The following is a 136,209-nucleotide window of genomic DNA, read 5'->3' on the forward strand; positions in this document are numbered from 1 at the left end:
GCCTGGATTTAAGCCTGAGCTTTAGATGGGGAAAGAGGAAGGTTTCCTGTGTGTTTGCCTGTCAAAAGCAGCTGATAAATCCAGGTCCAGCTCTCCATCCCACCCCCTGCCCTGGGCTGCTCCTGTCTCTGTTTCCTGCAGGGATGAGGTTTTTGCTCACTCTTCTCAGTTCTTCATTTGGAACAAACTCCTGGAGCGTGTCAGGATCTCACTGTGGGGTTTTAAAAAACAAAACAAACCAAAAATTGCACATGTCTTGGCTTCCTGCATCCACGATTTCAAAACAAAACCAAAAGGCAAACCCCCAAAGCCATGGCCCTGGCTCGTCTCAGTCTCACTTTGTCCATCAGAGGCTTTTCTTCTTAATTTCTTTAAATCTTCTCTTTTTTTTGTCTTCTCTTTCTTTGCTTTATGAGTTTCAGCCCAAATTCCAACGTAGCAGTTCAGACAACAGTGCACTGGATCACCTTTTCCTCCCAGTGCTACCAGTTGTGACTGGGGGAAAGCTCCCAGCAAGGAGAGGGAAGGAGACAGCCCGCTATTTCCGATGCTTCACTTCTTTCTCTGATGCTTTGGACTCTCCAGCCGTGTGCCCGTTCCCTGTGCTGTTCATGAACATTTTATCCAGCCCCTTCAGGGACTCCACCAGGTAGTTCTGGAAGGCTGTGAGTGCTGCACAGATGGCTGGGCCCCCAAAGCCGTGGGTTATCAGGCTGAAATGAGTCAAACAGCTCTGGACACCGGGCTCCAAGATGAGTGAGGGGCGGCTGTTCCCCAGTGGCGAGCGATCCTGGGCTATCAAGTCTGCAAACTCTTTACAGATTTGCCTGAAAGAGAGAGGTTTGTGTTACTATAAATGCTGCTGGATGTAAGTGTGTTTGGGATCTCTCTTCCTGCTTCTCCCTCCCCAGAAGCTCTGACCCCTTCAGAAGCTTTTGGCTGCAGCCTGGGGAAAGCTTCTGGGTGCAGAATCATCGAGTCATTTTGGTGGGAAAAGTCCTTGAAGCTCCCTCACCCTGCCAAGCCCACCACTAACCCATGGCCCTCAGCACCTCATCTATGCATCTTTTCAATATCTCCAGGGATGGAGACTCTGACCCAGCCAGAGTCAGAGCTGATGCTGCTGCTTCACAGTACTGAAATGCTCCCTGGGGTCAGGTTAAGGCAGGACCAAGCCCTTTAATCCATACTAACTACTGACCTCGCTGCACACCCTTCAGATCTATCTGCAGCATAAGATGCTCTTCCCTCCAGAAGAGTAGTTTTTGGTGTTAACATTGCCCTTCCAGGCTGCACATACCTAGGGCAACCATAGCTTGTTGCCATCTGTACTCACTTGGTAGCCAGCAGCATGTTTTTCCTGGTGTGGAGCTCTGTGGGGTCCGAGTGCTGTCGGCACAGGTACTCTGCCGCTGCCTTGGCTGGGAACTCTGTTTCACACACGTACCCAAAGTCTCGAGCCAGGTGAATGGCTTCACCTAGGAGCAGGACAGATTAACAACCCATGTCAACACCTGTGTGAAAGGGAAACACTCTGCAGCAACTTCAGCTGCCTCACAGATGTGCCTTTCCCATCCCAGGGCTCTCTCCACCTTTGCCTTTCAGTGTAGACACGTTACTATGAGTTTCTTTGACTCAGCTGTAAGACAACTAGTCTAAGTGGGTCCAAATGAACCTTTGCCAGCTCTGAGCAGAAGCTGCCTCCTTCCTTTGGTAGCTTTTAAAAAAGCATCAAGGTGGTGCTGGAGTTAGAGCAGGATGAGATGTGACCCTGGGCTACTGCTCCAAAAGGAAGAATGACAGAGGTGTTTATCTCTCACTTGGATGCTTCCCTTGCTGCATCTTTCCCTCCCTGCTGCTTCCAAAATTTCCTGCTGGGTCTCTCTAAATTGAGCAGAGATTTAAACAGGGGTTGAGGGGTGAAGAAGCAACCCTTTGACTGCTAGACAAAACAGGGATGTGAGAAACGGGCAGAAGGAAGAGGTTTCCATCCTCCTGCAGCCAGCAGAGACCCTCGGGCTGGACACACAGGCAGCATATCCATCACCCCTTGGAAATGCCCACCCATTGGTGGAATTGATCCATCTCCAGGCATCCCCGTGGAAATAATCAGAGCTGATGGCAATTGATCATGCCCAACACCCGAAATCCCAGGCAGGCAGAGCTAATTTGACTTGCCCCCCTGCTGCTTGTACGTATTAGGCCATCCATCCTAATAGCATTAACCTAGATCCCAGCACAGTCTCTCCAGCTCTTGGAGCTCAGTCTCTGAAGCCATGTCCCAGTGAAAGTGTCTGTGCTCCCTCTATAACAATAATACTTCCCACTTCATCTCCTCCTCCAAAGGAGGAGCAAATAAGGTAAACCCAGAGAATCAGAACAGCAGTTGTGTGTATGTGAAACAATCAGAAAGTCATAGCTGCTGAAAAAGTTGTGACAGTGAAAAAGGGCTGCAGACAGGGTTTATTTCCACCACAGGTGTCTGCAAGTGGCTGGCCATCCAGCTGAATGTTTTAAAGGCAGTTTGGATGGTGGCTCAGGGAGGTTTCAGCAGAGGGGATGAGGTGTCTGGGTTTTGAATGTGGTGTTGAAGTGAGCCCAGGCTGGAGGAGGGGGAGGCAGAAGGGCCACAGGAGCCTGTCTGGATGCACATCTCATTCTGGGGGCTCAGGCATATTTCTCAGGTTGAACATCTTTCTTATGAGGAAAGGCTGTATGACATGATTCTATGACCTAGGAAGGTGCCTGGGGCATGGGGGCATGAGCCAGTTTCTGTGTGCTGAGTAATGACAACCAAATATCACCTTCCTCTGAGTGAAACATCTCCTGGTACCATACCACACGTGTGCAGGAGGAAACTTAACCCATCCAGCACACATGGCACCACTCTTATTTACTATGAGCAGTAACCCAAACACCCAGCCACCTGAAATCAAACTGTACAGTTTCTTCCTTCCTTCCTTTCTTTCTTTCATCCTTCTCTTTCTTTTAATGGAAATCAGCCTTTCATTCAGCACAGAACCAACTGCCCTCAGTAACAACCTCGGCCTAATGAAGCGGGTCATTTAATTTGCTGGCAACAATGGAGATGATTTGCTATTCAGAAACTGCAGGCAGCTGCCTCCAACACGCTGGGCCCAGACACAATGGATTCCAAAGCTCCAAGGCAGCCCGAGCTGTCATTGCATTTGTTTGCAGTCCCGTGTCCTTTTTCTCCCAAGATGCAGCAGCTACATCATCATTTCCATAGTGCAAAGAGGGGAAAAAAGTAGGAGGGGAGAGAAGAAACAAGGGGCTTTGAGCAGAGGCAGCTCCATGGGCAGGGCTGCCCACACAGAAACAAAGGGCTTTGGGCAGGGGCAGCAATCTGGGCAGGGCTGCCCACACTCTGCCTGCCAAGGGGCATGTTAGTCCCTTGGACAGCTACTATGAGCCCTACCTCCACCTGTAAAACCCCACATCTCCTTGGTCTCACTTGACTCCTGCTCTCCCAGGGCAGGGTTCAGACATGGGGCAGCTCCTTCATCCAGGAGACAAGAGCAGGGACCTGAGTGTGGTGCTGGAGCCCGAGCAGCACAGGCTGATGCTGCCTGAGGGCTCTGTCCTAAGGCACACGGTGCCACAAAGCAGCTGCCAAAGCCTTGGCAGCTTTATTCAAGCCTTTTTATATTGGATTGCTGTAAACTTGACTATTCCAACTGGGGCACAGAAGTGACCAGTACACTCAGATAGAGCTGAGAGGAAGCTCATGGCCATGTTGGGGCTGTGGGTGCCCATGACTGAGTTTTGGCAGCCAGACGTGCTTGAGTCAGCACAGAGGCTTCCACAGGGGTGTTTGCACTTGCAGGAGGTGGTGACCACAGCAAACTTGAAGCACTCTCATTTGTGGAAAGCTGCACATGAAGGGCATTGAAGGTTCAGCACTCCCACGGTGGCTCTTACCTTCCACGAGGGAGGTCAGCAGGGTGACGTTGGCAGCTTTGCGCCTTCCTGCAGGTAGATTTAGTCCAATTTTCTCTAACCTTTCCCTTAAACACCGACCCCCATTTTTGGATTTTGCCCTGAAAAGAGAGAACGAGGATGGGGGAGGGGGAAATACAAAGTAATTCATGTTAAAATAACTACAACTAATCCCAGTTTAAGCACTTAGGTTTGGAAGGAAAGGAGAAAAGGCAACAATGTGATGTTCCCCAATATACCACACACCAGATGTTAATGTGAGAGGGAAGAGCCAGTGCTGAGCACAAAGCTATCAAAGGCTGCCAAGGTCATCAGGTGACTGGAACATGTGTGTGAGGATGAAAGGCTGTGGGAGCTGGGGCTGTTCAGCCTGGAGCAGAGAAGCTTGAGGGGAGACCTCATCAACACTTACAGGTATCTAAAGGGTGGGTGTCAGGAGGATGGGGGGACACTTTTTACTATTGTCTGTAGTGACAGAACAAGGGGTGATGGACATGAGCTGGAACACAAACAGTTCCACTGAAATATGAGGAGAAAGTCCTTTGGTGCTGAGGTGAGGGAGCCCTGGCCCAGGCTGCCCAGGGAGGGTGTGGAGGCTCCTTCTCAGGAGGTTTCCAAACCCACCTGAACATGTTCCTGTGTCCCCTGAGCGAGGGGAATCTGCTGTAGCAGGGGCTGGGGCTGGAGCAGCTCTGCAGGGCCCCTCCAACCATTTAGGGATTGAGTGGTTCTATGATCTGGGGTGACCTCCTGAGTTTCAGCCTCGGGCAGTGCTGGGGCTCTCAGGAGTCACTTACCTGCGGAGGACTCCTCCGAGGAGAGAGGCGTTGAGACACTCGGGGGGCGAGAGCCGTCTCTGCACCTCCCCAACCGTCACCTTGTACTTGGAGGTGGAGCTGAGAAGCGAGAGGCGGCCAGGCACAGAGCAGAAAACCTCGTTGGGATTCGTCACCCCTCCAATCAGACCATCTTTGTTCATCGCCAGGGTGGAAATGGTGGTGCCATTGGCCTTTGAGGGGATGGGCACTGGGAGACAAGGAAGAGAGAGACCATGGCTGAGAGATTCCAGAGCCAGGGAAGCTGCTCAGTGACTCCTGGCAGCTTCCTATCCCCCAGCACCATGCACTGCCATCTGCATGGCTGGCTGGGATAGCTGTTAGTTCCTTATTTTCCTCACTAAAAGAACAGAGGTGGGACGATGAAGCTAAATTAAATAAGGGGGAAAAAGAGAGGAAGAACCCTGGACTCTGCTTTCCCACGCCTCCCAGCTCTCCTGTAATTAAACCCAAGGTTTTGGGCTGGTCTCCTGGAAGGCTAAGGACTGTCCACAGCATTGCTGTCTGGACCTGTGACCAACTTCCCCTCCCTGTCTCCTCTGGGCATGCCATGGAGTTGAGGTGGCAGACCAAAGCACTGGGCAGTCATCCTCAACCCACCCACAAAGGCATTGAGCTGCAGCATGTGGCTGCATCCCACCAGATGGGACTGGCAGGGCTGAGCCACATCTCTCATACCCTGTGGAAAACCCAGGCGATGCTGAGGTGGCCAAGGGCTGTGTTTGCCCACAAGCACCCATGGAAGGAGCCTTTTTGACTTCAGCTTTGGGATTAACCCCACAACAAGCCACAGCTCTCAACTTTCAACATCCCTGACTTAGAAAGCTTGAGAAGATCAACCCCAATGAATCCAGCACAGATTTCCTTTGACTTCATGGGCAAAAAGCAATTCATGTAAGAGGTTAGACAGGCAACAGGGAGTGCAGCACCAGCTCAGGCCCACAGCATCACACTGGGGTGAAACGGGCACAGTTTTCCCCTACATCATGCTGGTAAGAAACCTTCTTAGACGCAATAAAGGTTTAAGTGTGGCTGAAACTCGTGCCAAATCTCTTTGGCTTTTAAGTTCTGACATTAATAACCAATTTAGCTCTGGGGAAAAAAAAGGCCAAAACATGAGAAAAAAAAGGCAAGTTTTGAAAGGATCCAAAGAGGGCTGCAAATGCCATCGCTTCAGATCACTTCAGCCCTGGCATTCCTTGTGGTAATGGCTGTTCCACAATGCACATTCAGGTGGTTCCTGCAAGTAACTCAGCAATGAATACCAGGGTGAGATGCTGGTTTATAGAAAGGAAATACACATGCCCAAAATGAAACAGAACACTCGAGAATTAATTGGGGAGGGTACAAAGAATGGACCTATTAAGGGGGTGCTTACAATCAGCATATTGTAAACATAGCTCAACGACTTGTTAGCTTGGCAATAAAAAAGGAGCACATGTTACATAAAAATGGCTAATGTTTTAAGAGTAAAAGATGAATGGAAAGGAGCTGAAGTAAGTGAAGTTTCCTCTCAGTGTGAAACTTGGACAGAGTGAGGGGTCTGAAGGGTGAGATGCCCTGGTGCCCTGCCAGAGTCGGCAGCTGCAGCGCTGGCATTTGCCACGTTTGGGGTAAGAACAAATACGGGCACACCCCCATGAGACATAGGAAACAAGAGCTGTTTCCAGGAAGCAGCAACTTCAAAGTTTCCTTCCACAGTCCCAGAACAGGTTCTGTTTGTCTCTAGGGAAAAACCTTGAAATGAAAAGTCAGAGCATGTTTTACAAATAACTGTGTGTCCCCTCAGGTCCAGGTACCCAGTGGATGTGGCTTCAGCTGCAGCAAATGCCACCCCCAAACCAGACACCCCTGGAGAACGAGTGTTGCTTGCAGGATCATATACTCTGCCCACGAAGAGCTGTGAATAATGCAAGTTCTGGTGTGTTTGTGCATGCCTGAAATCATGCAGTGGCATCCGAGCCGCATGCGTGGCCGGGACCTGCATCCACACAACAGCCATGCAGGAGAAGGGGCACCCATGCCTCACCACACACAGCCATGAAACCCAGCCTCAGGGGAGGAGGCAGACCCAGCTGGCACCAGTGAGAGTTAACACCAGGGCCTGTGGCAAACTGGGCTGGAGATGGGTCTGGTGTGTTTGCCAATGGCCCCCTGCGTCGGGAGCGTGCGGGAAGGGGTAGGGCAGTGGGAAGGCACGGATGGATGGGTGGTGATGCACAGCAAGGACACACCACAATGCTTTTGAAAGGAATGATGCTACTGTCAGAAACAAACCCTGTGACCCAGAGCCTACCACTGCCAAGGGTAATGCCCAGGTCAGCCCTGCTCCATGCCACAAGCAAACCCTGCAGGCACCGACACCGGGTGCCCGTCGCAGAGCATGAACATTGGCATTGCTCTTCTGCCTTGAGGACTCAGCTGAGGCCAGAACCCATCACTCTTGGCACATGCAGGCACGGCTCAGGGTTGCCTGTGTCATAAGGAGCTGGTACCCTCAGCAGCAGGGCAACCAGGGTGTGAAGGGAGCACCAGAGTGTGCAGCTGGCCGGGTGTCACGCAGAAGATAGCGGCAGCGCTGGAAACCGAGCTGGTCTCTGGAGTCCTGGAACAGTGCTTCAACCATTAGACAGCGTTGCCTCAATACAACAACAACACACACAGCCACATTCGCCATTAATTAGTAATCATTGTTATTTGGCCTCACCTGCTGCTGTTTGCCTGGTCTGATCTGCAGCTTGTTTGCCCATAAACATGCTGCAGGAGGGAGACAAGCTACCATTAAAGCCTGACAGCTTTGTTTCCTTGGCTTTGGGGGAACCAAAATTGTCTCTTGTCATCTGAGTAAACCAAAAGTCCCCCTCGATCTTCAGCTGCTGCTTTCCTGTTCCCGCAAGCAGCAGGTGATCGGAGCACCTGAGCCAGCCTGCAGACAAGAAGGAAGCATCAGAGCTTTGTGGGTGGGCACGGCACGCAGCGACAGCCCAGCGCCCCGGCACGGGAGGATGCCAACCCCCTGCATCCCCTCCACCGCAGCCAGGAGCCACAGGAGCCTTTCAAACCAAGATGGGTGCATGCAGGTGCCTGGGAGCACCCTGGGCTGCTTCACACAGCCTCGTGGTGAGGGATCATCCAAGCTATGGGGCAGAGAAATAAACCCCTGGAGCAGAGATGGGGTTTCACAAGGAGGTTTCTGGGTGTTGGATGCTGAAAGAGCCATGATGTGAGTGAGAGGCACTGGGTGCAGACCTGAGCCCCACATGGTGCTTTGCAGCTGGGAGTAGGAGTGTCACCTCAGTGTTACTGCACTGGTCATGCCTTCTGAGGTGTCCTGGGATCAGCTGGAGGAGATCCACATCCTTAGCACGAGGGCAGGACATTGCCTTTCCCTCAATGAGCTGCTGTCACCCTCCTCATCCCCATGGCAGGGGCTTGGGTGGGCTCAGCTCCCACCCATGACCGTGGAGGATGAGTTTTCAATGGGACACCCCCCAGAGATGCTGGTTCATACAGCAATGGCCCAATGCATTACTCAGCCTGGAGAGGAAAGGGTTAGGTGCTGGTTGCCCAAACCACCTTGTGCTTGCCTCTCCTCCCTTGGAGCCCTGCCTGATGAGTGGGATGGGGCTCAGCTGGGTCACCCCACCCAGGAAGCTAGAAAGGGCAGGACACAGGGTGAATTTGGTTCTGCAGGGCTGTGTTTAGCTGATTCTGATAAAGAAAAGGGAAGAAGGGGCCATAAGTCGTGTAACAACTCCTCAGAAAGCTCCTGAGGAGTGTGAGCTCTTTTATGTCCATCTTTGCTATCTATTGCTATTAATTCTATCCTAATTGCCCCCATACAAGCTCTGTAAGCTGAGTGATAGATGGCTGAACAGAAGGTGAGTTGGAGAGGCAGCAGCAGTCCTGGGGATAAGCTGCTCTCAAAATCAGGAGCTGCAGCCAGACCCCCTAATGCTGGTGGCCTCAGATCCAGGAGCCTCATGGCAACAGCACAGTTGAATCTGGGGGAGCGAGAGGGCGAACACTTGTGTTGTGCTGCTGCCAGACTTGCTTGTAGGCAAGAAATGCTGTGAATGTGGGGGGCTCCTGAGGAAAATGAGCTGCCATGTGGGTTAGTGTCACTTGGGGAGCTGGGGATGGCAGGAGGATTGAAGCCCTGGGCATGGTCCTGGCAGGAGTTACTCTACTGGAGAGAATGTAGATGTGTCTACATGGAAGAAGTTAAAAGCCAAATCTTGCTCTGCTCCCTGAACTCCCCCCCACTCCAGTCATTAAGGTCTGGTTGCTTCACTTTGTCTCCCTAAAGGTGAGGGTTTTTTTGCTCTTTCCTTTAGCTGCCTGGTGCTCCTGAGAGGTTTATTTCCCCATGGGAGAGTTGCTTCATTCAGATTAATCCTGCTGCTTCTAAATCAACGAATCCAAAAAGCCTGGACTGGTGTTGCTGATCCTCAGCTCCTCAGGAAGAGCTCAGCTCGCTGAGAACTTCACAAACCGAAGCCCTGGTGACAGGTTTTGCTCTGGTGAGCCCGTCCTGGGGCTGCTCTGCTGGGTGAGGGAGTAGGATGCAGGTAAGCACTCAGGGCTGCACAGCACAAGGGGCAGAGGGATCTGATTTGAAAGGGAAAACTGATTTTGAAATCAAGTTATGGTGACAGACCTCAAAGAGCTTCCCACTTTGCTAATCCCCAGCCCAGAGCTGGTACAAGACCAGCCACGTAGGTCATTAACCGGCTCCTGGTCCTGTGTGAGCTGACTCATTAGAGCAACTGGGGCAAATTGAGGCACAGAACAAGTTAAATGATTTACCAAAGATCAGGCACATGGGCATCATCTGAATGCACACACTTCTGGTCTGTGGGAATGATTTTATGAGCAATCCAGGCTTTAGAGCATTTCCTAACACTGGGCAATGGCTACAGAAAACTAAACATGGCCTCTGCTTCTGTAACTCCAGACTTCTTTTTAATGCTGTGAGAGATTTGTCACTGCATCATCTCATCCCCTCAATGCTCTCCTGTTTTGAAGTTGGCAACAGCAGCATGTTGCTAATTGACACACAAAGTCTTGCTGCCTGTGGGAAGGGAAAGGATCCTCATCTCATCTGTGTAATGTCCCAGGAAGCGTGTCTGTGAGGCTCAGCATCTCACAGCCTCTCCTCGTGCTGCCAGGCAGGTACCACTTGCACTGCATCACACATTTCACTCCGTGTGAGCTGCCTGCCCTGATGCTACACAGCAGGTACACGTGGCTCTGTCTCCCCTCTGAACTTACAAGGCTTGTGGGCTCCCATCAGAGAAACCTTTTTGTGCTGAGTCAGCTCTGCTTTGCCTTTTACACACACCTTGGGTGTAACTGTCAGAGGATGAAACTCCCACAGCTCCATGTGCTGTGGAGTGAAAACCTCTGATTGAGAGAGTGAGCAGTTCCAAAACAGATCCTGGTTTCCAAGAGCACCAAAGGCTTTGTCCTTTGACTTTCTGAGCTGGAGGGCATCCTGCCTGAGTGAGCTGTCTCCCTGTGTCCTGCACAGCCAGCAGCCTGGGGGGTTGCAGGGAGCTGAGGCTGCAGATGACTCCCTGCTCTCCTTGTTTTATGACACCAGACAAGTCACCTCCCCGATTTGGGCTTGACTGTCTCAATCAATAAAATGGCTGTGATAATATCTACCTGGGAGGGATGCTGAGATACCCAGTGAAAACTTGCCAAGTGATTCCTGGATGAAAGATTTCTCCATATGAGGAGTCCCTGGGTCATAAATGTAGCCAGAAGGAGTTGGTCAAGTGCCCAAACATGGGGTGTGATGATGCTGCATGGAGAGGCAGCCAGGCAATCCCCATGAACATGAGGTCCCAGTGATGCTGCAGGTGTGTGGGGATGCCACAGCTTTGTCTCTGTGAGGGCTTTTCAGGAGACACCAGGCAGCAGGATGAAGAAGAAACACCACTGAGCTGATGATTGCTCAACTGGGAGATGGAGTAAGGAGCCTCCAAGGTGTCCCAAGACAAAGCATCAAGTTTCTGACACTTATTTGTTCTGGTTTGCAGACGTGGGTCCCTCAGCTTTCAGGTACAAAGAAGAAGGAGCAAAAGGAACCCATTCTTCAGAGGCTTTTACTCAGCGAGCTGGAAAGCCTCAGAGAATTTCTTGCTTTTCCCCAATGAGTTTCAGCACAGACCCATCGGCAGCCCTGAGCCTCTGCTGCCTCCTCCTCGGGAGTGATGATGCTCCTTCCCTCCCTATCCTTTCTCTGCACTCACAAACATTTGTGTCTGAATTTACCGCTATGATTCCTGGAAACGGCCCCTTTTACATGCAAATATTGAGAGCAAAAGGCGAATCTGCAGCCCGAGCTCAGGCTCTGCCCGTGGGCGCTGCCGGGAGCTGCAGGATCGCGGTGCCCGTGCTGGGGGATGCTGACCGTGCACCATCAGCTTCTGGGCTGAAAGGGGAAGAGACTTTACTTACAAAAAGGACGAAGTATTGTCTCGTTTCCGTGTGAAAAACAATGTGCTGCCTGCTTGCAAAATGATTTGTAAGCAGGAAAATTTGTGGTACTTGGAAACTGAATTGCTTATCGTGGTGTTGCTTGTTCAGTCCCATTTCCAGCTGCAGCTTGGGGTGCTGCGAGGGGAAAAACAAGTCCAGAGGGAACATGCAAATCGCTGCCTGTCTTACAAGTCTGTTTTCCTCTCTCCATAGATACATTACAGGTAAATCCTCCTCCTCAGCATCGTTGGAATCCCTGGATGTTTGAGCTTTTGTTGCAACACCTCTTTCAAAAGTGGGAGTGTGCTACATCTGAGATTGCATTTTAAAGGGGTATCAGTTAATCCTTTTAGGAGACTACCTGGGACAAAGCAATCTCTCATCTTCAGGCACAGAGCTGTCTCCAGCCATCCCAAAAAGGACTCAGCCCCCTCCCAGACTCTCTCTGGGGCCACACGTGGGTCAGGTCGGCAGGTTGGGCATTGTTGCAGGTTCAAGGCAGCCCAAAAAGGCTGTGAGAGCCCGAGTCGTGCTGCCCTGCAAGGGGACACCTGTGATGTGCAGTCTTGTTTCAGCCTCTCCTCGTGGCAGCTGCTGAGGTTTTGCTTCTGTGATATTGCAGGGCTGCTGATGACAGCCCCGAGTCTTCCCAGGTGTCATTCCCCACAAAACAGGGTGTTGTGTGGCTCAGCCCCATGCTGGGCAGGTAGTGGGGGGAAGCTCTGGCTGATGAATGTTTGTGTGTGGCCTCTGATGAAAGCTGAGGGATTACTGCTGTCTTTCAGGAAGAGCTTTCAGTGACCTAATCTAACTTTCGTTTGAATGTCTCCAATGTAAATTATAAGATGGAGATACATATATAAAGGAATATCTGCATATGGGTGTGAGCCAGAGGCAACTGCTCCTACCAGCCCTTTAAAAGCCCTTTTCACCGAGGGGGTGCTGCAGAGTTCAGCTGCTTCAATTTCCTGGTGTTTCAGCAGAGAGGTATTTATTGATGGTCCGGGGAAGGAGGTCAGTGCCATCAGCTATATTTCAAACCCACAGTCTGTAATTATCCTTTCTTCCCAGAGGGGATTATACAGGTATTTTCTTTATCTCAAATGCACAACCTGAACCAAGTCCCCATGTCAAAGAGCCTCTCTAGGAAACTCGGGCATTGGCTTGAAGGTCTTTTCAAATGGAAGGATGGAAAGAATCTTGGGTTTATCTCTGGGCTTTCCAGATCGCAGAGTCCTGATAGGGAAATGGATCTCAGACCCTCAGAAGAAGAGAGGGAGCAGGGATACAACTCAGCAGCCCTAAACTATTCCCATGAGAAAGCTAATCAGGAGAGGCCCCATGCCTATGCAAAGCTCCCCTACTTAACATTTTGTTTCCCATGCAAATCGATACATTAGGTTACCAACTGAGTGTTAACAGTGCCGTGTGATATGAAACCCATTTTTCTTTCTCTGCCTCTGTTCTAGCCAGCAAAGCACCTGCCCTGAGTGACTGCAGGTGTCTCCTGGAGAGCTTTGGGATGGAGAGATGGGGCAGGGAGATTTAGCCTCCCTGAGACCAGCAGATACAGCATCTCTGTTCAGGATGGTACCTGCCTTGTATGTTGTGTCTTGATAGGAATGGCCAATCCATATAACAACAGAATTTACTCAGACCTTTGCTAAAGCACCTGATGCTCCTTCAGGACTGGGAAGGGGATTAGTAAGCAGTTTGCAATGAATAATTTCAGGTAATGCATTTCTCTGCTTTAGCATTTAGGAATGACTCAGCCTCAGATGTGCTGCTTGCTCAGAATAGTGGCTGGATTTTTTGGAAACTGCTCATAAACAATTTGTTGTGAGTTCCCACGCATTTCCCTGCCCTGTTTCATGGTATGGATGGGGCTGTGCTGGCTGGGGAGCCCCTGATGCAGCCCTGAACAGTACCTTCAGGAATATCCCACTGCAACACAGCAAATATCAGTGATTAAAATGCCCTGCTAACAAATGAAACCCAAGTGCCCAAACCTTTGCAAGAAATGGATGGAAAGGGATTTGGATTCTGCTTTGGAATGTCAAAATGTATTTGCAGAGATTTCCTGCACGTGGGGTTTTGTGTTCATGGCAAGAGCTGCTCTGCCACAGCGCTGTCCCCGTCCCTCCCCTAACGCTGCGCTTCCCGCTCCTACCTCTGTGCCTTCAGCCCAACAGGCAGCTTAATGTGGTCATTCGGATTTTTCCTGAATCTGCAGCTAAGCCCTTTCATACCAACATTAGACAAACACCAGCTATTTCAAGTTCAGTTGCTAACAGCTCTGGGTGGACCTGTGTAGCTCTGCCTCTGCTTGTACAGAATTCCTGCTTCGCAGCGCGCAGGTGTCGGGAAGGCGAGACACGGATCCTGGAGGCTGGACAGCCCAAGGATTTCGGCCAGAGGAACTGCAAACCTGCACTGCTCCGTGCCCACACCAAGGTAAACCTCTCATCCAATGCCACTCCAGCCCAGCTCAGCTGTGCTGCACGACAGCAAAAGCTCCCAGACTCACACACACGGCTCTGCCCCGTAGCGTGAACCGTCACAGGTTTATTCGTTTAGCAGCGCAAACTCCTGTTACATTTTGGCAACCAGTCTACAGGATCTTTATGCATTTAAACAGTTTAATCCATTTTACAGTAACATGCTTGAGAGGGTTTTTTTCCCCCTGTATTCCCTATAGAAGAGCCTGAATTTGTGTGGTTTGGATCTACATAATGTAAAAAGGGAGAACAAAGCTGCAGTGTCTTTCGGCGGATCCCGCGTGAGCCGCGGTAACGTTGCCATCAATTTGTTCAAGTGCATTTAGGTTATTGAAGGGTAAAAGACCCTTCAGCAAAGATTAGGCATGAAGAATAATAGAAAAAATACTTTGCTTCAAAAATACTTTGCTGCATGTAGAACTTGCTGCCAATCCACAGAGGGTGCGGGAGGGTTTCGATCTGAGTCTTGAACCGCAGAGGTTTAAATCTGTCGGTTCTGGAGTCACCAGAAGAGAGGGGAGAGGCTCTGCTCACCCACTGCCACAGGGAAAAGGCTTTTGCTTTTCCTTGCTCAGAAGGAGCCCTGGGTTTCTAACACCTGCATATTGGCAGAACGTCCAGCAAAGCAGACGTGTTGCAGCTCGCTCAGCACCGAGCCCCAGCTGGGACGTGCGGCCGGGGGCTACCAGGGCACACACCAGGCAACTGCACAGCTGCGGTACAGGATGGGACCCACCACGGTGCCAGGAAGGAGCCACGTTCACATCTTCCTATGGGCAAAAAAACATTCTGACCAGCCACAGAAACAGCAGCAGGAGAAACCATCCAGCAGTGAAACTCATCCACACACAGGTGAGTGCAGCGCAGCTCCTGCAGTCTCTGCAAACCCTTTGGTGATGTTTGTTTCGTCAATGACTGCCCCTGGCTCTTCCCAACTTGGACATTGTGCTTGAGTATTCTTGGTCAGATCCCTACCAGCCCCAGGCCTGTGGGTTGCACTGTCTCTGGCACATAGACCATCCCAGGGCTCCTGGGGAGCCCTGGGGACACGCCATCCCCACACAGCCACCTTGTTGGGGACACCACTTGCTCCCTGGGACCTGTCCAACCAGCCTGGAGGGAATAGGGTCCTGATCCCTCGCTCCCTGGCGCCTCAGCACTTGGGTGACTGATGCCAGATAAATGCCTGAGATAGAGGGTGGGGAGACTCGGCCTGGCTGGAATCCCAAGCACGCGGCCGCAGATGCTGCAGAAGCTGTGATGGCTTTTTAGGCTGCAGAGGTGAAACTGCCCCCAGCTCCCCTCATCCTGCTCCACAGCCCCTCACTCCTGAGCTCTGGCCATGCTGTGTTCTAGGACATTTCATTGCAATGGGTAGCTTGGGCTCATTTCTAGCAATTCCTTCTCACTCTCTTGCACTTCTCTGCTCTTTTCTACCAAGCCACAGTACAACCTCTCTCTGAACCAAAGGCGATACCCAGAGCTGGGGATGGGACAGAGCACAGAGACAAGAGCTGAGTGTGCACCAGCTCCAAGCATTAGATCCACAGTTGCTAATTAGTTCCTTCATTAAGAATTAAAATAAACAAACAAATGGAAGGACAGCAAGAATGAGTAATTGCCTAGGATCACCCAGGAAAGGGTGAGATGGTTTAGTGGTTAGGGTGCTAGCTCAGGACTTCAGAGAACCTCCTTTAGGCTCCTCAAATAATTAAGATAGACTTAAAAACATGGTTTTTTCCCTGAGATTATGTATCTTGGAATATTGCTGAACAAGGAGGAATGGTCTATGTTTGCCTTTGCTCTGTGGCAGGTTTGGTGTGACCCTGAGAATGCCCCTGGGCTTGGAGGCACATGAATGAGTCCCTGGGGGTCTCACCTCAGAGCAGCTGCAGGTGGATGCCCTGTGGGACCCCAGTGAGGCATGTGCCCACTGTGTGGCAACACTCACAAAATGAAGATCTCAGTGCCACCTCCTTCAGGGGCCAAACACCACTAGGTGTCTGTCACCCAGCTGAGGCTGCTCCTGCTGGCCCCATTGCCAGCCCACCAGTGGACAAAGCAGCCCCAGTGGGAGCTGGGGCTGTAGCATGGGAGTGACCCACCACCCAGGAGGGTGAGGCCACGTGCTGTGCTCTTCCCCAAAAGCTTTCATGCCTTTACACAGTTCTTAAATGACAGAAGGAGCAGATGGGGTGATAGAGGACAGCCAGCCCTTGGTGACCCCTTTGCCTATGGGCACGGACGGCTGCAGCCCTGCCTCACGAGCAGCTGAGCACCAGACAAGCCACTGAGCTGCAAAAATGCAGCCCCAGAACTGGAGGAAGAGATGCTGCAGAGCCAGTCCTGCATGTCCACACTGCCCCTCTCAGTGCTGTCCCATGGAGAAGCTTCACCTGAGGTCCAGCTCCTGGAGGTTTAACTATTGGTTTATCTCCCAAGCCACACGCCAAAAGGCAAGCCAAGCTGCCTTTCCCAAACCTCCCCTTTCAGAACTGCTCTCTACTTCCAACACAGGGAAAAAATTCATTTAAAAACCATCTAATTAAACAGTAAGTCATGACAAGGTACATGAAACTTGGAGATAACACATGCCTGGGAGGCAGCAGGGAGGTTGAGACAAAGCCCAGCGCCTTCCCCCGGTACCTGCGTGTGTTATCTCACACGAACACACACCTGGCTTTATCCTGGTGCAATTAGAGGACATTAAAAATATCATTTTAATGGAGGAACGGTGATCTGGATGAGGTTCAGAGTAAAAACTTGAAAGCAAGTTTCCCTGTTTGCTTGGGGAGGTGTTGCTGCCACGCACTCCTGCGTGCGCCAGGGAGCAGCGCCCGGCTGCGGAGGTGTGACGGTGTTGGGATGAGCGCTGCATCCCGTGGGCTGGGCGAGGGCTTGTCTAAACTTTCAAGCTTTTGTGAGCAGAGCTAAAGGCAGCAAAAGCTCCAGTCAAGACCCAACTTGTCCCACATGAGCCCCTTTTCCCACTCAGGCAAACTGCCACAGCAGATAACACCGCAGAAAGGCGGGAAGGTTCTGCCAGCCAAGCTCAGCACCCTGCATCTGCCTGGAGGCTCAGCACCCTGCATCTACCTGGAGCCCCAGCACCCTGCATCTGCCTGGAGGCTCAGCACCCTGCATCTGCCTGGAGCCCCAGCACCCTGCACTGGCCTGGAGGCTCAGCACCCTGCATCTGCCTGGAGCCCCAGTACCCTGCACTGGCCTGGAGCCCCAGCACCCTGCATCTGCCTGGAGCCCCAACACCTCCACCCACATCCCTGGACAGTCTTATAAAAGATGTGTCTTTGCAGCCCTGGCTGTTCTACAGGGTGACCTCATTTATTACCTTGCTCATCACAGGAAATGATGTTTATCTAATCAACCATTCTTTCAGGACTTTTTTTTTTTGCTTCCCCTGCCAACATCTGGCTTCATGTGGCATTTCTTACAGCTCAGCTCCTCCCTGTGCTGAAACAAAGCACAAATGGCACCGCTGCCACCATGGCAGCAGCCCAGTCCCACTGGCCACCCTGCACACAGAGCCCACGGGGAGCTTTGGCTCCAAAACCTGGAGCTCGCGTGCGCTGGCGAATGGTTCTGAAGGATTTTGGTCTTAATCTCCCTCCTCTGCTGCATTCCTTAGTAGTGACAGCTACTTCTTGCCATATTTCTAAATGTGGGCTCGGAGCACTCTGAGGCACAGCTTTCCATCTGTCTGTCCAGCATCCAGCCAAACAGGTCCCACATTCCTGAGCAGAAACGCTACCACCGTCACTCCTGAGCGGCTGAAAAGCCTCGGATGGAGGTTCGAACAAGTCCCAAACACGAGGGAGAGCGAATCCTACCAAGCCAGGGGAGTTGAGACCCCACCAAGCCACACAGCACCCGTGGGCTGTGCGTGCCTGGGTGCCACACGCTGCAGGGCTACACCCTGCTCTGTCTGTACTCCAAGCTGTAAAACACTGGAGCCAAAACGCTTGCCCGCGAGCAGGGCGTGCAGGGCCCTGCGGCTTCCCCCTGCTCCCAGGGCCCCCAGCTCACCCCAACCCACCACAAGCAGCACCCCGGGCTGCTCTGGCACCCCAACGTGCCCCCAGGTGCCAGGGAATGAAAGTCATTTTTTTCCTTCATGGTTAAAAACAGCCCCCAAGAGTCTGTATCAGAAGCTGAGGGGATGTCAAAGCAATAAAACTCCTCCTCGTTTTACGACCAAGCTGCAGGATTTTTTTTGCTACCGAGCGCGATGGCACAACGCTGGATTTCATAAACCAAATCTCCCTCTCCTCACCCAGCTCAGGGAAGGACCTGCACCAGCAGCACGGGCTGCTCAGGGCTCTGCAGCCACTTGGCTGTGGGGTTTTGCAGGAGTAGCTCTCCTGGGTTTGGAACTACCAGGGCAGCAGGTGAACTGAGCAGAAATGGGGGGTTGGACTGGATGATCTCTACAGGTCCCTTCCAAGCCCTGCCATTCTGTGATTCTATGATGCAAATGCCTATAGCTGCTGGAGCTGAACCAGACAGAGCCCCAGAGTAAACTTTTTCAGACTTAAATTGACTGTTTTCAAGTCAAATACCTCCCTGGTCTTATATAAGTGCTTGCCAGGAAAAAAAAAACAGCCCATACAAAACAAAACCAAAAAACCATCAACGACAACAACAAAAAGACACAAACCCCGTGTCTGAAGTCCTCGGGAGAAAGAAGGGAAACGAACAAACGCATCTACAAGAGACTCACAAAAGCTCTGCTGCCCTAACCGAGATTTTACCTACTTAATTCTCACACTAAATGCATCCCCCGTTTGTCACGCCAGTACCGGGGGAAGCTCATCCTCCGTTCCCGAGTGCTCGCGCGAAATCCCGGCTCTGCCTCCGGCACACGCAGCCTCCCGCACCGAGGAGTAACGAACCGGAGCCAGTCCCGAGCGCGCTGATGGAGATGGAGCCGGTTTTCGGTCCCTATCGGGTCTCCTTCCACCGGGACCCGGCTCCCCCTGACCGGGATGCGATATCCCCACTTCTCCCCCGCTCCCACCGTCGCTTGCTAAATTGGAGCCTCCTTGCAGTGAATGGAGCCGGGCGCTCCCCAAACATCCCCTGAAACGACGGTGGCTGCTACGCCCGTTGCAGTTTAATTAAGAAGGAAAAAGGGAGAAAAGCAAACAGCCCGGGACAGTCGCGGCGGGACCCGGTGTCCTTGGTTCCGGGGGGGACACATGTGCAGCCACAGCCCCCGGCACGGGGACCGGCCCCGGAGCCCCCCGCGGCTGCCGGCGCTTCCCCCCCGTTTCGTGCGCGTTTTGGCTGGGGATGCCCGCGCTTGGCTTGAATTAAAAGCCAAGTAGAGGAGTTAAAAGGTGGCTTTTAGGGATTTGGGGCAAGTGATTAATATTTTTGTTCAATCGGGACAACAGTATCTCGGCAACTAATTAAGGAGAGATTTCTCTGTTTTCACATGCACAGATTTCTATCAGGTTTCTGTACCGACAGCAATTCAAGGATTAATCATCCCCGGTGCTGTACCGGAGACCACGGCGCGATTTATGCCGAAACGGAGCCGCTCCCCGCGGGAACAGACGCGCCGGGAAGTCCCGGACCCGGGAAGTGCCGCTGCCCCCGCACCTCCGCCCGCATCTGCCCCCGCACCTCCCGCCCGGACCCCGCTCGCGGTTCATCTCTGACATCTGTGATTTCTGTTTCTCTCCTGGGCTGCGATTCCTCCCGGGCGCAGGGACCGGGCTGTTCGCCCCCGCTCTGGCTCCGGGAAGCAGCTCAAGGAGCGGAGGAAGAACGGCTCAATATTTCTTTTTAAAACGGTTAAAGCAGGCTGAGAATTCAATTAATTCGAGCGGAGGGAACCGGCGTTGGCCGCGACCGCCCGGCAGCCCCGACGGGGAGCGAACCGCCCTGTTACCGGGGGCCACCACGGCACCGGCCGCCGCCGCCGCTGCCGCACGGGCCTCTCCCGGTCCCCGGGACACCCCTGGCTGACGTTTCCCTCATCCCCCGCCGTCTTTTTGAGCCAAACTCGTCCGTTTTAGACCACTGATATTCGCCCGCGGGGAAGGGAGAGCGCGGCCATCGAAATACAGGCGAAAAGGGGTCCGAGACGGTGCCGAAGCTCGTTCCCAGCCCCGGGCAGCGGTGCAGGATGCGGCCCCGCCGTGCAGCCGCCGAGGCTGCCCCGGGACCGAGCCGCAGCCCCCGCTGCTGCCGCCGCTACGAGAATCCCCCCGAGGGCTCTGGCGGCCGCTCTGGGGGGTCCGCCCGGCTCCCCCGCAAATACAAGTTTCTCTTTGGATTTATCGATCTCGCCACCGCTCCAGTAAACTCACGGTGGAGCGGGAACGCGGAGCCGGCTGCGCATCGCTCGCAAGCTGCGGCCGAAACCGGGCTGTTCCCCTAAATATACTTTGCACCTTCATCCCAAACACAGTGGGGAAAAATAACCCGAGAAAACAAGAGCGGGAAGAGAAAGTGTCCGCGGCTCAGGGGCTGCAGAGGAGCCCGTTTTGCAGCCAGGGTTGTTTTCCTCTGTTAATGTTAGGGGTTTGTTTTGAAAGAGAGATGAGCGAGAGTCACCAGGCAGAAACCTGGCACTAAACAACAACAAATTCTCCCGAGGGAAGAGGGAAATTTCGAAGTAATGGCGCGTCTTGAAAAAAAAACCGAGGAGAGTTAAAAAAAAACCTCCCTAAACCAAACCCCGGTGTAAGTTCACCCGAATTTCACACAAACTCCCTCACTGCAAGGGGTTCCCGAGGGGCCCCGAGTCCTGTTGGCACACGTGGACGGCGAATGCTCCAGCCCAGCGAGTGGGCATCAGCACCCCAAAGATTGCTGCGATCATTTGTCATGCAAGGATATTTAATGAACCGTCTCGAGCGCGTTCTAATTAAAGTTAAAACCATCCCTGTCGTTTCTGCTCCCCTGCAACGCCGCTTGAAACGAGGATGGGCTCTGAGAGCAATGAATTTCGTGGCGAGGGGGCTGTAAGGAGCCGCCAACGCTGCTCCCCCCGTGTCACCATCGAGGAAGACCCAGGGTCGGGATATTTTTCCCGCATTGCCGGGCTGGGCAGTGCCCGAGGTTCGGCTGCGATCGGGCCGTAGGAAACACCCCGTGGCCAGCCGGGACTGGGACCGGTGATCGCTGCAGCCCCGGCCGCAACCAGCGACCTAAAAGCTGCCGTTTTCAGGCCAGCCGGAGCCAGTCCCGCCTGCTCCCGGCACGATCGGCGTTTTCCCCGCAGACCCCGCGTCCCATTGGGCTGCGGGTACCGGGTCCCCCCTAGTTACCCCCGCCCGGCCCGCATCGGCGACACTCGTTTCGTTTGCTCTCCTGCGTGGAAGGCCCGTGCCATGGAGCAGCGGCTAAATGCGGCCTGTCCGTCTGCATGTTTCGGTTTGACATCGCGGGGAGAAGCCGAGGGCAGCGATCGAACGTCGCCCGGACGGCACCGCCCCGAGCGGCGGATCCCTCGCTCCCGTCCCCTGCTCCCGGCGACCCCGCGGCGGGGTTTGGATTCGAAAGCTATTTCATGGAGTCGAGCTGCTCTAACTACGGGGCTTTGTCGGGAAGCAGAGGGGATGCTTAACCGGTGGGGGAGAACCCGCAGTCAATTAGGAGAGGCGGCTAGAGACACCGGAGGCATTGCGGGGCCATTGCCCGCGGCTTCGCTTCGATGCTCCGGCGCTGGGGGACGAGACGAGGCTCCCCGCCGCTCCTACGGCCCCGCCACCCCCTCGCCGCCGTTAAATGTGTTCTTTACCCCCTAGACGAGCCCCGGGAGTGCGGGGAGCTGTGCGCGGCCCGGGCTGCCTCCTGTGCCGCTGAGTGCAGGGCTCTGGCCCGAGGTGACGGGACCGGGAGCGCCGGGAGCTGCTGCCGAGCCCGGCCGGGACATCCCCGGGGCTTCCTACACAAACCACCCGCGGCTGCCGGCGGGACGGGCTCCCGGTGCTCCCCGGTGCCGGCCCGTCCCGTCCGAGCCCCTCCGTGCCCGATACCGGGAAGGTGCGGCGGCCTCGTTACCGCCCGAGGGAGCCCAAGGGGCCCGGGGCCGAGGGACACGCTGGCCCGCCGTCACTCGCCGCTTTCGTTTCAGCCTCGCCGAGGACAGCAGCGGGACCTTCCCACCGGGAGAGGAGCGGCCCCTCGGACGGCTGTCGCGGGGGGAAACCGACGCGGGGCAGTCCCGAGGGCAAGAGTAGGGCGCAGAGCCCGGCCCGATGCCGCATCCCGCGGTGCCGCCGCGTTCTTACCTTTCTTGATCACGGACTGATCGAGCAGGTTCATCCCACCGTCGTCCACGGCCTGAAAGCACCGAAGCAAGAGCCGTCAGCCGACGGCTCCCCGTGCGGACGGGCACCGGCCGCGGTCCCGTCCAGCCGCTGCCCTCCCCGCCAGGACGGATCGTTCGGGAGCAGACAAGCCCCTGTAACGGGTCTCTCGGCCCGACGGTTCTCCTCGCCCGGGTGTCCGGACGCCGCGAGGACCGACCCATCCCAGCCGGGCACCCCACTCTCTGCCCCGGGGGCACCCTGGCAGCGGCGGGATCAGTCTCCGCCGTGCCCGCGTCTGCCTCCCCTGTCCCCGGGCCCCCTTCCCGGCCTCCCTCCGTCCGCCAGTACCTGGATGTCCTCGATGCCGTGGTGGCCGAGGCCGTGGAGGCCCAGCGGGCCGTCGGCGAGGCCGTGGCCGGCGTCGGGCAGCCCGTGGAGCAGACGGGGCACGGCGGGGTACTCGCGGCGGGGGTCGAGCCCCAGGGCGCGATGGGTCTGCGAGAGCAGCCCCGCGTCGTCCTGCCGGCCGCGCTGCGGGGGCCAGGCGGGCTGCTGGTGCTGGTGGAGCGGGCTGAGCGCCGCGTACGGGTCTCCCAAGTGCGGGTAGCCGGGCTCCTGGCCCTGCGGGTAGGGCAGCGGCGGCTGCGGGTACGGCGGGGGGAAGTAGGGCGGCTGGAAGTCGGCGGCGGGCGTGTGGCAGAGCGGCGGCGCCGAGCCGTAGGGCGCCTGGTTGAGCGCGGGTAGCTGCGGCAGGCGGGCCCCGGCCGGCGCCCCGGGCAGCCCCTCGGCGCGGTCCTGCAGCGGCGGAGACAGCGGCGGTGAGGCGAGGGGGGACCCCCGGCCCCGACCCCCCCCACCTCGGCCCGGCCCGGCCCGGCCCGGCCCGCCCGCGCCCCGACCCGCACTCACCATGCCGGGGTAGCTGTGCACTAGCATCTGTGCGGGCCCGCGGCGAGCCCCGGGCGGGCCGGGCCCCGGGGGTGCCCCCGTCTCCGCCCCTCTATCCCGCCGGAGCGGCGTCTCCCATCGCCCGCCCGCTCCTCTGCGCCGGCCCCGACTCCATGCACGCCAGTTATAGCGGCGGGGGCGCGCCCGCCTCGCCGGGAGCGCGCGTCAGAGCGCGGGGCCGGGGACGCGCCGCCCGCTCCCGCGGGGCCCCGACGGCTCCCGACAGCGGCCGACCACCGCAGCGGGTCGGCGACAGGAGCCGTTCGTCGCGGGGGGCGAAGGGGTCTCGTCACCCCCGGGAGCGCGGCTGGTGCCGCTCCCCGTGCCGTCGGGCGGCCCCGCTGCCGCCGCTCCCGCCTCACACGGCGCCGCACATCGCCCCCGCACATCTCCCCCGCCGGTGTCACCCCCGACTCCCCCCGCCCCGGGCCGCGTCGCCTGAGATCCCGGCTGGGGAGAGCCCCGGGCGGCCCCCGGTTACCGAGCCCCGAGGGCTGGGAGGGCCCAGGGGTGCGTGCAGGCTGCGGGACCACGGCGATGCTCTACGGTTTGACTTTATTAGCCCGAGCAGGGAGCGGGACCCCTGCCGTGAGCACTGCGAGGGAGCCGGCCGCAGCCGTAACCTCCGCCCGACGGCGGCCGCAGCAGGGCCCGGGGTGCCGGTCTTGCCAGGAGAGCTCGGGGGTCCCCCAGGGGCCTTTCTTGCTCCTCTCCAATGGGGAGCGGGGAGCCCCAGCCGGGGCCCGGGGAGAAAGAGAAATGTCTGGGGGTGCTGAGGTCCTGGCTTCCTCCCCGAGGGGACGGGCGGGAGGGCGAGACAGAGCCAGGGGAAACAGGAGAGCAATGACCGGCGGTGTGCCTGCCTCTCTCCTCCCGCCCCCTTCTTCCCTCCTCCTCTCCATCCTTCCTCCATCCCTCCCTCCTCCTCTCCATCCCTCCCTCTGTTCGGGCCCTCCCTCCGGGGCAGGGCGAGGCGGGCCCGCAGCACCGAGTCCCTGAGCACAGCACCGGGCACTGGCGGGATGAGCTGGGCGGACGGGGCGGCCCCGCCAGCGGCACAGAGGGATCGCGATTGACACCTTCACCCCCTCCAACAACAAGCCCACGCAGGCGGCTGCACACGCCCCACACACACGCCAGCGGGGCGATGCACCCGCAAGGTGATGCGCGGGGGTGCAGACAGGGACACGCACCGCGACACGCGAGCTCGGCACCCGCGGACACAGTGTCCAGGCTTTGGGGACCCGTAGCAGCTGCGGGGACAGGGGTGGGACTTCCCTGCGTGTCGTTTGCACAGGAGCAGAGAGCAAAGCCCTCAGCCCCTGCCGGAACCCGCCGTGATGCACCAGCGACATTAACAAACACCATCCCACGTTGCATTTAATTTCATTCCAGTCTTCCTGCCCCGAGCTACAGCTCCCTTCATTTTCATTTTCCCTCTGAATTCCCACAACTCGGGCCTCTTTGATTTCCAGGTTTAATTAACAATGCTCATTAAATGCATTTTTATTCCTTTCTTTTAATATTACCCTGCCACCTGTCTTTAGCAGGCAAGGGCTGATCATTTACTCCAATTTATTTCTATTAAAGGTGGCTTTTTAAGGGAAGGAGGAAGGATGTGTAAAGGGTGTGTAAAGGGCTGATCTATTCAGATCTCTTCATCCCCCTCAAATGCTGTTCAAGGACGTTGCTCCTCCAAGTTCTGTATTTCTGTTCCACCAGATCTGTTTCATTTGCTAGGAAAAAATTGGATTGGACATGCTGTATTTTGCAGTTGTGTTCCAGTTCATTCTTAACATCCCTGGTCTGGTCCATGTAATGTGGAGTCTTTATATTCATGTGAAAGAGGTGAAAGTGTTCCAAATGCAGGCAGGAAGGGCCGTGAGCCATCCTGTGCAGGGGATGTGGGCTGTGCACAGGCTGCTCCCCGGCAGCAGCTCGCAGGGAAGCTGTGTTTCTGCCCAAAAATGTGGCAGCAGAGGAAATCTGCAACTTCTGACAGACAAAGGGAAGGAAAAACAAAAGGTAAAGGTGCCACCAAACGTGCCAGGCAACTACAGCTTGTGGCAATGGGCTGGGGTTGGGGCAGCCTGAGCCTGGTGGGGCTGTGGGGCTGCCAGGAGGGTCTCAACTCCCCAGCCCAATGGTGCCCAGGAAGGGGACAAGGGATCTGACCTGTGACTGCTGCTGGGGGCCCTGTGTGTCCCTGCCACAGGTGAGCTCTGACTGCTCCTGTCCTCTGGGCTTTGTGCAGCCCCCAGCAGCTCCTCCACCCTGGCACTCTCTCCATTGGGAGCACAAGCAGCACCTTCCCAGCCCTTGGGTCCTGCTCAGTAGCACACTCAGAGCCCTGCAAGCACTCAAATGGTCCTTACAAGATGCTGAGCCCTACCTGAGTCTCTCACTGCTTCATCCCCTCTGGACAGCTTTGCTAAGAGGGTTTTCACCCACTTAGTGATGAGGACAAACTAAACCCATGAGCAGGAGCCAGCTGGTAAACCACCAGTGGCAAAAAACAACTGGTATTTTCTTCAACCTTCAGTGAGATCCCAGGTCTGTCACACTGGGAGCTGCACACACCAGCAGCCACCTGCTTCTGTTGCTGGTTCAGCAAGACCAGAATGATTGCTGGGGGTCACCTGAACACAAGGCAGCTCTCCACTGCCTTCGCTTTAGCCTCCCAGATGAAGGACCACGTGCACATCCAGCTCTGCTCACGTTTGGCTTTGCCAAAACATCCTTTGTGTCTGCTAACAGAGAGACATGACTATGCTGAGGTCCTCCAGGTGAGAGCTGCCCCTCAGCCCACAGCTGTGAGGAGGGGTGGCTGCTGGTCTGGGACAGGTGTCTGCCCCAGGGACCACTTGTACCCAAGCCAGAAATCTCTGAAAAACTGGTTTGGTAACAAAAGTTCCAAGTGTCCCTTCCCAGGGAGATCAATGTGTGTGTTGGCTTTTCCAGGTGCACACAAGGGGCTTGAGGCAGCAACCTCTGCTTTTGGGGGTCAGCAGTGAAAATCCCTGCTGAGCAGGGTGGTAAGGGCATGGAAACAAAAGATGAACTGGTTCTTTTACAGAAGCTGGGCTCCCATCAACACCTCAGAGTGATGTGAGCTGTTCATATCATATCCCACACCCCCTCCCCAGGAATCCAAGTGGGGAAGGAAGCTCCTTGCTATGGGCTTGGAGAGCCAGGCAGCTCTTTGGGATGAAGGACGAGGAGTGGGCAGGGAATGGGGCAGCCCCTCTTGCTGCTCAAGCCTCCCACTCCCACCACCTCTGCTGCTCCTCGTGGCAAGAGATGTGTAGGAGGGGGCTTCACTCAGTCCCTGCAGCACAGCAGGCAAATAACAGCCTCATGGAATACTTCATTTTAGTGCCAGTGCTTTTGGGGTGATACAAATCAACACTGGAAGGCAATGGATGCCATAGTTGGGGTTGCATCGTGACTTTTAAGCTGTTAAAGCAAAACAGAAGGTGCATCTGCTCCTCTGGGGTCATCTCCAGCTTGTCCAAGCCTTGGTGAACGATGATCTTGTTCCTGGAGAGCTCACCCTGCTGTTGCAAATGCACTGGGAGATAAAGCTCTGGCTTTGCTCTGGGTGTTGCTGGCTGAAGTCACTGTGGATGGCAGGGGATGGCAGGTGAAGCCATCACCCACCTTGCTGGCACTCCAGGGCTGATGCCAAGGATGCCACGTGCCAGTGGCACAACCTGCACTTGGGCTCATAAAGCTCAGAGAGGCCCAGGAGGCTGTTTGGACATCACCTCCCTCGTGCTGGGTTGAGCATTCTGGGCATGCCAGGGCCTGCAGGCTGGCACAAGCAGAGCCAGTGGAGCCCCTTGCATGGCAAGAGGCCTTCACCAGCTCTGGTGCTCTCCCCTCCTGAACATGTTGTGCTCCCCATTGTCAGAGCCAGGTGTCTCACACCATCCTCAGTGGAGAGGAATGAGCTTTGTGTTGTGCAAAGAACCAAGTGTATGATGAGCCATCAGGGTCTTTGGGAGGATCCAGCTCTGGCAGGACATGGATGGGCCTTCTCACACCTGATGGGACGTCCCAGCAAGGAGTGAGAATGAGGGGCAGGTGCTCCTCTGCAGGCACCTGCTGCTGGCCAAATCCCCAGGGTGTGGTGAAGGATAAATTGGTGGCCTCCTGGCTTGCTCCCAGGTAGCCCACCTTGAAATTAAGAGCCAGCAGCGAGAGGCTTCCAAGGTCTAGGCCTGCCCTGGTCTTGGGCAGGGTTCTGTGAGCCCAGTCTGGGTCTCCAGTCAGGTATCAGGGAAGTTTCTACCACTGCCCAGAGGGATGAAGGAGGCCCAAGGCAGCACTGCCAACCCAGTGAGCACCTTCCTCTCATGCAGTGTGGATCTCTGCAGGGGAGCCTGCATCCTTTGCCCAGGAGCAGAAGAGCACCCAGGGCTGGGTACAGAAGCAGGTAAACATTGGGAGGTTGGGGTGGGTTTTTTTCTCACAATGTGAAATGTGTTTCTGCCTCTCCCAAGGCCCTGCTGGTTCCCTGTGGTGAGGTGTTCTTGGCAGGAGGGGGAAGCTCTCCCAGCCCACACTCCAGCCAAGTTCTGCCTTTTCTGAGGCCAGGAGGCTCATTTGCCTCTTTGACTCACGTCACTGTCTTCTGGGAGCACCCATCTTTGTCCCAACTTGCATTAAGCTCTCGGGGCTGAGCTGGAAACATCAGAGACTCCTCCTGAGCAGCAGCAGACACCTCCTCTCTGGTGAGTGTTTGCTTCATAAAGCAGCGGGATAAAAACATGTATGAAGCGAGAACACTCAGCCCTCCTCTCCAGGCAGCTCCTCTCTTGACTCGTCTCTCACTCGGAGGATTCGCAGCCCCATCCAGCGTGAGTTTTGCGGGCAGGCTCGGAGCCGCCCAGTCTGGTTCCGGGCGAGGCTGCGGCTCCCACTGAGCTCCTCGACTGACACCTGGTGGAAAAGCTCCCCGGAGCTGCTGCAGCCAGAGCACAGAGCTCTGATCCGGCTGAGCCATCCTCCTCCCCTCCCCAAGCCCTCAAACCCTGTCCTGGCTGCTCCGGGTACCTCAGAACTGGCAGCTCAGGCTGCAGACCCAGAGCTTTAAGTGATTTCCTCACGTTGACCGTGGGGTTTCACTCCAACCCCTCTGCAGGGAGTGTGTTACAGGGCAGAACAGGCAACAGCAAGCGGTGCTGAGGTTTTCCAAGGGTGAATTTGGGGTGATGGACCAGTCATGGATGTGAGCAGGGGGTTGTCCTGCAGGATGGTGAAAGGGCTTTTGTGCATCTTCACCCCAGTATGAGACAGGTCTGTGCCAACTGCTCTAGGTGAGCTAAACCTGCTGCTGCCTTCTGCAGGCTTCTGTGTGTAGTGCCAAGTGACTTTACCAACCTGTGCAGAGATGATGACATAAAATACAGTGACATCCTGAGGGGGTAACTGTGCCAAAACTGGGAGAGCATGTTAATGGGAGGAGGAAACTACCCCAGGTAGAACTAAATCAATCCCAACTCTGCAGGAGTCTGGAAAAACAAAGCCAGAGAAAATGTCTTTACTAGAACAGGCTGGCTTTTAAAAAAGAAATGCAGACAGGAGGTTCATGTTGAAGTGTTCTGAGGCAGCAACAGTTCTGCACATCAGGCTGTGGACAGTGGAGATCCCTCTGAGCTCTGCTGCATCACTCCAGTTGAAGTTTGGTCATTGAAACAGGGAGTTTTGCATCCATCTGGCATCAAAACCAGCTCTGGTGCAGGTGTTTGGGCTCACCAGGGTGCTCTGGCTCTTCACTGCTCTGCCAGACACTGCTCCAGAGCTGCCATGCCGTGGAGGTTGGCCCACTCCATGCCATGGTGGGCCAGGATGACAGCCTGGCACTGCTCACTGGCTCTGCTCAGCTCCACCAACACGCCCTGGAAGGCAGCCACGAGCTCCAAATCCACCGAGGCCGGAGCCACACTGGTCAGTAAGTGGGAAAGAGCTTCCAGCCACCGTGCCTGGAGCACAGCCTGGGGCAGCCAGGGCAGGAGGGGCACACAGGCAGCCAGGGCCTGCATGCCCAGGAACCACAGCTCCCTGATGTCAGCCCAGGCGCTGGTGTAGGCAGGAGCCACGGCCATGGCTGAGCTGTGGCTGCCGGGCTCTGCGTGGGCAGTGTGGGCCTGGGAGAGGAAGAGGATGGCAGCTCTGAAAAACTCCTTGGCAGAACGTGTCTCCTGAAGAACTGGAGGAAAAAGGGAAACAAATGGCTTGATACAGAGCTTGCTCAGCCAAAGCAGGGAGCCTTGGAGGGGGCCTGGCTGTAGCAGGACACGCAGGGAGAGCAGAACATCATCCTCCTCTTGCTCTCAGCCTTTTGACCTGCTGAGTGCTTTGCATGCTCCCTGTTCCTCCAGGGTTTTGGGGCTCAACAAGGCCAAGTTCTGGTTGGGCCACACCAAACCCAGGGAATGAGCCAAGCTGGGGCAGAGGGGCTGGAAAGCTGCCTGGCAGGAAAAGACCTGGGGGTGTTAATGGAAAACGAGCCAGTAGTGTGCCCAGGGGGGCAAGAAGGCCAAGGGCATCCTGCTGAGATCAGCAGTGGGGTGGCAGCAGGAGCAGGGCCAGGATTGTGCCCCTGTGCTGGACCCTGGGGAGGCTGCAGCTCCAGGGCTGTGCTCAGTGCTGGGCCCCTCACTCACTGCCACAGGGACACTAAGGGGCTGCAGCGTGGCCAGAGCCGGGCACAGAGCTGGGGAAGGGGCTGGAGCACAAGGGGCTGGGGAGGGGCTGAGGGAATGGGGGTGTTGAGCCTGGAGAAGAGGAGGCTGAGGGGAGCCAGGAGCACTCTCTGACACTCCCTGACAGGAGGCTGCAGGGAGCTGGGGGTTGGTCTCAGTAACGAATGACAGGACAAGAGGAAATGGGCTGCAGTTGCCCCAGGGGAGGTTGAGGTTGGAGCTGAGGCAGAACTGTTTGCCTGAGAGGGGTGTCACCCCTGTGCCAGGCTGCCCAGGGAGCTGGGGCAGTGCCCAGCCCTGGAGGGATCCCAAAGCCGTGGAGCTGAGGTGCTGAGGGTCAGTGCTGGGCTGGGCAGGGTGAGGGCAGGGCTGGGACTGCAGCAGCTTCAAGGGCTTTAACAACGGAAACAGTTCTGATTCCAGTGACAGAAACTGGATCCATTTCCCTTGTCTGTGCTTTTTCCAGCCCAAACACCCAGACCTTGGTCTCTGCCCATGCACAGCAACACACAGCTTTGCCAGAAGGAACTCTTCTTACCTGCAGAACCTGCAAGGATCCTGGCCATCATCAGCCCCAGAGTGCAAATATTGGCTGCCAGAACCAGCTGATCTTTCTGGGGCAGCAGAAGTGGAAGATACTTCAGCAACGTGTCCATCAAGGAGGAAAAGGATTTGTCTTGCCTGGAGAGAAAGCAAATCCTGAGACTCATTCCCTGAGCAGAGCTAGAGGCACCTGAAACTGTCAAGGCTGGAACAAGAGGAGAAAGTCCTTTGGTGTTGAGGTGAGGGAGCCCTGGCCCAGGCTGCCCAGGGAGGATGTGGAGGCTCCTTCTCAGGTTTCCAACCCCATCTGGACATGTTCCTGTGCCCCCTGAGCCAGGGGAAGCTGCTGGAGCAGGGGCTGGAGCAGCTCTGCAGGGCCCTTCCCACCCCACCATTCTGGGATTCTGTAAATGAAGCACCAAAAATCAACACAATTGGTGCTGAAGGGCCAATATGTCTTTTTCAGCCCAGGCTCTTTCCCAATGCACCTTTCTCCTTCCTACTGACACTTCTAAAGCAAACTCCTGTGGCTGTTACCTGATGAGCTCTGGTGCAGTCACAGCCAGGTTAAGGAAAATGCCACACATAGTCTGTAGACTCATTTCAGTGCTTGTCAGGAGTGTCAGGGACTGGGGCTTGGAGATCAACACCTTCCACTGATGGAGGAAGTACTCACACAGCAGAGCTGGTGCCCCTTCTGAGATGAGGATGTCCCGGGGCCTGTCCTCTGCTGTTAAATGGCAAAAGCCAGGCAGCAGAAACCTGGAAAGGTAAAGAAACATGGAATATGAAGTAGCATGTGTCCATGCCCTGCATTTACAGCCAACTGTATTTGCACTGCAGGGAAAAGGGAACAAGATTTGAGCAGGTTTGTGCTAAAAGGTTTCAAGTCTGTGCTTAAAAATACCCACCTGAGGGCATCCTGGGGTAAGGCAGAGCCCTGGCTGCTGACCAGCTCTGGCTGGGGAAGACTCACAGCTGAGCTGCCCTCTTTGAAAAGCTTCTTGGCATAATGAAGGAGGAAAGGCAAGAGCTCACAGATTTCCTGCTTGAGGCAGGATGTCTCTTCTGCCATCCAGGCTCCAAGGATTCGAACAGAAGCAAATATGAAAGGATCTTGTAGATCCTCTTGTTTAACCTGCAGGAAGAAGGGTGCACATAAAAATGACACATTAGGGCCACTGTCCTCTCAAAACCACAGTGGGCCAAGATGTACATTTTGCCCTCCACAGTTGTGGCCATGAGCTGTTGGGCACCTGTCAATCATCCCAGTGAGCAGCTACCAGCCTCCTGGAGAAGCCCACAGAAATGTGCCCTTTTGTTTGAAGGCCCTGCATTACCTGTCTCAAGTAGAATATTACAGCTCCAAATGCCTCCTCCATGATCCTCATCAGCTGCACTTTCTGCACCTCTTCTAGCAGTGGTTTCTCTTCTCTCAGGCACTCCTGGATCCCCATCTCAATAAGGACATAGCAGGCTGTTACTACTTCTTTTTTCCCTTCCACCTCCAAGGGATCTGGCTCCTCCAGGGTCAGGCGGACTTCCACACAAGCCAAGTTCACCAGCAAGGCCAGGAACTTGCTCCCAGCCTTCCCTGCTGGGATCCACTCTGACCCACAGGCCTGCACAAGGCAGGCAGCCAGCTTCAGGGCAGGGTCTCTCTGTGACTGGCTGAGTTTGCTGCCCAAGATGTCAGACAGCCCTTTGTAAAGCCTGTGGAGGCACTCACAGCCCTGCAAGTCCTGTGTGAGGGGTGGTGACAGGGGGATGAAGTGAGGCAGAATCTCACACAGCTCAAACTTGGTGATATCTTCAGTCTTGACAAAATCACTGGAGAGCTTGCTCAGCACAGCCAGGAGGTGTGAGGCTTCTCTCTGCCAGCACTTCACCTCCGCTACGGCCAACAGCCCCAAGAGCAGCTTCAAGGCACGGTCAGAGCCATAATTGCCATTGATGTAGGCCTGGCACAAGGCAGACACAGTCCCTTTGGTCACCAACTCTCTGGGGCCCCTGCTAGTAGCCAGGACAGCACTCAAGCACTGGTATACATCATCAACCATGGATGTGCTGTCTGGACTGCAGGGGGAAAGCAGGATGTCATTGAAGGTTGGGATTTTGTTCAGGACCTGGGAGTGACCAGCTAACTCTGGATCAGTGCAGAAACATGCCAAGAGAGTAAGGCTCAGTGCCTGGAAGGTGTGCTGGGGGCAGCCATCCGGGGGCTGCCTGGAGGTGAGCAGACGGTTTGGAAACGTGAATCCAATCGCGTCAAAGATCTGGCGACGGGTCTTGGCATCAACTTCTCCAGCTCTGACTGCTTTGGTCACCTATAAGGCAAAGGAAAGGGGTGAGAGTGAGCATGTGCAGCACAGCAAAAGGCTCTGCTAAACCTAGAGGTTTGAATGGAGAAAATAAGTACCACAATCACTGACCACAGAGCTGGACTCTTGGTCTAAGCCCTGTCCCTGAGCATTGGGAGAGCACAGAGACGCTGACTAACCCTCAGCACGCCCGACCCGAGGCTGGGCTCCCTCTGCTTTGCTGATGGAAGCACCAAGGCATCGAAGCACCCGTCCCCGAAGCTCCCAGGGCCCTGTCGCTCGCAGCCGCGGGTTTCGCCTCCCCGCTGCCCGTTGCCGAGGCGCCGGCCCGCTGCGGGCCCTTACCAGGAGCAAGGCTGCGAACTGCTCGCTGTCGTTTTTCGCGTCTCTCAACACACCGAGGCACCTCTTCAGCGTCGGGTTCGCGTCTCTGGAGTCCGAGGCCATGACCCGAGAGGTCGGTTTTGTGGACAGGGAGTAAAACCCGGCGCCGCCGATCCCGGCGCCCGACCCCTTCCCTCAGCCGCCTTCTGCCCGGCCGCCCGCCGCCTCGCGCCGCCTCTCAGCCAATCCCCGCGCCGCTGCCTCGCCGCCGGCCAATCACCTGCCTCGTTGTTGGACAGTCCCTGAAGCCACCTCCCCCGCGCGGCCTGTGGGCAAATCACCTGTGGCTGCGCGGCCTCTTCTGCCGCTGGCTGCGGGGGGGGCGCGGCCCGGCCCGGCCCGGCCCCGCTCCGCCAGCGCCGCACCCCGCCACCTCCCGCACGGCGCCCGCTGAGGCGCTCTCGGTTCCGGGGAGAGGCGGTTCAGCTTCCGGGTGAAGGGGTGGGCGGCGCCATGGCCGCGGGGCAGGAGGCCGCGCTGCCCCCCGGCCCGCCGCGCTGGAGGCCCGGTCCCGCCCGGCGCCGGGTGCCGCCGCCCGCCTGAGGCCGCCGAGCTCGCCTCGCCTCGCCATGCGCCCCTGGTACGTACCCGCCGCTGGCTCGGCGGCGCCCCGGCCCGTCCCCGGGGGCACTGCGGGCGGCCGTGGGTCGGGCCCGGGGCTGCCGCGCTCGGCGCGTCCCGGCGGCCGGGCAGGTGCGAGGCGGACGCGGCTGGGCGCTGCCGACGCCCCGGCCCCGAGTGAGCGCGGCGTGAGCTCTGCTCGTCCCGCGTGGACAGACCCCCGTGAGAGCGAGGGGCTGGCGAGGCGGGGGGCGGCAAGTTTCCGTAACGACCTGTTGGCTGAAGAGCTGCGGTTTCACGTCGCCCACCGCCGAGTTTCCCCCCCGTGTCCGTCTGTGTCAGGGCTCTGCGGCTCAGGCTCTGCCGCCGGAGCTGAGCGAAGCTCCCTGGAGCAGGGGTGAGCACTAAAGCAGTCAGGTCTGTGACCGTATTGCCTTGAGGATCTGTAGAAGCGGTGAGTTTAACTCCTGCTGCCTAATGGGGCTTCGTTACTCTTTGAAAATAGATAATACTAGTTGTTTCTCAACGTTTTCATAGCCCATCACCTAGAGCTAATTTAACATATGAGGCTGTAAAAGTGCTTTGGAAGGGCTGAGAAGGAGTGTCAGTGCTTTAAGTGATCTTTGCCTTACAGAGCAAAATACAGGGCAAACCAGGTCTTTAGCTCCGTGTTTCTCAGCATGACTGTGTTGTTGTTTGTCTGTTGCTGGCTGCTACCAGCCAGTACCACTGTGCAAGTGATAACATCACCAGGCAGATGTGCTGGGTTCATCAGTGCCTGTGTTATTCTCATAGTGCTGCCTTTTCCTCTGCAAAACCTTTGTGCTCTTCAGGAATGTAAACTGAATCTGTGCAAGAGCATATGGATATCATTGCCAGGGAAGGTGTTGTGTCTCATATCTTAATATGTTTCTAGAACCCTGCTGCTGTCCACAAAGGCCATGGAGAAGAGATTGGAAGCAAAGTTCAGCATTAGCACCCGATTCCTGTCACGACACTGCCTGGGAAAACCTGCAAGGGAGCTGAGAAGTCTGCAGCTGTTCTACCTGTGTGCTTGCCTGTGTGCCTTGTGCTCCTCAGCAGGTGACTCTTCTGGTCTCTGTGGGACTGTGTCTGTATTTTTTTAATGCTATTTATCCCTCTCCTTTAAAATATTCTCAGAGGAGAGTGAAACTCTTTGCCACTGGATGTTGTAGCTGCTTTAAAAACCAAACAAAACCACCCTTAATAGTTACTGAGCTGTCAGAAGGGTTGGAGAGATGTGGGGTGTGAAGGGGGGCTGTAAGGCTGCATTGCTCTGACAACCAGCTTCACTTTTGAGTAACCAAGTGGGTCTGTCTGTCCCACAGCTGCTGTTGTGCATCTCCACAGGTGGTGCTGGCTTTCAGCACTTGCCTGGATCTGAGAGAGCTTTCTCTGAGCTGAGAACCTTTCTTTTCAGAAGGAAACAAGTTCTAATCTCCAATACTCAGAGCAAGTTGGGAAGGCAGGAGCACTTTTTTCCAGCTCTCCCATGTTTAACACTCCCCAAACCCAGTATGTCAATAAGCTGTGTTTGCCTATGCTTGGTTTTTTTTCACTCTCTTGTTCAACCAACCTCCTGCTGCAGGTAAATAACAGAGTTTTGAGCTTCTGTGGAAGTTTCCACCTGATGGATACTGTGCTTTGTTTTTGAAGTTCAATTCTGCCATTAAGTAGAAATACTTCAGTTCCTCTGAGTGTTTTGAGGCCACGTCTTCACTGGGAGCTGGTATTTTCCCTGTGTGTGCACATAGCATTCACCAGATCTTAGTGGAGAAAGTTTCTTGGGTGCCTTTATTCCCCTCCTTGTCCAATTTGCAGCGAATTACAGGTTTGAAGCAGGGGTGAGCTCAGCATTTACCAAGCTGTGTGACATCTGCCAGCAGCTTGCTTTTTGCTGGAGGGTTGCAATACCTTCAGTGTAGCAAGACTTGAAAAGGGAGTTGTTTTGCTGTGTTTCTGGGTTACATGAACATGTTGTCTGGGCTGCTGCAGCATCTCTATTGTTTCACTGGGCCTTCCTGGCTGCTGAGTGACAGATTTGATTAAGCCAATAAACTGTGTGAGCTTAATTGGCTAATTTAGAGCCTGGAAAGACGTATTTGCATTCCTGGCCTTAGCCAAGGGGTCTCAGGACTGTGTGTTTGGATGGTGGGTCAGGTGGGTCGTGTGTTTCCTTGCAGACTGAACATCCTGTGTGGCATTTCTTGCCTTCAGTAAGATCTTGGCAATCTAGAGCTGGAGCTGCAAGCCCTGTGTCTGTCTTAGAGGGTGCTCCACTGAGGGCTGGGTCTGTTTGAGAGAGTTAATACCATGAAGGCTGATGCATGTGTGGAAATAAATACATGTGATGTAGTTACCCAGAAGCAGACACTTATTTTCCATTGCAGAGTTTTTGTTTGGTGTCACTGAGGCAGCAGTTGGTTCAAGTGAGGGAGGGTTACAGCTGCCGGGACATCAGCGTGGTCACGCGCCGTTACGTAAGGGAGCTGTGTTGACATAACTGGTTACGTGTGGCAGGTTTAAAAAGTCCACAGAGATCAAGTCTTTAATCATTAATCTGATATCAGGAGGGATTAACTGCCTGAGCAAGTCTGTGAACCTGATCTTTATTAATAGAAACTGCTCTTGCCCCTTCCATTCCCCTGCTGTTCAGCAGAGCTGGGAGCTGCAGGACCAGGGCAGGGACTCCCAAGTTCCTGAGAAGTGGGTTTTGTACACTAAGGAACTAAAAGATATGACAAAAACATGAACAAGTGACTAAGCACACCCACTCTGTGTCTTGTGACTGGTAGTGTGCTGAGCTGGGTGGATTTTCCTGGCAGCAAATCTTTCCAGAGATGGGAACCAAGGGTATAAACTGAGCTCTTCTTTCTGCCATGGTATCTAAGAGTTGTCTGAATGCATAATGCCCACCAAAGACCATGGGACTTGCTTAGGTGAACATCAGCATGGTTCTGGGGAAAATCTACATCTAGAATACAGGGCTGGTGTGCTGTGAGTTGCCTGTTCCCTTCTGTCCTTACTAAGAGAGTTAACTAACAGAGTTTTAAACTATCCATCTACAGCAGTTTAGAAACCATATTAGCTAATTTCAATTAACCATGGTTAATTAGCAGAGTTCTGGAAATGAAATCTAACCAAAATAGAGTCCAAATCCCTCCATCTTGGTTTAGCAGTGAGTTCAATGAGCAGCAGAATGCTCACAGCATGGTAGTGTTGTGCCATCTGGGTTAACTCATGGCTCTGGCATACCTGGGAGATGTTAATGGGTGTTCAGGTTCAGATGAATAAATATAATACTTTGGTTACATGGTGATTTTTCACAAGAGACATCTGCTCTGGGAAGACTTTTCTCTTAAACATCCTCTATTCTGTTTGTGCCCCTGTTCTAAGCCCTGTTGAGCCAGGGCTGACATCTGGAGGGGGGGGGGGGGGTGGTTGAGCACTGCTTGAGGAGGAGGGGAGGGATTCAAAGGATGTGGGAAGAAGCACATTTCCTTTTTGCACAGGCTTTATTAGAGACAGTGCTTCACCTTTAACAGAGAGTGTTATTTGATCTTGTTTTCTAGACTAAACTGAGTCTGAAGAGAGAATTTCCTCTGGAAATTCACAGCAGTAGTGTTATTCCTCCCTTTGTTACTTGTTTCTCTAAGTCTAGAGTGTGTGTGTGTGTTCATCCACACACTTTTTGTGTGTATATGCACTCCCATCCTCTCTCCTCATTCCAGGCCTCTCAGGTTAGTGCCAGGTGCCTGTCCCTGCCTGAGCACAGCCCTGTCAGGCACTGTCAGTCCAAGCACTGTGGAATGAGGTCAACTCTTGCCCCAGGCAGCCAGGCTGCCTGTCTGCTTGCTCTCCAAGGAAGTGCTGTGTGTTGATGAAGCATGACAAGGATGGTGATGATTTTAAAGCTGCTGATGTCAACTTCTCTCTCTTGAACATATGCAAGGTTTCACTGGCATGTTGCAGTTGGACGTTGCTTGAGTGAAGAGCTTCCCCACCTCTGCACAGCTGTGGGTTCAGACACCCACAGGGAGTTCTGGTGCCCTGTGACTTGGTTACAGATTTCAGATGAGTTTTCTTGCTGTTGCTGTTGACTCTCTGGAGCCTTGTCTTCAAATTGCCTTTGCTGAGCTGGCTTCACAAGAAGTTATAAATAACACTTTTGCATCTTGTTTTATGGTATCTGAAAAACAAACTTCTCTTGGTGATGTGAATTCCTTTCTTGCTGTCAGCAAATGGGGATCAGGGTGTTATAATTTAAATTCAGACTTCTTTATTTCAGGGGAGTAGAAAGCTTACTTTTTGTGTTGTGTTCAAGAACCCCACTCTCAACAAGCAGGAAGCCAGATCTGAAGCACATTCTCCAGCTGCACTACTCAGAGTCCAGACACATAGTTTGTGAAGTAATCTTCCAGTGACCTATTATCTCTTGGATGCTGAACACAGCACACTGTAACAGTCCCATAGGTCATTAGTCTATTTTTAGGGGGTCCTTAATCTTCAGAGCTCTGAATTTTGGAAGCCTTTAATCCATTGATCCTTGCAAGTAGTCTAATTTTTCATGTGAAGAAGAAGAAGAAAATCCATATGCAAAGCAGTTGCTGCTTTAGTTCTGATCTGAGATCTGAAGTTACTCAGCTCTTGAAAAAGAACACGTCTGACACAATTTCTGTTGCAGAAGGCACTGCAGTGGAGTGGATGGGGAGGATAAGTCTTGCAGACCTCTGTTCTAGAAGATGTAACAACCTCTGAAGTGGAGCAATTTCAGTCAAAATAAGTGACTGAGTGATTCAAAACTCAGCATGGAAGAGCCTGTGTACTGTGAACCAAGCCAGTGCCACTGTTTCCAGAGTGCTCCTTCAAGGCAAACCATGGGCAGAGAGACAATGCTCTTTGCTGGTTAGAAACTGCACTTGGGATTCCTGAGTTTAATTTCTGGCTCTTAACTTGCTGTGTAACCTCAGCCTCACTGTTGAGGCTGTACCTCACAGTCTTCTGTGAGACAGGAACGGTTCTGTTTTCACTTCTTTTGTTGTAGATGATTTTAGCTCCCTGAGTATCAAAAAAACTGGTAGTCCCTTTGGTGGGAGATGCAGGCTGATGCTTAAAGTCTTGTGTAAGTACTGGCTAATGAGGCCAGTTATAGATTCTGAGAACCCTCTGGTTTACTCTCCTGAATTATTCCTAAAGTCATTTTCACAATGGTGATGAAAATCTCTTGTCTACTGCTTTAAGAGTTTTGATCATTTATCTCCCTTTCTCTCTCTCAGATGCCAACTGGAACAGATCTAAATGTGAGCCAGGGAAGATCCTGTTTGGTGGCCGTTTGAGATCGTGGGCAGATCACCACTTACAGCTTCTGGAAGGATTTCATACTCTGGGGTCCTGTCAGGCTGCTTGCTGCCAGAGTCCCACCTGTGATGCCTTTTGGTTTGTGGAAAACATGTGCATCCAGGTGAACTGCACCGTGCCTGGCACGTGTCAGGCAGACAGGACTGGCTTTTCTGACTCAGTTTTGGTGTTCTTAAAGAAATCCAGAAGCACAGAGCACTTCTTGAAGTTACAAACAGAAGGTGACGTGAAGACACAGATTCACAAGTGGTTAAACTGGGGCATCCCTGTCCAGAGGAAAAAAAGACTGAGGAGGTCATTCCAGCAGCAGAGCTTGGCAGGTAACAGGGTAAAACTCCTGAAAAGGGATATAGCAGCAAGGGTCAGCAGTGAGGCTGCAGCCAGAGCGGGAGGCAGCACATCTAGGAACAGCCGGAGCGAAGCAGAGCTCTTGGAGGATCAAGTCCTGAGGCGTTTGGTGGCAGAAAGTCCTGTTCCTGAAAGCCATTCAAACCAAAAGGAAGACTCACTGAAAAATGGACAGAATGCAAGAGAGCAGAAAACCAAAAGCTCATTCCCTCCTAAAAGCAATAATGTGAACAGATCAAGTGATGCAGACAGTGTTGGCTTGACACAGGTAAGTGTGATGGCTGGGGCTGCCTTGGACAGCTGCCACCCTCCTGCTCAATCCTGTTTTATGTAGGTTTTGACTTAAAACTGCCTGAGTTATGGGATTCTTTCCTGGATGCCTGTTTTCAGCCTCCTGTCAGCAAGGCAAGGCCAAGGGTAGGAGGGGTTTTCCCCCCCCCCTTCTCCTTAGCTGGGATAAACTGTCTTTGGGAAGATGAGGGGGGATGGAGGTCATGGTAATGCTTATCCTTTATAATCACACAGCATACTTGCCAGCTGAGAAGGAAAGGTTGGATGTGATGTTGATGGGAAGTACCTGGGAGATGCAAAATCTTCTCTGTAAAGGTGCATTTTTAGATCCACAAAACAAAATAAGCTGATTTCTTTTGAGTGCTGAATCGAGGCTGTTAAATAACTTATTATATAGGCTCATGCATAGAGTTTCCAGTGTGCTTTCATGTCAGACTGCCTGCTTGAGTTAGGCTCTCAATGCCAACTTTTTTCTTCTGTATTTGAAGACCACTTCAGTTTCTCAAATCCTTAAAAGCTTACATTGGTACTGATTGACTAAAATCAGTTTAGTCTCTACTCCAGACACATACAGTGTGAATCTAGTAAATCTAGATGTTACTCTTAAAGAGAAGTTGGCACCTTTGAGTTGTGAAATGATGGCTGTGATTTTTAAATCTGCAAATAGGTTTTTGAGCCTTAACACACAAAAACATGGTGATGGTGAAATAGGTGGTGTGCCTTAAATCCCTTTTGCCATGTTTCTAGGACTTGGCACTGTTGAAGCCTGATACCTTTTCCTGTAGTTACATTCTTCTTCTGGAAACTTGACTGAACTTCTCTCTCTTGTATTCAAATCTTGGTTCCAGGTAGGGCTGTGACTGGTCTGAGCCACCACCCTGCAGAGCAGGATGTGGAGAGCAGCCAAGGGACACTGCTGAAAGCTTCCAGGCAGCCCAAGTGGTGTATGAAATCACACACTGAAACTTCACAAACAAAACCCCACAGCATTTAGGGCTGTCTCAAGATCTCAACTTTCTCTCTCCCCTGCAGTATTGCAACATTTCCACCCTGCTTGCTCTTTCCTCCTTTTAATAGCTCAGACTTCCACAGCGACTCAATTTTCTCAGCCTTTATGCACGAGATGTCTCTGCAGCCAGTCTGAAATGTCTTGTCTTGCTCTTGGGGTTACTAATTGTTTTATCTCCCTGCTTCTTCAGTTTGCAGCATTGCATTCTGAGTTGCTGTATTTTTTGCTGTTTGGTACCTGCAGTAAACTAGTTGCAAATATTAAATGACATGGGTTAATCAGCTTCTGGAGTTTGCTGAGTGTCCAGGATTTCCCACCTTTAGGAAGGGAAATTAAGGTGCCCTGTTGGATGGGTGCTGGGGAAAGGGTTTTCTTCACCCTACCAGTTTTTGCTGATAACAAAGTCTGTATCTCTTGACCAAATGCAGGTTCATCAAAATAAAAGCTTCTCACTGAAATCTGTTGTCTGGGATGGAGTTCCTGGCAGTCACATTTTTGAGGTTTAGGATAAAGTTTTTGAGGAGGAGATAGAATTAAAAAGTCCACCTTAACAGGAAGATTGAGCTCAAGCTGGTTCTACCCAGCCCTGGGCTAATTCCTTGATTATTGAAGCATCCAACTTTCACAAGCAAAATCTAAGGCAAGCTATGCAGCTGTCCTTGCATTTCTGATCTGAAAGCAGTTTAATTTAGGCCAAGGATATAACATTCAGGGCAGTATACTTGGGACTTGGCCAGCCTTTGCAGGAGGGAGATGGGAAAGCAGGGAGTTAGAGAGTCACACAGTTCTCTAAGTTGAATTGGTTATGGGTCAAAATAAGTAGTTACACCCATGCTGAAATGGGTAGAATTTCACCTGGGGTAGGTCTGATCCAGTGCGTGGAGCTCACGGCTTCAGCAGGTGAATGCTCTGCATTTAATCCTGGATCCTTTAGGAAGGTGGGTTGGAAGGTGAGGAAAATAACTCATTACTGCTTGCAAAGCAGTTCATACCTGGGGCCATCAAACATCTGAAGTGGGAAAGGACATTGGAGGTCAAAGGGACTCTTAACTCCTCTCTGAAAGAGGAGAAAGAAATTAGTGTGCATATTCTCCTCTTCTGTTGATGAGCATTGGATGTGTGGAAGGCAAATCCTTTACTCCTAGAGACTCAGGGAGAAGTCAAGTGCCAGATTTAGGAAAACATTGCCTCACTCAGTTTGAGTTTTCCTCTCACAGTTCTGACAGCTCCATAGCCATCTGCAATGTCATTTGCTAATGTGCAGCTGGGATTAATTTGTGGTTTTACTGTATCCATGCTGTGGAACCAGGGATGGGTGAAGGAGCATGTAAGCCACAGTGCACCCTGCTCATCAGCCTGGAACTAAGGAAGATAAATCTGTGCCTTTTCATTAAGTTGAGTGACATTTCCCAGGCATGATTCCCCTTTTTTTTTCCCCTGCCTTCTTGTAGAAATACTTGTCCAGTTTTAAAATATTGCAATGTATTGAACAGCCAATGTGGAGAGCACTGCTGATGAGAGGGGCCACTGCAGCACTGCAGCAGCTCTGCAGGCAGTCTGGGAAAGGCTGCAGCCTTTAAGCAGCTTTTGTTACAGCAGAGCCAGAGAGCTCATCCTGCACTCAAAATTCTGGCTGCAGTTGGCCTCAGCAAGCCCAGTGCCTGACTCTTGCTGTTGTGCTTCCTGCTAGTGCTGGGTGCTTTTTACCCTATGAAAGAGGAGGAAAGGTCTCTCTTCACAGCCAACACTGACTCTGTGATGGTTTGTGATATTATGAACACTTTTGGATCTTGAGGGTCTTCACAAACGTGGCACCTTGAGCCCTGAGCTCTTTGAACTAAGCTGAAAAGAGCCTCTTCTGTAAATTCAGACCAGACTTAGCAAAGTCAGGCCCATTTAAGTTAAAAAATACCAGAACATTCCAGAACAGAGATGTTTTTGGTTTAAATAACCCAGGTTCAGTGTGGATTCTGATGCCCATAGCTGCTGGAGTTCCATCTCACAGATGTAGGACAGTGATACCAGGTCACTTGTCCCAGGCCAAAGGCAGTCAGGACTTGGAACTAAAAGTATCTGACATTCCTGCATTCACTCAGGCCAATATGCCACTTCTCCCTGTTTTCTAAGCTAATAAGACAGGACAGCTGGCAAACTTCTAGTCTCCTCCTCATTTATCCCCAAGAATGAAATCTTCTGTTGTTTGCTTTAAAGAATTCAGGGTTATGGAGCAAAGATAAGAAATGTCTCAGCTTGCAAACATTAGAAGCATTTTTGTCTGTTATGTTGCCCCAGGCAAAGCTTATCTAATTCAAGCTCTCTGCAGACATTTGGCTGTCAAGTCATCCTGAAGACTTCTGGAAGGAAGAGGATCTCTCTTAACTGTAAAGTTGGTTTGGTTGGATTTTTTTTGAGGCATTACAAAGTGAGTCCAGGAAGCATCTGGCTCACTGAAAACCTTGCCAAGCAAAGTGGAGATTCAGCTGCTGTGCCCTATGGGCAGATGCTGCTCTGCTGTGGGTCTTTTGTCACCCATCTGGGTTGATTCTTGCAAAAAGTGGTTTCACATAGTGGTATGAAGTCACAGAGACTTTGTACCCCTAAAGAGTCTATCTCAAGTGTCCCGAGTTCCTGCCTGGCTGTTCCTCCCTTGCTGTGCTCCCTTGCTGACTTTATCTTAGCTGCATACATGGTTAAAGGGAGTTGGACAAGCCTCCCATACCTTCATTGCTGCTCCTGGCTTGGCTGGCTGCTCATGCAGCACAGCTTTATTTTTACAACTGCCATTTGGTGTTTTCTGAAATCCATCCCATTTACTGACCAGGGTGTTGCCCACCACGATCTAGAACATCTTTGCAGTTCCTATTTCCTGGACTGAATGCCAGCAGCTTGATGTAAAGGCTTGAGGATAGTCTTCCAATATGAGCTTCACTAGTAGGGAGTAGTGGCAGGCATTTCTGCTCCAAAATACTTCCCAAGTCAAAGAGGGTAAGTTACTCCATTCTAAATATTTAGCAGATGGGCTCAAAATAGAGTCAGCTCCACCAAATGTGCTGCACACATGCACCTCGTGGTGGAAGGTAAACTGTCAAGAGTATTGCCTGGCCAGCTAAGAACTGGAATGGGGCTAGGTACTGGAAAAGGAATTTTCTGATGAGAGAAAGGAAATTGTTCCTGCCACTTTGTTTGTTTTCAATAAAGTAGCTCATCCTGTATGGATGTGAGCAAAGTTTCTGCTCAGCTCCCTGCCCCAGCAGCATCTCCTGTGGCGTGCATGCAGGGAGCTGTTTGTGTCAGGTCACCTTGCTTTGAAGAGTGATTCTGAGATAAATATCCTCTTGCTGCAACTCTTCAATTATTACATAAAAATGCCATTGCAATCCTCCTGCTTTGTGCTTGCCAACTGCACAGCCTTAGAAAAAAGAATACATGGCCAAAATAAATGGTCCAAATGAACCCCAGACCCTGGTCCCTCTTTTTTTGTTGCTCTCTTATTTCACCTCTCCATTCTTTTAGCTCCACTCACTGCAATTCTGAACCTAGCTCTTCTGTCATGTTTGCCCCATTAATAGCCATGTTGCTATAGGTTAATCTATAGTCTTAACTGGTGTTCATCTGAGCTAAAAATGGCCAATCTGCTCTGGAGAAACAACTTGGAAGAGAGAAGAGGAAGCACTGAAACATCCTGATTCTGGGAGAAACAAACCAGGGAGTTTTCAGTCTCCCTAACCAGAGGAGAGGAAGTGCAACTTCCATACAGCAAAACAAAACTGACACTCAGTGCTCAAGTCAAACTAAGACAACTTTTTTCTTTACAGATCCTCCCAGGAACATCTGCACCAGAGCCATCACTATTGGCTACATTCTCCAATCCTGTAGCACAGGGCTTGACAGCCACAGGGAAGACTGAGAAGCCTGGGCAGCCAGATGATGCTTTGGTCCATCCTCACTCCTCAGGTGTGTTGCCCACAGTCAGCCCCATGCTGGTGAAAAGCACAATGAAGATGCAGACAACTACTTCTGTACCAAGTGGAGTTCCCCCAAATGGCAGTGTTTCTACTCCCCAGACCAACACTGCTGTATCCCTGAGCACTGCTGCCACCACACCAGGTGAGAACATGCAGCAAATGTTGTGATCTGGGCAGGTTTTGGTGACAAGCCATTGCAGCATTAGAAGCTTTCAGGAATGATGATCTCACTGTAAAAGCACAGAGATAACTGTTTCAGCTCATGTGCCAGTTGGACCCCATGAGCTCCTGAGGCCTGAAAATGGGTCTTGGGCATCACAAATCTGAATGTGGCCATTAGTTCTGTTTCCAAGAACACCTTGGAAGTGATGGAGATATCTTAATTCTCAAAGTGAAAGCTGGTGCAAGGCATAGTCCTGTGAAGCATTCTTTCAGGAGTCTTGACACACTGTCAAGTTGAGCAGAAATCTTCATGCCTGCCCAGAGTGGGGTGATTCTTTTGTGTTCCTGAAATGTCAATGCATGGGTCAGCCATGGGGAACAGCCTACTTGGTCATGTTTTGCTTTGCAGTAAAGTGATGTTTCTGTTTTTACATTGGTATTTCTTAAACTATTGAAAAGATATAAAAGCCAAAATGCACTTTGGACAGCTCTGTTCACTTGTCCAGGCCATTAGCTCCCCCTGTAAGGATGCACACATACAGTGAGTACTGTATGCTGGTGATAGAACTCATTTAATCTGGTTTGCTGAAGTACTCACAGCTGAATTTCCTTGGAGTTTAGGGTTCCTTTCCCTTACAAGGGAATGAATGTAAAATGTAAAGGAAACACTGCATCCAAAGACATTTTTGGCAGGAAGCTCATTGGATGTTTGTGCTAACAAATGAGTATTCTTACCCCAGCTAAAATGTGAACAGATATTTTAACCACCTTCAGTGGCTTGTGTTGGAAAAGTAACTTAGCCAGGGCCTCCTTGTTTTGCAGAGTAACACAAGGATGATGTGAAGGGTGGTTTTTCTGAGTAGGGGTTTGGTTTTTTGTCTGTTTGTTTATTTTGGGATGGGTTTTTTTCCCTCCTGAGATCAGTTTTCTTTTTGCTTTGGATCTCTTTACAGCTGAAAGACTGACAGAGTTATAGTATCCCAAGATCTGGAGTAATTGAGAGGGGAGAAGAAAAACTGATGAATGTGCTTTCTTGTAGTTAACTGGTTAGTTCCAGTAGCTAATAAACATATGGAAGAAAGTCCAAATGTTCAATGGCATTTCCCCCATCTTTTTTAACTGGGATTTTTGTGCATGTCTTTGACAGGGTCAGACTAGGGCAAAGCAATTTAAACCCTTGTTTTTATGCATAAGTCCCAGGCCAAATAATGAAAAGACAAGAATAAAGCAAATAGGATAAGAAGACCATGAGGAGGCTGAGAGGTACTCCTAAGAAATGCAGTCAACTCTCTGGTTACATGAATGCAAATAACAAGCAGAAAAAATGTCACCAGCCATAGTTTTCAAGTCTTTACCCTGTTGTCTTTAAACACAAGCTGTATGTTAGGGGTTTATTGTAAAGGGAATGGTAAGAAAATTCTGAACCAGGGATTGAAAAGACTTCAATAAAAGGCAAGGGGATGTGTTTTGAGTTTCCATGCTCAGTGTGGCAGCTATGCAGTTGTTTTAAAACCAAAAATCTCTTAGCCCCCAAGCAGTTGTTCAAAAAGAAAGAAATACCATGGATTCTTCATACATTTGTCAAGATCTGGAACTGCAGTTTGGTAATAACAGTGCTTGTGTTGCTGTGCTGTGAGACTGCAGCTGGCTTCTCAGCTGAAAAGCTGTCAGGTAAAATCCTGCCCATCCTGCTGGACCTGGGTGAATAGATTCCTCTGTAGAGGGCCTGAGGGTCACATTGCAGCTCTTCAGAAAAGGAGCAGGAGCTGCACAGTATCTGCAACAAGAGACTGATGGCTGAGTAATTTGGGGCTTTCTTAAAACTGTAAAACTCCATTAGTGCTTTTGCATTAACATCAAGATTGAAACCTAAAACAGGAGCTAGACTGAGTGATGGAATGTTTACAAAACACAGCCATTTGGAGCTGGTTTTTACTCCACAGACTCTGAAAACAAAGCAGTTTTTATGTGTGTATTTCATTGTTTTTTCCTGATCCTCTTTCAATTCTGTGTTTCTCCCTCTCAGTTATGAAGGAGCTGGTAGTTTCTGCTGGAGACAGCGTCAAAGTGACTCTGCCAAAGAATGAAGTACAACTGAATGCATTTGTGCTTCCTGAACCACCACCTGGTAAGGTTTCCCTGGGCATTCTGCTAACTGCTTGTGATGGTGAAATGGCAAACAGGCATTTTATATGTCATTAAATAAGGACAATCTTGGAAGTATCTTTTTGTCAGAGAGAACTGTCCTTGCAGAAAACAGCAAGGCATAAAAACCCTGGAAAGTACTCCAAAGGCATTAGATTTAGGAGATGGCATGTTCTCCAAGTGGTATGTGAGGAAGCATCTACTTGTGATGCTTGCTGATAAGGTGACAAACTGTCTTTAGCAAATGATCTCTCATTTGGTGGACTGAAATCTGAGTTCACAGAATCTTAAGGGTTGGGAAAGGACCTCAAAAGATCATCCAGCCCATCCCCCTGCCAGAGTAGGACCACCTAGAGTAGGTCACACATGGACTCATCCAGGTGGGTTTGAATGTCTCCAGAGAAGGAGACTCCACAGCCCATCTGGGCAGCCCAGAGTTGGGGCTGACATGCTAAGGAACACTCCTCTATACACTCCTCATTTCCTCCATGCAAGTTGTTCACAGGTATTTGTGAAGTTGTTACTTATTGCTCTGTGCACAATGGCAGTGGGGGGCTGCAAAGGAGAGCCAAGCATGTTCCATATAGTGCAGCAACAGGGATAGATATATTCCTCTTTAAAAAACCTGACATTATGTTGTGACTGCAGGATTTGAGAGCCTGATAAGACTTTTCTCTCCTATCATCCTGAAACTGTGATTGTTCCAAAGCTCTTTAATGACTTAGAGGCTGAAAGATGGGTTTTGGCTCCAGAGTAAATGTGTTCAGAAGCACAGATTGTCTCTTTTCCTGGGTGTATTCCCAGAAATCTGCAGCCCAAACTCCAAGCTGTCTCATTTCTCCACAGTGCAGCAGAATGTGCCTTGTAAATGTTTAATACCTTTGCTTTTCTTTAGCATGACAGGAAGGGAGTCTTTTAGTAACAAACATCTGGACCTGGTTTTTGGTGTGTTTCTTTTTAAGGAACCACTTATTCCTTTGAGTGGGAACTGATAACTCATCCAAAAGACTACAGTGGAGAAATGGAAGGGAAGCACTCCCAGACCCTAAAGTTATCTAAGGTAAAGCTTTTGCTGCTTCTTATCCTGTTGTATTAAATGCCAAGTGGAGAAGATGGGGGACCCTGGCAGCCAGGAAAGACTTGTATGTGATTTCAGGATGAATAGGAAATTGCTTGATGGGCAGGCAGCCAACACTGGACTGCAAACCCTCTTCTAAGTCTCTTATGAAAAGAAGATTGATTTGACATGAGAGAAATTGATTTCAGGATCTAAAGTCTGCCTACAAGCAGTGTGTCAAGCCATACAAATGGCACAATTTAACATTAACAAAGGCTTGTGAATATTTCTGCTACTGAAACAGTGGTTGTGTGGTTAGGTCTGAAGCCTTGTAGTACCCACTGACAAAGGGACTTGCTGATTGCATTAAGGTGTGAGGTACCTCCTAGCATGTCCCTGGCTGCTGCTTTTAGACAAGCTCTAACAGTGGAGGGATTGACAGTTTCTGCACATGAGGATTCTTAATGAGGAAATGGCTTTAAGTGCTGTGTGAATATACAGTTCTGTATTTGAGAGATTCCTTTGAGCACCTTGGATTCTGCTGCACTCAGAGGATAAAATCTGCAGGCTTTAGTCACAATAGCACACAGAGAAAAGCCCTTCCAAAGCAGGGTTTCAGCCTTTTGGGTATCATGATTGTTAGTCCTTCACACTCTCATCATGGTTCACTAGAGAATGATGAAGAGGTGACTGCATGACTCCTGTAACCAACCCAGGAGGAAGAGAAGAAATACTTTCCTTTGTAAAAACACACAGGAAGAGCTTTTCATCTCTTACATATAGCCTTTCTCAGATGCAGTTTGCTAATACAGATTCCTGTGGCCAGACATAAAGCATGTCTGACAATCCTGTGGTGAAAAACACTGAGTTTTTATAAACTAAACTTAGCCATTACAAACTAAAAGAGCTGTGCTACCATTTTGGCATGGAAACCAGCCCTTGCTGTGGATGCACAGGTTGAAGCATAATTGCCTATGTTTTATGCTGTTAATGTGCTACTGTGCCAAAGCATGGTCACTTGACCTTCTAAGAGCTCCTGACAGAGTGGTACCATGCTGAAGGTCAGTAATCTTTTGTGTTTACTTCCAGCTTACTGTTGGTCTGTACGAGTTCAAAGTCATTGTTGACGGGGAGAACGCACACGGAGAGGGTTATGTGAATGTCACAGTGAATCCCAGTGAGTTGGTGGAATTGTGTCTGTTCTTAACTTCACCTGACAAAGCATGATACCTGGGTGGTGGTGGTGTTTCGCTGCTTTGACTGGACCCCAGTGTAACGTGTGAACACACACTGGATGTGTGTGAACTGTCATCTCCTGAGATATGAAGCTATTGCTGATGCACATAGCAATTGCTGCATACAGGCTAAGCACTCAGTAAAAGAACTGCAATGCTGACACAAAAGTGCTTAGCAAATGCCTCACCCTGGAAGGCCACTGCTGTTAACATGGTAAAAAGCTTACAGCAAGCAGTAGGAGCAAAATGTGAAGGGAAGGCAGAGCTTTGAAGCTCCTTTGCAGGTTCTTTTCTTCCTTCTCCAGTAAGAAATATCATTCCCAACCACAGGTTAAGTCAATTCTCATTTCTTCCTGTAAGACATGGTTTGCAGATGGGATCATACTGACTGTCTCACCAGGTCTAATTTTTAAATGGCCTGGGTAAAGAGGCAACCACAGGTTCTGCATCTCCTTTTATGCGAAAGCTCCTTTATTCTGCACACTTCAGCAAGACTTTTTCCACAGCCTTTGTGAGCAAAGAAATGCTCTTGCACTCCCCAAGCTATCAAGAGTGTGTGTCTGGCCTTCTGGATGCTGCAGCTGCTTGTTTCCTTATAAGCAGTGAATCTGCAGCTGGCAGCATGCATCAAAATCATCCATTTTTCAGACCAACAGCCAAACTTTGGCAAGAGGCTTTAGGTGCTGCTCTTAGAATGGTCTGTGCTCGAATGCTTGACCCAATGTGGAAGAACTGATGCAGTACAACCATGTCCAGAGTACTAGTGGGGTAGTACTTCACCTCCTTGCTTCTTTTAAATCCCTTTTGCTCTCATTGTGTCTCAGCACAGATCACTGTCCTTGATAGTGCAGTTCTGTGGTTGTTGGCACAGCAGTTCCTCACTTTGGACTCCTCTCCTGGACTTGCTGATTGCAGGACTGAGGGGACAGAGGGAAGAGGATGTGCAACGTGTGTTCTGCTTTCTACTCCTAATGCACAAAAGCAGAATAGTTTTGCAGTTCCTGTGCCAGGGCTGTTTGTAGCGGGTTGCCGGTAGGTGTCGTTGTGACAGCTCGGTTATCGTTGCAGAGCCTCGGGTGAATCAGCCTCCTGTTGCCATCGTGTCCCCACAGTTCCAGGAGATTTCACTGCCGACCATTTCGACTCTTATCGATGGCAGCCGTGAGTACCTGCAGATTGAAATGCAGTAGTCCAGCAAGCCTGGTTTCTGTGTGTTTTGCTTTGGTAATGTTGAAGAGGAACTGGCAGGTGACACTATCAAACAAAGGTGAAAAGAATCAGCCTCTCTTGCCAGGAGAGGGGAACACACACATGACAGCAGCTCTGTGTTTCCTTTTGAAGTGCACTGGCCTGCACCCATCTCCTAAAAAAGGAAAAGCTCTAGAGGTTGCTGCTTAGAATAAAAACAAACTACTGTCAGTCAAAATTAGTGGCTTCTTGGGTTAAGCTTCAGATGTTATTTAACTAACAGCCTGCCTTTGCTGATCCTGGCCCACACTGGAGCTTCCTGAGACTTCCTTTAGATATCTTCATCTTGTTTTACCCTCAACTAGCATTATTTGTTACTGTTTTGGTTTGGGGTTTTGTGTCTTCCCCCAGCACACAGAAAAACCTGGGATTAGGGGTGTTGGGAGTGTACCTGTGGAACAGGGTAGAGGAGAAAATGCAGTTTGAATATCTGAGCTCAGACCTAAATTGCCTTTGCCCACTAAACCCAGTACTGGTGTAAGGGGATGAACATCTGGGGTTTGTGAAGCAGCATCTGAGGTTTGTGAAGGAGTTTCCAACTCCTTGTATGTGCATTCTTTTTTATGATTGAAACAGAAAGCACTGATGATGACAGAATTGTCAGCTACCACTGGGAGGAACTGAAGGGTCCTTTACGGGAGGAGAAGGTTTCCAGCGATACTGCCATCCTCACCCTGACCAACCTGGTGCCTGGCAATTACACATTCAGGTAGGCTACAGCTGCAAGAGTTCATCAGTTCTCATCCCTTAAGAGTAAAATGTACAAGATTCCTGAAGTGTTAGTCTGGTTTTTAAACCAAAAAGAGAAGGAAAGAACTCTGTGTCGTGATGTTCTCTCTCTTCACTCCTGCATTTTCAGGTATTTCATAGCTTCCCACTCCAGAAGAGATAAGCCATCCAGCTACTTTTTATTCCTCACTTGTAGCACTGGTTTAAGGTGATGGCAAAAGGGAACAAATGGTCTGCCAGTGCTACAAAATGTCTCTTGAAATGTCAAATCTAAACTGTTTGGGTAAAGGCTTAGGAAGGAGTGCAGTCTTTCAATCCAGTTTTTAAGTGCAATGTGTTTGTCCCAGATAAGTGAATGAGGCCAAATGGTTTTATGCACATACCCAAGTGATAGATGGCAGCTGATTTTTGCTTTAATATTTGTTCAGGGTTTTTTCCCTTGGTCTTCATTTTGGTGTGATGTTCACACAGTGCTTCAGCAGATCTATTTAAAGTAAAATAAGCCTGAGTGCCTATAACTGAACACTGTTTTCCTCTGCAGCAGCTGATATATGAACTAATGGATCTAATCAGATCATTTAGCAAGCAGCAGCTCTGTTTTGCAGTTCTGACCTACCTGAGGGAGGCCACTTGTGGATTCCTAAAACTAAATCCCCATGAAGCTGGTATGGACTGAGTATCCACAAGTAATGAACTTCTGTGTCTGTGTTAATGAACATCTCCTGTTGAGAGGCAGAGTCATACCTGGGGAGGTCTTTTCCATCACACTTGCATGTGTGAAAGCTGATGATATTTCACTAGCAAGGTTTTATCTTGGCACTAGTGGGTAGATGGAGCCTTGGCCCAGGCTGCCCAGAAAGAGTGTGGAGTCTCTTCCTCTGGAGGTTTCCAAACCCACCTAGACATGCCCCCTGATCAAAGGGAACCTGCTTTAGCAGGGGGTTGGGCTGGAGGAGCTCTGCAGGGCCCTTCCAGCCCTCACCATTCTGGGATTCTATGATTTCAGGTGATGGACATGAGTGTTTCATTTCTTGCTGATAATTGGGCATCTGGAGGAAATTTCTTTCCAGGAGCAGCAAACTTCAAGCCACAGAGGGGTTTTTTCCACTTCTGTGAAAAAAAAAATACTATCTTGTCCTTCAGAGTTAGAAACTCAAGGACAAACTTGTGCATTTCAGTGAACTCCAGCCACTGTTCTGTGCTGAGCTCTGCTAATCATGACCCGTCACTACTTTCACTCTCTTTATTTTCCCACCCTTCTTCAGTCTAACAGTAGTGGACTCAGATGGTGCCAGCAACTCCACCACTGCAAACTTGACTGTGAACAAAGCAGTGGATTATCCTCCAGTGGCAAATGCAGGCCCAAACCAAGTGATCACCCTGCCCCAGAACTCCATCACCCTCTATGGGAACCAGAGCACCGATGATCACAGCATTGTCAGCTACGAGTGGCTGCTCAGCCCTAACAGCAAAGGGAAGGTGATGGAGATGCAGGTCAGTGCAAGTCTCTGGTACACAACCTGGATTATACACTAGCTGGCTTGCAGTTTTCTATAATCAAACCATTCTTAATTGACTGTTAACAAATGTCTCTTATAATCCTACCAAGCAAGCATGTGGTGATTAATTATATACTTAGAACTAAATCCACGTGGGGCTGCCATTGGCTTGGTGTGTGAGCTGATACACCAGTCTAGCCACAGGTTTTCACTGGCATCCTGTTAGGGTTTTTTTTTGAGCAATGCAGTTTTAAATACTGCTGAAGAATGGAGGATTAAGAGAGATAGGAACTTGATGCCATTTGGTTTCTCATATCCCATACAACAGGTCTCAGCACAACTCGATCACACCCATGGATCTCATGTTAAGCTATGTGGCTGCCTGGGAAGTGTGTTCTTTCTCTGTTCAGTTGCTGACTTCTCAGGACAATCAGTGCTGGCTAAATTAATCATGATGTAAGAGGGATGCTTAAGTGCTGTCAGCAGATATGGAAGCCAGACTGTGTGATCTTTTAGGTAGCTGGCAGTGAGGATGGCATTTAGATGCACAGATGACCCATTGTGCCAGGTCATTTCCTGAGCTGGGGCAAACACAGTAGACTGCATCTTTTGACTTGAACCTTGGAGTCTAAACTTTGTTGACATGGCTCAAACACTCCTCAGTCCTAAACAGTAAAAGCTGGAACTTGTTTCCATGTCATCATTTTTCTTTTAAAGATTATTACTGTTGTCAAATTTATGGCTTGAGAAGTCCATGAATCAGGTTCACAGTGTGTATGATGTGCATAAGGCTCCCCAGGGGTTTTGCTTGAGTTGCTAACTATTGAATCTCAAAAGCTCTGAACACCTAGATGGCATCACTCCTGTTATGTTCCACAACAGTGTCCTTGTTGCTGTGCATACATTTAGCTGTAAGTGCCTTGCATGCTGAAGTGGCACAGACTTCTGGCCCCATAGCAGGAGTTAGTAATAAGCCCCTGGAATCTACTGGTAATAGTTGTTTTAGAATCAGAACCTTCTGATCTGTCATCATCTGGGTAAAGATTCTTCTTTTAATACATGAATATGTTTTCTCCAAGGGGGTGAGGACACCAGTCTTACAGCTCTCTGCAATGCAAGAAGGTGATTACACTTACCAGCTAATTGTGACTGATTCTGCTGGGCACCAGTCTACTGCAGAGGTCACTGTGATAGTCCAGCCAGGTAAGCTGCCCATAGCTGCCATGGCCACTTCCATTCCAGGGGTCAGAGGTGGGCATCCATCTGTCAACATATTCTGCATCTTATGGTAGCTTTGTGCTGCTTTCAGAAAAAACTGCCCTAATTTAGAACCATTCTGGGCTGCTCTGTTGCTGATAAATGAACAACAGAAGGTTTCTAGGAATATTGCATTTCTAGACTGTTTTCTTTTACACAGTGGAGTCTAACTGATATTATCCCACCACCATGGCAGGATTGTATTTCCAAGCAGCTGTCTCTGCCTACAGTGCTGAGTCTTGGGACAGAGGCAGTAAAAATGGAGCAGTACTTAAAGAATGGGAGCAAAAGTCACAACTCCTAGATTTCATTCTCATTTTGTATTTCAGATGTGTGAATGAAACACTAATCTGAACTCTTCACTGCTTCATCCTCCCTTTCTCTGAGTATAAGACTCAGGCAGTGGGCAAGAAATAGACTGGAGAATCATGGAGAAAATTCTTAGTGCTGAGGTTTTAAGCTCCACTTTCTATGGCACTTGTGTGTAAAAATTGCATCTCTTTGCAGAGAACAATAAGCCCCCAAAGGCAGATGCTGGTCCAGATAAAGAATTAACCCTTCCTGTGGACAGCACCACTCTAGATGGCAGCAAGAGCTCAGATGACCAGAAGATTGTCTCCTTTCTTTGGGAAAAAACACGGTGTGTATCATCTTCCAGACTCTTGTAACGCAGCTCTCTGGGTCTTTCATGTAAAACAAGACACACACCCACATACCTCCCTTGTTTTAAATCCTGGTCACATTGGGCCTGACAAGCTTTACCTGGTGACTAGGATTAGAGCAGGAGTTGTGTTTAATTGGAGAGAGGTGGAGTTTTGTCTGAGCATTAGAACTAGCTTTGCCTTCACCTCTAGGCTGGATTCTCATTCTCAGTGTGGTTGTGGCTTATAAAGGAGGCCAACCATGTTCAAGTCTCAGCAGTGTAATGTGGTCTTGCTCTTCTGAAGAGACTGACTCTTGTAATCAGACAACAGCAGCGTCTTCTGAGGATGCTTTTGTAGTATGTCTGAGTGAGGCAGTGCTCTGCTCTTCTCCTTGTCATGCTTCCCTTCAGACTCTTCAGGGAATTGAGGAAAAACCCTGTGTGTGGCTTGCACTAGTGTTTTTTTCCTCTTTGCTAATGCAAAGTCTGTGCAAAGCTCTTATAAATGAAGATACTATTTTTGCTCTATACCTTAACTGGCTTATTGTGCAAATTCCTGAGCTGATTTTGCTGAAGGTAACACTTTCTGGAAGCCCTGCTTAAATGCTGGTATCAGTGCTCCCCTGGTTAAAAATAACCAAAACACTAAACCACCAGAACTGATGCTTTTTGTTCTGATTGCTGCACTTACTCTTTTGATTATCTTGCTATAACTGGAGAAAATAATGTTGCTTTTCTTTCCTCCATGGACTCTATTTCCAGGCAACTGTCTCTTTGTGTCCCCACAAACTCTGCTGGAGCTTGGGCCTCCTGTTTGATGTGAGGCTCAGTCCTGTGGTCTGTGCAAAGTTCAAACTGATCCTCTTGTGCTTTGGTTAGGGGTCCAGATGGTGTCAAGCTGGAGAATGCCAACAGCAGCATTGCCACTGTAACAGGCCTTCAAGTTGGGACATATGAGTTTACTCTGACAGTTAAGGATGAGAGGAACTTGCAGAGCCAAAGCTCAGTCAACGTCATTGTCAAGGAAGGTACGTGGAGCCATGAGCAGACACAGGTTACATCTGAGCAGTTCAGCCAAACCTGTGTGCAGAAGCAGATAAAAGGGAGGAATGGGTAGAAAAGTGAGGAGGGAGCACCAAAATGGCCTTCTCTAAATCAGGGCTTTACCCTTTTTGGGAGGAACAGTATCTTCAGATGAATCCCACAGTATGTAATTTCCCTTCCCCCCAGGGATTTCTGGGTTACAGCAGAGATCCAAGGCAGGAGTTTCTGATTTGAGTGTTACTAGATTTCTCTCCCAACTGCTCTCTTTCTGTTTTGCTTAGAGATAAACAAGCCACCAGTTGCAAAGATTGCTGGTAACGTTGTCATCACCTTGCCCACAAACACAGCTGAGTTGGATGGATCAAAATCCTCTGATGATAAGGGAATTGTCAGCTACCTGTGGACCCGGGATGAGGGGAGTCCTGCAGCTGGGGTGAGGTTTCATTTTGAATGGCAGTCTGCAGCATCACAAAAGTCAGTGGAAAATAACACTGACAGCTCCTGAGGAAATGTAAAGCTCATTGCCTCACGTGTTGCCTTGTAGTGAGATCCTGAAGCACAGTGATTTATGGTGCTGGTTTGATCTGTTGTTTCCTTATGCTCATTGTGCTCTGCCTCTCAGGAAGTCTTAAATAATTCAGACCATCATCCTGTCCTCCTCCTGTCCAATCTGGTAGAAGGGACCTACACATTCCACCTCAGAGTAACAGATGCCAAAGGAGAGAGTGATGTGGAAAGAACCACAGTGGAAGTCAAACCTGGTGAGTCATGGTGTTCTGCTGTACCACATCTGCCTACAGTGCACCAGCAAAGCCCTCTGTGTGAGACAGTGTACTGAGATTTAAATGTGTAGCCTAGTCCACCTCAGAGATGTAAAAGTCAAGCGTTTTGAGGGCTGTGATTGTGTTTTCATGTGGGTTTTTCGGGCTGACTTTTCCTGCTTGCCAGTACTTGTGACAGTCACAGACTCCCTACAGTGCAGCTCTGCAACTGTGTGTTCTGGAAAGGTGCTAGAAACCTGCCTTCTTAAATAGGAGCTCTAAAGTTCTGTATTATTTTACCTTCTCACTAGATCCTAGAAAAAATAACCTTGTGGAGATCATTCTGGATGTGAATGTCAGCCAGCTGACTGAGAGGCAGAAGGGTATGTTCATCAGACAAATAGGTGTTCTGCTGGGGGTCCTCGACTCGGACATTACTGTGCAGAAGATCCAGCCATACACTGAGCAAAGGTAGGCTTCAGCTGGGAGTATGCATGGAGGGGGACTGCTTGAAGGTTTAGTGAGCCAAGGGCTGTTTTCTCTTGGGAAGCAGAGTGGACAATCAGTGTGTGGAGATGTCGCTTCAGGATGATGTTCCTGCTTGTGTGGATCAGAGCTGTGTTGCCAAGCAGGTCTTGGGTGCCTTGTCCTTGAAAACTGTTTGCTGCTGCTAAAATCTTTGCCTCCCAGGTCTGTAAAATTAGAACTTACTTGTTTTGGAGTATTTTAAAGACAATCTGAAGATGTTCTACAGCTGATTTACAGCTGGAGAGGTAATGGAGCTTGGCACGGGAGTGTTTTGGTGAAGCACTGATGCTGCAGCAGAGGTAGTGTAGTGACCTCAGCAGTAGCCCTAGTGAAGCTAATATTGAACCACATTGACTTCATTTTAATATAAAAATGAACATTGAAAACCAAGGTAATTTTTGTTTGGAGAGGTGAGGAGAACTGGGTTTGAACTGCTGTTTAGCTGACAATGTTGTCACAGCAACAGCTGCACAGATCCCACAGCACAGCCCGTACGTGTGTTTGAGGATGCCTGAACGTCCACGTGAGTGGCATAACAAGCAGCTCACCAGGGCAGAGTGGTATTCTGCTGGAAGAAGTGAACATTGCACTTAATTTTTAGTGAAAGTGAAGTAGTTTTAAGGCAGATAAAACACTGGAAGAGACTGAAGAGACACGCTTAGAGCCAGGCAGCAAGTCGGCGATAGATCTGCAGTTATGCTTTACACTTCCCTGAGGTCAGTAACGTATCGATTCCTTCATGTCCACGGTGCCTTGCTGTGGCAGTCAAATCAGAATTCATTGTCTGTGCAAACCTAAAGAGCTCAGAACAGAAGAGCCAGCACTTTGTTGTAATATTACCTTTCTATCTCTGCCGTGCCCAGGCCAGTTGCCACTGTTCTTCACTGAGTAAGGCAAATAAAGGATCCTTGTAATTAATGCTTCATCTGTTTATTGAGTAGCAAAAGAGTGGGAAGTTGTTACAAAAGAGCAGAGATTACTTTCTGACAGATGGCTTTAAGATCTCATTTTTGCCTCAACTATCAAAGTAACTTGTAGTATTTAAAAAAGATCTTTTTCCCCCCAGCTGCTGTTTTCTCCACATACTCTGAGGGCTTCACTAATACCCTGTTGGCTCACAGGCTCACTAGCAATAATAAATATGAAACATCCATGCATCCTTTTATGAACCTAAAGGATAGACAGGGCTCTGCAAGGATAGCAAGCCTAGGGGAGCAAGTTCTTCCATCCTAAAGTTAATGCAATAGAAGATGCAGAACACACTATCCTCTGCTGTGCTCTTTTGATGCATTCAGACTAAGCTTTGCAAAAGACCATAAACCTTTGCTCTCTTCTGTGATGCTGGAACTCTGTGCTGAGCAGTTAAATGAACCCTCAAATTCCACTTGCAGTAAGGTCTCAGGATCCCACAGTGAGGGAGGGAGGAAGGGAGGAGGTGATGAAAATGGAGAGGCCTTCAAGTTTGGGGGATTTGCATGCTTAGCATGGATGTGCAAACAATGGGCTTGATTAGCAATCCAGGAGCAAACCCTAGAGCAGTTCATCCCAAGCTTTGAGAGTATGGATGGATATATCCCAAAGGGTTTCCTACTGCATGCCCCAGGTTCTACCATTAGGGAACCACAAGTCTAATCTTCAAGTAAATGTGGGGTTCTGAATTAATCCCTGTACTGACAGACTGGGGAGAATGGCTGGCTGCCTGATGTTTGGAGAAGCAGCAGGTAATCATTTCTGTCTGATTTCCAGCACGAAGATGGTGTTTTTTGTACAGAACCAGCCTCCCCATCAGATATTCAAAGGACGAGACGTAGCCTGGACCCTGAAAAACGAGCTAAGGAAGCAACAGTCAGATTTCCTCATCTTCAGGGCATTAGAAATCAACACAGTCAGTAAGTAAGAGCCACTGGGGTACAGACTAACATCTTTTCCTTTCTCAAATGCCTGCCAGAATAAGGATCTTTGTCATATGCTCACTCCCAGCAGATTTCATAGGCAATAAATGGGAAACAGAAAACAATAAGCCTGTTAGACTGTACATGAGCCAGTTATTTACTGATTGATTCTGACTCTTCCCTCTTCATATAACTAGTTACTTTTAATGTTGCTGGGAAGATAAGAATGCCCCAAATCAAAACCAGATTGATACTTGTTAAGCTAAAATACAACATGAGTTGGAACACAGCCAATGAGACGGGTGTCATGCTGAGAATAATCAAACTCCAGGTCTTGGTAGCTGTGAACATCCTCATTTCCTCTGCAGCACATCCATCAGTCTGAAGGAAACATTTCCTATCATGTATTACAACTTTGTTAGCACTGTTTTTTCTCTTGAGCACCATCCTATGAGGATCATTTGCTGATCAGTTAAATGTTTTAGACTGGATTTATGTAACTATTACCATAACTTCCTGACCTTGTGGTTTTGTGGCCTTCAAAAGCCACTCTTCAGTTTGGTTTGGTCCCTATCAAGGATCTGTTTGTTTCTTGACTGTCTGGGTTTGAGTTTGAAGGGGTAATGGACATAAGCTGGAACTTGAACACAAGGAGAAAGTCCTTTGGGTCTGAGGTGAGGGAGCCCTGGCCCAGGCTGCCCAGGGAGGGTGTGGAGGCTCCTTCTCAGGAGGTTTCTGAACCCAACTGGACACGTTCCTGTGCCCACTGAGCCAGGGGAAGCTGCTGTAGCAGAAGGTTGGGCTGGAGCAGCTCTGCAGGGCCCTAAATTCTAGTTAGAACCTACACAGTTTGACCTGCTGTGAGAGGCCTTTAGCTCACCTTGCTGGTTTTGGTCTCCAGCTTGTCAGCTGAACTGCTCCGAGCACGGCCGCTGCGACTCCTTCACCAAGCGCTGTGTCTGTGACCCCTTCTGGATGGAGAACTTTGTCAGGGTGCAGATGGGTGATGGTGAAAGCAACTGTGGTATGTGCAGCCTCTCTGATTCATCTTTGGAAAGCAATACAGTGTTTGAAAGCTGGGGCAGGCAGAGTCACAGGAACCTGCCTTCTCCCAGGCACTAGTCCCTGCCCTTCTCTCACTACTTCTGGGTAGGGAAGGGACTCCTCTTCAGCCCCTCTCAGTGAACACTCACTAGTTCAGCCCATTCTTGGTGTATGAATCACACCTCTTTCCTCTCATGCTCCTGCCACAGGAAAGCAAACTTTATAAATCAACACACCTTGCAAAATGCCCTTGTGCAGTGAGTCCACACGCTGGACCACAAGCCCCTGGCTCCCATAGGTGGGTCAGCAGTGGACAGTAGCCTTTAATTCTGCAAAAGGCCAGGCCTTTCTTTTGCTTTCCCCAAGAATAATGATCTAAAGTGCCCACTGTCAACTGTATAAGGTGCCAAAACATCTTTATCTCTGGGGTGTTTTGCTTTCAGAGTGGAGTGTGCTGTATGTGATCATTGCATCTTTCCTCATTGTGGTTGCCTTTGGAATCTTATCCTGGATGGTGATCTGCTGTTGCAAGAGGTGAGACTGAGGCCATAACCTCTTACTGTATCAGTGCTTCAGAGCCAAGTAGCTGCATTAGGAGGTGAAAGACTCAAACCCATCATCCCAGCAGGTCATCTGCTTAGACCCTGGGACATTGGGTTTTGTCACTGAGCGTTTCAGATGAAACCTTGAAGCCCTAGAACTCTGGGTTCAGTTAAAAAGCAACATTTGGAGTAGCCTGTAAATATGCAACTAAAGCCATGCTTGTAATGCCTTGTGTTGTGAAATGACCAAGTGCTCTAGCTTTGAAGATCAGTTGTTCTTTCTTCCAGCCTCTCAAATCCTTTTCTTCCCCTTTAGACGAAAAGGAAAAGCCAAAAGAAAAAGCAAATACAAGATTTTGGATGCAACTGATCAAGAAAGTCTGGAGTTAAAACCCAATCCCAAAGCAGGTAAAACATGAGAGGGAAGAGCTCAGCATTTCCAGAATGCTGACTAAGAACACTCCTCCTCAGTGGACTGAAAATCACAGAGTGAAACGAACGTGACGTTAGGCACTGACACAGGAGGCTCAGGAGATCTAAGAGCTTGTTTCAGATCTGCATGCAGGGTATTTAGTCAACTGATCTGACTCTTGGGTTTTAGAATCTGGGGCTGAAACTAGTTTTTTGTCACTGATTCTGATGCCTCCACTTTGTGTCCCAGAAGCAGGATGTGTGGAAGCTGTGCAGACTGGTCTGATACAGGGAGCCCAGAATTGGGTCTTGGCTGTAACTTCTCATGCTCTGAAGTTTCCCTTTGTGTTCTGGCAGTTTGTTTCTTGCCAATGTGCAGTTCTTTGGCTCTGCATGAATTCAGTGGCACTAAGCATTTCACTAAGCTGCTTGACTTTGGCTAAGTAAGCAAAAGGGCACCTGAAAGCAACTGAAGATGCTCGTGGACTGGAGAGAGTGGTGTTTATTTCTGCTTCCCATCTCTCTCACCCTGATGGCTTGTTCATAAATTCATTCATTCTTCCCCTTTTGAGCATCAGGCTCTGAAAGTTTCACACCTTGGCTCTTCCAGGAAGGAGGTGATTATCTTAGGAGGGAAACCCATGAAGTCCTGAGTGTTTGGTGTGGCTCCAGACCCATTGGCTCATTCCACAGAGGGCAGCCCTTTGTCTTCAGTGTTCTTAGCCAGCATTTCCCTGCCTGCATTGCTGTCCTGAGAGTGCTTGGCAGATGCTTTGCAAAGACCATCCAGTTATTTCAGGCTGGAGCACTTTTTTGCTGGGGTTGTATCTGATATCTGAGCTGTGGGCACCTGCTGACTGCCCAGGACAGGAGGGGAATGTGGGAAGTGTGTGCCAGGTGCAGCCTCTCCAGTGCTGTGCAGCACCAGCCCGTGAAATGGGTGTTTCAAATAAGAGTTTGTGTCCTGGCTTTGTTTAGGTGAGAAGTTATTTTAACTGCTTGGGAAAAACAGCCCCTGATCATCCTGGTTCTGCTGCCCCTCTGCTCAGCCCTGCTGAGGCTCATCTGGAGTCCTGTGTCCAGTTCTGGGCTCCACAGTTCAGGAGAGACAGGGAGAGAGGCCAGTGCAGGGCTGCCAAGATGCTGAGGGGATGGAACATGTGTGTGAGGGGGAAAGGCTGCAGCCCTGGGGCTGCTCAGCCTGGAGAAGGCTGAGGGGGGAACCTCATCAACACTTCTGAGTACCTAAGGGTGTGGAGGCTCCTCCTCAGGAGATTCCCAACCCCACCTGGACACATTCCTGTGCCCCCTGATTGAGGGGAACCTGCTGTAGCAGGGGCTGGGGCTGCAGCAGCTCTGCAGAGCCCTTCCCACCGCCACCACCCTGGGATTCTGTGATCCTTGTTTGCTAGTGGGAAACAACTACTCATCCTTGTGTTGTCCCATGTAATGGGTTCCAGTAGAGTGAGCAGTGCCTAACAGCAGCATCAGAGGGCATTGCAGCCACAGGGTTGATGGGGCTGCCCTGCCCAGGGTGGCCCAGCCCCACAGATACAGATCCCTTTGAAGAGGAGATGGGTGTGTGTTGCTCCCTCAGCTCTGCTTTCATCTGACCATCTGTCACCTAGCACAGAAAAGCCCAACTGTGTTAAATAAAGGGCTCATTGTTCTGCAGTCTGGAGCAAATGTGCCTCAACTATTTGCTCTCTGGTAACTCATCTTGTTCCATCCAGGGCTGGCTGCTGACTAAAGTCTTTTTCCCTGCTAGGTATGTCCAGGGAGCATTCTGCTAACAGAGGAAATGTTGCATTTCTCCATCAAGGAGAAGCTCAGCTTCAGTATTTCCTCTGCTGACAACATCAGTAAATGTCTCTTGTCCTTGTGCATTACTCTAAGTTCAGCCCACTCATTTATCTCTCCTCCCTTGCAAGGCAAGAGAAGCAGAGATGAGAGTAGGGAGGGTAAGAAGAGGGCAGGGATCTTCCCTCACACACCTGCTTATTCTCTTTACTCCATGAGCCCTCAGGGAGCTTTCCAGGCAATGCCCCAAGCAAGGTCAGGGGGACAAAGCTCCCCTGAGCCCTCACAGCCCCTTCTGCTACCACAATTTGCTTTCCTACCTGTGTTGCATCTTCAGGTGTCCTTGTGACCTCTCTCACACCAGAGTTTCTGAAACAAAATCCCTTTGGCTCCAGCATTGAGGGAATGTGTCAGACACAGGTGACTGAGGGAGGGAACAGAGAACAGTGAGGTGCCTGATCGGTATTAAAAGTGTTTTTAACCTGGGAATCTCTCTCCTTCAAAGGTAGCAGACAGAAAGCCCAGGTCCTCAACACCAGCCTGATGCACTCTGAGTCAGAACTGGACAGTGATGAAGCCATCTTCACGTGGCCTGACCGTGAGAAAGGGAAACTGCTGCGCAGCCAGAACGGCTCCTTACGCAACGGACAAGTGCTGCTCAAACCCAAGAGCCAGAGGGAGGAAATCTTATAGCTGGAATTCCTACAGCTCCCCTCAGGCTGCCTGAGCTCAGGGGGAGGTGAGGAGGAAGGGAAAAGGCTGCTCCTGGCCCTCCCCCACGAGGGCAGTTTGAGTGGGACGTCGCTGCTGACTCATTTCCCAGGAAATCCCTTTTGGGTTGGTGGGTTTCTTTTCATTCAGTTAAAACAAAAACAAAACAAAACTGGTTGTACTTGAATTTGAACTTCAAGGGAAAGCAAAGGGAGGAAGAAGGCAACTGTGAAGCCCAGGGCAAAGCATGGGAAGAGGACAGAGCTGGCACCTGGAGAGCGACAGGACAGAACCGCTCAGAGCAACTGGGAACGTGCAGGACTCTCCCAGCTCACCTGGGACTGCAGTGGAGGAAAGACCATGGAGACTTCCCTGTGACCTGCCTTGGGAGCTCCTCAGACATGGAAGGTCAAGGCTGTGCTTTGAGCTGTGCTCTGAGCTCTCCCTTCAGGCTCTGGTACCCTGCCACGGGCTACTTCTGCTGTCAAGGAACTTTCTTCTCTTTCACTCCCACCTTCCCTAACGGTTTAAGCACTACTTTAATTTAGACTTGTCTTTTCACATGCACTTGGCTGCTTTTGGAATGTAGAGGAGGGGGGATCTCAGCACTCTGGTGTCACACTCCATCAGCTTGCAGGGGGAGGGTTCTGTAGCTGCTCTGAGTTGCTGTCAGGCTCCTCTCACTGGAAGTGCTGTTGGTGCCTGTTCACATGGGAAAAGCCAATGGGAAAAGTCTGTGAGCACTGGCTGGGCTGGGAAGCCCCCTCCTGCTGGGTACCAGGGCTTGGGGGTTGGAATACCCACCTTTGGTACCTGCATCTAACATCTGGCTTAACTCCAAAGCTCTGAGATGTCCTTCAGCAGCCCCCAGCACCTTCTGTTGATCGTGAAGCCGTCCATCCTGTGGACATGAACCATATCTCAGTTCTGAAATGCTGTATACTGTGGACTTGGGTTGGTTTTGGGGGGTGGTTTTCCCCCCTTAAGATTTGCACAGGCCAGACAAACAGGGGCTGCTGTCTTCAGCTTCCAGCAGCTGCTGCTCCCCCTGGCCCCACGTTACTCTGAGGAGCCCGACGTGGTCCTGAGGCAGCGTGGAGGCACCCACAGGCTGTCCTGTGGTGGAGAAGGGAGCACTTGGTACCCCAGGGCAGCACATGGCAAGTGCCAGCAGCAAATGGCTCTGTGTCTGTGCTGCCAGGGCTCTGGGATCAGCTGTGGTGATGGTGTCCCTGATCTCACCGTGCTGCTTTCATGAGTTGCACCGCTGTCCTTGGGCAGAAATCAGCCTCCTGCTGGCATGAAGGGTTACCACTGCTCCTCTCTGAATGGCTGAGCAGTTTGTTGCCTTTCTTGGTGTTTAATTTAAACAAACAAACAAACTGGAAACTTGTTCCGTTGGCTTTGAGCTACGAAAGCCAGAAAGGCTCTGACTTTGGGGTTGTATTTATATTGCTGCACTACTGATCTGTGTTGAGCTCAATGAAGATTAAACACTATTGAATGCAAGGGAATGTTCCCTTGCTGAATGTAGTCATGGCTGCTGCTAAGTTTCTTTGTTCTGGGCAATCAGCTCTTCCTCAGGCACCAGCACTGGAACCTGCTGCTCTCCTGAGGCCTTGTGCCCTCCTGATGCCACCAGCCATGGGGCTTGCCCTTGTCCTGGCATGAGCCACCCTCGGGTTTCTCTCATGCGTGGCTGGTGCTCTGAGCCAGGTTTCCTCTTCCCCAGCTGCTCCTGCACCCTCTTTCCAACAGCTCCTTCCCTCTGAGCCTGTCTGGGACCACACACAGGGATGGCTGACAGTAAGATGCTCCTTGTTTGTGCCTCAAAGGAGCACAGCCCAGTGCTGGTTCGAGCTGCTGCTGGGAGCTGTACCACAGCCACACACTTAGCTGCTGCCTTCATTTGCATGTGAGATGAACAAGCTACAAGCAAATGAGTGATCCCTGCAGCTTCAGAACCTCAGGTGTGGTCCTGGGACTGTGCCTGGAAGTGGTTTGTGCTGTTAGAGCTGTTGGGCTCTCATTCTGGTTCTTGGGGCTTGTGCTTTCTGAGCCTGTCCTGGGGAAGTTCCCCTTTGTACTAGTCTGGGGCTGAGATCTGGTCCTTGGGGCTTATGCATTCTGAGCCTCCTGCTGTGGAAGAGGCTTTAAGCTCCTGCCTGTGCTTCAGCTCTCAGGCATTTATTGCTGCCCAGACTCCTCCCAGGAGAGGCAGAAAGTGCTTTCAAGTGAGTTGGGCTTCCCTTTCCAGAAGAGGACATTAAAACCTGTGCAGCTCTGACCATCACCTCTGGTTAGCTGCAGTTTTCTCAGTCCTTAATGTTTCCCTGTGGAGTGCCAAAGGTTGGGGCTGAGGCTCTTTGGTCAGCCAGCAGTTCTGCCCACCAAGGCTGGGTTCTGCGTTGGGCTGGGACGTTCCCTCTGCACTGAGAGGCTTGTGAGGACCTGGTGAGGATGGTTTCCTTGCTCAGCAGTTAGTGACCATCACAAAGTACAGGTTTCTGAGGCAGCACAGCCAAGCTCTCCTTGCTGCCAGAGGCCAGGACACGCTCCTGGGCTGAGGGTGGGAACTTTTGGCCCATTCTAGGACCAGCTGGAGATGGGGTGGACTCCTGTGGGGTGTGTGCACTCCTTTGCCATCCCTCACCACCCTGTCCTCCTCCCCTGTGGCCTCTCTGGTTTGTACCAGGACTGGGCTGACCTTGCTGGGGAAGGTTTCTGCATTGCTATGCATTATGATTTCACAATTAGAGACGCTGGCTTAGGAGTTACCCATCTGTGGAAATTCAAAGCTGAGACATCTGTCAGGTGACCCATCAGCTTCACTGGACTTTGTTTTCATCTTGTATCATCTCCCAACACTGGGTAAGGTTTTGGAGGTGAGTTTTGTGTTCTAGTTTTAAAACAGTTTGCTCTTAAACCCATTTCTTCCCTCTGCTGTGTGCTGGGGGCTGCCCAGGCTGGCTGCCCTTTGGTTAACAGGGGTTGTTGGTTGCAGTGTTGCTTGGATCAAGGCTGAAAGTAGGGGTTTCTTTAAAATGTTTCATGCAAATAAAGCAGGGGAGATGTTCTGCTGCTGCTCAGTTTGCTTCTTTCTCCAGTTTTGCCTGTGGGGTGCTTCCCACTGAGCAATTTCTGGGAGAGCTGCAAGTCCTCCCTCCCCAGACCCAACAGTGGGGTCTGAGTGGGCAGTGCCAGACCAGAGCAGGGGCTCTGCTGCCAGTGCAGCTTCCAGGGCTTGCCAAGAGCTCCTTTGACAGCCAGCCAAGTCCTCTCCTTGCTCAGCAACCTGTGCTGCAACCTCTACATGTTGAAAGCTGCGTGAAGGGAGCACATCCCGAGCCTCACATCACGGGCCCTGCAGTTGTGTTTTGACCCTCTGTTCCTGTAACCATCGTTAATTTCAGCTCCTTGAAGCCGACTTGCAGCCCGAGCCCACACGAGCTCTTGCCCCGGGGCTCCTGCTGCCCAGCCACCGACTCCCAGCCCGGGCTGACTCTTGATTCCACTGGAAAGCAAAACGGCAGCAGCGTCGGGGCTCGAGCTGCTCCCACAGCTCAGGTAACTGAACCTGCTCCCACAGCTCAGGTTCCTGCTCCTGCAGCGCAGGAACGTTTCTCGCTGAGCAGCTGCTGTCCCGGGGCTGTGCTGCGGAGGGGAGGCTCTGCAGGCACCCTGATGCACTGCGGGGTGTGGGTGTTTCACAGAGGGGAGGAGACGCCTTCAGAGCTGCTCTGTCCGGGCTGGGGGTTGTGCTGGAGCCCTGCGAGTTCACGCTGCTCAAGGGCAGGTAGAGACAGGAGAAGCCAAATCCTTGGGGCTCCACGGCCTCTGCCCACTCGTGTGGCAGCGGCTGCCTTTGAAATAAAACCAGCCCGACCTTTCCCCGGGCACCAAACAGCTCCTGCTGCGGTCACAGCTCTGCCTGGCACCGGGGGCAGCCCCCAGCGGGACCCGGGCTGGGAGCAGCACTGCTCCCTGGAAAATAAGTCTGGAAACCCACTCTGGGGGCTCAGCTGGCTCCTCGGGTCCTTCCTCCTTGTGCCTGTGCTCTCTGCGTTGTGGGGCACAGCTCTGTGATGGTTTTTGTCCCTCTGCCCCCTCGCTGTCCCTGCGGGAAGCTCTCCCAAGGGCTGTCTGCTCAGCAGCACCGAATGGCTGCTGCCTCTTTGCAAGGGTGTGAGGAAACCTGGCTTCTTGCTTATGCTGAGGGATGAGGGAACCCTTTGTACCCCAGCTGTGCTCTCTCAGAGCTTGGCTTCTGGAGAGGGCAGGGGTTGGAAGCTTGCACCAGCCCAAGATGGAGAGAGCCTGAGGGCCAAGAGCTGCTTCTGCCCACAGCTGCATCATGTCCCATGGAGGATTTGGGGAGCCTCTGAGCACCCCAGGCTCGTTATTTGAGAGGAATCCCAGAGAAAAAGGTTTTATTGAAGGATTTTGACAGCTCAAGGAACTGAGGCACAGGCTGTGTGTGGCAGGAGCTTCCTGACTGGCTGAGGGAGGGACAGAGCAGCAGTGGCTGCAGCTCAAGGACTGTTCCGTCACTGCTGTGGCTGGCAGGGATGGGAATCCAGTGCTAGGGAAGCCCGGGGGTCCCTTGGGCGAGGGGCTACATGGATGTGGCTACTGGCACTGTGCTGCTGCAGCCAGTTGAGGCTGAGACCAAGGCACCTGCCAGACCACAACCCAGTGTAGCCACAAATCCAGCCCTGAGCTTCCCACCTCCACTTATCCCTCTCTGAGCAGCTCCCGAGGCTCGGAAGAGTTAAAAGACAACCCCTTGCTCTCTTCGGTGGCGAGAGCACGTTTCCCTCTCCACGTTTCCTTCTGTCTGTGCAGTTCTCAGCCCTCAGCTTGTGCTGTCAGCTGGCGCCGCTCCCCAGCGCCTTCCTGTCATTAGGATTCCCTGGATCGCTGCTGCTCTGCCTCTTCCAGCCGGGCTGTCCCCGGCAGCGGCGGGAGCTCCCGCAGCTCTCCCGGAGCCCTGCAGCCACGGGCTGATGGTTACAGCGACTTGTCACGCTGTGCTTGGAGCATCCCTGTGACGATGGAGGTGGGCGGCCCCTGCCAGCAAAGGGGCGCCGCGGGGGTGCTGGTGGCTCCTGTGGCAGCGCTGGCACCCCGGCATGGCAAAGCTGGGGCAGGAGCCTTCGCTCCCTGCCCTGAGCGAGGTTGGGATGTGCAAGAGGCTCTGCGGGAGGAGGGGCCGTGCGCTGGCTGGGATCTCCTCACCCTGCAGCAGCCCACCCTGCTCCCCACCATCTGCCCCCCGCCCCCGCGTGTCCTTCCCGGCCAGGTCCAGCCCCAGCCTTTGCCCTGGGTGGCTGTGGGTTAGTGCCAGGCGTTCTGGGGAGAGCAAGGCTCGCTCGGGCCAGGCGCTTCGCGCAGCATCCGCGCTGCAGGTGCCGGAGCGGAGCCCGGAGGGGCAGCGGTGGGGGGTGATGTGGGTGCTGCAGTGCAGACCCAGGGGAATCGTCACCCTCCGTCCAACCCGCCCCTCTCCTTCCCCGCGGGGCCCTGAGTGAGTCCGTCTTTCCATTGTTCAAACAATCCCTTTTCCACACTCGGTGCCAAAACCTCCCCTCTTGCTCCCGCACGCGCCAGTATATTTAGCTGCCTCTAAAGCCTCTACCTTCCCTTATATAGCAGAGGCCAAACGAATTTCGCACTCTCATTATTAATAGCCCGAGAGGAGCTCTTAGGAGGCTGCCAAAAATAGCAGACAAACAGAGAGCACCCGGGGTGGGGAGGGGGAGCGGCCGGGACACCGGGAGGGACACCGAGCTGCTTTTTTTTCCTGGCTTCTCCCTTTGGGAGCCACAATAAAGTGTCTCCTGGTGTCCTGCCCCCGAGCAGGGGGGTCCCCTCACCCCTCAGCTCTCCACAGGCAGAGGTAGGACCGGGGGGGGGGTCCCGGGGTGGGCACAGCAGCTCTGTATCCCCGGGCTTTGCAGAGTCGGGTTGCCCCGTTGGGTGCTGGGGACACCCCTGAGCTGGTGACCCGGGGCAACCTGGGGATCCCCATCCCCATGGGGAGTCCCCGGCTTATGGTGACAGGTTTCACCCTCACAAGTGCCCCATGGGCTCCCTTTTGCCTTCCACGCTGGGCCCAGCAGTGCGTGCCAGCCCTGCCCATGGCATTGCTCAGGTGGGGCAGAGGGCAGAGGTGCCTGGCTGCCCGCTCCAGGAGGGAGAAGGTTTCTCAGCAGAGATCAGCCGTGCAGCATCCCCAGAGCCACGCACACACCGCGAGCCGTGTGCCAGGGTACCCAGCCCGGGATGGGTTGAGCAAGGAGGGGGGCTGCGGGGTTGCCCAGCGAGTGAAGGGTCTTCATTTGCTCCCGGAGGCGTCCACATCCCAGCCAGGGTCTGCCTTAAATCCCTCCCCTCCCTCTCTCCCTTCCTCCCTGCTGAGGAACTTCTCCCGCTGAACCGGAGGATGCTGCAAGCTCCTGCGGACGAGCCGGAGGAGTCCTGTGGCAAAGTCAAGGCGGAGCGGGGAAGCGGCGAGATCCTGCCGGGTGTCAGCGCCGGCGCCGGTGTCACCTCCAGGACCGTGAGTGTGGCTGCGGGGGGCTGCGGGGGCTGCGGGGGCTGCGGGGGGCTGCGGGGGCTGCGGGGGCTGCGGGGCTTTCCCCGCCGCCGGCGTTTAACCTTCAGCGAGCCCGGCTGGGGCCGGGGATGCTGCTGCCGCTCGATGGGCTCCCGGCAGGGGCTCGGTGTGGGCAGGGAGGGGGCGGCCCCGGGGTGGGGGTCTGGGGGTCACCGCGGCCCCTCGCCACGTCGGGTCAGGGCGGGAGCAGCTGGAGGAGCCGGAGGGCGGCAGCGAACTCTCTGTGGGGTTGAGTGGGGGGGTAACAGGAGGGTCTCAGCTGCAGGGGGGTGGGGACTGCTGGGTGCTCAGGTCCGCAGAGCATCCCACACATCTGCCTGCGGGTGCCCCTCTGCTCCTGCACCCCCTGTGAAGCAGGGACACCCCATGTCAGTGGGATGGCAAGAGCTCAACTCCTGTGCACCTCAGCATCGTATTTTGGACTCACACAAGGGGAAGTGGGGACCACCATGCCCCAGGGCTCCATGGAGCACCTGCCTGCAACCCCAAAACAGGCAAAGGGCAGCAGCACAGGGCTTTCCCAATTATCCCCTTGCACCCACCTCCCTCCTTCTCTTAGCTGGGCCTCTCTGTATTTTTTTAAGGAGCTCAGCAGCTGAAGTGGCTGCTGCAGTGGGTTTGCCAGGGATGGATGAGCTGAGGGGGGAGCTGGTTGAGGGAAGGGGGGGAAGTGCTGAATAGTAAAACTTGGAAAGGCCCCGGTGAGGCAGCGGCTGCAGAGCTCGGCCGGGCACGCGGCACCGGGGGGAGCAGGGAGTAGAGATGCTTCCTTTTATAGACAGGCTGGGGCTCTTGGGTGCTTTGCAAGTGCGTGGGTGCCACTACAGCCAGCCCTGGCAGCCCCCCTGACTCCTCAGCTCCCCCCTCTGCAAGGTTGATTGCCCTCAGTGTCCTCAAGCTGCCCTGCTCGGGGCTGGGAGCTGCTCTCGGGGCAGGTGGGGAAGCTGGGGGCTGCCCAGCTTGGGGGCTTCTGGGCAGTGTAGGGGCATAGAGGGGCTGTGGGAGAAGGGCTGCCCAGGGCAGAACTCCCTGGAGGGCTTTGGCTTGGAAATATGTCCCAGCTGGGGTTGGGGAGGGCTTGGGGCTACCTGCAGTGGTGGGAGCAACCAGGGCTACAGAGGAATCTGCACTGATGACCTGGAACATCTGGGCACACAGAGGGCAGTGCAGGGGCAAGGAAGGGTGGTGAGAGCAGGCAGGGGTGGCCTGGGCTGGGGTTTGGGGGAAATGGGGCTCCCTGGATGTGGGGAGCATCCCTCAGCACTGGTTGCAGCCCTCCAAGGTCACAGGGAGAGACTGGCTGAGGGCTGTGAGGACTGTGCTGTGGGCTGGGGCTGTGTGTGCCCACTGGCCTGGGGTGCCTCTAGCACTGCAGTCCTGGGAGGCTGCCCAAGGTCAGCTGAGGTGGCTGGAGCTGAACTGGGCTGGAATGTGAGTGCCTTGACCCTACACTCTGACTCTGGGCATTTGGGGGTGAATGCAGCTGCTGGTTTTTAGCTCCCACTGTGCCCTGACAGCTCTGCTGATCTCTGGGATCCCCTACACCCCTACAACCAAACTGTGCAGCTACATCTCGCTGCACTGCGGGGCCAGAGGAGCTCAAAGGGTTAACTGGGTGCATCTCTGCAGCCTCCAGCCTCGGGGCACTTGCTCAGTTGCCTTTGGGGGACAGGGATGCTGCTCCAGGCAGACACACTCTGCCCCACTGCTGCTGCCAGGCCGGGGGATTGTGTTCTGGGCTCCCCGTTGCCAGGTCTGTGGGGACTGGCCATGTGGGAGGTCCTGAGTGCTGATGGAGCATCCTGGGGGGGGTACTGTGGCCGTGCTGGCAGCAGCCCTGCACCCCGTGTGTGCTGCCTGTGGGTGCTGGGAGAGGGGCTGACGTGGGGAGCGTGTCCTTGGCACCCACCAGCTCCTTGCAGAGAGCTGCAGCGCGTGTGGCCGCGGCTCCCGGCGCTGAGTCACGGCCACGCCGGCTCTGGCCACCCCCACGGCCCTCCTGGCCCTGGCCTGGCCCCTCGTGCACCCCTTGCTCCCCATCCTGGGAGGGGACAGAGCTGGGACCCCCGGGATGGCTCCCTGCACCCACCATCGCTCTCATCCAGCCAGGAATGTAGGGCTGGGAAGGTCACTGGGGTCAGGGTGCAGCTGGGCTGTGGTGACACGTCCCCTCTGTCACCCTGCCCTGGCCACCCTGGGCTGGGGAGTCCCCCCATGACCCAGTTAAGGTCATCCTGGGGGCAAAGGCATCTCTGGGCTTCCCTGGCTAGAGCTGTGGCAAGTGCAGGGCCTGCACCCCCTAATCCTTCTCTCCACCTTGTAAATGAGTTTGGGTGTGGGGAGTGGCTGCAGCGAGCTGCAACCACTGCTGTGGTGCATGGGCTGCAGTGGGGAGAGGGACAGGGTGGTGTGTGGTGCAGGGTGTGCTGGGGCAGTGCAGGGTGCCAGGGGATGCAGCTGGTGCATCCTGACCCAGCACAGCAGCAGTTGGGACTCCCCCCCTGCTGCTGCTGAAGCGGCTCTGAGCACAGACACCCCCCTCCAGCAGCCATGTGGGCTCCTGGGAAACAGCTCTTGGCTGTGACCCCCATCTCCTGGGAGGTGCAGCCCCTCCCCCAGTGCCCCACAACCCAAACTGCTGAGTATCCCACAGCCTGTGAAGGGCAACTACCAAAGTGCCATGTGGTGGGGGCATCACCATCCTGAGCACCCCGTGCCAGGGCAGAGGCTCTGTGTGTCAGGCACCTGCTTTGGCTGCAGCACTGTGGCTCTCTGAACAGGCAGAGCCCTGTGTCCAGGGTGGTTGCAGGCACTGGGGGACTCTGTGCCACGGCTGAGGATGCAGCAGGCACAGGCAGAGCCCTAATCTGTGGGTGGGCACAAGGTGATGATGAAGGGACTGGAACATCTTTCTCATGAGGAAAGGCTGTGGGACCTGGGGCTGTTCAGCCTGGAGAAGAGAAGGCTGAGCTCAGGGGATCCTCAGTAACACTTAAAGGTACCTAAAGGGTGGGTGCCAGGAGGATGCTCCAGTGATGGGACAGTGGGCATCAGCTGGAACACAAAAACTTCCACTGGCACAGGAGGAGAAAGTCCTTTGGTGCTGAGCTGAGGGAGCCCAGGCTACCCAGGGAGGGTGTGGAGGCTCCTCAGGAGGTTTCCAACCCCACCTGGACACGTTCCTGTGCCCCCTGAGCCAGGGGAACCTGCTTTAGAAGGGGCTGGGGCTGGAGCAGCTCTGCAGGACCCTCCCAGCCCACCATTCTATGAGATGCTCTTCACCCCACAGCCCCTGCCCAGCCTCCAGCTTCGCCGTGGCCACTGGCTCCTTCCATCTTCCAGACCGTGGGCGCTGCCACAAGGGGATGGGGGCCCTGTGCCCACCCCCACAGCACCCACCTCTCCCTCCCAACCCTACATACTTCTTCATATGCCCATATGGAGTCAGCTGGCATTATGGAATGTTAAGAAGTATGTATTTTTGGGCTGGGACCACTGTGCCAGAACCTCTCTCACCCACCCCATCCCCAGCACCAGCCCAGGTGGTGTCTCCAGGAGAGAGATGGTGTGTCCCTGGGGCTGGTAAAAAGGAACCAGATCAACTTGCAACTGGATTTGGTCCCCTTCAACCAGCTGCAGTGGTGCATGTGCCACAGCACCGCTACGAGAGGTCAAGAGGATGGGACAGCACTTCCTGCTATTGTCTCCAGCAACAAGGAGTGATGGACATCAGCTGGGACACAAACAGTCCCACTTCAACACAAGGAGAAGCTCCTTTGGTGCTGAGGTGAGGGAGCCCTGGCCCAGGCTGCCCAGGGAGGGTGTGGAGGCTCCTTCTCAGGAGGTTTCCAACCCCACCTGGATGTGTTTTTGTGTGACCTGATCCAGGTGGTTTTGCTTTGCAGGGGGATGGGGTGAGATGATCTCTAGAAATCCCTTCCAACCCCCATCATTCTGTGTTTCTAAACACTCAGCATCTCCTCAGAGCAATCTGTCTGGAGGGGTTGGTTTGTTTGGAGGGGCTCAGATTGTTTGGAGAGGCTGCTGCAGGGGGGGGCTGGTTGTATCCTGCCCTGAGGGGATGGATGCAGGAAGTCAGGGAAAAAACAGTTTGCAAAATGGGACTTTGGGCTGTTTTTTGAGGCTGCTGGGTGGAGGGGAGCCAGAGGGGTTCCCTCTCCACTGCTGGCTGGTACAAACCTCCACACTGCCCACAGCCATCCTCAGAAGCCACAAAGCTTCAGTGGTACAAAACTGGTGGAGAAATGCCCAATGAAGCTGGAGCCCTCCCAGTCCCCACATCCCCTGAGGGGGTTGGGGTGTGGAGGGCTCCCCACTGAGGGAAACCTCCCCTGGGGTCCAGCCCTGGGGACGGGGCAGCCACAACCCTTCTGTTGCACCCATCCAGCTCCTGGCCCAGCAGAGTCAGGCACACAAAGGGTCAACATGGAAACAGCCCGAACAATTCAGGGAAAAGGACACCCAACTGAGCGGTTTCCTCGATCTCTGCTGTCTTGACGTCACCTGAGGCCACTCCCAGGCTCAGTCCTGTCCCTTGGTCAGCAGAGGAGGTTGGTAAGGCAAAGTCCCAGGGTCCCACCATGGGAGTTTGGGGACAGTACCCCATGTTTTGCGGGGGGGAAAGGAGGGGGGAAAGTGGGAACTGCTCATCCCACTGTCAGAGCAGCTGGGGAGTGCTGGGCTGGGAAGAAATGCATGGTCTGGGGGGGTGTCTGCTGTTGTGGGCTGGCTGGGGGGCTCTTGGGGGGCAGGATGGGGTGGGAGGGGGTGGATGTGGGTGCCTGGGCCCCACTTGCTGCACTGAGAAGTAACTCTTGTTATTCCCTGAAGGACCAGGCTCAGACCAGCCTCGGAAATCCCTTGTTCCAGCAGTTGACCCCCGCTGACCAGCCCACCATGAGTAAGTTGATGGGGTTGGGGCAGTGTGGGGGGACACGGGGGTCTGGCCCCATGGCACATGGCAAAGCTCCTGCTTTGGAGCAGAGGCACAAGGGGGTGAGGGGCTCTCGTGGGATGGGACCCCAGGACTCACTTCCTTGGTATTCTGGAGAGGGAGTGAGCTGCAGCTGCAGCGGGGTGAGGTGCAGGGTGCCCTGGGGAAGGGGCAGATGCTGCTGTGCAGTGGGCAGGAGGGGTTGGGGGCTGCAGGGAGGTGATGGAGGAGCCCCTTGAAATGCTGCCCAGAGAGAGGCCAGCAGCTTGCCACTGCTTTCAGCCCTGCCAACTGACCACTCTCTGTCTCTCCTTTGTTACAGTTGAGTATCCCATGGGACTGACCACAGCACTGGGTAAGACACTGGTGGGCAGGAGCTGGGATGTGGTGTGAGTGAAATGGAGCCCTTGGCTTATTGAAATCTTTCCATTTAGTTCCTTAAGACTGATCCTACTGAATTTTTGTCTATCTCTGAAGATTCCTCATGTTTCTCAGGGCCCCAGGGGCCTTTGGTTAAAGTTTGTGAATGTTTCTCAAGGCCTTATGACTCTGTCAACCAAAGCATTGTTTAGAAAGAGAATGCTCAGGGTGTAAGTTAACTGAGTTAGCAGAGTGTCCCCAACCCAGTGAGAGCAAATCAGCAAATGCAGAGGACAAACAATGAAGGACCACCAAGGACATGCTGAATTGTGTAACTGGGTAAATGTTTCCTGGAGTGGGTGTGTTTATGGTAAATAACCCCATGAAAGGAGGTGAATATTCATGTTTTAAGGTATATAATGAGGGTACCTTTGTCCTGTGGCATGCACATTTGGCTGAAGGATCCCCATGCATCCAGTACTGTGTTAAATGCCTGCTTCATAACAACTCCCTTGTTATTGATTCTTGCTTTGGCATCCTCACCCAGCCCCACCTAACTTCCCAGCTCAGTGAGGAACGTTAGAAAGCAACAGGGTCTGGAAGCTCTGACTTTGAATCACTGGGATGGTGTCGGGAAGGAGCAGATGCTGCTCCAGTGGGCAGGAGGGGGCAGGGGATGGAGGAGCCTTTTGCAGTGCTGCCCAGAACAAGGGCAGCAGCTCATTGTCACCTTCAGCTGTGCCAAGTGACCAGCCTCTTGTCTCACAGGTTTAGCTGGCTCTGCCATGGGGACAGCCATAGCTCTTGGTAAGACACTGGTGGGCACAGGGGTGGTTGATGCCATGCTGAAATAAATCACTGTCCTGGGGCTTCATACACACACACACACACACAGAGAGACTCCTCTCAGGGGGTGATACCCCCTCCCCAAATCACTACCCTATCCCTTGTACAGGACCTCATTGATGCCCCAGCTGGGTTGGTTTGTCCCTGGGATCCCCACACCATCCACTCTGCTCTGGGAGGGTGAGCTGGAGCTCTGCATCCGCACCCCCTTCATTTTGGGGCTGAGGAGGGGCTGGGCTGAGGGTTCTGCAGCACACGTGTGCCTGTGGGAACGTCACCTCTGCTGCTCTGCCTTGTAGGACTCACTGCAGCCGTGATGCCAACAGCCCTGCACATGATGGGCTTCACCAAAGCAGGGATTGCAGCTGGATCCTTGGCTGCCAGGATGATGTCTCTGGCTGCCAGGGTCAACAATGGCAGGGTGGCTGCAGGGAGCCTGGTAGCCATGGCTCAGTCTCTCGGTGAGTGCTCCTTTGGGGTCTCCACAGGGCACCCCCTGTTTCTATCTCCCCCAGCAGTACCAGCAGCTTGGTGAGGGTCTGGGGTGGCCATGGGACCAGGGACCCCTTGTGTGTGTTTGCCTAGGAGGGCTGAGGGGGCTGCTCCTCCTCAGGGTGCTCCCCCAGGGGCTGGGGTGCTGTGGGGACCCCTGGCTGGGTTGGGTTGGGGGGCTCAGGCTGATTTCTCCTCCTCTTCCTCAGGGGCAGCAGGAGTCCCCGCTGCTGTCAAGACTGCCATGTCAGCTGTGGGGTGTCTCTTCGGGAGTTTCATCATGTCTGTCCTGCTGTGAACCCCCCAGATCCCTACCGAGGCCCTCGCTGATGTCTGCCGCGACCCCCCCTCCCCACGGGCCTCCCCCTGCAACCCCCCGCATCTCCCCCGCGGTGCCCCATCCTCCCCCGCTGTATCTGACCTCCCCCAAATAAAGACGTCCCGTGCAGGCACAGCTCGACTCTTGCCCCGGGTCGTGATGGGCGGCCGGGGCGGGGCGGGACGGGGCGGTGCGGGACGGGGCGGTGCGGGACGGGACGGGGCGGGACGGGACGGGGCGGTGCGGGACGGGACGGGACGGGACGGGACGGGGCGGTGCGGGACGGGACGGGGCGGGGCGGGACGGGGCGGTGCGGGGCGGGACGGGACGGGGCGGTGCGGGACGGGACGCGGCGGGACGGGGCGGTGCGGGACGGGGCGGGACGGGGCGGTGCGGGACGGGGCGGTGCGGGGCGGGACGGGACGGGGCGGGGCGGCTCCAGCTCCGGCACTGGCGCCGGTCCGGGACGGAACGCTGGGGAGATGGTTTAACCCTGGGTGGGTGCTGGGTGCCCACCAAACCTGTTCTATCATTCTCCTTCCTAAACTGGACAGAGGAGAGCGAGAGATAAGGAAAGGCTCCCGGGTTAAGGACGGGGAGGTCACTCAGCACTCAAAACACTGGGCTTGGGGAGAACTGGTTTGATTTATGGGCTCACAGGTCTCACCGGGAAGCTGCCCCAGCGTGGGGCACAGTCTCCTTTGGACACACCCGCTCTGGTGTGGGACCTGCCTGGGCTGCAGCTGGATCTCAGCTCCTCCATGGCTCCAGGGAACCTTTGCTCCCGCGCCCAGAGCGCATCCTCCTCTCCCTCCACTGACCTGCCTTGTTCTCACCCCCAGCCCGCTGCAAGTTCATCAGCTGCGCAGTAATTGCTTCCTCCTCCCAGCTACGCAACTCCCAGTTGTTATCAACTCGCCAAGGGCACGTCCATCTCATCTCATCATCTCAGATGCTCTCTCGGCTCTAGAGGAAGCTTCCAACAGCTTTTCTCTGCAGCCGTTCTCGTAGCCCGCCGGCTGCCAAAACTCGGTCGCACCAGCCCGCTCCAGGAGCGGTACGGAGGGCAGGTAGGTAGGGTGATATAGCTTGGGGTGTACCCCATTCTCCCCTCTCCTCCAAGCCCCAGAACAGCGGGGCCGCTCCCATCACTGTCCTTGTCCCAGGGGGTTACGGGGCCGGGGGGCTGGGAGGGGGCTGCTGCCGGGCTGCCCCCCTGTCCGCCCCCCTGCCCGCCTTCTTACCCGTCTTTTTCCTTCTCAGAGATGCCCGATATCCCAGGCATGGCCCTTGGAGGCACCGCCGGAGTAGGTGAGGGTCTGGCGTTGGCTGAACAGCGCGGGGGGCTCTGCCCGCTCCCACCCCCGGGCTGGTTAGTGGGGGACCCAGCTGGGTTGGGGGATCCTGGGTGCCAGGGAGCCCTGTGCCTGGACATCTGCCTGCAGCCGCTGCTGCAGCCCTGCACATCTCCCTTCCCCTCCCCGGGCTGTCCCCATCCCCGCACCCCGCAGCCCCCGCACCCCGCTCTGTGCTGCTTCAGAGAGGCTGCACCAGCTCCGAGACCATCCTAATGCTGCGGTGTCCTGCCCTCAGGATTGGTCCTCATTGGCATCCCAGCTTGCACTGGGCTTTACAGGAGCTGGCATCGTCGCTGGGTCCGTGGCTGCCAACGGCGGAGGAGTGGCTGCTGGCAGCACCGTGGCCGTGCTGCAGTCGGTCGGTGAGTAGAGGGTTAAAAACTCGGCTTGTGCAGAGCCAAAACAGCGCTTTAACCCATCGTTGGTCCGAGTCACCTAAAACTGTAGGATGGGGATGAATCCACGATGGGGTAGGAAGGGTCAGGACTTGCTGGGGGAGGGCACCAAGGCTGAGGACATCAGGGGACACGCAGGTAGATGTCTGTGCTTCTGGCAAGGACAGCACTGTGGGCAGTGCTGGCTGGAGTGAGAAAAGGATGGCAGCCAGGGGCTGGCTGTGCTCAGGGAACAGAGCCCACTCCCAGGCCAGCTCCCCAGTCCTTGGCTACCTCTGCCCAGGAGAAGTCTCTGTCTCTGCCCTGTGTTCTGTCCCTCAGCAGACAGCATCGATGCTCCTGGGGCATCACACTTTGTGTCTCTACAGGAGCTGCAGGTTTCTCTCTTGGCACCAAAATGGGACTAACAGCTACCTTTGGGACACTCGGTGCAGCAATTGGTGACAAACTTAGAGGCAAGAAAAGCTCTCGGAAGTGATTGAGCCCGAGGTTCCTGCCCAGTAGCACAGCAGGTACTGGGATGAACCCACAGACCCCTGCCAGTGTTTCATCCCACCTCTCTCCATACCTTTTTGAGCCTTGAGTGCACTGAATAAAGGTGATTTGCACGTGGGGTGTCGTGGTGCGTGGTCGGGGTCCCACCAAGCGCCTCAGGGTTTGCAGTGGTCTGGAAACAGACTCAAACTTGCAGGTTTTACAGTCCTGAACCTTGTCCCCCTGAAAAGCTGAGCTGCTGGCACGGCTGTAGAGAGGTTTGTTGACAACTATGTTCACTGCCCAGTGTGGTGGTGATGATGCAGAGGTCTGGTGTGACCAGGGGGGTTAGGAGAGTCCTACAGAGAGATCTAGAGAGGCTGGATGGCTGGGCCAAAGGCCAGTGCCCTGAGTTTCAATAAGGCCAAGGGTTGGGTCCACCCCCAGCAGGGCTACAGGCTTGGGGAGGAGTGGCTGGAAAGCTGCCTGGCACAGAAAGACCTGGGGGTGTTGGCTGACACCCCTCTCAGGGAAACAGTTCTACCTCAGCTCCAACCTCAACCTCCCCTGGGGCAACTTGAGCCCCTTTCCCCTTGTCCTGTCACTTGTTACTGGAGAAAAGCGACCGACCCCCAGCTCACTCCAACCTGCTGTCAGGGAGTTGCAGAGAGTGCTCCTGTCTCCTCTCAGCCTCTTCTCCAGACAAAACACCTCCAGGTCCTTCAGAAGTTGGTGTTTAGTCCTTTAGGCCTTTCCTATGACTGCAGAGCATGTAAGACCAGGCCATGCTGTGGAGATATGAAGCTGCTCTTTTACAGCTGCCTTTAAAAAACACCAACTCCACCCTCCCCACCCTTAACAATCTGTGGGGTTGTGCTTTCCAACTTAGATTCCAACATGAAGCAGGAAATGAGGATGTACTCTTTTATTAAGGTTAAAGGTTTTTAATCACTTTTCCAGAATACAGATACGATTCAAACAAAAACTATTTCTGGGGTCTCAATAATTCACTTGTTAATACCATACATTGAACTCTAGAAATTCTCATATAAGAAAAAGGTCTTTTTTAATATAGGTTATGATGCACAGGTGACCTAATTAAATCTTTTGAAGTAACACTTTGCAGTTATATAGCACCTTTCATCACGGGGCTGCAAAGCATCTGACAGAATTTAGCCTCATAATGCCCAAACGAGGTAGGAAAGTCTGGCCAATTTACAGATGGGTACGACTGAGGTACAGATTGGCAAGGGATGATCAGTGATGTGGGTGTGTGGGCTGTGTGTTGGGCTCAGGAGTGAGTGGCTAAACTGGAGAGAAAGCCAAGAACCATCACCCACACTCTGTTGTTAAAGGCAGAAGCCTGGCTGGCAGCAGGTCAAAAGGCCCTTCCCAAATCCTTCTGGGGATTGTAGGAGAGAGAATGAAAACTCCAAGACTTGTAGGTGTAAGCCCCTGGGTTTGTTGTTTGTTGGCTTATCTAATAGCTGGCTACAAAAGCCCCAGGTACTGGGGGGTGGGGAGTCTCATGGTCTGTGCCCACAAACCTGACAGGGGGACGTTGGACTGGCTGGTGTTCATTCCAAGGGGTTGTGTTAAGGTTTGGTGTGGGATGCTTTGTTTAGCTTTAAGAAATTCCCCCTTTCCCTCCAAGCAGGTGATAAGCTAAGAGATTTCAGGTTTTGTGTCTTTAACAAAAACAGTCTCTCTGCTGAAAAGAAAACATGAGCTCAGTGAATGTTGTTTCCAGTGGAAATATGTGTCCTGTGGCAAGAAGAATCCAAGACCCCTCCAATTCCTTTGAGCCTTTATGACGCTCAAAACCACTGTAGAGCTCTGCAATGCTCCCTGAGCGCTGGTGCCATCACCTGAGCACTAAGGTCCCCCCTGGCAGCAGCTCCTATTGAAACCTGAAGCCCAGAAATGCTGTTGCAGATTCTGCAGTTTGCTCTTAAATTCAGGTTCTGAGTTTGTTTCCATCTCTGATGGTGCATTCGGGATTTCTCTCAAGATTTCTCTCAAGCAGCTGACTGCAATCAGACAAGAAAGGAGGTGATGGCTGTAGGGACTTTCTTGCCATTTCATCTGCAAAGGATGAGAGGAAAAGTGGTGGCTCATGCTGGCTCCTCAGAACCACCCCAGTGGGGCAAGACCTGTGGCTCTGAGAGGCAGAGAACACCCCCATCCAGCTTCAGTGCTCCTAAAACTCCTTCCAGACTTTCTCCTCAGCAGTAGTCTGTGACTTTCACACATTTTTGGTGCTTGTGCTTGGTTGCAAAACACCATCCTCAGAAGTGGATGCTCTTGAAAGGAACAGGGACTGCTCAGTAACTGCTCAAAACTTGTCAGGCCGATGCTGCTGCAGAGGAGCAGCTGTTTCCCAGAAGACAGCAAGTGGGAACTTCTGCCTCTGCTCTGCTAGGAATGCATAAAATGGGTGACACATGAAAAAAAAAGAAGTGTGTGTGTGGGGAAGCTGTTGTGCTGATGGGAGCAAAACTCCAGCCTAGACAGTGAGCAGAGCGACAGCGGCTTGCGAAGAGCCCCGCGAGGACTTTGCACATGACCCTTTGTTGTTTGCTTAAGGCAAGAGCAAAACTATTGCTCCAGGGACAGAGAATCACAGAATCTCAAGGTCTGGAAGGGACCTGTTACCAAAGACTTCATTGCATGTTCAGTCACTCCTGCTCCCCTGGCACTCCTGGGCGGGAGCACACCTGGGGAACCTGGCAGTGAGCATCCGCTCATGTTTTATTTCAAGTCTCTGAGGAGCTGCTACTGCCAGGGAAAGCCAGGGGGTTGCTTTTAGTTGGCAAAACCACGAGGTAACTTCTTTTTTCCTCACCTAATTCTGGCATTCAGTGTGCTCCCAGCTTCTTTCTTTAGTCACCTGCAGCCAGGAGAGAGCAGCAGGTTTGTAGCAGGCACCTCTCGCGGTGAGAACTGCGGCAACCTGCCGGCACCACACAGGTAACGGCCACGTGCTGGGGTGCTGCCAACAGACATCTCTGCAAATCCCAAAGACCTGCCTTAGCCAGCCCTGTGCATGCACTCAGTAAGGGGTTAACATGAGCCCCTCACTGCTGAGCTGTCAAGGGAGCTGCAAACACCAGGTGCTGTGCAGGAGGAAGGCACAGCCAGAGGAAGCTTCACCTTCTAGTTTTCTTTCTCACACTCATCTTGGTCATTTCTCTGTCTTCACTGAGACTACAGCATGACTTTTCTCCTTAAAAGCATATCTCAAGTAACAAGCATTGTTGCATGACCAGCACAGGATTCAGATGTGTTTATTATATACACTTTGATCCTGGGTGTATCATCCATGACTGTATTCCAATCTTTCAAGGCAATCCATCTTAGCAGTGTGAACTGGGTTGGGCTGATGTTGAAATGCCAAGAGGTAAACACAGCCCAGGCACACCCTTGCCAAAGAAGAGGCATCTGCCCAGAGAAATTGAAACCAAAACTACTTGTTCTGCTAATTATATAATGGAACTGCACTGAAACCTTTGTCCCTGCAGAGCCATTACCTAGGAGTCAGCACAATGTTGAATGACTTTGCTTTCAGCCAGGCAAGATGAAGGGGGTTTAACTTTCCCTGCTGAGTGAAGAGGAAAGGCAAGTGTCTCTCATTCCCTGGAAAAGACTAACATATGTTCACAGAGGAGAAAGAGTGAGGGCCTTCAGCAAAGGAAAACTGGGTATGTTCCTCAGGAGATACAAACATACTACTTTATAAGAATACTTCTGTTAGTGTCTGTGCAGGGAAAAACTCAGATGTGCATTTCTTTTTTAGCCAATGCCCTCCCACCAGCTTCTCCTGGTGCCTGGGCCCTTCCCTGGGCATGGGGAGATCCCAGATCCTTCCTCTCTCCTACCCACACAGAGGTTCTGGGCACTGCTCTGTGCCACACACACAGCTCAGGCCTCTTTATTCCCTCCAGAGCCATACTCTGATCTGGCCAGCATGAGTTTATTTTCCCTGAAACGTTTCTATCAGCCATCCCAATGCAAAACCCCACATCTGCTGTTTGACTGTCTGCTCTGACTCTGGGCAGGGCCAGGTGAGTGGCCACAGGAGGAACCAGCCTCCCAGCGCTGGGGCAGGGTGTGTGTCAGAGCCAAAACACCTCCCTGGGAGTGCTGGGCCAGGGCATGGGGAAAGCAGGATTCTTAGATGAGAAATGACAGACACAGGTGGGCTTTGATCAGACAGAATCAGGGGCAGGTTTTTACTTTTCACATAGTTTTCTGTATTAAAAAATACATCAGTGAAATCTGTTACAGGCAGGGACAGGACTACGGAGTACACAACGTCAACAGGCTACCTTCTGCTTAGATTCTTTTGTTAAATTACTCTTTGTTACTGCTAAAAATATACTTAGAAAACAAAACCAACCAAAAGAAAACAAAACAAATCAAAAACCCAACCAAAAGAAACCATAAAAATAAAAAAGGAGAGGGAATATAAACCAAGGCTGTTGATTTTCAACATTTTAGTGACAAGATCAGGTAGGAGAGCCCTGTTACAGGTGATGGGTGACTGAGCAGAGCTTGGTAAAAACCATACAGTTCTCTTCTTTAAAAATAGTTTGGGTTTCCAATGAGTTTGTGACCACTGGTCATCAGGAACACACATCTGGCAGCTCGAGACAATGGAAACACAGACAGTATCTGATAATGTCCTGTCCTCTAAGCACAATGGAGGGAGTTTTTCCTCTTCAAAAAGACACAGTAACAGCCAAGCCTTAAAAAAAAATCCCTCCCTTCCAATCTCTGACACTAGGACTAAATCTCTTTGGGTGGGATGGGAGTAAAAAAAACCCCACACATGGGCATTTTGTACCACAGTTCTGTCGTCAAAAGTAATACTGCATCCTTTGCACAACACTGCAGCTGTGGCAAAGGTGGGAAGAGAAAGAGTGCATGTATCTTTTCATTTGAAATGACAAGGCCTTCTGGATTTGCCTGATAAAAAGAACCCAAAAGAGAGGAGGAGGGAAAGAGGAGAAAGGAAAGCTGCCATGAGGGGAAAGAAATGTCCGCGCACCACAGTATTTGCTAGGTTATACTGACAGAATGCAGAGCTACTGGGCTAGGGAAGGGATTTTCTGCACATACCCCAGGACAGTCACTCTCCTGTACATACCCCAGAAATGTTTGTCCTGTAACATGAAGTTTGACCTACAGCACCTTTTCCACGTTGAAGACGCAACGGGGCTAGGGATGGAAACCAGCCCGGACCCGAGAGCTAGATTCTGGCCTCGTGTGACAGCTGAACAGCAGCCAGACAGTTGTCCATTGAGACAGCAACCCCCTGGCAGATGTGTCAGGGCTTCTGCCTTCCTAACATTTGCTCCCAAAATAAACCCAGCCAACCCCAAACATAGACGTGTGTGTATGTATAACGGAAGGTGTCTGCTTCTCTCAGCTACCACCACTTTCTCTCCTGTCCTCGTGAAGAGCTCGAGGACCTCCACGTGTTCTTTGGCAGCAAGGACTGCCAGCCATCAGGCTGAGGAGTCACGTGAGCCACAGTCTAGCTCTCCATGCCCAACATTGGTTATGGTAGACTTTAAACAACCATTTTCCTTAGAAAAGATCTCCCAACTTTTGCTTTGTTTCTCTTTGTTAAAATCCTCCCGGGATGAAAGGATTTCTGCACCACTCAGGCAGGTTAGTTCATCTGGAATTTGTTCAGAGGATTTGTGGGTGCCACAGGATGCTGTTTCTTGCAGCTTTACACAGCTTGCTTCCTTCCAGTTCCAGTTTGTACATCCACTGTGGTTCAAAACACGCCTGTAGGTGACATGGTCTTGGCTTATTCGATGGATGTATTCACAGTTTGGTGCTTCTGATGTGTATTCAAAAGGGAAAACAAAATCACCCCACTTCGGTTAGTCCGATAACTCAATGTCTGAGTCCTCTGATTTGACTTTGGCAAGTTCCTCATGTACCTCCCTCACCATAAGAATCCTTGTTAACATGATGTCCAAGGTCCCGGGGTCTATGGGCAATGTGGAATACCACATGGGGCTGTTGGGCACGCAGGAGCGCTCGGGCTGAAGGTAGAACACGTCGCTCCTCTGCTTCACGCTCTCAGAACTGCCAAGGTAAAGAAAGGGAGAGGACATGATGGGATGGGCAGCATCAACAGTCCCACTCACAACCACGTGGAGGAGGAACAGCAAAGAAAATGGAAGTCAAATTGAGACAAGGCTGTCATTGAAACAGCAAAATCCAGATCTTTTCTGTCAGTGACTCCGTTTCCCCTCTTCAGTTGTTTCCAGGTCATTTAAGCATTAGTTGCTTATATAGAAATAAAGCCAATTGGAGCAACTCCTTTACAGATGTGGCTCTTCAATCATAGTATCATCCCATTAATGGTACCAGCATCTTGACAGGATTGGTAAGATGCATTTGACATTCAATCTCTGAATGAAAGTGGTTCTTGTAGTCCGGAATTGCTGTGCACTTGCCACAGGGAACGTTCAAGAGCCAGCAAACCAAAATCCTAGCTTGCCTGCTCATGGTGCAGAATGGTAAGCCCATCTGCTTTCAGACTGACCATCTGACTCTGAGGCAGCTGCAGGAAGACACAAAGCCCTCTAGAACAAGGATCCCTCCTGCCTGGCTTTGCAATATTCACACTGGAACAGCAAAGTGAATCTTTACTGCTGTTTGCACCACTGCAGGAGCTCAGCTGTGATAGATGATGAGGAGAATAGAAATGTTTTGCCAGCCCAAGGACAGCTAAAAGCTTCTAATGATACACAAGTGAACACAAGGAAGGTAAGAAGAAGGAGACAAAGAGTCAGGATAGCAGCTAGGCATGCCTTTGTCTAAGTAATGGGACTGTTTGTAGTTAGCTCAGTAGGTGCATTTTTGAGGGTGATTTATTTGAGTTTCAGCTGACACTAATGAGATGCTGTTTCCTTTTGCATGCTTATTTTCTTTGAAGGGAGAAGAACATCATATTCCACCTGCTCCACTAACTAAACCTTTTTTTTTCACAGAAACAACAGAGACAAAATGATGTACATCTATGTCCTTGCCATATAGGCTCCTTTCCAACTCTTAGATACAAGTTAATCTCACATTTCAGCAGGCAAAAGCCATCAGCAGTTTTACCTAGTTCCCACTTCTACCCTCTTTTCACAAGGAACATGATGTCAGGGTATTAGTTACAATCTTCTCAAAAGAAGGATCCTGTGTGGGAATGAAGGGAGATGAGAATGACATGGTCACTGTAGTAATGCCCCTCATTTACATTCACATCCTGTGGATGTGTAAACAGGCACTTAAAGGACACATTTCTCTCTCTAACTCTACCCTTGACTCAACACCAGTAACGAATCCTCCCTGATGGCTGAGCCCAACAGCAGTGCTGATGCTGAAAAATTCTTTCAGCTCGGTTTCATTCACACTGAGAGACCAGGAACTGGAGAGAGGAGCCCACAGCACAGGCATAAAAGGTGTGAGTGGAATCCTTGCCCCAAATGCCTGTAGTAGTCTACACACAGATCAGTGATCAAGTTCTGCCACTTACCATTTGGACAGGTAGAATTCATAGAGCCGGACTGGACATCGCAGGGGATTCTCTGTGTTTTCAGCCATTTCCACTGCTGTTGCAATCTCCTCCTCTTCACTGCGTTTCCTTTTCCCTACAGATAATTTATCTGGACAGAAAAAAAACAGCATTAGAGAAATTCAGGGGAAAAACAGCACCTTCAAGAATAAACCCCAATCACTGGGCCTGGAACTTATTGCTGGGACTTTGATCCCGTCACTCGGATCGATGTTCTGTCCCATGTTCTGCTTTGATGTGCTGGCTGGGCAAAAGGTTGCACATGCTACAGGCTGCCCACAGCCTATTTCTCTTCTAGAAAATCAACAAGAACTAGTATCTAGCAGAAAAACACAGAGGATGTAATTTCTTCTTAACAAAGCAGAGTTCATATAACACACTGGAACCACGGAATGAAGAAGCCAATGGGATCAAAGATTTCCCTTTTCCACCAGAAAAAGAGTGTGAATGAAAACCTGTCCTTCCCTGCCTCTGAGGCCAAAGGACAGTCCCTACTTATGTGTGCAAGCACTTCAAGTGCTGTTCCACAGACCTAGGATAAACCTGGGAATTCAAAGAATTCGACCTCAAGAATATGAGAAGGCCTTTCAGTCATGCAGCAGTTAATAAAGCTTTAGCCATGCTCAGAAGGTTAGAAAAGACTATTAAGTGTGTAGCCACATCCATGGCACCTCTTGTGAAAGCTTTTCCTCGATGCTTGGGCTCATGCAGAACTTCTAAGTCTTACCAGAGCAAAAAACATGTTAAAAATATCCAAGATCACAGCACATTTACAGCTCTGCTTGCTGCACTGTGTATTTTCCCCCCAGTCCCTTTTAAAACAAGGACCAGACACCACAAACATGACTGGCAGGACTCAGGTGATCAGGGAGCACTCACCTGATTCTACCTCTTGTTTTTGAAAGGGTGGGAAAAAACGTAAATATGTCATCTTAGTATTATACTTGAGAGTCCGGGTGCGCCTCATGACGTGGGCAAAGGAGAGTTTCAGGTGCTCACTGACATTCTTTAGTTGGAAGTATTTGGTGTTGAAGAACAGAAGTGTGTTCAACAAAACAATAGGGGAATATGCACCCAGCTGTTTACATTCCCACAAGTGTTCCTCTTCGATTCTTGAGAACATATAACCTAGAAACAAGGGGCCAAGAAGGAAGAAGGGGGTTATTTATGCAATTCAGGGCTGTCCCCATATTCAGTTACAAATGGAACAGCTTGTACAGGCTGTGTCTGATCTAGCAGGCACTCAGAGTTTTCCTAAAGCAATGAAAACATCACACATGAGCAGGGCAGGAAGGCAGGAATGAGTCAAATTCAACAGGCAGATTTTGCCAGAGCCAGTTAGGAGTCCTCCTTCAGCTAACCTTCTACAGTAATGAACCACATATCAAATCAAATTCAGACCCATCACAAGCAACTGTAATTCCAGTAACACCAAGAACACAGCACACACGAATGCAAGAAGGAGCATGGAGAACCAAGCTGTGGAACAGCTTGATCTTCCAACACCTGGAGAATGGAGAGAAGGATGTAAAAGAAGACTGCAGGCCCCAAGCAGAATCTCACCAAGTTCTAATTTCACTGTATCAAACCAGAGTCAGCCAAGTGCAAAAATGAGTAATTCCTAAGACATAAAGCAGGAGTTTAAAATGTATCACCTTTACATACAAGCAGCCCACTGTCATTATCATAAGCCAGTTAGGGAAAGGAGATACAGGGGCTTATGAGAGATTTGTTGTGGAAAAAAACCCCATCACTGTATTCAGCAGTCTGTAAGTAATGGGATTATTTATATATTAAAGAAAAGTTCATTTTCTAAATGAAAAGCCAGTTGTATGGAGTTGCCAACATCACCCAAGCTCTGCTGATATTCTGAAGACCTTAAGCACTAAAATGGCTGGTGTTCTTTTTTCCATGCTTGAAGACCAATTAAAAAACATCTGCAGAACTTGGGAACTCTTCATTTGGATATGACTGAGGTGGGAAGAACTTGGAATTGAGGAGTCGAGACAAGATCCCAGTGATTTGCTAACGTGATCCTTGGCTTCATCAGAAGGACTGTTTCCAGTACCAACAGGGAAATACCAGTGCAGCTGCACATGGTATTTGCAGGATTTTATCTCAAATATTAAATATACAGTTGTGGCTACAGATGAGCTTAAACTTGAGGGAAGAGAAGAAAGAGCATGTTGACTATCAGAATGGGAAGCCTTTCTTTCAAAGGTGTTGAGAGAGATTTGATCAGAGGCAAAGAGTAGCCAGAGACAGACATAAAATCCATGACATGAGTCTACCACAATGACACAGTGGAGAAAGAGGAGGTGGATGTGAATGCCTCAGATCATGCTCTTCTTCATGGCACTGAGAAAACACTCATTTATAACACAGCTTTGTCGTGCAGCTACAGGAAACAAAAGGATTATCCTACCATTTGGAAGAATTGTAGGTTCCCAGATTTTCAAGAGTTTGGTAAGTTCAATCATAAACCTGGAATAGGGCTCAGTGAAAATGTTATCTATCCTACCATTCTCAAACAGGTACTGCAAGAGAAAAAAAGAGAGGAAGACATACAGTTTGTGATGTAACATTGCAGAGAAGGTACAAGACATCAGATAATATTCGGTACGATGTCAAATGAAGTTTTCTGCAGGGACTAGGAACTCCCAGTATGACATGAGAGGTCTAGGCACAAATTACTGTTAATATTCCAAGCTGTTCTCTACAAAATCATCATCCTCTAAGTGTTAAACATCTTAAAAAAAGTCTGCCTGTAAAAATAGAGGAGTCAATGAACATTGTGATGTTGAAAAGGACTCACATACCTCCTGACAGCAGATACAGGCCCAGCACGAGGCTGTTGAAACAGCTGAACTTACAGCATCAAGGAAAAAGTCCCTTAAACTCTCATCAAGCAGCAGTTAAAGAGTTTTCTAGAAGTCAGGAGTGTGTACTCATAAACAAACCCAGACTAGAACACACAGAAATTGCTGACACTCCCAGACCTTAGACATGGCACTTGAATTTTAACTCTTTCTACATGCTCCAAGCATAGCCAGGAAAATCAAGTTACAGTAAGTCCATGTCTGGCCAAATGACAGGTTTTACTTTAGAAGCAGCTTTTGATTCCTTATAGTCAAGTGTTTAAGGAAGAGAACAAGCAGACTGCTCTAGAAAAAAACCAAAAAGCCCTAACAGAATTACATACAGAACACTGAGTTTTAAACAGAAGTTCACCCTATACCAGGTTTGCATAATTTAGATGCTGGGTAGGTAACAAGGACTTATTACAATACTCTGAGCATTCACTAATTACAATGCAACTATTCCCATTGTACCTTTTACACAACAAGTATCTGTGTGGCCACTGAAGGAGCTCAGTCACTGCTGGGTAACCTCTTCCATGCAAAATTGTGTATTAGAAGAGCATTGTGTTAGATCTAAAACATCTCATAGTAAAGTAAAGATTTCTAGTATCAAAAAGGTACCAAACCTAAAGATCTGTGTCTAGCTTGGAACACCTCACCTCCACAATCCTTCCTCCCAAGTACAGAAGCAGCCTGTTCACTCTCATCACAAAAAAGGTCCACACAAATTAGTTGAATGTGGCATTAAAAACAAAGAATAAAGCACAAAAAAAGATGGATTCTTGCCTTCTCTACAAAATCCAACCAGTTACATGGGATATAAAGTATAAATAAGCAAAGTAAGTTTAGTATGTTCTCAGCAACACCCTAAATCTCTGAGTTACCTGCTGAATTCCAAGGCACAAGTACAAAATGCTGTCAGGATCATATTTTTCTCCATTTGGTCTCCGCACCTCTTGGATAAACTGGCACAAGCCAAAACTCAGCTCAGCAAAAGTGCACGAGAGAATGTCCTCCTTGAGCTTCACAGGACGGACTGTGGCCAAGAAAATGATCAGAAAAATTAACAGGTTACATCTTCAACATCCCTTCTTATTTCTTGTAGGCAGAACTATTAAATCTCCTCGCTCCTGCAGGCAGCATCCCGTGTGACTGAACTTGTGAGCCATTTCCTATCTGTTGGCTAGCAATTACATAAGGATTTGGCTAACAAAAACCAAACAAACCAGTACAAACACTACAAACTGAGTAATATGGCTGCATGTATTTAAAGCCCAGACATCTAAAGGTTAAGGGTTGTGCTGATCCCAAAGTGGCATGGCAATGGCTGTGTGTACTCGAGGCTGGCAGCGTGGGGTTGATAAACAGGTTTCTTCTCTATAGCTGGACTCAGGGGAATCCTGAATGAGAGGAAGATCTCAAGTATTTCGTAACAGTTCTGGACATGAGTTGAGTGCTGCATATTTGGCTCCTTAAAGGGGAAGGAATGAAGAGTTTAACGGGACATGTATGGGATTCTGAAAGGGAAGCAGAGCAACCAAGGAATGGATCAGTCACAGGAGCTGCAATGAAACCACCCAGCTCGGCTGCTCCACACCTTACAGAAGTGCCTGCTCAGCACTAAGCTGGAAGCCTTTCTGGGAGGGGTAGGGGTGGACATAGTTTTCTGGAACCGACTGTAATATTTGCTTTCTTAGCCACAATAAGAAAACACAGTAACTCATGTGATTACATGTCTTGTGGGAAACAAAAAGCAGCTGTTCTTATGTCATGACAACAAAAATTCCAACTAAGAGAGGAAAGAGCAGATCTTGCTCTAACTAGAATTATTTCCTTTGGGACCTTTCTTATCTAGGCCCTGCCATGCTTAATTCTTTACACTGTAGAAGTACTAAGCATGGTTTCCTCTCTTCTCCACCATCCCCCAAAAGCTCAGTTATATTCCTCACTTAAAATCTCTGCTTGACTATGAAAATCTGCCCACAAAAATCTCAGTGCAAGCATCTAAATCAGACTTGAGACTAGGGAAAAGGGGAGTTAGAGACTGCCAAATTCCAGCACTGCTGCTGCTTTTGTTAAAGAAAAAACAATCCATAATTGGAGAAATAAGTAAAAGTGACATTTATATTGTCATTATTATCTATCACCCTAGTGAGACACAGGGAACAGTTCATGCCTTTTAAAGTTAGCTTCAGGCAGGCTGCAGCACAGAATAGGCAGAGTGTTGGAAAGCTTCTTTCCAGCCATGAAGCCTAGAAATAAGGTGTTGAGATTTTCCTGTTGTAGCACACAATTTTTTGACAGCAAACAATTAACTCTGAACAAACAAGCACTTGGTGAATGCTTTAGCTACAGAGGAAAAAGGTGAGGCCAAGCTGGTGTTGTCAACTTCAAATTATGGCCTGATAATAGCTCAGTAAGAAAGCATCTCTTCTGCAAATGAAGACATTACTACATGCAAATGAATGCAAAGTGGAGGTTAAGAGACTAACATTCCTAATGGTGAAGAGAAATCTGGCATTTTAGATCCTGTTTTAATAAGGAACAGATCAATTAACAATGTAATAGCTATGATTAGACATAGTCATATGTAACAGCTATGAAAAGACTTAAGAGAGTACTCCATAAAATCTCTTCTCCACTCATGGATAGTTTAAAACTCAGTAAATTTGATCCTGATTTTTATTTGAGCAACATATCATTCCCTGTGGGGTTCAACCAAGTATTTCTGTTTCTGCTGGGAGAGCAAAATGTTACCTGAAAACTTCAGGTCCCCTTGATCCTCCTGTGCATTTTTCCATTGGACCCAGTTTTTCCAGGCATTTACCCCATACATATACTTCAGGGTCATCCCAGAAACAGAGCACCCTGGGTAGGAGCCCTGCATCAGATTCCGGGGCTCTACAGAAACTACAGACTTCTTTCGTCCCTGCAAGACAAACAAATAGATCAAACCAAATAAACATTTCATAAGCTCTCTACCTAAATATGCTGATCTGGTGACAAAATCCTATTCTCATGATAGAATCTGAATGGATAGATATGTATTTTTAATATCTGGGCATATATTAACCACATTTGTTTTAAATGGTGCAATAAAAATACAAGAACTCTCACTGCAATAAATATGCACAGGAATACATTACTGGCTAGCTACACAAGGAAAACAAATCCATTCTTTCCTGTAGATTATGATACTGTTTAAAAGATATCTCTTTTGGAGCTTTTTGAAATGATATAAAGTATGTTCTGCAGTAAAAAGAGCATTTATTCTACCCAGTTGCAGAGAGGGAGGGATGAAAATCTTATCTCATACAGCAGAACAGGAAAAAATATACAGCACAGTTCAACTGAATCCTTATTTTCACCCTGGAGCAGTATTTTTTTCACTTCTGAGAATGAGCATGCACATGATGTTACTCCCTGAAATGGAAGGAACTTGTGCTCCAGAAGTACTTTCTTACCCGTCGTTTTGGTTGTGGGAAGCCATCTCTGTGTCTCCGTCTGGCTCTTGAACGTGACTGCAAACCCAATCCTTTACTGAGAGGGTCAAAGGAGTCTGAAGTCAAATCAACACCATTAAGAGTTTAATATGATTGAAGAGCCCAGGCAGGAGTGCCACTTAGATGCTATGCAATACCTTACAGTTGGCAATCACACCTGTATACTGAAATAATGCTTTGCCTTTGAATAATGAGGCAATCTATGTACCTTCTGCATAAACACAGTAAATTCTCAGCAGAGGGGGAAAAGCCCCCACGAGCAGTGGGTGTGCTTATTCAGACAAACTCATATTCTCATGCATCACTCACATGGATTACACCTAGGGACACAGAAGTGATAAATTCAAAGGAGTCAAGCAGGGTTACCTGCTAATCCTGTCAGGGGTTCTGGAGAACACTGTCTTTAAACATACCAGTCATATTTTACAGATAGTCATTTTTAATGGAACTGATGGATTACTGCAGCTTTAAATATCCAGTTTTACAACATGAAAGCACACAGCCTTCTTAAGCAGGCTGCTGGTACAAAGCTTCCTCAGAAAATGGTGTGTATTTCCACAGAACAATGCATTTTCCTTCATGTTATACTGACCTGATGGAAAATCTGCCTCCAGGTCTTGTTCCACATCACCTTTGGAGAACTGCTTCAGTTCTGGCTCTGGCTCTGGCAGGGCATTTGATCGTAAGGCATAGTGATTTAACTCATCCTCCCAGCTGTGTGGAGTGGACACTGCTTCTGATTCTAGATCTCCACTGTAAGTGCTACCTTGGTCTGTAACGAGAGTGATGAGATATGTGCTGTAGGGACGGGCAGACAAAGAGAAGAGCTTGCAAGGAAAGAGTAAGATCAAAATCCATTTGCAAAACAATTGAACTGACCTTTCTCAAATATCTTGGGGTCCAGGAAAAGCTCATGCTCAGACGTTTGAGATCCTTTAGAAAAAGAAGGAAATCTGTATCTACAAATGACTGACAGCTTACAAAACTACTACAAAATGCTTTGAACACCAAAAACCCAGGTATTAGGTCATAATGCTAACACACATGATGCATTTTCCCTTCCACTAGAATCCTCCCAACAGTCCTCTACCTCAGCCATGCTGTTATGGGAGAAATAGAAGTGCAGAAGTAACCCATGTTTGCTTTTCCAAACGTTTTCACCCCTCCACGTTTGTTACTTGAGTTATCTGTAGAAAAGGGAGCGATTTTGTTTGTTTCTTTCTAGCTTGTTTCACTTTTATTACATGACATGATGACTACCCCATCACCTTCCACAAATCCTCCACAAAGTGCTTGAAAAGCAGTTGCTCTGTCATCTTGATTTTGACTGCTTCTGCTAATTCATGATGGACTGATCTGGAGAGTACTACCTCTAGTAACCTGTTACTGTCAAATCAGCACTTAGGATCAGTGCAAAGGAATGCCAAGATATCTAAAGCACTGTCAGAGCTCAGTATCTAACATTGGTTCTGTGCACAGCTCTACTGTTGACTGATAAACTCCTGTGAAGTTTAAAAAGCTTCAGAAAGGTGCAACCACAGCCAGCACCTGAGATGAGAACTATGGAGGAAGAGTAAGTTCATCTTAAAAGGAAATATGTTTTCAAAATTAAGGACAGAATATTGTACATGGAGGCAAAATTATCTCCAAATACTCAGCCCAGCTGAATTCCCAGAAGGTCTCCTCATTTTAAAATGAGAAGTAATCAAAAGTGCTAAGCCATGACACAAGCCTAGGTTGGCACTTCACCTGCATGAACACTTCCATTGTGGGAAAGAAATGTTGGCAAGACAACAAGTCCATTTCACTTGGCATGCATGGTTGGGAAGGAGCCAACACAGGCCCTGCATCTATTTATCTACTTTCCATGATGAGAGGACCTTTGTCTCACTGCATTTAGTTTCCTTTTTAAAGACACCACATACCACCGTGAGAGTGTGTTTTTTCTTTCTCTTCATCTTCTGCAATAATTTCTGCCATCTGAAGGAGATCAGCTTCAAATGGATTTGTGGGAATCTTTTCCTTCATATCCTGAGTGCTTTCAACAACCTTATCAGCATTATCTAGGGTAGCTGGGCAGAGCATGGGAACTGGTACCTATGGAACAAATGGAAAATATCAGAGTATGTTTAGGGGTGAAGGGAAACAGCAAATACACAGGGGAGATTTCTCTCATTTGATCTTATATGTGAGGAGTATTGAACTTAATTTTGAAGTCATTCCAGACTAGTTTCATTTCTGCAATTACCCTATACATTGGTAGTTCTGTCTGATGACCAATGATAAGGAAAGAAATGGCTTCAAGGACTCCAAATACCACTTGCATGACTAGTTGAAAACCCTACAACACTGCTCTGTGTCCTGTGCAGAAACAAGACCATAAACCACCCCTCTAGTGAACTGAAGTATAACTTACAGGTATTGGCATCCCAAGTGGAACTGGTGTGTACTGAGTGTAGAGGTGAAGGGGCACTGGAACAAACACTGGTACAGGAACAGGTACCACAACAATCCGGGGCTGAACTTCTTCTGCTTCTTCTGTTACACCAAAAATAGAACAAACCAAAAGCTGTTTAACTATAGGACTCTCCAGTACACTCCAGAGGGTCCATGATAATTGTTTGGATTTCTGCTTGTAACTCAGTGTGCACAGCACCACCTCTTGGTTCATAGCCATCTTTCACTTGAGCATTGTTGTAACAAGTATTAATACTACAGTCTGGAAATTAACAGCACTGTGACTATACACATGAATGCTGGAAGGGAAGAGAGTGGAAGTTAAGTATTAAATACTAAGGTCTGCAACCAAGTAGATGGTGTCTTATTGCAATTATCTCACAACTAACTTCAAGACTGTAAGAAGGTACCATTAAAAACCAACTACAGTCTTCCCACTTAATCTTCCTCACTGAGAGGTTTACATCAGGGCTCTATAACCTAACAATGATGAAAAAAGCACTCCTCAGTGGCAATCTGGACTATATAATACTCCTTGAAAGTGTCTGTGTTTCCTCCCAGCCCTCCCACAGAGGGAACTCAGAGCAAATATGAATTTAATGAAATGTTCTTAGAAATAGTGACTTAATTTTCAGAGGTTCTTAGCATCTGTGTCTAATAACTAAAGAAAATGAGAGTTGAAACAATCTTTGCAAAATCACACGCTTTATTAAAATGAGTCTGCTTGTGTGGCTTGAGCTGTGAGAGCTAATAACTCCCAAACACTGTCCTCAGGAAAACAAGTTCCCTCTGCAGCCTTTTGCATGCCACTTAGCTATTGCACTTCATTCCCCAAAGGTAAGACGATGGCAGAATGCTGAAGGAGAGTTAAAGCAAATCTCAAGATTGATCACTCATGAAGCTTTATGGACTTAACAGCAAATGGTTTATATCTGTAAGGCAAACTGCTACTGGGAAAATGCCATCAATAACCTCAAAGCTATTTAAGGTTTAAAAATACATTTGAATATGTGAAATGATGTGTTTCTCTCTCAACTGCAGCAGAGATTTTTACAGAATGGGTAGAAAATGAGATACATACCTGTCTGGCATTCTTTGTTTTGTGTGTGAGGTTTGCATGAGGTGGCCTTAGTCTGTGTGATTGGCTTGCACAACAATGCTTTGTTTTTTAGGAGCCTAGGTGGTTGTGATGATGGTAGCTTTAGGGCATCTGTCTGAGTACTAGCCTGTTTGGAAAAAAACAAATGAGGGCACAGTCAGTATTGGTTTGAAGGATATCCTAAGATTTGTATTTGTTCTCTACTAAGGGTGGCTGAACAATTCAAAACTCTCCTTGCTGATAAAAAGTGATTATTAAAAACACTATTGCAAAACCAGCTTCCTGATACATTTGGTGCTTTCTGGTCTTCACCTCAATTTATTTTCATCAAATAGCTGCTTTTTGTTGTTGTTGTTAACAGTGCAGTGAACACATCTGCAAGAATGTTTGATCTCTGTAGTCAAACAACCTCTATAAACTTTTGACCTTGGAATCTTACTGATGGCAAAGATATAAAGAGGAGTTAATGTTAAAGATACTTCTGATGACTAAGAGTTGGCTGATAGAGATACCCAAAAAAATCAGTGAATTGATGTGAAATCACTGAAAAGAAATAAAAGTGACAAATGAACACATATGCTGGCAGTATTGCAGTATCAGTACATCCTGATTACACACAGACAAACTATTTGTGCTTGTGCTAATTTCATGTCCTCCTACCTGTAATTTTCAGTCACACAATCAAATAACAGGATCTGTTTCATTAGGGAAAATTCACACTCTAATCCACAACTGACACTTAGGGGTGTCAGTCTTCCAGCACCTAACAGCTATGTATTAAAATCTTCATACTTTCAGGGAGTTGCAAGATGCACACCACATACCCCAAAGAGCTCAAGAATAGGCACTCAAGGAGTTACTCACTAGAACCGTGACAACAGTTCCCCACAGCTCTGTTATCACGCTGCTGGGGAGTGAGGAAGGAAAGCTATGCTGCAAGAGCTTGGCCACGTCAGCCCCAGTAGCCCACACTGGTCCCCCTTCCTCCAATAGTAGTCCTTTTGACATTACATCCCACTTCTGGGCACAAAAGGTAGCCTCAAGTACAGAAGTCACACACAAATTGCTTGAGAGCTCCAGCCACCTCAAGAGCTACAATTTAGCAAGCTTTGTCTTAAAACACCTCATCAACCAGTCAGCACACACAAAAAGACCTTTATACCATGCAACTTCTATCCATTTTACAACAAGTATCTGCAAGCTGGATGAATTTTAAATCCCAATCACAAGGAGGAAAAAGCAGTTACAAAATGATGTTGCAAAATTCTTGGATACTTTACTTGTTATTGATACAATCTGGGCGAAAGTGAGAAAAAGAGTCTCTCGTAAAACTTACATCTCCTATTATTTTTGCTGTCACGGTAGGGACTGCACCTGTGAAGAAAAAAAAACATAGAATAGCCTGTGTACTTATCATTGAGATAACCCATACTCTGCCAAGGTCAAGAAAAAGAATTCCCATTAAATCTCATTCCCTGGTGTATGTACATAAATTTAAGTCATGATTTATACCTAGGTAAAAGAAGGACAAATCTGTAACCGTCTGCACTGATGTGAAGCACAATGAAGAAGTGGCTGTTACCCTCAGTGGAGAAGATCCCAGAACAAATATAAATGTTCAGGAGCAGAGATTTAAAAATACAGGCATCATATTCAGCAGTCTTACCCTGTAAAACATTGTTGGAGTTAACTGTAGGCTGGGCAGCAGGGGTGCTGGCAAGGGACACCACGTTTGCTATGACAGGGGTTGAGTCCTTTCTCAAAGAAGGAGGGCCTGATGAGGAAGCTGGTGCCATAGAAAGGTTTGCTGGACAGAGTGAACAAAAGAAAACTAAAATAAGATCATTTATAAACCAACACTCAACCTCTAGACTGATCTCAAATTAAACAGACTCCTGTATGAAAAGGGAATATAGGTGTCAAAACGCAGCGTTGCAGATTAAATAGGTGATGGTTCCACAAGCAAACTTCAGCTGTTTTCCAGTCCCTGAAACATTTCAGTAGTTCACTGTAGTATGAAAGTAGCTTTCTCTTTGTTAACAAGTATCTATATTACAGCAGCATGGATGAGACAAGAGGATTGGATGTCTGTCTCACTGTGCTTAGTACCAAACATAGGTAGTACAGGAGACAGACAATCAATGAGGTGAATTTCTGAGGCTCTCATTGTTAGAGTAATTCTTAGGTTCTTTCCATGTGAGAGCACCACTTGTTACCCCATTACCATGACATACTACATTTCATCAAAAAACACTGTCCTGAGGCACTCCCTCATCCATTAATCCCCAGTTCAAAGATAGGCTCAGAAGTTGCAGGCACACTTCTGGAGACACAGGCCCACTATAACATTTTGCTGTCTTTACTAATAGCCAAATGTACTGACAAGACCAGGAATCATTATGGCCTGAAAGTATAAAGTTACTTATATGTTACTCTTAATCAGGAAAATCAGCTCCCAACAATATAAGGAGCAGAAGTGCACAGAGTTGGAAAGTTAATTGTGGCCTGGTGCACAGTATGAACATTCAGTTAATATTCTTTACTGCTTGTTGGGCACCTTACTGCTGCAGTCACCATCACTCAGTAGTAGATTATGTCCCTCTTTGGGATCACTGCTATTTCTGCCTCCTTCTGTTTTGCTTCCTCTTCCTGTCTTTATGGGCCTTTCTTCCCTTTGCATTTCATTCCCTACAGAAACTCACAGTTCCTATTCCTGTGGGCTTTACTCCCACCCTCCTTCTCATCTGCTAAAATAATAAGCAAGGAAACAGCTACAGCACACATTAATCTTGGCATTTATGCTTTAAGAATCAGCACTTAATGACACAGAAATAGTAACTTCTTCATATGCCTACAGACTACACAGAAACAGCTATTTTTAGTGCATATATGCAAGTCTGTATTTACAACCATTAAGTCAACTAATTTCACCACTTGATTTGTTCTGCAAAATGAACATTAACATCCTACTGTATCTGGCTACGTGTTATCAAGTATAGAAGACAAGCTAGATATGTAACATGTCTTCAAAGGATATTGGTACATTTTACCCCAACAAAATGGGCCTTTGTTTTATGAAAGTGATTGAAAAGCAAGTGTTTTTGTTTCATCTTCTGTAAAATCACCATCTAGGATTGGTATGTGAAGCAATCTCATTTCATACCTGCAGAAGTTTGGAACTGTCTGAAGAAAGAGAGAGATCTAAAACTGACTCCATTTAAAAGTAACAGGCAAGCCTTCAAAAGTTCACTGCATTGAGTTTCCAGCTAAAAGTCATACCACTAGCATGCACACCAAAAGGCAATACTATTGCCAGGCTTGTTTTACCTGTGTGGTTGGCGGGTGGAGGGTCAGGAACGTTTTCCTGGTTACAGAACAACAGGATACAAAGCAGATTGCAAAAATGCTTGATCTCCCCTTGCCATTTCATGGACTCACTGAGTTTACCTTGTCTCTTACAGCCATCACACTTTGCCATCTAGGAAGACAGAGTGAGGGAGAAATTAAACACAGTTGTAAACAGCAACAAAGAGGATGTGTATAAAAATCTCTCTGCACCCTGCTCATCAAATACGAAGAAATCTGTCAGAATGCATCATTTTTGTGGTGTAACACAAAGCAGCAGAATATTTGTCTTCCCACAACCCATATTAGGTTTTCTCTATATAGAAACTCAACTTCAGAGTAACTCAAAACTTAAGAATTTACTCATCTCTCACAGTTATGTGATATACCTCATGGATACAGAAGTCAACTATAGGCAGTTCACATGGCTCCTACTGCACAAAGGTTCTTTTGCTAACTCATTGTTATTCCAGAGGAGAATATTCTTACCTGATAATACAAAACTGTGAATTTAGACATGCACTCCTCTGAGCAAAATTCCTCCATTTTCCCCCCAAAGTGATGCTGGACCAGTTTGGGGGAAGCCTGTAAACAGTAACTGCACATCTTACAGTGGTTTCCCCAGCGTTTAGCCAAGTCATGTTTATAGAGCAGTTTACAGCCTAGAAGAAGAGAAAACAGCAAAAAACCAAGAACAGCCTTCAATATCAAACTGACATTTGCTCAGCACTTGTGGTTCTTGAAATTTATTATGTCTGTAATGTCTTCTTGAAACACACCACTAAAATGTGTGATTAAAGTTCTGTGTGTGCAAATCTCAAAACCAGTTTTCTAACCTAAAAAACGAGACTAGGTTTCTCTTAGTATTACAAATAACTTTGAGGAAGATCACTTCTGAGCTGATTTGTCTGAGGTGCAGTACCTCAGTCTTACCTTCACTACAGAATGGTTTATCTGTGCCTGAGAATCGCACTGTCTCCTTGATAATTTTCTCAACTTTGCAGTATTCACACATTGCCATGACACTGCTCCTCTTCTTATATTCATCACAGCAGATCTTCCCACAGAACTGGAACATTTTACCCTGCAACACAGCCAGAATGTTTTGGTTTCAGTGTTTCACATCCCAGATAATATGTTTTAATTGGTAATGAAAACTCAGAAGCATATTTATGCCTTTGGAAGACAACACCACACAGCACTAGTGTATATATCTCCCCATTTAGCTTTATAACAAAGGCAGCAGCACCTTCTGCAGAAAACCCTAATCAATGTGCTTTGTCCTGGAATTAAAAGGATCATTTCTGGGGCCAAGAATCAGGAATGTGCTTACCTAGCCAGGCAATCATAGGGCCTGAGGTTTGTTGGTTGGGGTTTTTTTCAGTATTAACTTTTGTAATGGTTAAATGACACCAAAATCAGTTCTAAAATCCTCCATAGCAGGTCATAGTAAGCAACAGAGCAGTACTGACAGACTATTGCATATAAGGTACAATTTCTTTGCTTTCTGCTGAGAAACATGAGCTTGAGAAGCCCTAAGCTTTATTACCTTGTAGTCCAGCAGTTCTGGTTTGGTTGCAAACAATCTGTTACAGTAGTGACACCTGAGTTTTACAACAGGACGGGCAAAAGTGACTTGCTGGGACTGGGCAGCCAGCCTCTGTAGACCAGCTGCAGCTGAACTGCTCATGGAGCTGGGGGACACAGTCGAGGTGGTGCCACCTGCAGATACCGTTGCCCCTGAGGGAATGTTTACGATGACTTGACCTTGTGACAGAGGTACCACTGAAGAGTTAATTCCTGTAGGCTTGTTGAACAAATTCTGCAAGAAAGCAAATTGAGGAAGAGACTTTATTTTACAATATGACATATTTTACCCAACATCCCAGATATTTACACCAGCAATTCTGTTAATTCAGCTGAGAAGAAATCCTAGATGTCACACCTGAAAAGCTACTACACAACTGTAGCTGCAAAAATTGCGTATGCTCCCATCTGACATAGTCAAGTGATACTGAGGGTTTGCTGAAGTTTTACAGCTGTTGCACTGAACTTGAACACCTGAGGGGTGAAACAGAGAAGAAAAACTGATTTATGCAACATCAAGTTGTATTGCAGATAATTTTTGCACTGTGCATACACAAACAGAGAATCTGAATGACAAGTCAAGGCACACACAGAAGCCCAAGACGAAGCTGCTACAGATTCAGAAGCAGATACTGCAGCTGCAGCACCTGTTGCTTGCCAGATCCTTTCATTAATCACCCAGTATCCCTAGGATGTCAGTAAGCACTCTTCTATTTTAAAAGAAAAATAGCTGAGAATATGTTTGCCTAGCTTAATGCAGCATTAGGCAGAAGTAACTAAGCTAATCACCCTGGTGAAGAGAAGGGCAGAATAGTCACAGTGGTGGTATGGCATATGTCCACAGAAGAGGATTTGTCTAGCTGGGAAACCTACCAGCTGCAGTTGCAAGAGCAGAAAATAGATTAAAGTTTATTATCATGTTTAATCTCTCTAAAAGCAAACCTAAAATGATTGTACTGTCACTGTTAGGTTTATCTGTGGCAGGAAGTCCTTATGTTCCCATCTCAGCACCTTCCTTAGAACAAAAAGCCACTTTCCACCCTCCCAAAAGGAATATCAGCCTTAACTTTCTAATTCAGTTTGATATGAGCTGTGTGAAATTATGCTTCTAAAGAAGAGGATAAACTTACCTGCAGAGGAAACAATTTTTACTCTATATGCTGACAAGCAGTTAAGAGAGCAAAACAGTTCAGTTTTTCCCAAGTTGTTTGTGCTCTCTATCATCTCAGCTGAAGATCTCAAAGATTTACACAGTGTGCAAGGTGTAATTTTAGCTGACTTCTGTGGAAACACGGAAATCCGTCATTCTTACTATTTTTATTAACATAGAAATTAATTGCTAACACAAAACGTATAAAAATGACTGACAATGCAATTGAAACAGTACTTATTTTACAGCTGTATTATTTACTATGCAGATAGAACTCTTTTGAGTTCTCCAGCATGCTTCTGTATTCACACTTTGACCACCTGAGGCTCGGGCTGTCCCTCATTCAGGGTATGGGCTACCTTTGCAGGCCAGTTCCCAGACTGTCAGGGAGAAAGACTCTGCCTGCAAACAACACTACATGTTGTAATAACACGTTACCAAGGACCTTGTATCAGACAAGTTCGACATTTTGCTTCTGATTTTTAATACAGCAGCTATGTATGTAAGCAATATTTCCATTTAAACAGATGAGAAAACAAGAAATAGAGAGAAGCAGGTTCCCTGAAGATGCATTTGGTAGCAAAATGGGGAAGAGAGATATCTCATAGCAATAATCCCTGTTGTCAATCTATTGTCTACAGATTGTTTTTCAAAGAGATACAAAAGGAAGCCTACCTTTCATAGACATGTTTTCTATGTTTACAAGAGTGAAAGACTTTTGAAGGTCTTTAAGTCTGGAAAAAACTTTGAGAACTAGTGCAGCAGATCACTTCATTGTGACAGCCTTAAAAATGCACCCTGTTCCACCAACAGCTACTCCAGATCCTCAGGGAAGGACAGAATGGATTACGTATTTCTAATGATTTAAAACCATCCACAAAAGCCCAGAAATGATCAGAATGGATCTGACCACTGAGTTAAATCTGCTTAAAAATCAATTAAAAATAGATTAGACTTAAACTTCTGAGCTTTGAACATACTGTATTTTCAGGAAGACTAACATATAAGTGGTTTTGATGTGAGCATGAAATCTCTCTCCTTTCCAGCTTATTTAATGTAATTTCCAGATTTGTTTCAGAGGACAACTAGTGGTGTAGGTAATTTTCTGGATGAAATACTTTTACAGATGTTATTTGAATTCATTAGGCCTTTCTGAGCCTAAGTGGCCTGAATAATGGTGCAGCAGAGTCAAGTCACCAAATGAAGTCACACTGTCTTATCAGTGGGATTTTCCTCAAGCAATTGCATTAAAATAAATCAGTCAAAAATAATTGAGCTGTTATAATAAATTAAGGTTCTCTCGACTGCTCAGCTCCTTAAGAGGCTCAATTATAATAAAGATAATAGAATTAAATAGTAAAAATATCATATCAAAGAATTAAACATTGACAATAGTAAATATTAAAAATAAAACAATAAAAGATTTAAAATGAAAATTATCAACTAATTCTTCCTTTCCCCCTCCATTTAATTAAAATGCTGCAATTCAACAGAGAATACTCAAACAGTTGGCAGCTCAAAGGCTGAAAAAAGTCACAGTGGACTGCTGCTGAGTGGTCTCACTGCTTCTTCTCTCACACTGGGACATTGAGGTATACAGTGGTAAGGGAAATAGAGACACATTAAGCAGTCTGGGCGAAGATTAAGCAGCAAATGGCCAAAGGATTTATCTTAGATGAAGACAGTAACTGAAATAATCAACTACTGAATCGTGTGTTTCTTAGAAACACCCAAAAATCGAATCAAATTCTTATTCTGACATTCTCTTAAAATGTACCTGCTTGTATGCTATCATACATGTTGAACTGCAGAACTTTTTGGACTGTCCCTCTATCTGAAGCATGTGACATTGGCCAGAGCCACTGTAGCAGTATCCTCCACAATTCTCACAGCAGTTCATGGTCAAGTTGTTAGCCGAGCGGAACTTGGAGAAGCAGGCATCACTGCAGAGCTTGTGCACAACGTTCTGGTAATTCACTTCATGTCTAATCTGGAAGAAAAAGAATATATAACAAGGATAGAAAGAATATGTGTTTTCATCTCTGAGACAGCAAGTTGTCCTGATCTAAAGGGGATACAAATGAAAAAGAAGGTGGCAATTACCACTGCGTTCTTCTGGCACATGCTGCACTTGGTTGAAATGCTGTTAGTATGAATAGTAACAATAGGTTTCCTTTTCAGTTCATATGTAGAAAGACAAGATTGGCTGCAGAAATCCTTACTGGAGTTTGTATTGTCAAACTGGGCAGTGATTACATCCTTTGGATTTAGAATGTCTCTATGGAAAAAAGACAAACAAACAAACAGAGAGATAAAGAATTAATGTTGGTTGCATGTCAACTTGCTGTCCTTTCTTTTTCTGCAGACTAAATATTCTCTAGAAGAGGGTGGATTCTGTGGGGATTCATTTAATTTCTTCTTTTTGCTGACCTAAGTATCTGACCTCACTTTTCTTTTCCTGTTAGGAAAATAGTTAAGAAGTACAGTTCTGAAGTAAATACTTTGTGAAACACTCAAGTAAAATCGAGGAGGAAATATTGGTATAATTTTCTTGGTTGGAAGGATGCCTCCTTCTTACTTATCTTGTGAGAGGCAAATCATTTTTCAACAGAATAAATACAAATGACAGCCAAGACTGTTAAATTTCATTACAAGGCCTTTTCATGCTGAGACGGCAACTGAACAGAATAATTAATTGAAGTCTCAAGTTTAAGTTCAGTTGACCTTGTAAAACTGAAAGTAATACATTTATTGTTGAGGAAATGATGAACAAAGCAAGCATTCCTTTTGCAAACTAGCTTTCAAAGCTAAAAATAATACACATGAATAACTCTATATACAGATTGTAGACTGATCAGTTTGCAAAGTTAATTATTTGCTTCAAGTTAAAGGTGTAGTAATAGAATATATGAAAGACAGCCACAAAAGTCTCTTTTTGATAATCTGGACACAATAACAGAAATAAACACAGTGTTTTAATAATTCTTTTTTTTTCAGAGAGATGAAGATTCAGAAATTTGTTTCCAGCAGGAAAATGTAGATGTTTTCTACAGATTGTTTTCCTAATAAGCTCACAAAAGCAAAACCTTTCCACTCTAGGTCTAGGTAGAAAGTAACTGGTTTGGGTGCTGAGACCTTAACTACCGAAAAAACTCAATTCTTAATAAACTGAATCTCTCTACATCATATGAAGGCAGCAGTGACATATTTTGAAGAGCTAAGACCTACAGAAATCTAAGCTCACAGAATAGAGCCAGACTGGACAGCTAAATGTTGGGGTTTCTTTTAAATCTAAGGAAATATTCTGCCTAATTAATTTGCCTGTGTTTTCTTTCATTTTAGGGATTCAGTCAATCTATTTTCATCTAGAAGAAATTATACAGAAAATGGGTTTTTTGGTAAATGTTCTCTTTTTAGCTTTTTTGATAGGGCAACATTTTAAATGGCAGGAAAATGTGGGACCTCTGGAAACAGCTTCTCATATTTTGCTCATTTCAACCAAAAAAAAAAGACATACACTTTATGACAGAAGCTTTTAAATCTACCTTTAGGTAAAATCCAATTAACAAAATGGAACTGAAAGCAGACAGACCCATTAGCAAGTAACAGTATCAGCCACGACCCTATGAAGGGAATTGCAGCCCTTCAGGACCTGCTTGAATATCAACTATTACTAGAACAAATGAAACACTGTCCTACTTTGAGCAGCTTGAGCAGGTTTTCTTGGTAGGAGCTGGTGGGCGAGAAGCTGGAACAGTGTATGCAGTGAGGCACAGTGTGGAGCAGAAGAGCTGGGTAGAGCCTTTCCTCTGGTATGCAGTTTGCCCCTTCTGCAGGTTTTTTTTGCAGCCAGAACAGGAAACCCGAACAGCTGTGCTTGGAACTGAAGGAAGCATTTTACTCATGCCAGAGGATGCCACAGCAGGCTGGAAACCTGATGACAGCTGTGGAGCTAAAAAAAACCCAACACAATAAAAAACAGAGTAACTGTTACATATGTATTACATATAATTCACTTCTTTGCAGGGGGCAAGCACAAAGTTTATGACTTCATTTGGGTTGTCAGGGTCTAAGGGAGAATTAAATAGCAGATGAACTTGATATAAATACATGCCCTGTCCTGGTTTTCTGCAGAGTAGGTTGCTTCAGCTACTCTTAAGTCTGAGAATGCTCTTTTAATGTCCCTTTCACATCCACTTTTCCTTTGCCTCAAAAATACAATGATTTCTCAATCTCTGAATTTCATTGTCTCTAAAACAAACTATTTTTTCCCTACTGGGGTCAGACCAAGCAAACAAAATGTAGAATAAACTGCAAGACTACTTGAAAAGGTGATACATTTTACAGATTTAAAGAAAGGTTAGTCTTGCCCATTCCTTACCAAGAGGACTGCCACTGACTGAAAATACAGCACTGATTTTCAGCTCCCCTTCCTGAGTTTTTGGCTGTTGGCCGTACTCCTAAAACAAAAGGGAGAGGAAAAGGAGAACAAATACACACATGTAATAACAGGTTGCATGACTTCCATTCTTTCATAATGCTGTATTGAATCTCAGGAACAGTGAGCCTCCTCAGTCTGCTTCAAAGGCCAGGTTTACAGATGCTGCTCTATGACCACCACATACAGAACCCTGCTTAGTGGTTCACAGCAAACTACTGCCAGGGATGTCATGTAGATATGGAAAAGCACCATCACCTGGTGCATCTTCCCTTCCAGCTCTACTCCAATACACCTCAGAGTTCAGCCAGACAAAGCTTAAGAGAAATCTCTGCTTTCTACTCACACAAACTTTCCATCTACAAGTGCTTCGCAGTCCTTTCCCCTACTCTGTGAAACAAGCTTTATCTTCAAATTCAGAGAGGATAATAATGAACTAGAGACTGGGACCTAGATGGTGAGAAGCATTCTGTACTTGACCGTGAGTTAAGTACCTTGGAGTAGCCAAGGCGAAGCTCTGCAGCAGATCTAAGCTGGCAGTATTCATGCCAGACCATCAGTCACCACTCAGATTGGCTTCAGTGAGAAGGGAGTAACCTCACACTTTCTACAGGATGAGAAAATCCCCACAGTCGCTTGTTGAATAGCTGACACACCATAAATTCCCAGCTTACTCCACAGCAGCTATTCATACTTTGACACCACACTTCTTGTCTGTGCTCTCCCTAGAAATCTAAACCATAAAGCAGCTTGTAACACTCCACATGTAAATCTTCATAGGCTGAAAAGCATAATCTCCTGGAACTACAGAGATGGTAAGATTTAACCTACTTACAGTCATCTGAGAGTAGTGAGGGCACGGTGTCATGTTATGACTGAGCTAAATTCATAGTTGCTGTCTGTCTGCAAGATAAGCCAATTCAAAATCACTAGGAAAAATTAAGCTCTCATTTCTCAGCAGCAGAGAACTGCTCCCTTAGCTTAAGCCATCTCCCAAATCACACACTAGCATCCATATAATACATGCTTAAACTTAGCACTTCTCTTTCTCCTGTGGAAAACCATAAAGTGTTTCTATACTAAGACAACCAAACTATTTCTCAACAGGTTTCCTGAGAGAACAGACAATGGTATTTGTTCATCATGTGAACCATCAGACTGAAACATTCAAATCTCAAGCAGGAGAAGCTTTTAAGCTGCGTATGCCGTGATGATGGGTTTTAAAGCACCACTTCTTTTAATATTATGGTTTAAAAACTAGTTATTTGCAGCCATATAGGTTTTTTTAAAGCATTTTAACTGCAGTATTAGCCTTTCTCAACACCAGTAAGGGAAATGGAGGCAAATCCTGACACCAACTGTGCATGAACAAGCAGAGTTTCCCAGCAATGTAACACTGTTTAAAGCCACGGACCTTCAGCTCCAACTATTGGTTACAGCAAGAATTGCTCTTATCTTTCAGGATGCATGAAAAAACAAAATAACCCCACATTAATTCCAATCTAAAGCAAAATAAAATGAACCTTCATCAGTTCTCACACTTTTCCAGTATCAGGCAGAGTTGATAATTACAGGATTTTACTCCCAGAATTAACATTTTGAACAACACAATTCAAGTCTTCACTTTGATAATCACAGACATCTTGCATTGCATTCCACACAAATCCACTGAGCAGATGCCATCTTGGGAGGACAAAAGAACAGACAGATTCAAGTAACCTACACATGGTTTGACATTGTATATGCTTAAGGAAAAATAAAACCGAGCAATCTGACAGACACTGAACAAATCAGAAGGGCAGGGAAACCTGAATAGTTTCAAATACTCAGTTTACTTCTTTATTTTATTAAGCCAGGAGCATTGTGGGAAAAGTAGGAAAAAATGTTGGGAAGACAGGTCCAGAAGGAAGAGAAGGTTTAACAGATGTACACAGAAAGATGCTAGAAAAAGGAATGCCTGGACAAGAACACCAGCACCCTCAGGTCTAGGCAAGTGGGATCAAATACCTTGGAAAGTTCTGCACATCTTTAACTGTATATAAAGTTTAGCATGTGACCCAAATATTAGCAGTAAGGAGACAGGAATTGCAACAGAGATCATTTCCCTAGTGTCACATGGCAAACCAGTAGCAAAGAGAGAGGTAAGAGCTCGGCAATCCTTGCCCCAGCACCACTCAAGCAAGAGGTGAGACACTCTCCATTTACCAAGTATTGAACTTTTACCTGTATTGTCATTAAAATGGCAGCCTCAAATGAGAAAGTCATGTTGACACATGCTGAAAGGGACTTCACCAGCATGTACATAGTTAAATGTTTTGCTAAGGTAAGACCTCTAAGTGTTAAGGAAAAACAAGGATCCACTGTGATTGCAAACATAACCCTTAAGAGGGAAGGAGTAGGAATAGCATTGTTTCTAATACCCATCTCTAACCATGACCACTCAGAAAATATCCAGTAAAATATGATTTACATTTTAGTTTCTAGTGAGACAAATTGTCGATATTGCCACTGATTTAATAATGGAGGTTCTACAGCATTTTGCTTTGTCTCTAACTGAAAAGCAAAACATTTCCAGCAACACGGAAACATGACATCAAAAAGTTGGGAGGGGGTTGGGTTTCATGGTAGTAAAAGAGGGAAAAAAAATCCTTCTACTAAACTACGTTCTTCAAGATAAATTTTCGGTCAACAAACCAAAGAAATGGCTGAATTTACGTCCAGCTTATGCGGTCAGTTCCCAGACCAAAATGAGAAATGTGACGGGAAACTTACCTTGGAATTATCAGGTTCATCTTTAATTTTGTCTAATAGTCCCTGCTGTGGGGCCATAGCTTTAGCATATTCGTCATCCAAAGGCTCCTCCTTAATTCTAATATTTGGTGCAAAGGAATTCCCCAGCTCTTGTCCAATAGATTCCTTACTAGAAAATAGGTAGCTAGACTCCTGAAACAATAATATGAAAAAGAATTCACCCTCCTGCATCTGCCATTAGGAGTTGGGCTGCTGCCAAGGGGAGCTTCTGCTGCAGACCAAGAGAAATGGGTCCTGCCACCAGAAGGTGAGAGAAATGATGGGCAGCAGCTGCTGCCTCTACCTCCCTGCAGCACCCTCTGTCATCCCACCCCCAATCCTTTTCACTCCTCCGGACACAGCAGAAGCCACCCAGCTCTCTAGGTTGGTTGTCAGTAGGGGCATTCAGCGGTTGGGCAGTGTCTCTTGTTGGTACAGCTGTTCCCTGTCTCATCTGCAAAAAAGGCAGCAGGTCAGATGGATGCATCCAGGTCTAGATTCGTCTCACCAGTCACTCAGACCATGCTGAACATGAAAGTGGCTATCAAAAGAATCCTCAATGTAAAGAGAGGGGTCAGCACACTTTTACAAAATTATATGCACTGGTTAAGTAGCAAAGATGGCTAAGAGTCAGAAGATCACTTTTCTTGACACTCAAATTTACACTCAAATACAAAATACGTATTTTGAATTATTCCAGTATATTGCTGCACTTGCAAAAGTGTTTGAAAGATCTATAGCTTACCCTGAAGTTAGTTTCTGGAGTTTGTGGCGCTAACTGCGTCCGTAATGTTTCTTCTACTTGATTATGAACTGAGGAAAACATATACATTAAATAGAAATGAATACAGATTCCAACGCATTTCCTTTAAATCTATCTAGAGTCTCATACTGCTCCCAACCCCACAGTCTGACAGTATCTCAGAAGTATTCTTCTCCCTACATACAAGATGGCAAGCCTTAAAGTGAAGTGACATTTTTCTCTAGTACTCTATTGGGTCATTATTCTCTCATTCCAGCAAAAATGATTCAAAAATTCTGAGGCAAGTTGTTCATTCAGACTTTCTGACACCCCAGTGGGTCCTGGACTTCCCTGTGTTTTAACATTTAAATCAACAACTTTCATCCTTTTCTTTGTTGTTCTCTTTTGCCTTTCCCCCCGTTCTCAGGAAACAGCAGCTTATGCTTTTTTTAGCACGTGTCTTCAAAAACTTCTGGATACTGGATGTTGCCTATGAGCATTGACTACTGCTGTTTCAATTACTGACTACTCGACCTGAGGCTGCACAGCTTTCAGCCACAATCTTGTAACTACAAGTCTTTACAATTTGCTGAAATATGTCTTTCACACAGAAATTTTCTTGACTTGATTTCTACCTGGAGGTAAGAGTAAAGAGACATCTTGAACTCTATTTTAAAAACATCTCTATTGCTTCTGTATCATTTGTGTAACCTGGAAGCACTGACTTTAAGATGCTGCTACTAAACATACAGAGTTTAAATATTAGAATTGTAAGCTGTGAATCTTGAACAAGTAGCCAGGAGGCTCTCACTTGTTGGCCAACCTTCTCTCCACACAGTCTTCTGAATCAAATTAAATTGCATGTTCTAGCCTAGTTACTCTTAACTCTTTCATTCACTGTTCTGCTGCAAGTCTCAGAGCCTGGGAAGTCACGAACAAGTGTATGAGCAGCAGGACTAACGATGACTGTCAGGCTCCCTCAAGTGAGAAATGGATTACAGGCGTCTTTGGTTCTCTCTGTGTTGGCTGGACAAAGTCCAGGACACAAGTATCTGAGGAAGAAGGAGAGCAGTCTCCCAGTAAAAGCAGATCTCGAGTTACTTACTCTCTGGCTTACTTCCTGCAGACACTAATACATTTCTAGCAAGGCTTTCAATGATGCTATGCACATTGCTGTAAATACAAATACATAAATGAAGGGTTGGTACTTTGCTCAAAATAACATCTTTCCTGGCCATTACCTTAACCTCCTCTCTTAAAAAGAGATACAAGGTCTATAAAAAACAGTGAGAAAAAAAACAAAAGGAAGCTTGAATTGTCATCCAGCTTGGTTCAGCAAACCACAACAACAAAGGATGTGTTGAGGCTTTGAAACAAGATGTAGAGGATGAGTCCTCCTTAATGCTGCCAAGACCTTTTGCAAATCCTAGTCCTAACACAGAGTTCATTGGTGTGAAATGCTCCCCTACCTACAGCTATGCATATTCTCTTCAACAAGATGATGTTTTTAATAACTAGTCCTATTGCTAATTTCTGTCTAGTTCTTTTTTCTTCCTCTTTGCTGGGTAGTCAGGTCTACGATGTCAACAGTTACCTGCTTTGTCAAGAAAACTGCTTTTCAATCTAGAATCCATATCTTTAGGCATTTTTTCCAACCGTTTTTCACGTTCTGGAAAATGTCCTTCTCTATTCTTGTCCTTTGCTGGAAAAGTCTCTTTGCCATTATCTCTTGTTATGCTAAAATCTTTCCGAATTGATTTAAATACAGGGCCCTGCTCAAACGGAGAACTGAGATCCTTTTGGATTGCATTCTGAATCTGAACTTCTTTTTCACTGTCCAATTCATGTTCTGCAACTCTCTTGCTCTCTTCCAGGTGATCTTCATCATGGATTGCTGAAGACAGAGTGTCTTTTGGAGTGAAATTTTGATCATCTTCGTTGTCACTCCCAACAACAGGTATGCCTGCGAGATCCCCAGAGTTCAGAAAATAATCATCATCATCATCATCCAGCAGTGAGTTCTCAGATCCTGTTCGATTCTGTATTCCATAAGGTATGCTGTCAAGGGCAGATGTTAAGTTGTGGTCACCGTCCTCAGACATTTCTGCATCCAAAATTTCACCACCTAGGGAGAAAAAAAGACCCCATAACCAGTCAGAGAATTCACTAACTTTAGGTATAACAAAGGATAAGTTGATGCTGCAGTTCCTTGACTACTCTAAGCCTTCTTGGGCCATCATTGCTGATAAAACATTGCTGACTTAAGAAGCAGTTTCGGCCCACTCACCACACAGTGAAACAGAAGCTGAATTGAGTAAAACCAACCAAAGAAAGAAAAAAAACCATGAACATCGGCTCATCTCATTTGTAACACTTGTGGAGAAGGAAATGAGTATCAAGGCCTAGGAGAATAGCAAGATACATCTTTTTCAGCAGCAATGATACTTCTACAAAGTGTTTTGTGAACTATGGCCTTATATAATAAATAAAAATACTTACATTTTTCTGCAATATCAAATACCGCATCAGATTTATCTTCAAACTGTAAAAAGGAAAGCACTACATCATTATCTTGGTCAGCTGCCGTGTACTTTGCTGAAAAGCATCTGATCAAATCCAAAACCAACAAGAAAGGTCACAATTCCTTCTCCTTCCTTTCCTGCCCCAAGCAAAGTTGTATGAATTGACTGTCACATTACTGAGAAGGGAAAATTTACCCTAACAAGTTCCAAAGTACATAGAAAAAAGCACACAATGAAAACACAGAACTATCATTGTCTCCAAGAGGAGGTGGAGGAGAGATGGGAGGGAAGGAAATGTCACAATTTTCACTTTACATGAGATACTTGTACCAGGTCAAGATCACAGATTCTGCTCTTTGACGCTCCACGAGCCTTCATTTCCTCTGAATGTTATAAATGGAAAAATAGCAGCATATACATCTTCCACTGACATGGGCTGTACAGATCCAAAGGTTTCATCTCTCTAACAGGGAATGTCTCCTTTCCAGGAACAGTGAAATGCAATGCTTAACTTCCTAACAGCACTGAGACAGAGAGTGTCAGTACCAGCATAACCAAAGAAGAACCAGACGACGACTCCGACTGCTGTACAGAACATCCGCTCACATTCAGCATTCTCTGACAGATGTTAAAAGTTGGCAGCATGCTTGAATGCTGTCTGGTGAAGTATGCACACTCAGCATTATCAAAAGTTTCTTTAGAATGTCAAACTCATTAGCATCCTTCCTCTCTGCCTAAAAGATAACAGCAGTTAATTTAAGTCATCTCTCCTTTCCCTGCGTCTCTAGCTCTGCGCTCTCTTCTCTGGTAGATCCTGCTCACACTTCAATTCTTAAGCCATCTTAAGGAAAGTAATGGGATTTGATAGCAAAGGGATGATCTCTAATTTCATTTAACTCAAGTCATTTAGTTGATAAATCCGATATTCCACAGGGCTGTGATGAGAACTGGTAGCAGCCAGCTCCAGGACAGGATGCCAACTTATTGTCCCAGGGTTCATCCGACAGCAAAAAGTCCACCGGTCTCTTTTCCAGTATCACTCACAGGTTTACAAAGACAAGTTACCTCCTTCAGCTTGCTTTGACACACACAGAATAGTAAGGACCTGTCCAGCATTGTGAATATCAAGACAATTTGATACTCCATCAAAACTTTCCACCTACTCTGAGCAGGCAGTTGAGGGTGGAAAAGTGAAATACAGAATCAAGAGAGAAAAAGCTGTTACACTTTTCCACAAGGCTGATGCAAATCTTTTAATTGTAACTATCTAGAGCAAAAAAAAACAAGAGTAAGGAGACACCTCGCAGGAAGGTTTGCAAGCCTGCTGCTGCAATGATCCCAGGAGTGTCTCCAGAGATGCAAGTTTAATGTTGATCTACAAGTCCACTTGTAGCCAACTAAGTTTACACTAGTGTCAAATTAATCCCCATAAATATTGGATATATGGATAGCAGTTCTGTACTGTTTTTATAGAACAGAAGAAGCAGTTGCCATTTTATACAATATGTATGAAGCCTTGGGAGGCAAAAATGACAGCCTAGGTCCTTTTCTCTACACTGACCTTCCCTGATCCTTTTCTTGCTTCCTGTCAGTGATGCTCTTTCTTCAAAAAAGTCCCAGACAAGGTACTGGCAGGATGAGAGAAGTTTTCAGCTGAGATGAAGCATTAGATTATCCTTTTTCTCAAAGTAGGTTTATTTTAAAGTAGCTCTTTAATTCTTTTGAGATACAGACTACTTGTGAGAGGTTCTACCAAAACCCTGGTTTCCTTATACATCAAACTCTAGGAATTCCTCTTTCTGTGGTGATGACAAATCTTTGAGCAAAACCAGAAGAGCTGTGATTAGGAAAAGAACCTACTTTCCAGTCTGGACCTCCCTAACTGTTTCAGTCAAAGAAATTACAACATTCATATCAGCACGAGGGGGCCACCTGCAAGAGAGTGTTAGGGACTACCACAAGTATTTTGGACAAGTTGGATAACATGTTCAATCTACCTGGAAGAAATCCAAGACACTTCCCAACCACAAGGTCATCTCAGGGGAAAAAAACCCACCATATTTTGTTCCTTTTCTTTTGTGGGGCTAACAAAAGAAGAGAGTGTCTTGAATATTTTCTTCCTTTAAAAGGTTTTAGGGTACAGAAGAAGACCTGTGTCTGTGATCCAAAACTTCTATTGGAAGTATTTCTAAAACAGAAACTTCAGCATCTTATAATACCAGCACAGTCTCATCTAAGCTACCATTGATGTGCTGATAGTGAACAGCATCAGAACTCCCTCATGGTGTAAACCCAAAGAGAGGAAGCTAGGGGAAGTGTTTGTATGCTGTGTGTGTGGACACATATGTATCTACAGACACATAAATCTACCTCTATATATGTCCCAACTAAATTACTCATTCCATAAGCCTATCACTATTACAGCCTTGTTTAATGCCATCTCAGGAGGAAACTTTGTATATCAATAGTTACACAAAAATACATCACCTTAATCAGTCAGTGGTCACTGGACTATGGCCTTGCACTACACAGAAATGTAAGTAATAATGCCCAATTTAATACTTCTATATTATTCTGTTACATTTCTGCAAGGCAATTCCCTCTCTTATCAGTCCTCATCCTTCTTCCTTTGATTAGTCACCATCACTCTTGATCTCCTTTATTTCTTCTGCTCTGATTTTTAAAGATTTGGTGATTAGTAGAGCAAAAGTGAAGCTGATTCAGCAGCTGGTATTTCCTACAGGTCATTTTTGACAGATCTACAAAGCGACACCTCAGTATCCCAGATAAAGTCCTAGATAAGTACAGAATAGACAGTGTCAGGAACAGAAAGTTTTCTGTTAAAATGCTCCACAACTCAACATAATCCTCAAAGCACACCTGCAATTGTAAAACAGAACTCGAGAATATCATATTTTTAACACCCTTAATCACTTTGGCTAATATTTTGCTAGGGTATAACTTAACGATGCTTGATGATGCTTAGTGCTTTCAAGTAGTGAGCATTCCCTGAGAGTTTAACACAGAACAGTTTGATATCAGCAAAATTAAGTGTTCTAGGATATATCTTTATAAGTGAATCTGTCTAGCACTGTACACAAAGCAATGCTCTGCCTACACGTTGGGATAAATAAATAAGTGAATGAAAGAAGGCTGTGGAAATGGTGACAAAACAATTAAGTACTCCTGGAAGCAATGTGCTTTCCTTTAAATTAACTATTCTTTACATAAAGACAGTAGTGCTTTTATCTCAAAAGTAAATTCCACCAGTTATGTCACTGTTTTTCTATAATTGTCTCAGACTCCACAGGAACAGCGTTACAGCCTCAGCACTAACGTGCCTTTGCTTGGAGTGGGTGACAGAAGGGCACTGTTTACATTTTCACACAATGTGCTAATCCGAAATAACCAAAAACCTGTTCAATACTTTGATGGCATTCCAAGTTGCCATAGCAACCATACATCAAATGATTAACAGTCTGGGTTTGTGCAATGCAAAGAGAGGAGCTGCCTCTGGCTACAACCTTGTTTTGTATGCAAAATAGACAATTTCTTTAAAAAACAAGCAAAACAATGTAACAACTTTAAACATACAGGCACCTATCTTTCTAGCAAGCCTTTTGAAGTTTGATCCTAGGTTTTACTGCACCCATAAGCAAACTGTGGAAAGGAAGCAGATGTTAAGAAAACTGCAATTAAAATTAATCAGAGATGATTCTCAACGTCTGATCTGCACAGTTCCCTTGTCCCCATATACACGGCATACCCCCCCCCCCCCCATCAGAATTCATTATCCTGTTAAGGAATAAACCATTTTGAAGGGAAATTATAAAGTAATTTAAATCGCGATTGTTATTGTCGAGCCAGGTGCGGCGAGCACGGGAAGCATCCCCTGACCTTTTACACATGACATCCCTGGAAGGGATGCTGGGCAGCCAGCCAACCGCGCTGCACCTCTGCTACGGGGAAAACTCCACCGCACCAGTAGGATTAAACAGCGCGGTCTCTCCCGGAGCTGCTTTCCACCCCAAAACACAGCCAGACCTATCGATTCGTACCTTCGGAGCACCTAGGGAGTGTAGAGCAGAAGGGTAACAAAGAGCCAGCCTGCTGCAGATACCTGCTACAGGAAAAGAACCGCTGCGGCAGGAAGAGAACCCGACGGGGTCAGGCGAGCCATAGAGCTGGGCGTGCGGTGCCGGGCCTGCAGAGCCCCCTAGCAGCCCCGGCTCCGCGCTGGCCGGCCGACCGCGGCCCGGCAACCCGGCGAGCCCGCGGGGGAACGCACCCCGCTCGTCATCCGAGGAGAGGGGATCGGGGAGAGCAGGGAGCTCGGCGGATTTCGCGAGGTGCGTCCTTGAGGCTTCGCTGGGCATTTGAGACACGCCCGAGATTTCCAAAGGCTATCCTTAATCTCCTCTAAAGAGAATTAAATGGATACCGGGATGGGTGTTTTTAAAGGCAAATGCCTAACGATTGCCTATGGGTGTAAAAAGACAAAGGCAGGCATTTTTCGGTCTCTGATGTCTATCTTCTGTTCAAGAAACACAGTTTTACCTTGCACCTCACTAACATAGTCTTCGGTTTTAAAATCTTCAGGGGAAAAAGCTTCAGGAAAGAAGATTTGGGCACATGCTGCTACCACCTCATTTGTGCAAACTTAGAACTCTGAATAGACGGGCAGACATTCAGCAGGGAAGTGTATTGTCCCTTTCTGACCCCAGGTTTTTCAGGGATTCCTGAGTTTTCTGAATATTCACAGGCCAATTCCACACCCCCTGTTGACCTGATGGTTTTTCACATCCACCAAACATGAACACACAGGCTGCAAACTGGTACCGACCTAAGCAGCCAAGTAGATGAGTCTGTTAAACACACCGAAAGTTACAGCATGCCTTACTTTTTGTGAATGATTGGTGGTTTTCATCTGTACTTACAACCACCCCCCAAAGCCCTTCTGTTCACCCACAAAAATATGGATTTGAGAAGGAAGCAGCTCCACATAGGAAGGCTTCACCTTGTAGTGGTTTTTACAAAGACATCAGTTTGATGAAACCTGAGGGCTTTGCAAATTAACAAACATGCAGACATGAAACACAAATCAAGTAAACAAACCAAGGCATCCACAAGAAAAGCTTCCTTTTAAAAACAACGAACTTTCCCCCTCAGAACCTCACCCCTGGCTACATGCTGAACTTTCCTATTGCTGGTTAAGACTGTGGAGTTCTGGTTACATTGGATCTGTAAGTGAGCTGAAATGAGGAAAAATCCTATTTCTCACAGTCAGAAAAACTAAACTGAAGTCACATGGATGTAAAAATTATCCAAATCAGAGCAAAGTCCATACCATAACAACACATGTTTCTGCTGTGATATTCAGCAAGCAATTATTCCAAACCAAATATTTCAGTTCAGTGACACATTTTAGCATCCCACAAGAAAGAGAGCATTTCCTAGACTACAGACGCATCCTTTTGGCCAAAGCTTTCAAAACTTTAACCATTTAGAGATTATATTCTGCAAAGAACTTAATTGCACTTCACCTAGAACCTGTGTAGGTCGTTAAAAGACATCACCATATCTTTTAAGGGTATGCCAGTCTGTATCATGCAACTAAGAAGCAACGAGGGTAACAATTTGCTATGGAAGACCAGCACTATAACCTCAGAAAGATTCCTGTACTCAATGTCTTCCCCAAGAGGATAAGTAACCATGATAGTAACTGCTTGCTACTAGTTGTGTTACTAATGGGGGAAAATAAAACCTCTCAACACCCTATAAATTAATCTTTAAAGAAAGTGAAACATGTATAAAACCAAAGTTACTCCTTTTCCTTAGAATCTGTCCCCAAATAAGAAGCCTAAAAGATGGCTTCAAATGCAAAATTACAAATGTAGCACCTTCTGCTTGTTGATAAACACAGTGGGGATTATCAGCCCTCCTTCACAGAATGGTTTATATGTTAATAGGCCCACATTGCTGAATCATCTCATCTACCATTAGGTACCGCAAGTCTTTTCTCTTTTCCTTTCTCATTAAGAGTTAGTTAAGCCTTTGCTGCCAACAACAACAACTGGTGAAAACTGGAGAGCCTGTGTGTATATCCAGTTCTCTTTATTTCAGTATTTCTGAGTATTTTCAGTATTTCTGAGAGAAAAGCTATCATGTCATCTACTGCACTCTTCAAAGCCCCTTCCTAACTCAGGCTTCTCTTCCACACTCCTGTACAGTTCTACAATTGTCTCCTCTCCTACTCTTACAAAAATCAGTATTTCTCTCTTCCAGGTGGCTACAGTTCCAGTCCTGTTTGTAAGTATTTCCCTGGTTGGCTTCTACTTTTTCTTTTCTTATGAAGAAGGTTCTTACAACAGGCAGCTTAATTGGATGTTCCACCTTTGCAGATATTATTACAAGCATCCAACACTCTTCAGGATGAACTCTTGTAAAAACAAGCAGAAAAACCACTATGTGATCAGAGGTCTCAGCAAAGCACTATAATAACTACCACCAGGCAATACTGAATATAATAAAGACCTGTTAATAGTCTGCACTAACTGAATTGTGTTTCATAAAGCCTTTCTTAAGCCAACAGCACCATTTAATAAAGATAAAATCTTTCCATTTACTTTTAACCAAATACCTAGATTCAAAAACTGCACAAATAAGTCATTCAAAAAATAATAAAAGAAAGCAAGGACTCCAAATTTCTTTTGTAGGAATGGCTCTGTACAGTTGTGCCTACTTTGTCCCAGGTTCTTCTTACCTAAATTTAGACAAGTGAACATGAGTGTATTAGGCTAACAACTCAGGCTTCCACTCTTTCTAATGAGAATGAAGAGATTCCTCCAGCAGCAATTCATCCCACCCTTGGGCTGATAACCACATCATCTTTCAGAGATTCCCATATCTTGCACTGATGACAGAAAGAGGCTGGAGAATCTGGGCAAGACTAGACAGGTTACTATTTTCTGGGTACAGCTTGCAGTGTAGACTGCAAACACAAAACATGAGGTCATGAGGTCACCAACCCACAGCCTGCTCAACACTTACATCGCTCTTCCTTTTCTTGATACAGTCCAAGACTTCAATCTCTTTCAAGCTCAGCTGACATGTGGCTCTTGCTTCAACCTGGTACGAGCTCCTAGAAATTGGGTAACTGCTCCTAGTATCTGCAACACGCAAGGACTCACATCACGGGCTCACACCTACAGCATTCATCACACTACTGTTCCTTTCCAATAATGGAGTTCATTTTATCCTCAAGTTATTTTCCCAGACTGACTCTTGCTCTCTCTTTTTTTTAAACTTCCACTGGACAGCTAACTGGCTAAAAAAGCCAACCCTGTGGGTGTACTCTACCCATCTCCCTCATTTGCCCTGGTGGAAACACATTTTTGTTCTACTAAAGAATGTAAAGCAGAACACAAGCTGAGATGATAGACACTGAGAGCACAGATGGCTCTGCTAACGTGACACTGATGAAATATTCTCTGCTGGAGAAGCCTTGTTTTGAAGAGTTAAGATGACCACAGAGAATAGATGTGAGGAGCAAAAGCAGAAGAGATGTACAAGAACGTTGCTTTTATTGTGTCATGACACCTATAAAATGGATGGAAATCATCTGGACAGCCAGTCATCGACAGACAACCTTGAAGAAAATTCACTAGCTAAAACTTGCTACAAGGCTTGCCCAATGTAAAAGACTGAGATCCATTATGCTTACTTTTAGGTTAATGCTAAGATTGTAACATCAAAGCAAGGAGGACTGGCTGATTCACCAGAGGCTGTGCTGCCATTCAGTGGGATCTAGACTGGCTTGAGAATTGGGCAGAGAGGAACCTCAAGAGGTTCAACAAGGACAAGTGCAGAGTCCTGCAGCTGGGAATGAACAACCCCATGCACCAGGACAGACTAGGGGTGACCTGCTGGAGAGCAGCTCTGCAGAGACAGACCTGGGAGTCCTGATTGATAATAAGCTAAATATGAGCCAGCAACATGCACTCATGGCCAAGAAGCCAATGGCAGCCTGGGGGCATCAAGAAGAGTGTGGCCAGCAGGTCAAGGGAGGTTCTTCTCCCCCTCTACTCTGCCCTGGTGAGGCCTCATCTGGAGTCCTGTGTCCAGTTCTGGGCTCCTCAGCTCCAGAGGGACAGGGAAGTGCTGGAGAGAGGCCAGCACAGGGCCACCAAAATAATGAGGGGAATGGAGCATCTTTCATATGAGGAAAGGCTGCGGGAACTGGGGCTGTTTAGTCTGGAGAAGAGATTGAGGGCAGATCTTATTAACATTTATAAATATCAAAAGGGTGGGTGTCAGGAGGTTGGGACATTCCTTTTTTCTACAGTAGCCAGCAACAGGACAAGGGGTGATGGGATGAAGCTGCAACACAAACAGTTCCACTTAAATATAAGAAAAAACTATTTCACTGTTCAGGTGAGGGAGCCCTGGCACAGGCTGCCCAGAGGGGTTGTGGAGGCTCCTTCCTTGGAGGGCTTCAAGACCCACCTGGACATGTTCCTATGTGACCTGATCTAGGTCAGCCTGCTTCTGCAGGGGGGTTGGACTAGATGATCTCTAAAGGTCCCTTCCAACCCCCACCATTCTATGAAAGCATCCTTTGAGAGGTACAGGAGCCTTTGCAGGGAAACATTCTCACTGTCTACATAACATTCAAGAGTAGTCCAGCAACAAAACTTTCTAAATGAGATCATCTCCTTCAATTTTTCATTGAAGCCATGCAAAATTAAAATCTTTTACAAGCAGCTGTTTTATTGACATAGACATCAAAGTGTTCACCTGCTCATATTAATTTCTAAGAGCTCAAGTGTCAAATTTCAGTTGTAAGCACTCTACAGCCCAAATTGTCCTGTCTGGTCCAATGGGTTGACAGAATACTGTCATAAATAAATGATTGTTGTATTCAAAATAGAAACTGCTCAAGACAATGATGTTATACACAAATTAATGTTGAGCTGCTACAAGTATCTTTATAAACTACATAAAACCCCCACACAGGCAGACAACTGTTACACTAATCTTGATACTATTTCATAAGTACAAAATGTTAAATGTGTTGATATATTTTCCTTAGAAAACACACAAGTTTGGATTTGAGGCAGAAATCAGCCTCCTGTAAAATAACAATTCAGCCATTAAAACTTTCCAGATACTATTAAAATCGAACTCAGACAAACTTTGATGTCAAGTCTTACACTGGCAAAAACTTTCCTTGTTAGTTTGTTGCTCGTGGATTGAGCTAAAAGGTGGCAAGTGTGTCCCAGTGGACTTTGCCAGTTTCAGTGTGTATGCTGCAGGAATAATAATGTTTGCAAAGATTTTAATACTGAAAAGAATAATTCTGAGTACACCAGCACTTGCTAAGGTCCTCTCTGAAGAAATTATTAACAGTCACCTTTATTTTTTACATGCAAAAGACAATATTTTTAATAATAACAAATGCTTGTCGCTCCCTAGGCAGAGGATTTGGAAGAGTTCATCAACATGATCTCCTGGAGAATGGGAACTGGACCACTATGAGAAACAGGACATGCAGGTCTTCCAAGACCTCATTAATCAGGGCTTTAGTGGAAGATAGCAATGTGTGCTGTATTTACAGTATGCTAATCTCATTCTTCACAGGTTCCATCAGTCATTTGGGCAGCCAGGAGGGATTCACTTCTCCCCACGTTCCTCAAGAACATCTTGGTGCAAAAACTGTTTTGACATGGGGCTGGGAGATGAGGAAATTCACCCCTCAGACTCTGAAGATCACAAACTGACAGAACGCAGTGCACTGGTGCTGTATTTATCTTTCAAATCTCACAGAAGCACTATTAAGATTAACCTCACAGTCAGATTCGTGTGCAGGAATGGAGAATGCTGTCAATGCCAACAGCACAGGAGGCTTTCTATAATCTACAGGGACATGTGGAGCAATAATTGATGGAAACTTCTGGACTAACCACCTAGTGGATAATCAGTCCATTGATAGAGAAGGGATTTTTCCTGAGACCAGGAACTAACTTGACAATACTTTTTTGTTATTCTTTGGCAGATAATTGTCAAGCTTGAGAAAATAAAAGGTGATCTTTTTTTTCTGCTGGTAATACTAGGTAACTTGACAGATAAATTGAACATAACAAAACAATGAGTATGAAGAGAGCACTAGATACCAGGACAGAGACTGCACAACCTCTCTGAGCAACCTGTTCCAACGCTCGAGTGTCCTCATCACTACTTACATCCACTAACATTGCAATTACTGAATTACTGGGAATGAAGATTAATTTGGTATTTCTTAAGTTATTGTCCTACATGCAGCCAGTTCCCTTTACATTTCTTGCAGATGGCCAGAATCTTGATCCTCCAAAGACTCCAACATTTACGTAGTATCTGTGAGCAATGCTGCAAAACTCTTCTGAGTTTGCTTGTATATAACTTCAAGTGTCTGAAAGACCTGGGTCTGAGACAATTCTATGATGATGTTCAATCCCATAACTGTCGAGTAGTCTAACAACATCTGCCCAACTCATGCAGTTAGACCCTAGAAGGTCAATTGTTCTGTTTATCAACAATTAGTTTCATCGCAATCACAAAGTTTCATGTTCCCTGAAATAAACTCAGCCAAGTAAACTTCTCTCATACATAGGAATGGAAAACTTGAGCTACTATTCTTGTCTTTCTCAAGGCTGAAGAATGGGAAAACTTCTTCATTTTTGGGGAAGTGGACAGCTCATAGCTCTTGTAGATGACTACAAACTCTTCCATGCAACTACAAATGTGACTCTACCTCATTTCAATCAGAAAGCTTTCCATCAAAAGTTACATGTAGGCAGGACAGAGGATGTGACTTGTGGTGAGATTATTTTGAACACTGCTTAAAAAGTTAATTCTTCTTTAGTTACGTCACAGGATACAAGGCCTGAGCCACAAAGAATCTTCCATTTGTTTAAAAGACAAAGTATTTCTTCAAGCAGATGAGGATGCTCAGCGTGCCTACAGACCAAGCTGTGACAATCCAGGATTGAGTCTGACGATAGCACAGCTAACGATACTCACACGGTGGTCACAGCCTGAGCATCTACCAACTGGATGGGACTGCCATCTTGACTTGCTATGCTTTGACATGGACAATACATTTAGAAAGAACAGCAAGAACGTTGTGTTTTAAACAAGGAGACGGGTGATGGTGATGGATCCTAGTTAGCTGTAAGTTTATTGATTGATGCCATGGCGCTTACGAAAACCATGCCTGGACACTCTCTTTAAGGACAGCTTTGAGGAAGCCAAAGGAACATGGAGAGGCAGCATGGCTCAAAGGCCAGCGGGGACAGCACTGCTCACTGGCCTGCAGCAAGCGGCCAACTGCCACGCAACGGCCGGGGGCCGCCTGTGCCCGGGCTGGAGCCGGAGTGAGACCCGCACGCCGGGTCCGTCTGCTCGGCGCCGGGGGAGGCTGTTGGCCCCTCGGGACCGCCTGTCAGGGCCCTGGACAGCGGCGGGAGCCGCGGCGCCTCGCACGCCGCATCCCCGTGGCCACCCCGGCCCCGGCCCCTTCCCGCCCTGACCCCGCCTCCCTGACCCCTCCCCTTTGACCTCCCCTCGCGCCCCCCACTCACCCTGGCGCGGGGGCCGGGCCCCTCCTCCTTGGCCTCCGCCATGTTGCGCCCCCCCCCCTCAGCTGCCCCAAGCCCGGAGCGAGGGGCCGGGGGTCACTCCCTCTCAGCCTTCCCCCTCCTTCGGGGGGCGCCGGGGGGAGGGTCCTCGGGGGTGCCGGGGCCGGCCCCGCGCCGTGCTGCGGCAGGAGGGGGCTGGCGCGGGGGCCCGGCGGCTCCCTCAGGGCGGCGGGGGGGTGGTCGGACCCGCCAGGCCGCGAGTCCTCTTAAAGCTGCAACGACAAGCCCAGCGCGGGGCCCCAGCGCGCATGCGCCGCGCGCCTGCGCAGGCCCCGCGCGTCCCCGCCTCCCGCCCCCCTCCCCCTGCGCAGGCGCGTTGCGGGTTCCTCAGGGCCACTCTGGGTGTCTCCCCCAGAGCACCAGAGGCCAGGGGAGATTGGGGGGGATGGGGGCGAGGAGAGGCCCAGCACCGACACCCCAAGGCGGGCTCGAGGCACGAGGTGCGAGGCTCGTTCTGGGATGCGCCAGGCTGTGGTAGGCCTCGACTAGCCCAATGGTGGCCAACAAGGCCTGTGACCTCATGGCATGGCCGCCAGGCCTGGTGCGTGGTGCTGACTTGGCGGTGGTGACCTGCAGCAGCACTGTGGGCAGGATGCGCCTCGCCAAACCCATCACCAGGCCAAGGCTGGATGGCGGGGCTGTCTGGGACATGGTGCTGCTGTCAGGCTGCCACACTCGCCTCACGGTTGGACATCTCACGGCGTGTGCCCCAGCATCCTCTTCACCCTCAGGACATCCCGCCTCCTACCCAACGCTGGTAGTGGAGGCTGCCCTGGGGGATGGATCCAGTGGTGCAGGGTAGACCGGGATTGTTGCGACTTCTCTTCAGGAATGCTCCAGAAGTTGGTACGTTGGACTCACAGCCTTCCTATTGGAGAGGGTATGTATTTGTTTATTCAACTGGATACTCAACACAGTACAAGCCAGAATTTAATGAAGTCATTGGCTTCCAAAGTCAAAGCAATGAAAGGTTTTAATGCAGTTTTCAGCCCAAGTCTATGAACTATAAATTTTGTACTGCTGTGGAGTCTGGAGACACTTCCTTCACGTGCTTCATCAACTGCACAGTGGTTTTGAAGACCGCATGGAGCATTTGCAGGACATTTGGGTTGTTCCTTTTATTGGAATCAGCCTGAGTATATAGGCCAATATGGTTTTTGTTTGTTGTGCCTTGGCTGGAATACTCCTGAATGAAACATGATGTCATTTTTTTCATTAATTTAACGTTTGTTGGTACAACTGTAAACCAGCCATGTTTTAAATGTTGGAATGGATGGTTTATATTTGACCACATTTTCCCTCATCTGGTGTTGATTAAAAGTTCACTTAAGGGTTGTTTCTGCAGACTCGACAGACTTAATCCCATGAAGATTTGCATATCTGTTGAACCTGAAATACCTGAGAGGTTGTCTTTCCGTGTCAAAAATCAGAGTGACCTTTCAAGGTTAAAACCTAAATATTTAAGGCTTTGTAATGTTGCCTGTGATTTTCTTGTTTCTGCAATAACCAAGACACCCAACGTGCTAGCAAGACATAGGCCTATTCAGAAAAAAACCCTGAAACTGTGCATAAGGTACAGATTATTGCCTCTTTCATTGTGAACCATGTCAGACATTACCAGCACCCACAAGCAGTTGATAAGAACAATGTGTTCCCTTCTCCTTTCTCCTTAAATAATCTAACTGCTAATTAAAACTTTGTCTTAAAAGAGGAATCTCGGCTTCCTAGCTTTATCTGATTTGCACAATTAAAGGGTGGTATTAAGCAGCAGCTGCATTTCAATAGTGAATGAAGTGATCCTTACATAAACACTGTCCTTCATCTGGCCTAAAATGCTAGATACATAATATTGGGATTCATTTAGGAAATCCTGTCAAGTCTCTCTTCAGAAGTGAGTGCATTCCAAGGACAGTGAAATAATGAATGTAATAATTTAAGAAGCTATGAATAATGCTTTTCACTGACACATTGATCCTCGTCCTCAAGTATAAAGTAATTCTAGTTGATGAGTCACTTTGTGAAATTTGTTGAAGAATTTGGTGGGCTTTTTTATGGCAAAAGATGTTGTCTGTAAACTGTGAGCCTGATGTGAAATTTAGTAATTAATGAAAAAAAGAGACTTTCATCCTCAGACAGCTACAGATTAAAAGAATCTTTTAGTGTTTTTAATGGTCACAAAATACAGTAACAAGAAAAGGTGTTAATATGACTTAATCTTGATATTGCTTTTTAAATAGCTAGAAATTCTAATATAGTCTAAATGTAGGGTTGCCACATGTCAAGGTTCCCTTGCACTCATCCACTAGTGCCCCAAGCAGACGGCAGAACACGTGGATGTTGTGCATAAAAGGCCACTGTGCATGCACAGATTTCCCCAGAGCATGTGTGTAACAGCACAGCTGTGCTGTACACGTGCAGGTCATCTGAACACTGGAAATGCACATATTTCTGAATGGGATTTTCTAGGAAGGCAGAAAATACAGAGAGAAGAGGGCAACAACCCTCTTAAAACAGAAACATGTTGAGAAATGCAAGTATTCATAAGTCAGGGGAAGACCTTAAAAAGATGAGGTTGATTTATGAATTAAGATCTTGAGGATAACAAGCTTGCTTTTATTTTTTTGATCTCTGGTTTCCAAGGCATTGTAGTGCAGGGCCTTCACATTTTCAGGCTTAAGCTTAGAAAGTGTATATGTGGGGGAATAGTTTGTTTGTTTAGTTTAATTAAACCTGTATTTTCCTTTAATCACAACTCCAAACACTCAGGCATTTAGAGTAACCTCAAACACCATGAGACTTCCATTAATGTCACAAACCTTGACAAAACTGTTACAACTTCTTGGAGCTGCATTGTAAATTTCCATCATATTTTATAAAATGAAAACGTTCTAGAGCTTGTTGAAGCCTGCTCACGGGTACAAACATCTTCATTTCATTGCATGGTTCTCATAAGTAAATTATGGAGTTGATGGAAATATTTGAACTTTAAGCATGCAACTCAGAATGCTTCCAGACCACTAAAGAAAATATTTTGTTAGAAATAGATCCTGTCATGAAAAGGGATCATGAGGAAACCATACGCTATTGAAATCTGTGCCTGGTGGAAGGTTTGCTTTAGCTGATGCTGTGGATGGATGAGAGGGTGACAGCAAGTGTGGACCATTTTAAACTAGATCAGCCCCAGTATGTTCTCTAGACATCTCTCAGCCTGCTCTCTGAATAGAGCATTTGAACTAGAACAGGAGGTTTTCCAGCTTGTTCAAACTTGACTTACTTTTGACTCTAAATGAACTGTATGTGTACTAACGTGCCTAAAAAAGACACTGTCTAACATGTAGATAATGTGGTGATGACTGGTGTAGAACAGACCTCGATAAATGCCTGGATAAGGCAGGGAAAAGATAAGGTTGTGCCGCAGTATTGTCTTTTAATTGCTTTTTTAATTTACCCCTGGAGTGCCCATACTGTAATCTGCTGCACAATTCTACGTGAGACTATTCGTCTTTGAAACAGTGACATTTAAAAAAGGAACCATGAAACTCCTTTCCCATGCAGGCTGCAGTTCAATGAACCGGATGAGTGATCTTTCCACATACCCATGGGCATGCACAGCTGAATATAGATCACCCAGAAAACCTGCTAGCCATACATACTGAGATCTAGGCCCTCCTTCCCTCTGTTCCAGCTCAGGTTCTCTCCAGAGAATTGCAGTTGCAGGTGCTTACCATGCTGCTGAGTAGTTTGGGCCAAACACAAATTAATAACAATGAATAATCTTGTTTCCAGTGAGCTCAGTGAACAACCAAATAGGACAGGCTTTGTAAGATGGGCTGAGCAACATGGCTGTTACATATGTTATACCCTCATCTGAGGCCCAAGGAGAGACTCAAAAGAACAGTGTGGCATGTACTGTGTAAAAACAATGTGTTGCCTCCCCTGGCTTCCAAGATTCTGCATTAGGAGAGGTTGACGCAGTGTAGATTAGAGCACTGTAGGATACTGAGGAGTCACTCCTGTACAACCATGCTTTGTGCTACTAACAGTGAGCTTTCCTGAGCAACATCCAGACATTCTTTCAGGTTGTCCTCAGCCTCTATACAGATTCCTCCTTTTGTTAGGACAGTGTAAAGAAGGCTTGGAGTTGAAATATGGTGCTTTGGGCACTTTGTCCCTATGGTTGTGGGGGACTAATGCTGGATATAACAAGAGGACAATTCTGCATCGTGTGGAGAGATGGACTAGGCAGTGCTAATGGGAGCAGGAGCTACAGCTTCCCTGAGTCCCAGTCCTCAGCATTTCTGGCCTCACTGCACAGGGAAGACATGTTTAAAGCTCCAAGGGGAGAAGGAGGTTGAGTCTGGTCTGGGTATGACAAAATGGAGCCTGACAGCTTGATTTCCTGCTCTCCCAGCTGGTCTCTGAAACTTAAAGGCATCCTTTCAGCGAAGCAGTAGTGATGACTTAGGAGGAGGTGAGCAGCCAGCAGCCTTTTCTGTTCCAGAGATGGGCAGAACTGCTGAAACCTCTTTGTTTAGATGGCCCCTGCACTGCAGACACTTCCAAGGCAAGGCTGTAATGACATAAGCAAAACCAGTGAATATTCAGTGGAAAAACACTTGCTAATGGAGTCACATCATAGGGCCTGAACAGATGGGAGGACAGGCAGGCCCAGGGCCAGCAGCGAGGTGGGTTTGTCTCCTGGCTCTTGAGCTGCTCTGGCTTTGTCCCCCAGCTTGGGGGGGCTGGCTGGCCCAGCCAGGAGGGATTTGCATTTCCCTGACACTGATGATGTCAGGGGCCTGCCTCAGTGAGGTCCCCTGGGGATTTGAGGACAAAGGGGAACAGGAGGCTTGGAAACCACAAAGATGAAGGAAAGAGAGAAGCCAAGTTTTAAAATGCAAGGCATTCAGCGTGCTTAGTCATAGATACACAAACGCAGGAGGGCTGGCAGGGGGCTATTTTCATCCTGAAACTCCCCCTCACGTCCTAGACTCACTTGGCTGTATTTGCTGTTGAGATAACATCCCCTTCCCCCACCACTCACAGATTATTGAAGGAGAAGCTGTTTCAAAAGGAAAGGGGAAAAAAAAAAGCAGTTGCCTTGCTCTGCCTGCAGGAGAAATGTCAGGAAGTGTCTGGTGGTGGGTGGGATGAAAGGAGGAAGCTGAACTCTAAAGAGAATATTCTAGCTCTGCCCCTGCAAACAAATGCCCCTCTGTATTTTGCTTGATAAGAACATCCAGGAGCAAGTCTTCTTGTGTGAGGGCAGGACGGGAGTGGAGCAGTCACTTACATGTCTCTGTGGGATTCATTTGTGAGGCACTGTGTTATCCACAGTGCTCTGTGAACTGGAGGGTGAAAAGATGTAAACAGCTTGGAAGAAATACAAGCATCATCAATTATTAATAGTGTCTTTTTGTAATGGGAGTGATCAAGTATTAATTATGAAGTCAATTTCTATTTGGGTGTATTTATGGGTGTATATGATATTTGGACCAGGATTTAAGTTCAATGCAATCAAGCTTTTATTCTAATCACAGTAATTATAAATCTATTCTGCTTTTTCTTTAGAAGTCTAAATAACACAAGCTTTTGTTTTCAAACATGCCAGGCATCAGGCTTTGCACACCAAATATGGCCATTCTCAGATCCCCAAAGTGGATCTGGTTATAAATACAAAGGAAATTGTTTTCATTGGCGTTCACTGTGGAAATGCAAAAATCATCCCAAAACACAGACAGTGATAAGCACATGGGATTTCTAAAACCCCAGAGCCAATGGTGATAAAGGAACTTAATTGCATATGTCATGAAATATTTAAACAGGGAGTGACTAACACATGCCAAAGTGGTAGCTAGACCTTTAATTTACTTTTACTTCTGCATGATAAAGGGCTGATGCTACTCTGTGACAGTGACCCCCAATCTTTTTTATTCTGTGACCTTAAAAAATGTCAGTAGACCATTCACAAGTCACTGATTTTTGCAGTACTTTTGAAGTTTATTTTTGGTACTGAGTGATCTGTCGTGAAAAAGGCTTTGGCAGAAGCACAGGATTTGGAGGAAGAACTGAGTTTCTTATTTAACTATAGACCATCAGCTAGATGTGTCCTCAATGCATCTAGTCCATAGTGGTTTGCAGGTGGAGGTTAGCCTAAAGAGCGAGCAGAAAACTCTTCTGTGCAGCAGGTATTCTTACCTGGTCATTAACTGTTTCCCAGCCTTATTCACACCTTGCTTGTGCTATGAGGGTAGATTTATTGACGAGTTTTTTCTAGTGGAGATCCAGTTTATAGGAGCAGAAGTTTTGTAGCAGGTTCTTGTGTCAAGGCACAAAAGAGGAAATACAAATTTTCTCTTTGCTTTTGTTTTTCCATCTACTCATCTCTCCTTGATGAAAAACTAAACTCCCACTCTGGGTAAATTTCCTTCCTGTGACATAACCCTGTGCTCCTTTGATCAGCAGTGGAAGAGTTAGTGTTGGCAGCAAGCTGTCATCTCTGAGCACCCAGAGGAAGGTAGGGGGAGATTAATAAAGCCTCAGTGAGACATTGTTTTAGACTTCTTGCAGGCTTTGCTAGACATTGTGATATGGTGATGTTTAGAGAGTATTATTTGCTATAATAAGACGCCAAAACTGATTTTAAAGAAATAAAAGTGAACTGTTAGACTTCTGCAAAATCTGAGTCTGCTTCAAGGACACAAATTGTGATCATCTGGGAAGTCTGCTCAGCTGCCTGGTGCTACAGCACCATTAATTGCACCTCTGTCTACTGAAAGTTACCAAAAAGTTACACGAATAATCTATGGAGTTGTTTAGCCACTTCTATGCTGTGGAGATGTCTTCTTGATCCATTATTGTAAGGAGTGCTCAGTTACAAACTGGTTGCTGCTTTTAACATCCTGAACTTTGTGCTGTGACTACATCCCTTTTTCCAGATGCAGAATAAATCCACTCATTTGAACACCTCTATCATTGTTGTCATGGAAAAGAAAAGGTTTTATCATTGTCTTGTGGCTAAGTCTCCCTTTTGTGTGAGTTTATGTTTCAGAAATGGATTTAAAAATATTACCCAGACATTGCCAGTCTTTAAATTAAGGAAGTCATGGCAGTCTGATGAAATACAGCATTGTGAGTCTACTTACTTTTTCTGCCCCACTTACATTCTTCACATAGCCAAACATTAACCAGAACTGCAGCTCAGAACTGCTGGTATTTTTGCAGAGCTGATGTATCTGTTTTCTGCTTGTCTCGTCTGTTAGAATGAAGAGTGGGATTCTCTTTAACAGCTGCCTCCCATTTTTGTCACATATTTATTGTCAATGACAACATTTTACATTCTCTTCATAGAAGAAATAGAAGCTGTTAAATGTAGGGCAGAAGGATAAATTTTCCTTCTGCATATCTTGTTTCTCCCCACAGCTGAAGGAAATGTACAGATTGATGGCTTTGTCGTACAGTTGTGCTGAGTGCTTCTGCAAGCCACTAAGCATCTTTAACTCCAACTGACCTCATTGGAGGCAGAGGGCTCTTGGAGCCTCTTGGAAGACAGACTTGGCATGCTCAAGTGTGCCTTCAGCAGACAGGCACAGGGAGCACAGGCATCATTCTCCCCACTGGCCTAACACAGCTCCTGCTGAGAGAGGAGAAAACACACAGCCAGGGGAAAGGAAAGGGGGGGAAAGGCCAGTTGTTCAAGTGCTCAAGACACCAAATTCCTCCTCTCGCCTTTCTATGGATTGTGTGATCTTAGACAGGTCACAGGACTTCCCAGTCTTGGAGCTCTCTATTTTTAAGTCAGGGTATGAAGTTAAACATGTTAAAGGCAATGAGATGGTCAGATACAATGGCAGTGGGAATGCATGAGTATGCATGCTAAGTAGTTGCACTTCTCAGGTTATAACAGAGGTTTATAATGTTTCCTTCTTGGGTTCAATGATTCCACTGATTCTATTTTCAGGCCCAATGCTTTTGTTACCCACAAAGCTTTCCCTCATGAAGACTAGAACACAAAGCAGTATCACAAAACCAGCTGAGGAGTAAAGCAATGTTCTTGGATCTGCTAAATAGTGCAAAGTAATTATAAACAGGCTAGAGATTCCCACTGTGACCTTCCATACCAACTGCATTACCTGTCGTGGGAAAGGAGGGAGAAGAAGGAAAGGGAAATGAGGGGACATGGCTGGGGAAATGTCCTGTTTCACTTCCTCCCTGGTCTGCTGTATGTTTCTTTCAGAGAAAGAAATGTCTTTTGTGACTTTAACACAAGCTTCTGTTTTCACAGAGGGCTCAAAACCACTGCTGCTTAAGACATTTCAGTAACTTAATTTAGTTCAGAGAAATTAGAACTGGAAAATCTCTCAACTTCCAAGTTGAGAGAAGAATCTCCAGCAGAACTGACTATGTGGTGTCTGTAGTGTTCAGATAGCAGACTGCCTTACAAATTCAGTGTAACCTTCTTTCATTTGACCCCGATTCAGATCTCTGTTGTCCCATTAGGAATCAAGATTATATCCACTGAAGTCCATGATGTTACTGTGCAAAGACAACCAACCCCTCCTTGCTCGCTTTCAGTCTCATTTGTTTGACCATCACTGTAATCTCTTATCTGGCTCTGCATCACCTTCATTCATTTAGGTTAAAAAATGGCCTGTAGGCATATTTGTCATGGTATACAGGAAAAAACCTCTTGGAGAGCAGAGTTAGTGCACTCTGAAGGAAGGAGTGAAAACAGTGCAGGAGGGAGTGGAGATGTCTCATCATTAAGTGCCACAGGAAAGTTGCCCAGAGCTCTGCTGTGTGGCTGAACAGCTGTTACAGCAATTAGCCACTCCTTTGCCCTGCCTCTCAGCTTTGTGTACCAGGTGTTGCTGTAGGCATTCTACTTCCTCCTTTGCTCTATAAAAGGTGAGGCTGTTATTCTTGAAACTGTGTTGAGCTCTGGAATTCCAGACAGGTTTGTTTGAGTGCACCACAGGCTTGACCAGCAAAGCCTGCAGCAGAGTGAGGACGTTGGCCTGTGCTTTCTGGATCCCTCCCTGCTCTGATCTCCCCGTCCACTCCTTTTGCTTCCTGATTGGAAAAAGCCCTGAGTGTCCCTAGTTTTGTGACACACTTGAATTTGTGCAAACAGCCCTTAAAACTGTTTCTTTCCTGGTCAAAAGTGCTGAGGGAATGCAGCCACAGCACCCCCTCACAATGTTTAGTTACTTCTTTGTAGCTGGTACACGTTACTGCGATTCATGCAGTTCTGTGTTTGTACATGGGACACTTACAGAACCTCATGGGGTAATTACTCTTAATTAGCAGGTTGGACACATGCAGCTCTTTCCTCTTGTGATCTGCAATTAATAATATAGAGATAATGCCGATTGCTTCTTGGCAGTCTTTTGTTTATGTTGATAGGAGGAAAGGGTTTAGGGAAAAATGATGGAAATCAGCCACCTGCTGAGATCTGCACCTTCCTTACCTGAACATTACCCTGAGCTCCATGGCAGCTGAGACATTCACAACCTCAGATGATGTCTAGATGATCCCTAGATGATCTCTAAAGGTCCTTTCCAACCCCTACCATTCTGTGATTCAGTGTCAGCCTGATTCCTTCTTTCAAATATTCCCCTCTTTGGTCATGGGTTACTTCATCCCATGGCTTAATTCACTTCTTCAGATGGGTTGCACAGGATGAAAACTCTTCAGAGGTAGTAACACTGGTGTTATATTTTAAGTAGACATGAATATTTTGAGAGAGGGAAAGGTCTTGAGTTCTCTCTTCTGTTTTTGCTTCTCCCAATAGGCCTTGTTAAACTAAACCTACGTATCTCATACACTAAACATGCAGATATGAATCAGTATGAAGTATGAAGAAATGCTACAGAGCTGCTTTGAATGTTACTGTAGGTGTCATAAAGAGTTTCCAGTCTCAGACACAAGGTGGAACATTCTAGCAAGAACATCTCAAGCTTTTATTTCCCCCTCAGTGTTTGTTTTTGTATGAAAACTGCAAGCTGCCTAGTATTACAAAATAGGTGACTCTTCAGAGGTCATTTTTGGTTTGAATCCTCCTAGCCACATCAATGTTTCTTTGATTTCAAGCCCAGGATAAATACTCATATTGCAGGTACAAAACATGTGACCATATCTTGGCCTCTCCTGGATGTCTCTCCTTGTGTCTCCTAGAAACATGGAATATCAAAGCTACTTTATGGGCTTCAGAGGGTTGTACAGATTTATGCAGGTCTAGGAGCACAATGAGATCCTTTCTTTCTTTCAAAGGATGCTAAAAATTGGTAGCTCCTTAAAATACACCTCTCTTAGAACACAACAAAGGAGAAAACAGCTCATTTACACTCAGTATTTTTTGTTGCCTCCTGAACAGACTTAACTAGGGAGGCAACGCCAGTTGTTTGTGTGCAGAGAGCGCCAGTCCCAAATTCCTTCTTCCAGTGCTTTAACCTCTGAGACACCTCGTGGTGGAAACATTTACTGCTTGCAGACAGGAGCTGACATCTCAGAGAGGATCCATTTTAAAACAGAACTTGGGGCTTCTATTCTGCTGCACTGGGAAGTGGTTGAAGTCAAACAACACTTACTTGGGAAAAGGTCAATCTACAACGGGTTTTTATTTAAAGAAAATATAAAGCCAGAGGGAAATTCATTTTGTGAAGAAGAAAATCAGCCCCTGACTGCCCAGGGCTTTCACAGATACTGATGAGACCGATACTATATTTTCACAAGAAGGCAACAGCTACAGTTTCTGTGCAAAAGAAAGCAAACACCTGGCTTTCACTTTGGGTTTCATGTGGCTCTTCAGACCTGAAACCGAATGCAAAACATCCGTAGGAGCTTGGGAGCACGATGGATCGAAACCTTTGTGAAGTGGAAGCACAACAATGTCATGTTCTCACGTTATCACATCACCAGTGCAACACCACCAGAACGGGTGGTGTGGGATAGAAAGGAGCTGCTTTACTCCTGTTTTCTGTATGTAAGATGGAATGTAGGGATCATAGTGAAGTTTTTAATGATGAAGCTTGACAGTTGCTTTATTCCCCTGCTGAGAGCTGGCTGTTTTGCATTTTGGGAAGCTGACATCCACTCCCCTGTGGGCCCAGAGCTGTATATGCACGTGCAGGCAGTGGGTTGCCGATTGCTGCTCTGCACTGAGAGCTCATTTTTATATTGTTTCCCTGTCTTTTCACACGAAATGAGTTAAAAGTGACCTCCCACGTTGGAGCTGGGTTTCCACCGCCACCTTTGCGTGACTAAATAGAAACGGTTTATATTGCATTTGCTGCACCGTGCGATAAGGACCCGACTACATTCATTCGGGGCTTTTTTTTGTTCCAGCTGAGGCTTGTGGCTGCTCAGCCAGGGGTGTCATGAGGGTCTCGCTGCCCCGCT

General features: G+C 48.4%; 5 protein-coding genes and 1 long non-coding RNA gene across 13 annotated transcripts; 3 read left to right on the plus strand and 3 right to left on the minus strand.

The window, feature by feature from the left end:
- Window positions 1-538: 538 nt before the first annotated feature.
- Window positions 539-23,004, minus strand: TFAP2E (transcription factor AP-2 epsilon). Its single transcript, XM_062014494.1, has 7 exons — window positions 22,978-23,004; window positions 22,417-22,863; window positions 22,048-22,099; window positions 4,758-4,986; window positions 3,943-4,061; window positions 1,337-1,478; window positions 539-827 (listed from the first exon to the last, which is right to left on the minus strand). The coding sequence occupies exons 1-7, from the start codon at window positions 23,002-23,004 to the stop codon at window positions 539-541; spliced, it is 1,305 nt and encodes a 434-aa protein (XP_061870478.1).
- A 5,542-nt stretch (window positions 23,005-28,546) lies between these two features.
- On the minus strand, window positions 28,547-33,169 carry NCDN (neurochondrin). The gene is made up of 6 exons (XM_062014756.1): window positions 32,936-33,169; window positions 31,610-32,596; window positions 31,181-31,407; window positions 30,807-31,031; window positions 30,265-30,407; window positions 28,547-29,230 (listed from the first exon to the last, which is right to left on the minus strand). Exons 1-6 carry the CDS (start codon window positions 33,035-33,037, stop codon window positions 28,794-28,796), a joined length of 2,121 nt encoding a protein of 706 aa, XP_061870740.1. The 5' UTR covers window positions 33,038-33,169; the 3' UTR covers window positions 28,547-28,793.
- An 85-nt stretch (window positions 33,170-33,254) lies between these two features.
- Window positions 33,255-64,768, plus strand: KIAA0319L (KIAA0319 like). Of its 4 annotated transcripts, none has more exons than XM_062014754.1 (21): window positions 33,255-33,554; window positions 34,452-34,618; window positions 38,833-39,530; window positions 44,378-44,669; window positions 46,716-46,817; window positions 47,797-47,894; window positions 48,981-49,068; window positions 50,195-50,287; window positions 50,951-51,083; window positions 52,369-52,597; window positions 53,682-53,805; window positions 54,367-54,499; window positions 55,382-55,530; window positions 55,828-55,979; window positions 56,169-56,307; window positions 56,619-56,778; window positions 58,582-58,724; window positions 59,629-59,751; window positions 60,215-60,305; window positions 60,630-60,721; window positions 63,030-64,768. In XM_062014754.1, exons 2-21 carry the CDS (start codon window positions 34,477-34,479, stop codon window positions 63,215-63,217), a joined length of 3,369 nt encoding a protein of 1,122 aa, XP_061870738.1. In that variant the 5' UTR covers window positions 33,255-33,554; window positions 34,452-34,476; the 3' UTR covers window positions 63,218-64,768. The 4 variants fall into 4 exon arrangements, 3 of the variants coding, with proteins under 3 accessions (XP_061870738.1, XP_061870739.1, XP_061870737.1); XM_062014755.1 differs by lacking the exon at window positions 33,255-33,554 and adding an exon at window positions 33,637-33,932; XM_062014753.1 differs by lacking the exon at window positions 33,255-33,554 and adding an exon at window positions 33,849-33,989.
- Window positions 64,769-74,388: 9,620 nt separating this feature from the next.
- LOC104560863 (interferon alpha-inducible protein 27-like protein 2A) lies at window positions 74,389-76,960 on the plus strand. Its single transcript, XM_062014469.1, has 6 exons — window positions 74,389-74,429; window positions 74,706-74,775; window positions 75,131-75,163; window positions 75,937-75,975; window positions 76,314-76,475; window positions 76,716-76,960. Exons 2-6 carry the CDS (start codon window positions 74,772-74,774, stop codon window positions 76,802-76,804), a joined length of 327 nt encoding a protein of 108 aa, XP_061870453.1. The 5' UTR covers window positions 74,389-74,429; window positions 74,706-74,771; the 3' UTR covers window positions 76,805-76,960.
- Window positions 76,961-77,263: 303 nt separating this feature from the next.
- On the plus strand, window positions 77,264-79,186 carry LOC133627724 (uncharacterized). 2 transcript variants are annotated; one of them, XR_009820360.1, is made up of 5 exons: window positions 77,264-77,322; window positions 77,668-77,895; window positions 78,089-78,136; window positions 78,419-78,545; window positions 78,947-79,186. It is a non-coding gene; the product is annotated as an uncharacterized LOC133627724 (long non-coding RNA). The 2 variants fall into 2 exon arrangements; XR_009820359.1 differs by lacking the exon at window positions 77,264-77,322 and having other exon boundaries at window positions 77,347-77,895.
- Window positions 79,187-83,255: 4,069 nt separating this feature from the next.
- ZMYM4 (zinc finger MYM-type containing 4) lies at window positions 83,256-125,026 on the minus strand. Of its 4 annotated transcripts, XM_062014312.1 has the most exons (29): window positions 124,753-125,026; window positions 113,112-113,154; window positions 112,207-112,737; window positions 110,616-110,683; window positions 109,853-110,023; window positions 107,024-107,102; window positions 106,342-106,594; window positions 104,746-104,920; window positions 104,420-104,632; window positions 102,623-102,773; window positions 101,851-101,966; window positions 101,455-101,727; window positions 100,839-100,989; window positions 100,395-100,567; window positions 99,888-100,038; window positions 98,227-98,367; window positions 97,897-97,934; window positions 96,543-96,687; window positions 95,421-95,542; window positions 94,930-95,101; window positions 93,884-93,937; window positions 93,597-93,776; window positions 92,966-93,060; window positions 92,259-92,430; window positions 90,386-90,537; window positions 89,066-89,177; window positions 87,520-87,768; window positions 86,602-86,731; window positions 83,256-85,157 (listed from the first exon to the last, which is right to left on the minus strand). In XM_062014312.1, exons 1-29 carry the CDS (start codon window positions 124,792-124,794, stop codon window positions 84,950-84,952), a joined length of 4,560 nt encoding a protein of 1,519 aa, XP_061870296.1. In that variant the 5' UTR covers window positions 124,795-125,026; the 3' UTR covers window positions 83,256-84,949. The 4 variants fall into 4 exon arrangements, with proteins under 4 accessions (XP_061870296.1, XP_061870297.1, XP_061870298.1 ...); XM_062014313.1 differs by lacking the exon at window positions 113,112-113,154; XM_062014314.1 differs by lacking the exon at window positions 109,853-110,023.
- Between the last annotated feature and the right edge of the window lie 11,183 nt (window positions 125,027-136,209).

This window comes from Colius striatus, chromosome 24 (assembly GCF_028858725.1).
Source record: "Colius striatus isolate bColStr4 chromosome 24, bColStr4.1.hap1, whole genome shotgun sequence".
In the NCBI taxonomy this organism is placed as follows: domain Eukaryota; kingdom Metazoa; phylum Chordata; class Aves; order Coliiformes; family Coliidae; genus Colius; species Colius striatus.

Excerpts from the sequence above, each read along its gene's own strand:
- TFAP2E (XM_062014494.1), bottom strand. The coding sequence starts at position 23,004 with ATGCTAGTGCACAGCTACCCCGGCATG. Across the intron at positions 1,479-3,942 it reads GCTGACCTCCCTCGTGGAAG|GTGAAGCCATTCACCTGGCT; the intron begins GTAAGAGCCACC and ends TCCTGCTCCTAG. Across the intron at positions 828-1,336 it reads AACATGCTGCTGGCTACCAA|GCAAATCTGTAAAGAGTTTG; the intron begins GTGAGTACAGAT and ends TCTCTCTTTCAG.
- NCDN (XM_062014756.1), bottom strand. The coding sequence starts at position 33,037 with ATGGCCTCGGACTCCAGAGACGCGAACCCGACGCTGAAGAGGTGCCTC. Across the intron at positions 31,032-31,180 it reads TTACCCCAGGATGCCCTCAG|GTTTCTGCTGCCTGGCTTTT; the intron begins GTGGGTATTTTT and ends TTACCTTTCCAG. Across the intron at positions 30,408-30,806 it reads ACTGCACCAGAGCTCATCAG|GCAAGACAAATCCTTTTCCT; the intron begins GTAACAGCCACA and ends CTTTCTCTCCAG.
- KIAA0319L (XM_062014754.1), top strand. The coding sequence starts at position 34,477 with ATGGAGAAGAGATTGGAAGCAAAGTTCAGCATTAGCACCCGATTCCTG. Across the intron at positions 49,069-50,194 it reads GAATGTCACAGTGAATCCCA|AGCCTCGGGTGAATCAGCCT; the intron begins GTGAGTTGGTGG and ends TTATCGTTGCAG. Across the intron at positions 55,980-56,168 it reads AGGGGAGTCCTGCAGCTGGG|GAAGTCTTAAATAATTCAGA; the intron begins GTGAGGTTTCAT and ends TCTGCCTCTCAG.
- LOC104560863 (XM_062014469.1), top strand. Across the intron at positions 75,976-76,313 it reads GGGGACAGCCATAGCTCTTG|GACTCACTGCAGCCGTGATG; the intron begins GTAAGACACTGG and ends TCTGCCTTGTAG. Across the intron at positions 76,476-76,715 it reads AGCCATGGCTCAGTCTCTCG|GGGCAGCAGGAGTCCCCGCT; the intron begins GTGAGTGCTCCT and ends CCTCTTCCTCAG.
- ZMYM4 (XM_062014312.1), bottom strand. The coding sequence starts at position 124,794 with ATGGCGGAGGCCAAGGAGGAGGGGCCCGGCCCCCGCGCCAGG. Across the intron at positions 97,935-98,226 it reads CTCCAACAATGTTTTACAGG|GTGCAGTCCCTACCGTGACA; the intron begins GTAAGACTGCTG and ends TTTTCTTCACAG. Across the intron at positions 85,158-86,601 it reads GAATTCTACCTGTCCAAATG|TTCTGAGAGCGTGAAGCAGA; the intron begins GTAAGTGGCAGA and ends TTACCTTGGCAG.